Here is a 144,179-nt window from a genome sequence, read left to right on the forward strand (position 1 = left end):
TTCTATTTATAGATTGAAGCACAAATAAATCTACAATAAACTGCACGTTACTTCACAATAACGCAATGTCCGAAAAAAAAAAAAAAAAAAAAAAAAAAAAACCTTCAATAGATCTTTCGCTTTCATTTCTTGTCAAATATTTCCCCCAAAACAGTTTATTCGTTCATAAATAATGAAGTAAAGCCCGTAATTGAGCCTTTACCTTGCAAGTTACGGGCCATTGCACCCTTTTGCCTCATTTGGCCCCTTTCTGAACATTAGGGGCATTTGAAGTTGAAGCCAGTCTGGGATTAGCTACAAACATAATTTGTTTCCTAGGATGATTTCTCGAGCCAGTACTGGCTCTTTTTATGTCGGCTCAAAAGATTATCATCGATTTATGTGGAGGAGTGTTGATCGGTATTTCTTCCATTGTATTTCTTCCCAATACAGTAGACCCTCGTTTTACGCGTTTTTTTTTTTTTTTTTTTTTTGAGCAATCACGATTGCTTATTGCTTTCATTTGACTGTTTTGATGTGCTATCATTTTATTTTCCCGCCAGCACCCTCCGCAGCATCACCGTCGACCGGCTTCTCACGATGCTGCTCCTCTAGCGAAAGCCATCTCCAGGTTTCGTCAATATCCTACACTTACACTATACATACACGCACCTACACAGACACACATACACAAGCATACACACATACATACGCCTACACAAACATACGCAAACACATACACACACACAAACACATACACAAACACACACCTACACACAACTACCCACACACTCATGCCTGCACACAGACACAAACATGCATGCCTACACACAAACATCCCCTACACATAAACACACATACCCTCCCCCCACACACAAATACACACGCCTACATACACACGCACACACTCGTGATTGCGAAAAACATGATTTGAATTCAAGAGGTCAAAATTCAAATAATTTTTTTTTTTTTTTTTTTTTTTTTTCGGTCTCGATTATACGCGGTTTAAGATTTGACACCTTTATTTTATTTTACGCGGATGAGTTTCGGTTTTACGCGGATGCGGCAATACAAACACATAAAATTTTCACCTCTTTCAAAATCCAAACTCCTAAAGATTGCAGATTACACGTAATAAGCGTGATAAGTTCAGATACACGTGATAATAATCGAGCTTGGGCCACTTTGGAGACATTTTTTGCGATTGGTTCCAGCAGAGCTCTTTTCAGAAGTAAAGTTATTAAACTCACACAGTTCAGAACTCACTGGAAGAAGAGCTTTTAGGAGTGACAAAGGAGGCCAAAACAAACGAGGATACCGATGTCGGTGACACACAACCAAAAACTATCGCATTGAAAATTTTGAGCCATTCCTAGACAATAGAAATGATCTTTCTGATTTGTTAGTGAAGGAAGATTCTATCATTGAAGATTCATTCATGGAAATGATCATAGATGCGTTAATGCTCTGCAAAGAACAACAGAGAAAAATTCTTGACTGCCAAAAAACTATCATAGCCAACTCCTTTTCACAAACACTAAACTAATTTTTTTTCCCCTTTATGCATGTTGTGCATAGAAATCGATATAAGTATACATTAAACTTATTATAAAATTAGTCATCGCTAGAATGAAGTATTTTTTTATCTACGGAACCTAACCCCTATTTTAACACTACTGTTAGGTCTCAATTTAAGTGGTTTTGATTTACGCGGCATTTCCGAGGAACGTAACCCCGCGTAAAACGAGGGTCTACTGTATAAGCACGCAACAGTCTTTGATGTTGTGAAAGTTTCTCCTGTATACTTATTTGTTAGTAATTCTTGCGCTAAGCATTTCACGTTTCAGAACTTCAAGTATTTACATTTTGATCAAAATATAGCTTTTAAAAATGTATCTTAACATTTATGAGTCATTGCATTATGTGTGTATCGTGATATAAATATTCCGACTTTTCCTGAACATATAATCTAAAGTATGAATATTCCGACAACTGCTAAATGCAAAATTATATATTAATATAAAATATCTTAAGAATTATTAATCTAATAAATGGTGTTTAAATAAATTTCTCTGAAATGCGAATTAGGACCATTCCACCAAAAAGTCCCCAATTTGTCCCACACGTGACAGTTGATATATTTCATTCAAAAGTAATTATTTTAAACTAGTGGTACCCGCACGGCTTTGCCTGAATTAGAAAATTAAAAGGTCTTTTGGTTCGCCTGTATATTTACAAATGTATGGTGAAGTTTCTCGCCAATTGGCTTGTGCCCATGTTACGGTTCCACGTTATGATAATTTCGTAATTTACTCGTCTATCTTATGTTAATTTTGTTCTTAAAATTGGAATAGAAAAAGAACCGCATCGAATTTTCAGAAAATCGCTTCGAGGTGCACACCCCCATGCTACAAACTAACTTTGTGCCAATTTCATGAAAATCGGCCGAACGGTCTAGGCGCTATGCGCGTCACAGAGATCCTGACAGACAGGGAGACTTTCAGCTTTATTGTTAGTAAAGATAAAGATAAAGAAGATAAAGATGGTATTGACGAAAGTTTTTGCTTAAGAAATCACACATACGTTTGAGATTTCTTAAGTAAAAAAAATGTTCATTGCCCTTTTAAATTAATACTTTTAATCTTTACTCATAATAAAGTTGAAAGTCTGTCTGGATGTCGGGATCTCTCTCTGTCGGGATGTCTGGATCTCTGTGACGCGCACAGCGCCTTGACGTTCGGCCGATTTTCATGAAATTTGGCACAAAATTAGTTTGTAGCATGGGGGTGCGCACCTCAAAGCGATTTTTCGAAAATTCAATTTTGTTCTTTTTCTATTCCAATTTTAAGAACATTTTACCCAGCAAATTATCACAACGTGGACGATTAAATTACCAAATTATCATAACGTGGAACCGTAACATGTGCGAGCAAATGAATGTAGCAAATTGGCGAGAAATTCATCATCCATTATTTGTAAATATACAGGCGAACCAAATGAGCTTTTAATTTTATACCGTGGAATGGCCCATTAACAACATGGCAAATGAGGGATTTATGAGCTAATTTAATTATGTTTCGAAAGAATCGTTCCAAATTTCATTGTGCAAATTAATTTATCTTAAAAGTTTGTGGTTGTTGTGAGCTATAACAGAAGCCAAGAGTGCCCCCCGGGGGAGGGAAGGGGCGTCATAACGCATCATATTAACTCAGATCTTCGCTTTTACTACACTTGTTATCTCTATCATCATCTCTTACATTTAAGTTTATATTTAAGCGGTGCAAAGGTAACCAAGAGACTTAGAGAGAGAGAATGTTTTGCCAAACGGTTCCATTTTTCACCGCGGTGCGCCCTAGGTTGAGGGTGCCAGTTTTTCGCCCGTGTTAAGGGTGCAATTTCGGCTCCGTATAAGGTGCCGCTGGTGAACAAGCTTTTCACCCTTGAAAGGTGCCAAATGCAACCTGCAGTTTTAACAGTGTATCATGGTATGTCCTAATATTGATCCACAACAGCATGACAGCCTAATGGTATGTTTGAGGCATGACTCAGACACATGTGCTGGAAATCACGAAAGGGCTCCCAGGAGCCATTTTGTAACACGAAAATGCTCAGTCACACATAGCAAGAGTGTTAGATTACTTCATCTTCCACATATCTCCTTTTCGCTTCGTGTATTCATGTGGCCCAACTGGGTAATAAAACCTCCATTCATTTGGGACTTTTTGTGTAAAAAATGATCATTTTGCTTTCATTTTGTAGCCACTTACTTTTTCAATGTTGTTCTCACGTATATAAAATTTCGTTTCATTCTGAGACCTTTTTCTTGGTACGTCGAAATTGTTTTGTTATAGGGTGTATTTGAACCCATCCTTTACGAAACAGCGGTTAAACAAAAAGTACCAAATAGATTAGCCCAATCCTTAAAAGTTCCACGATGGATCTAGTCTTAACGTTGCATTTAGTGTAGCAACATTCCTATATTTCATTCACTAAAGAGAATAAATTTCATCTCATGAAGTTTTATTTTTCTATGTTTTAAAATGATGGTTCAAGTATGAGACTCTCTCAACCATATCTTGTTTAAATTGTTTTTTCTTTTAAAGAACATATAAAACATCAAACGATCTATTTAATGGGGTCATTTCCAAAATTTTAAAAGCATTTTTTTCTGAAAGAGCATGCTTAAAAAACATAGGATCTGACCATTTTTTAAATAATTTGTTTAAATTTAATGTTTTTAAAAAAATACTTAAATCTTTGCGCTTTCACTATTTACGCTTCTGCCGATGACATCACAAATGATGAAATGCCATTTAGTGTTGCCATTCACAGAGCAAAATATTTAATTCGCATCTTTACTCACATGTATTGGCAACGATACGGTTGCTGGCAAGCGTAGAGCGAAATATTTCATTCGCATCTTGATTATCATAACGTGGAAACGCGTAGAAAGATGCGGCGAAGTGCATCATTTGTGACGTCATCAAGACCACGCCTTGTATGAAAAATCGGACATTTTTAAAAATTTATTCAAAAATAATTGTTGGGAAAATAAAAGTTTTTTCTGGGTCCATGTTATTTTTATTTTTGCTTATTCTATCAATTTCAGTGACTGAAAGTAGTACTTTTGACTGAAGGAAACAACCCCATTATTTTAGTATTCACGGTTTCTTTTCAGCTACTGATAATATAATCTATATCGAATCAAAAATTCAAATCTCTAATAGGGTTTAATGTACTTACACTAAAATTACATCAAAAGCCTATTCTATAAATAAGCATACAATAAGAGTCCTTCTCCTTCAGAATTTTTCACCACTTGATAATTACTAATAACTGTAGTGTAACTATCTTATTTTAAATGTTAAAAAGTTAATTGAAAGAACATTAAATCACAGTTGCGTAATCGAACGCAAACTTCTTATCTTTATTTCTTTCTAAAACTACGCAATTATATTTTAAAAGAAGTTTAGTCTTAAGTACCGAACAAGATGGGGGGAAAAAAATCACTTCTTTATGGTGGAACTGAATTAGTTTTAAAAAAGCTATTATAAGACTTATATAATTCACCATTAGGTCTTTTTTTAAACTCCTGAATTATTAAACTTGATACATTGAATGATCAAACGTCTTAAATTTTTCTAAAAGCGTTACTTTAGAGAAAAGATGTTTTACCGTTTAATTACTTTACTAGAATAGCTAAAAAATAAATGTATTCAATTAATAGGAAAAGAGGAACGGCACATACAAAAAAAAAATAGTCAGATAATATTAATTAACGTTAATTAACATTATTTTCACGTCCTTTTAGCATATGTAACAAAATGAATTTTTTCAAATCAAATGAGAGAAAAAAATTAAAAGCGAGAAAGCTTTACAATGAGATTTCTTTGACCGTAATGTCTTTCTTTGTTAATTAATTTTATTTTTATAATCATGAATAATTTGGAAAGAAGTCTTTCAATTAGCCGCCATCGATACCGTTAGCTTAGGAATGCAATATTTTACTTATTTTGAATGTTTGTCAGTACGTGTGGTAGATTTCTCACGGCGCTAAAAACTAATTAACTTCCCTTGTTTACTAACTTTCTCTTTAACTCTTCGTCAACATCTTGCTTTGAAAAACCGTTTTCAGGGCTCTCCAACCTACGGCCCGCGAACAGATTTCGTCCAGCCCGCGGGAAGCTTACAAACTTTTATTTTCCGGAACGGAGACAGTCTCGTTGGAAAAATAATTGAGATAGTATTTTTAATTACAAATAATTACTTAAAATCTTTTTACCGTGAATTTAAATCGTTTTTTAATCATTTTTTACCGTTAACTACGTTTGCAGCACCCATCTCTCTTTTTACTCTTTCCGAGAACAAATCTATTTTCTTTCGCGCCACATTCTCCCGTTAGTCCCCTGGCATTGGGCCTTTCCTGGCCCCAGGGAAAATATGTGCTCCATTTTACAGTTCTCTACCAGAAAAAGACTTTCTTAAAAATTCATGCTAGAGTTTTCTCTTTTTACACCCACTTACAAGTGTGAACAGACATTTTCAAAATTAAAGTATGTTGAATTTAAGTATAGATTTTCTATATCAGACGAACATTTAAAATTACTCTTAATGATCGGAACTACGAAGTTTGTCCCTGAATGGACTGAAATTTTTAGCGGTAAACAAATGCAATCTTCTCATTAAATTTTTTTTAAAAGCTTTACGCGCGTGTTGTCTTCTCATTTATTTCCAAGATTTTAACATTCATTAATTCGATAAAATAAATTCATAGTACATTGCAATTAATTTTGTCTTGTATCACTCACTCATTAGCCCCCCCCCTTTTTTTATAGCTTCACTTTATTTTGTGACAAAGAATACTTTTTATTTCAGTTTCCTAAATTATTCTAAATTTTACAAGACTCCCTATCGTTATATTACTAGAGATTTACGGGCATATAAACTATCATTTAATGTAGCTAACAGCAAATATGTATAAGGAAATATAGCAACTTAAAAGCAAGCCCAGAATTTTCAAAAGCCACCACTGAGCAGTTATATATATATATATATATATTTAGACACACGGCAGTGTGTCAGCCAAGTTCGGAAATCAGGCGACACATCTGCCAGTGTGTATCTTACACGAACCATTTCAAGTTACTTTTGACCCCCTCATTTCTCAAAAACTATTTAATCTACGTGCTTCAAATTTTGTATGTCTAATAGAGCTGCATAGTAGACCTATAATCCTAAATTTCATGAGTGTACCTCTTATAGTTATGGAATTATTAAGATCTGAAAAGTGTCATTTTTAACACTGACTCACTCACTCACTCATCAAAATGTTAACGAACTTCCAAGTGTCTCACATACTTGAAATTTGGCATAAAGATAGATTTTCATGCATATGTAAAGGGAAAAATCTAAAAAGTCAAAAAAAAAAAAAAAAACTACATTAAAGTAGCAAAAAATTACGCTATTTTTTATGAGCATCACGGCGAATCACTTTACCGCGCGATTTATTTTGCCAAATAAATCAAAACCATAGACTAATAATAAGAGTAGACCGAGCTTTCTCATTCTTGCTGAGGAAGAAAATTGGTTCATAGATGTATCATGTGACTGGTGGAAAGGCTTGGCGAAGACTTTGGCAGCATGGTTGCTAGATGGAATTATTATCTATAGTTTGGCACTCGACATGTATTTTAAGACGTAATGTGTTTTCATTATAATTTTTTTCCCGGTGCTGAAATTGAACTGTTCTTCTTTTAGTTATGCATTATTTTGACATTAGTAATTAATTTTTGATCACAGTTTTCAGTAACTTTTATTTCATTCGGAACTGCTACGTCAGCGTTGGCGTAAACGTTTTGCGTCAAGGTAAAAATGTACTAACCGGTATCTTAAATTGAAATTGTAGGTAAAAATCTTACCGTTTGTCGATTCTGTTTGGGCGCTTGTATCTTTAATTACTTAGAGAGTTATTGAAATTGAATAAAGAAAATGCACAGTACTATCTAAACGAAAAACTCACTATATTGACAAAATTTTTACAACTTAGAATAACAAATTGACAAATCGGACTCCATTAAAGATCATTCTTCCGTGTTCCATCAATTCAATTTATTTTATTTATTGTTGATCGTCTGCTGCGATCAACGCCCGCTGTTGCTAGGAAATCCACTAGTCACATGGTTTGGTTTATGAGCAGCAAAAGGGTTGCCATAGCTCGGTCTACTCTTATTATTAGTCTATGATCAAAACAAAAGGGCTCGTCAAACGTTGCCAAAACAAGGTTGTTGATGTTTTAAATTAACAATTAAATTTCTAACCAAAATGGGGCTTTAAACGATACTTTAAATTCCGCTAAAATGAAAAATGATCCATCAAATAATTAAAATTGCAAATCTAGAGCTAAGCCTTTAAAATCAAAAATAACCAGCTTTAAAATTTATAAAATCTTTAGATCTCAATTAATTGCAAAATTTTACAGGAGGAGCAAAAATGGCAGCAATAATTTCAACAATTGAGAAATATTTTCGCCAATTCTGCATATTTTACGATCTACGTTATGATTATCCCCCTGAACAATAAATTCCAGACAGATTTTGAGATGAGTCAGCAATTTTCCTAATTGTCGACAAATCTGAGGCGTCAAAGACCAAGAACTAATGTACTTTGGCCTTGCTGATAAATGGGAAAAACAGACGATTACTGCCTAAAATTGGCGATTGCACTAAGTCCTCAGCTATCGAAATATCTTCAAAACTTCTAATAAAGAGAAACCGCAAACCAGTGAACCGTAAAAGCAGGGGAAAAAAAGGAAATCATATAGTTCTATACGCTTTTGCATTTATAATCTTCTGAATTAGAACATAACTTTTGATTTAGCTTTTCAAAAAGTAATGATATCCCAACAAAACATAAATGTGAAAAAGAAGCCAAGTTCGGTCGAAATGAGGTTCGAGGTAGAAGGTGTCCCCGACAAAAAATAGTTCAGATCTAAACTGTTACCAAGTTCCATAGCAGTTCCACATAGATGTTGGATTTTCCCATGTTCTTAAATTCATTTAGAAAACAATTTTTCACTTTCTTTCATAATGGATTTAAAACTTGGTAAGTTTGAAAAAAAAAAAAAAAATAGCGATGACTAGAACTTGCCGCAAGTTTAAAATCCATTATCAAAGAAAGTAAAAAATTGTTTTCTAAATGAATTGAAGAACATGGGAAAATCCAACATCTATGTGGAAATGCTATAGAACTTGGTAACAGTTTAGATCTGAACTATTTTTTGTCGGGGACACCGTCTACCTCGAACCTCATTTCGACCGAACTTGGCTTCTTTTTCACATTTATGTTTTGTTGGAATATCATTACTTTTTGAAAAGCTAAATCAAAGGTTATGTTCTAATTCAGACGATTATAAATGCAAAAGCGTATAGAACTATAGGATTTCCTTTTTTCCCCTGCTTTTACGGTTCACTGGTTTGCGGTTTCTCTTTATTAGAAGTTTTGAAGATATTTCGATAGCTGAGGACTTAGTGCGATCGCCAATTTTAGGCAGTAATCGTCTGTTTTTCCCGTTTATCAGCAAGGCCAAAGTACATTTCGTCTTCTGAACGAAGCAGGGACAGAGTCTGCAAACGGCGTCCAATCACATCCCACACATGTTCGATTGGTGACAGGTCAGGAGAGTAAGGTGGAAATGGAAGCATCTGTGTGCCTTGGAGAGCATGTTGGCAGATGAGAGCACTGTGTAGTCAGGCATTATTCTGCTGAAAAATTGCATTAGGTAGCCCTTGAATGTAAGGGATTGTCACCGGCCACAGCACATTATCCAAGTACGTTGGGCCTTCATAGTGCCCTGAATACGAACTAGAGGTGATATGGAATTGTACGCAATTGCGCTCCAAACCATTATGCCACGTTGTCGTGTGGTGAGACTTCCACAGTTACTGCCGGATTAGATCTGTCTCCACGTCGACGCTACACACGTATGTGGTGACTATCACTGGATACACAGAAGCGGGATTCATCTGAGAGCACGACATTTCGCCATTCTGTCATCCACGTCGCTATAGTCCGGTACCATACTAAACGTTGCTGTCTATGTTGTGGGGTCAATGGCAGTCTTCTTAGAGGACGCCGTGATTGCAGACCACGTGCGACCAAACGACGGGAAATGGTTCTGGTTGACACGGGAACATTCAGGGTATCTTGAACCTGCTGCAGAAGTGACTTGTGGGTCTGCTACAGCTTGTCGGTGGATGCGCCGATCCACGCGTTCTGACGTCACTCTGGCTGCCCCTGCACCCCTCAATCTTGCCACATTTCGTTGTTCCAACCATCTTCGGCACAGCCGATGCACTGTGCTCGCATCCATGTGGGTATCAGCTGCGATTTGACGTACGGACCAACTGCCCCTTTTCAGTCCCATCACCATACCCCTCGTAAAATCGTCTATCTGCTGGATTTGACTTCGTTGACGGCGGCCTGCTATTCTCTCGTGTTACACGTATCCTCCAAGACGAAAACAAAATTTCTTCGATAATTCTCCAGTCAGAAATAACGACACGAATATTAGGCCATTCTGCAAGTTCCTTCCCTTATAACTTACTTCACATGCGTCGGAGAGCTGCGCATTTCACATCATTTACATAACTCAGTGATGTACGTCTGCTCTAAAATTTGCATAAATTTCTGAACACTCCTTCTTGGTATTGCATTTTCAATGTCGAGCAGTGTGTGTGTGTGTGTGTGTGTGTGTATATATATATATATATATATATATATATATATATATATATATATATATATATATATATATATATATATATATATTTGCGATGTATGGGTTAAGGAGGGGGGATAGTGCTAAATAGACTATCTGAACTAAAATATTGTTGGACTGGCCGCCTCACCTCCAAAAATTTATAATGTGGCCTGCGAGTGAAAAAGGTTGGAGACCCCTGCAGTGACTGTATTCTAATGATATCTGGATTATGTAAAATACTTGTATTTGTCAGTAATGCAATTTTATTACGTCTCAGCTATATTACTTATGATTTTAGAATGTATCCTAAATTTATTCTTTTATTAAATTAAGTTTAGGGAGAAATTATATTTTCCACGTAAGTAGAAAGGCACAATATTTGAAATATGTTGCAACTGATGTTTTAAAGGGAGATATCAGTTTAAAACTCTCATCCACACAAATAAAACCTATCTAAAACCAGATGATGTAGAGAAGCAGTTTCACAACTGGTGAAATGTATACTGCAAATAATACGGATCAAACAGTTTGTTGCTCAAATCTACTCCACTTATAAAGTAAAGGCTGAAGGGTTTTTTTCTTCCCCCAAGATACGAAAAAATAAAATGCTTTTTCTACGAAGACAAAAGTTTGGTAAGTTTTTGTTCGGACCAAATCTCTGTCCACCATTATTTCAACAAGATGATATTACTACATATCAAGGGCGCCCATATGCAAAATTGTAATGTGGGGGGGGGGGGGGGGGGGGCTCAAAATTTTCCCCATGGTTTGGCAGGATATTTTCCCCATGGAAACTGATTTCTGGACAGATTAGAGTCATTAAAATGTGTCATTTTTAATAACTTAATGGCTGGAGAATAAATGTTTTTACACTTTTGCAAAGAAAAAGTACTAAAAACAAAGAAGATCTAATTTCTAAGGGGGAGGGCTTGAGCCCCCTTGCCCCCCTGTATGGGCGCCCTTGCTACATATTCAACAAAGACCACTTAAATGTATTTCATTACTAGCTTTTACAATGCATCATTACTAACTTTTACCCGTAGCTTTAATCACGTTAATGTAGATTCTGTCAAATTCAGGCTGTCGATTGATACAGGAAGCCTTAACTCTCAATATTACATAAGTGCTGCAGAGTCCATAAGCTATTAATCGCAGAATTTGGAAAAATTTGATCTTATGGAATTTAAGCACGATTAAAGGACAAAACAACAGTCACCAAATGCAGGTATGAAATATGTTGATGTATGGGGTGCTGAAATTCTTGGGTAAGAAGTACAGAAACCAAAGCATCAATAAGAAATGCGATCTTCGACGAAGAAATAGGCACACGATACTAAATAATAATAATGACGACACATTTTTATATCAAGGACTTGCCGAAAAACGCACTTTTCCAGGTTATCAGAGTACTTTTTCTACGCTGCAAATTTCCAGTACACATTGCAAACACGTTTGGAATACTTTAGTTCAGAAAAAGCGTTCCAGTTTCCTAAATGTGCGCTAAAATGTATTCCGAATATGCTCGATTAAAAAAGAAAGTGCAGTGAAATGTGCTCCGAATCTGTTTCAAATGTGTCACTCTCTGGATATTTGTTGGCTTTAATCTTCGGAACACATATTCGAGAATATATTGAGGGCACATTTGAGAATTGATTGATGGCACATTCAAGAACAGATTTAGAATACATTTGGGCATATTTGCAAAACATCGCTTTCTTTCTTACTAATGTCATTTCAACAGCTTTCTTTTTCTACCTGTGAATAGAAGCTCTCTACTTGATACTACTTCAAATTTTGTTGCAATGAATTGCTGTCGACCAGTGCAATGGAGGCAGTAAAAGAGAATGATCTTCCCGGATCAAAGATCGGCCATTTCTTGGCGGCGCACAGTGGGGCGAAAACGACAAAAACCGCTTAAAAGGGTAATTTTTTTTCTATACTCAACCAATTGCGGATAAATATATTTGCACAGGTCTATATCTTAGGCAATCAGAACTGGAATTTTAGAGCCCTTCGTCCACTACAAAGCTAAAGATAGCCTTTAGAAGGTGAAGAACCATGAACGAAGGGGATTTAAACAAATTGCTTTGAAGCAATCTATATATATTTTTTCTTATTAATGGCGGGTATATTTAATTTCTCTCGTGTCCGACGATAGTAAAAGAACAAAAAGAAAGAATAATCGAATATTCAAACAGTTAATTGGTTTTGATCAGTACCGAAAACTGGGGAATTCAAAGTTATTTTTTTCAAAACGCTCTACAAAAAAATGTCCTCTTATGTCCTCTTAGAAATTAATATTAATTAGTCACCAATGGTCTGTAAAAATACCCTGAAAAGGAATTAGCTGCGTAAACCTGCGAACTTTGGACTAAGAGCCCAAACAAATCGAGAAAAATCCATTATAACATGCCTGAGTAAACAAACAAGCGAGAGAGGTTTAAAAACACTTTTAAGCGCTTTTTGGCGTTTTCGCCCCACTGTGCGGCGGTTGACGGCTATCCCGCGACATTACTGCAAAATTATAACAGCAAAAACTATTGGTGTAACCAAAGGATTGCTCCATAAGGGCTGTGAAAACTATGCCATTAAGTGTTCTAAAAGAAAAGACGTGGCTCAGTGCTAAAAGATGTCCCCAAATGCGGTTAAAATAGTGTGCTGGGCCAAATGAGTGTTCTGAAAAGTGTTTTCAGTGGTGTTTTGAGAATGCTTCAAAAAGTGGGCTTCAAAGTGTCCCAAAAAAAGAGCACAAGAGCTTATTCCGATAAATAGCAGAGTTTATGCACGGAGTGCCATTGCATGGTGTAGTTAGAGACTGAGAGATAACTGTCATATTAAGTTAAAATATGTTTATTCTTATACTCAAGAATTAACGTAAAATAAAAGTATTTACAGAACATGTTAAACAGACAAAATCAACACATAGAATCATCACCCACTCGTAGATACAGTCGACTACTTAAATACCTTCTTAAGCTATGGAAATTTGCATACGGTTAAGCAAATCAAACAGTTAATAAATACATTACGACAGAATAAAATTAAATTCCAACAGAACTCATGTTCAAAAAGTGTTTAAAGATTAGCACTGTATGTTTTATGTAAAACAAAATTGTTTTCCTCCCGGAAAATTCTCAGAGATTTGAGAAAGACTTCAAATTCCCCGAATAGTTCAAGTTTTCCTTCAGACGCATGAGTCCTGTGACTGAATATCAACTAATACTCATAAACAGCATATTTAATTTCATGAAAAGGGCATATTGCAAAACTTCATAAATCTCTAAAGGTGAAAGTCTGGATAGACTAGAAAGCTTTCCTAATTAGCAAGGCCAAATTCAAGATTTGAGCAAACCTTTAAATTAAACTTTAACAAAGAACCTTACCAATTATTAAAAAGCTATTTACATTTCAAACACTTTCACCACCTTATTACGGACGATCTTAAGTGAAGAGAAAACGCAAGGATTTGCATTACAATGTTTATATTGATAAATAATTACTTTGGATTTTTACCCCGTCTCGTTCTCGATAAAATTCGCCAAGAATTGAAGATCGTAGAAATTAAACCCCTTCACCAAATTAAGTTTCGTGCCCCAGTCGAAGGAGGTGATTTGTATTGTGAGTGAAAGAGCAAAACAGATACCGGGCAGTAAGGAACGATACTTAAGGGAGGCAACTTAAATGGGCCTGTTTCGAAACAAGACAGTAATTGGATTCGCAGACTATTAATATAAGCAGCTCGGAACATTTTAGGAAAATTCTTTTTTCGCCAAGATCAATGCTTTTGTGGTATCGGAGGAAATTAGGTTTTGAAATACTTTCTCCTCTCTCGCTCAACAGAACGAACATTTCGCCATTAAGATAAGTTTGAGGAAAATTAGTTCTCTTTTGACATTCAGTGTCTTCTTATTCTTACATTAATGGTTGGAACAGAGTTAAGTATTTTGATTTTCAGGAGTTCTATATTTTTTGTTCTTTTTACATGCGTTCAGTGTTTAGCGATAATGAGTTTGCATGATGTTTATCGTTGGTTGTCGTCTTTGCCTTTTCCTCCGGGAGCCAAAAGTGTGAAAGATATTTTATGATTTTAATAAAATGAATAACCAACGAAAAAATAAAATAATAGTTTAAAAAACTAAAAAAACACGCTTTCGTTGCAAAATGAACTAAAAAGTGAAAAATAATCTTTGGATGATAGTAGTTGACCAATCACTTAATTTTAATGTAATACAAAAAAGCGTGGGGTGCTGTCTATTTACATTTTTGCTTGGACAACAAATGGAAGAAATTCAAGACAACTGATAAGAAGCCCCCCCACGCTTTTTTATATTACATTAAAATTAAGTGATTGGTCAACTACTATCATCCAAAGATTATTTTTCACTTTTTAGTTCATTTTGCTACGAAAGCGTGTTTTTTTAGTTTTTTAAACTATTATTTTATTTTTCTTCTTTTTAGTCTTATGTTGGAGAATTATCAAGCGACGAAATTATTTATAAAACGAGTGCGAGGTAATATCATAAAGTTAAGACAAGGGCACCCCGATGGGAAGCTACTGTGAGTCATCGATGTATGTTTGCAGAAATCATATTTATATTACTTTGAAAATTTGAGATGCATTTGAATAAAAGTTTTGTTCAACAATGGTCTGATCAGCAATGAATTTCCAATTGAAGGCTCACCTAAATTTTGGCATGAAATTAGTTAAAAACAATTATATTTCATGTTCTAATTACCTTGGAACATTGGAACAAATTTTGTCTGATGCAGAAAAATTAAAGGTTTTTTGTAGATATTTTTAAATAATTTTTGCAAGCATTTTTTGATGTATTTTTTAAAATTTTTCCTTTTTCACATTGTTGGATTTATGCCAAAATATTGATTAAAATTGGAGGAAACTCATAATTAAAAGAGTTAATTAATTAATTTGATTATAGAATATTGCATTGTCATCGGGTCTGATGTCGCGTGCCAAATTTCAAAAGAATCCGATCGCAGGAAGTGGGCGAAATTTGAGCTGCAAGATTCCATTACAAGATACATACATACATACATACATACATACAGGTGAAGCTAATAAAAGCGTGTTAATAAGGCACAAATGAAAAAGAGTTCAAGACACATTTAAAATGCATTGCTGCCAACTTGTACAATTTAGCCGTACATTGTAAGATTTTCGGATGTTTTGTACGATTGTACAGTCTTATGGCAGATTTGCACGATTTTTAGATTTTTGGTTTTAATTTTACGATAAATTGTGGAACGGTTGAAATTTTCTCTTACTTCCAACACTTTTGAGAGCAGAAAGCTATTGTTTTGAACAAGTTTTTGATAGATAATTTTTGAAAGCTGCGAAGTCAGCAACTTTTCAAAGTTTAAGTTCAAGGAAATAAAATTTATTTATTTACTTATGTTTAAATGTATGTTTTTTTTGCTTATAAAAGCACAGATCAAGTCAAAGTAAGGATTTGAAAATATTATAATTCTTTAAATTTTAATACTTTGCTTTATGATGGTAAAAAAAGGGTAGAAATTACAGTGCCTAGAAAAGCCTCTCTTTCTAGGCACTATAGTAGAAATATAGCCACCTCGCACATTGTAAGATTTTTTAAGCTGGCATGTTGGCAGCTATGAATGCACAAATGGCAAAAAAACTAGACTCGTGTTTCGGGATTACACAAATCCCTTTTTGCAATGCAAATAAATGAGCTTATGGATTTAAAAAAAGTACGGCAGAAACTTTTTGTCGCTTTTTCTGGATTTTTTTTGTCCGTAATGTCATTTCTATGCATTGAAAAATGCATATTTTCAATCCCCCTCCCCCTGCTGGCTTCGGAAATTTATACATATTGACATACGCGGGAGTGAGTTTTGTTGTTATCTGATAAAATTTGCATTGAGTACACACTAGGGTGGGGCATTTAAAATGTTTTTCGAAATGTTAAGGGGCAGATGATCAAAAAAGTGCTAAATGGTCTCAAACTAACAGGTGTGAAATTTTATTCAATTCTAATAAGTCTTTTTGCCTCCGGATTGAGTTTGAAGTTTGGATTTCCTTAACCAAATAGGATACTTTCCATGTAAGATTGCAATAATAATAAATGTTATTTTGTTTACAGAAAAAAATGAGCAAACTTTCAATTTGCACCTGATTTAAATTCACACCAGCCATTTTAGGTGTTAGAATTGGCTGAAATGTGTGAATTTGGTCAAACGCTTCCTGCCTAACGTAAATGAGTAAGATATGCTAAGACTCTACCCCTTGAAGTGCACCAATATTTTGAAATCCTACCCGAAAATACATAAGAAAATAATTAGAACCATTTAACTGAGCTAGTAAACTGCCAGGACCTGTTTACCGCACAGTCTACTAGGCCCGGAACCCCTCTTCCTAAGAGCCTCAAATTACTTGAATTATGCATTGCGTTACAACTATACAAAAAATACAGGCGTTTTAAAATGAGTTAAAAATATCGACTTGTTAATTGGAAAAAACTTTCTTATTTTCTGCCAGTAGCGAATTTAACATTTCATAATTCAGAGACGCTCCGAAACGAGATTCATAAATGCACATGATAATGGTTTACATAGTTCTGTGATAGGCAAAGGGGCTTCCAAAAATACATTCCGATGAGCCCCCAAAGCTGTAAATAAACCACTGTATTCCGCTATAGAGACTTCAGAGGGTCTCCAAATTATTGTGGGCCTAAGGCTTCACCCTTATTTAGTCGGGCCTTGTAAATTGCTATTTGATATTTCATCTTGCAAATGCAAAGGTATTAACAACTACATTTGTCCGGGAGAAAAAAAAAACAATAGAGAAAGATAAATCACTTTATCATCAAGAAGAAAGTGAAGACAGTTTTAGTATCATTACTTCATCGCATCTATTCTATCGGATGTGAAGAGATGTGAGATCGGATCTCCCTTTATGTGAAGATGGATCTCGGCACTTGTTCAAACTCATCACTGCAGCTAGATATTTATCCACTGAGTTGAAGAGCAAAATAGATCCCTTAGTTCAAAGAAACGGTGTTTTCGCATATCCTAAAAAATGATTTATTGCAATGCTAACAGATTTCAGTGTTTAGCAAAATAAACTCAAGATAGACTCCCGACTTTTTCAAATTCTTGTTTTTAAGTTTGATGCAGAATCTTGCATTGATATCATTGACTGAAAAATGTGTCTAATTCACCAATACTGAAATCAATCTCTGACGAAAATATTTAACTGTTTGTTTCAGGCAGAAACTAAGTCTTTAGTACGCCTACCATGCCACCTACACACAGATTGTTGAAAGGCAGGGGAGTACATGGTGCAGACTGCGACATTGAATTTTTTAGGGAGGTTGATTTGACAGGGTTTTTGATGTTATTGGGGGAGGGGGGGGGGCTCTCATTCTGGGAGGTACTTTCATGCATTCGAGTATTTGAGGGGGATGTGCCATCGCCCTTGGGGAGGGGGATGGGCACCTCTTTGAAAAGGCAGTTAAAACTGACAGAAGTTTCAACTACATTATGCAAAAAATCTGAATGAGAAACTTTAATAAAGATCCAACCGAAGTCCCGGAAACTTATGCCAAACCTTGATTATAAGAAAAGTACTTTCAAGCTATTTAAAGATGAATATTTTTAACTTGGTAAATTAATGATTATCATAAACGTTTTTGCAAACAAATGCTTAATGCTTGGACAACCTTAAGTTGTTATATATATTTGTAATTTTGTTTTTCAGTTTTTTAATAAAAATAGATTTTTTCTCCTATATATACGAGTTTTTCAAACTCAATCCGGAGGCAGAAAATAATCTCTTAATCGAATGAAATTTTATCTATAACCTTAAAACGTTATTTGGCATCTTTTTATTGTCCTGCCCGATGGAAATCGGAAACTTTTTTTTTAAACCATAGGACGGTGACTCATTCTCTTTGCCAAACTGTTGCCTTCTCTCAAAAATGACAGGCCTGATTGCACAGCACAGAAGCAAAAATCATATAGAAATTAAAGCAACTGCTGCAGCAGTTTCATAACTATGCATGCTTTCTTTCAGTACTTTCTTCGCCTTGTGGGATCTATTCAAGAATTAATGATCATTTTTAATATTTTATAGTTGTTGAGCATAATTTTTCTCACTTTGAATTCCTATGTAATAAATAGGTTAACTCAGAGGTTCCCAAACTTTTCCGATTCGTGGCACCCTGTGAAGAATTAGAGCTTTCTCACGCAGGGTTGTCCTATTTTGTCCACCTCTGAAAAAACCGCCGGAAAAAACCTGGAAAAAACCGTCCCGGACAAAATGTCATTTTGTCCAGTTTGTCCACTTTTTCGGTAAACTGAAAGTTTTTAGTTAAAAGTTTGAAAATAATAAATATGGTATATAAATATAGTATTGAAAATAATAAGTAATTATATAAATTCTCCCTATTCAAGTAATACTTTAACCTAAAAATAGCATACATAAATATGTATATAAACAATTGATTGAAAAATATTTTAAAGTGAAAACTAAAAAATTAAGATCTGTTGAAGTTTATGTAAGTGTGTATGTAAATCAAATGAGTGTTAATAAGTTATAATGCATATAATAGCATTTATAAAAACAAATACATCATCTGTACATTTTAAGTTGTTTATCTGTGATGTGGAGGTTTATTAATATATAAATAATAAATGCATTTATAAAATTTAAAAATAGAAATAAAAAGTTTTTAAAGGTTATAGTCTCAAAACATTAAAAATCACATTTAAAAAGAAGGGGGGTGGGGGGGCACTACTAGATATTAATAAAGGAAATGTTGATTACTAGACATTAATAAAGGAAAGAAAATCTGTTCTTGTACTACAAATACAAATGTGATGATCAGTAACAGATTCGGAACCCAGCTAGGCTGTTCCTAGTCAATTTATTAGTCCCCAATGAAGATTAATAGCCATTTTAAAGCTATCTACCCCTTGCTCATTATAGTCTCTTCTGGTACACTGTTCTGAGTACCCACAATCCCACTAAAGTAGTAATTTGTATGACATTAGCATATTCATTAAAACATGCAGAGTACATAAATATTTTACTATGGGGTAACATCAGTAAAAATTCGAAAAATATAACAGTAATAAAATGTTTTTAGTCTATAAATCTTCATTTTGTATGAATGTCTCCAAGCATTTCATTTGACTTTTCCATTGAGTTTAATTTTTTTTTTATTGTAATGTACATAATAGTGTAATCACGCCCAATATCTTATTCACATTGTTAAATTTTATTACTTTTAAGTAAATTATGATCTAAAATTAGTTGCACCAATGTGTAATTAAAAATTTTTTTGGATTTACTAAATTCTAAAGTTAACAATCATTCTATTTAAATTAAATAATTAATTCATAATATATAATGTATTAGAATTATATATTAACTAGCAAAAATACCCGGCGTTGCCTGGGTCAGTAATAATTATGAGAAAAAATCGTTACTTGCTTTTGTTTTCTGTTTTAAGTGAAAGAATTTAAAACACATTTTTTTGACTTGATTAAGAATCGAGTTTCTTCCTTACCCATAAAACTAAAATAGCAATAAGTATAAAGAACAAAATAGTATTGATTTAGAAACGAAAGCACTATATTTAAGCACATACAAATTTCCAAAACATGAAATTAATCTTCTCATGTTTAAAAAGATTAATCTGCTGATACTTTTTTTTAACATGGAGTCTAAAACCTTCTCTGTATGGCTACTGAAGTACGAAGTGATTAAAAAAAAGTAGCTGCGCTCGTAATCCCCTTATACTTGCTTTAGTTATTTTGGGAAATTTCAATCATTGTGGGCTCTTGGTGCGATTTTACCAAATTTGCGAAAGTCGTTTTGGGGTACCTTCGATGATGCTCCCCCATTCTTTCCTTACTTTGTAAAACGATATATTAATTTTCGTTACAGAGATATCGTCGCCAGATGCCGAGATACTTTTGGTCACCATAAAATGGCTCTAAACAGTTTCATCCGAAATGTTTCCAAAATAAGTAGTAAAATTTGGTGATTGTTTGAAATTGTGCAAAAAGGAAAATTAATGGCAGTTTTTGTGCTGTTTATGGATTTGCCGAATTTAGTTGCTGGATCATTTAACACAGTAAAAAAAGTCTTTTGAAGATTCTTTGATTGGCGATATTTTGTTTACATGGTGAAAGCTGAGAAACATTATGACGTAGTCTTCGGCTTCAAAAACAGCGACGTTGAGAAAACTGCCAAATGCATCAGCTACGGAAATCTTTCTGCAAAAATTTTGGCGATCTGCTGGTTGATTGGATAATGAGTAAGTGTTCAATCAGCATAAATAGTAATAAAAACCATTATTTACATTAAAGTTCCGTTTAAGTGGAAAATGATCAGTCAAATCATGTATTATTTGCCAATCTTGTGCAAAAATCTTACTTCAAGATTTGACTTGAGAAAAGCCTTGAACAGTCACGAAAAGCAAAGATAGTCAACAATACAACAATTGTCGCTATCGACAGGGAGTTGAGATGATACACTAAATACTGTATTGAGTTGAGGAAAGCCTTCGAACATGGAACTAAAAAGCTCAAAACTCGTTTTTTATTCTACTTAGAAATTTCGAACAGGTGCCATCTTCAGCAGAAAAATCAGAGCTTTCGATGGACATATAATGTAAATATGTGCAAGTATTTTTTCATCCCAATATTAGAGAATTTATACAAAAATTGTGTTTTATTGCCCCCCTAAGGGGATTTTGCCCCCCATAACGGGACGAAAACTACCCTATGTGTTATTCTGATGCATAAGCTACATTATTGTAAAGTTTCATCAAAATCCGTTCAGTAGTTTTTGCGTGAAAGAGTAACAAACATCCATACATCCATACAGACAAACTTTCGCATTTATAATAGTAGTAAGATTTTATTACACCATAACAATAAATTTATACATGGATAATCAGTTGATGTCCATTTTGTCCACTTTCTTCCGGCGTCCTGGGCTTTTTACAAAAAAGTGGACATAATACCAACCCTGTTCTCACGGCACCCCAGTATATCTCTATTATCTATACCTTAGCGCAGGAATTATGAATTAAGGGAGCAAGTCCAATCATTGGCTTAGAAAAAGTTTGGGCAACGATCTCAAGTCACGTGACTTAACAGCAACGAATGGTTGACATGTTTTGCGTGAAACTAGCGAAAAAAACCCGATTTCTCCCAGAGCTTAGCTTTAAAATCTATCACGTGAATTGGAGTCTTTGTTTCACAAATGAAAGTCTTCACTCCTTCCATTTTATTTCTTCTAGATGATCTATACTAATACTAGCTGCGTTGCCCGGCTTTGCCCGGTTCTACTTGAAAATAAAAATTGTGTCAAGTGACGTATATTCAACAATCAGGCGTAAAAAATAAATTTAAAAAAAACATCATGATTTCCCTTCCAAACAATGACGGCAAATATTAAAATACTTTTAAGAAATTAAATCCAGAAAAATGGATTTAAAAAGCGTCACCATGGAAACACAAAATAAAATAAGTTTAAGGAATTAAAATGCGAAAGAAAATGGTTCACAATTTGAATGGAATCGAGATTTCTGAAACTTGATTTAAAAAGGCTTGTAACTTTTTTTCCTTTCGAGATAAAAGCTTATTTTTTCGACCGTTGGTCGAGTTAATTCTGGAGTAAAAAAGGTCGCTTTTTCCAATGACGTCAAAAAGAAAGCTGTGGGACAATTCCTTCACTTTTTATTGATTTATTTAACGAAGAAAGTAGTACCTAAATTTCAGCTAAGCCTAAAAAAATTCGAGCTGAAAACGCAAATAACTCCCGCTGTAATAAAGTTAGAGCATTGAAACAAATAGCGTAGAACGCGGAAAATTCTACCCTTTCGAACGATATCTTATTCGGAACTCCAGCGCTCGAATACGCTACCTTGCGGTGATTTACAAAACTGCAGATGAAACTAAAACTTTGCCACGTTGCGTTCCATGTGTGTCTGTTGACGTAAACACAGGCAGTTTGTTCTGAGTATTTATTAACGCAATCGATGTGTATTAGTTTGCTTTCAGCTACAGAAATTAATTCGTCCCTTAGTAGTATTCTCGAGCTCCTCAAAATAATGTTAGTTTTCATTATTTCCTTAATAATAGGTGAAAGCGAAAATTCTGGATTAACAAACTTGGATAACGTTATACAAGGTAAAAATTTTTATGAATTTGTAAGAATATGGGGTTTTTTTTAATCTTAAATTAATTAAACTTACCATATTTAACAGCAGCATTTAGTTGGAATGGACAGTATGCAAAATATTTTCTTGAATATATTATCGTAGAACAAAATGAAAAATGTTTCACCGAGAAAGAATTTACTTTATTCCTTTTATTCTCAGCTGAAAGGTTTCGCCAAATTTGTTTAGGGTTATAATTTTAGTATAGTGCGAGCAAAGTAGCCTTGGCGAGATTTCGCGTTTTTAGTTAAACCATTTTTAATTTTTATCATGAGTGGAATAAAATGGTAGTAAGATTACAGAATTCGATAAGTGAAAGGAAATAATGGTCAATCAACTGAAAAGAAAACTACCACCATATATCCGTGAGAATTTTGTTGATGATTTGCATAACATGACACAATTAAATCGTAGTTCAGAAATTAGAAAAATCGAAACAGAAATTTTTTAAATGAACCGATTCGGGAATTCGAGAGAAATAACTCGGCTACAAATGGAAAACAATAAGCGCTAGCCAAGCAAGGCAAAAAAATATCATCTTCTTTCGATAACAATTTGTAATGTCACATTGAATTTTCTAGCATTAATTGTTATTCTTGTCAGGCCACAATTATTATTTAGTTTTATCAAGAATTGATAAATATCGAATTCAACATCGTGGAAATAGTTGCTTAGAACTACGGACTACGTAGTTTGCATTAATCTTTGACGTTTAGTAATGCTTCTTGAATTCTCATTTCTTTCTACGTGGGCCAGAATATCCACAAGACTTTGAAAATTAATTTAAAAAGAATAAAGCGAAAAAATGATACGTACGAACAAAAATCACAACACTTTTAGCATTTTCTTCGTTACCATGTGCGTTTGTTTTAGTTTTCAAGTCCGCCATTAGGACAGTGACTTCAGTGCCCCCTATAGTTCGTTGGAGTTGCGAATATCTTTAAACGAGCAATTCTTGTGGGTATATATATATTTCTTATCTCGGAAACGGCTCTAACGATTTGGATGAAATTTTGGATTTAATTGTAGTTTTGCATTCTAAGTTCATCTACATCAGTGTTTTTTCTGTAAAAACGCGATTTTTTACAAAAAACAGTTTTTTAATATAAAGTCAAATTGAGTTAAGCCTTGAAGTAAACTGTGAGTTGACGCATCAGGCAGACGATTTGCAACCATAACAATGAAAATTTGTCTCTTCTCGCTTTAAAATTTTATACTTGCTTAGGGTTGCCAGGCTTGGCTGATATTGGCCACTTTGGCTAATTTCAAACACACTTGGCTGAAAACAAATTCAAAAGCATTATGTAAGTCGATGTAAGGCTTTTTTTCTTTTTTAAGTGAAACTATTGCTTGACCATCCTATTTTATTTTATTTTATTTATTTATTTTCTTTTTACACTTCAAATAGTTTAACATGTTTTTAAAATCACGCATCTAAATTTTATTTCGAAGAAGTGTATGTCTTGAGATTCTTTATGTTTTGTTAAGACAGTTGTTATCATTTGTTGGAATGGTTTGTGGCTCATCAGTTTTGATGGATATCGTGCTGTATGTAGCATTTTCTGGCGTAAAAACTAAAAGTACTTATTTAAAAAGAAAATCTCGATTGGGATAAAATCGTGAAACGCATCATAGTATGAAAGGAAGTATTCGGTTAAAAACCGATTTCACCATAGCAAAACTAAGGTCAAAATATTTTGATTACTGACAAGAAAATTGTATAGTGGAAACAAACGTAACAGATAGTTTAAAGCAAAATGTTGATTTAATTACATTCAGAATCTTCTTTGTTTGGTACTTTAGTGTTATAAGAAGGTCGAGGGCTTAATATTTCGTTGACGTGAAGCTTTTCAAGTATATTTGGAAAAGTATTGAACCTCAAAAAAAAGAACACGATTTGACAAAAAATAATTATTTTAAAGCCGAGCGAGGCTCGGTCGTCCAGGTATGTAGTATTAATATGTGCAAGTAATTTTTCACCCCCATATTCGGGAATTTATGTGAAAATTGGGCCTAAATTGGAATAAAAAAGAACTATTCATCGATTTTTTTTCGAACTGGTCTGCAAACCTTCTCAGGACTTAAAGGAACAAACTGTTAAAATTTCAGCGCAATCGGCCGGGTAGTTCTCGAGTTTTGCGAGTTCAAACAAACAGCTTTTTGGAGACTTTATTTTATACTATGTAGAGATGATTAAGAGAGAGAGAGAGAGAGAGCGAGAGCGGATTTTTGTAAGTTTATATGTTCGAAGTAATCTCCGGAACCATTGCAACTTTTTGAAAAATTCTTTCACTACATGAAAGGTGCATTCCTACTGAATGACATATGCTATAAATTATGCACATATGTATTTATACTAATATTTTAAACCAATAGTTTGTCCTCGCTGACAGTTTATGTTTCGTGGGATTTTCGTTTTTATATTCGTAAAAGCAAACACCGACTGTCTAGCATTTGCAAAGACAAAATGGGTGAAGGTTCTCATCGAACTGAATGTTGAGGGATGGAAACAAGTGAGCGACGAAGAATTCACTATGTCAGTACAAGAAACGACAAAAACTTTGCATGTATTTGAGGCTGCAAAAGATAGGGTACATACTGTCAGGCATTGTCTGGCTTTCACGAGAAAAGCTCCCGCCGTCAAGTCTGAGCCCATCTACTGCCATAGAAACGGACTTCGTACATTTTCTGCAAGGGTTAGCAGGAAGGCTTTTTAGCGCCATTTCGTCACTCGTCTGCTCGCCTTTGTGCAGTCGTACGGGTTTTTCCAACATTAAGCTTCCCTTGGAAAAATGAGACACGACTCGTTGCTATAGCAGTAGACAGGCGCAGACATTTCGGCGGTGGCTTTTCTCGTGGTGGTCGGATAGTAGCATTCTATCTAAAATTGGACATTGCAAACCATTTAGAGTCACAGAATGTTTATGCTTCAATATTTATTTAAGTGAAACATAACTGAGATTCGCTTCGGGCAAATTAGTTTTTGAATTCAAGTATTGCAGATAGACGATAATTATCAGTGTTTCTAAAAGTTGTTATTTTGCATGTATTTCGGGCTGTCCTTTAATTTTTTTTTATTCATACTAAAATCGAAATGAGAAACATCTGCAAATGAATTAAATCAAGTATATTTATTTTAGAAAATTCTCAACTGAAGGAGTAATTGCACATTACTACCGTACTTTCAAAGTTAAGAGTTAAAGCAACAACGAACAAAAAACACTGGATAACAAAGAGTTTGACAAAGAAGTGATTGAAATTAAAATGTGTCAATGTTTTTTTACTTCCTTTTACAAAAAAGGAAGTATTGTATTCGCGAAAAAAATTTCACCCAAAAAATCTACCTTAATTTCCATTTTGCTCAACCCTGAATGAATGTTGAGTTTTTTTTTCGACTCGACCACACGTGGATAAGTGTCTAAGAACGTATAGACACGCGAAATAACCATTTTGACGATTCCCGAGAAAAAAACAACGAGTTTTCTCGTGACGTCTGTACGTACGTATATATATGCGTATGTGCGTATGTATGTCGCATAACTCAAGAACGGTATGTCCTAGAAAGTTGAAATTTAGTACGTAGACTCCTAGTGGGGTCTAGTTGTGCACCTCCTTTTTTGGTTGCATTCGGATGCTCCAAAGGCTTTTGCCCCGTTTTGGGGGAAAATCATTGTTAATTTCGATGTAAACTCAAGTGGTGTTATAATTTGGCGGACAGTTGGCGATATGTCGTCAGTCTTTTGGTCGCCAAGTTTTGTCGCCAACTTGGCAACAAATTTGGCGATTGTTTTTAATTTTTTTTTTAAAATCTGGTTTCAATTTGGCCACTGTTGGTGATATTTAGAGAGTAAACTATTAAATCCCATTAAAACTGCCAATAATGAGAAAATGACATTAAATTGGAGTAAAAGGAAGTCATGTGATGCACACATCAGCTCGTTTTTTTTTTAGTATCGCGTGCATATTTCTTGGTCGAAGATCGAATTTCTTACTGATGTGTTGGTTGTTTTAGTTCTTATACAAGAATTTTGGCATCTAATATGTCAATATATTTATACCTGCATTTGGGGACGTGTTGTTTTGTCCTTCAATCGTGCTTGAATTCCATAAGATCAAATTTCGCCAAATTCTGCGATTAATAGCTTATGGACTCCGCAGCACTAATGTAACATTGAGAGTACATTAAGGCTTCCTGTATCGATCGACAGCCTGAATTTGACAGAATCTCCATTAACGTGATTAAAGCCATGGGTAAAAAGCTAGTTATAATACATTTAAGTGGTCTTTGTTGAATATGTAGTAATATCATCTTTGTTGACATGATGGTGAACACAGATTTGATCGGAACAAAAGTTTACTCAACTTGTGTCCGCTTAGAAAACACATTTTATTTTTTCGTATCTCGGGGGAAGAAAGAAACCCCTTCAGCCTTTACTTCGTAAGTGGAGAAGATATGAGCAACGAGCTGTTTGATCCGTATTATTTGTAGTATACATTTCACCAGTTGTGAAACTTTTTCTCTATTTCATCTGGTTTTAGATAGGTTTTGTTTGTGAGGAAGAGAGTTTCGAACTGATATCTCCCTTTTGAACAACAGTTAGTTAAACAACAGTTCTGACAGTAATAGTTTATTACTGTGAAACATGAACTTAAATAACTAAGTGTTAAGAACTTAAATGGTTAAAACGCAATATGATAAAATTAGCAATTTAGCACTTTTTACTTCCTTTTACAAAAAAGGAAGTATTGTATTCGCGAAAAAATTTTCACTAAAAAATCGGCCTTTTCCATTTTTCTCTCCCCCGAATGAATGTTGAGGTTTTTTTCGACCCGATCACACTTGGATATATTCCTAGTAACGTACAGACACCCGAAATATCCATTTTGACGACCCCCGAGTTAATTACAACGAATTTTCTCGTGACGTCTGTATGTACGTTAGGGTGTCTCATGATATAATGGCGAAAAAAAAATTTGTGAAATCGAATACGCATACCCTCCAAATTTTTTCCATTCCACCTCAGAAACATGGGAAAAAAGTTTTTTTGCAATAAAGTAACGGGAACCCGTGCCGACTTGAGGTCAAAGTTGGACCTGAAATCCTGTACGGCGACTACAGTGGAAAGATTGCTAACCGTATAATTCCTTATTACAAGCAACATCAATTTATTTAAAGCAGATATTTACAACAATATTAGACTACAAGAAACATTACTGCACATATTTTTATTTCAATATTTGTTTTTTGCAGTCAGGATAGAGCTTCCGGTGCTCTTTCTTGAACGCAACGTAACACAAATTTTTTTTGTTCTAATCAGCTGTTAGCAAACCATGAAAGTCCTGCATCATTTTTACCGCTCTTTCAGCTGCATCGTTTACTGCTCTAAGCATTGAGACAGTCTTTTTTACATCAAGGAATGAAATATTATTGACCATACCATAAAAGCTTAGTGAATTTTTGTACAGCAGCTTTTGAGATAATTGAGTCCACATTATGGGAAATTCATCAATATTACACCCAAGTGTGCGTCAATAGTAGCTTCAAGAATAAACACATAATCTCGTAATACTTGGACACCTGTCCAATGAAGCAAATGACTTTGGAGTAATAAAATCGCTCCTCATTACATATTTACTTGCCCCAGGTTCTGATAATACTTGTTCCGGGTTCCGGAATATTTGTTCCAGGTTCTGATATACTTGTTCCAGGTTCTAATATACTTGTTCCAGGTTCTGATAAACTTGTTCTAGGTACTGCTTTATATGTTCCAGGGAAATCTTCCGAATTAATATTTTCACTAAAGCTCGAAGAGGAATCTTCTTGTACAGGTTCATACAATTCCGAGGATGTTGAAGCGGAATCGTATTTAATGCGCCTGTTTTCTTCTTTGACAGCTCAAAGTCGAGCCCTTTCCTCTTTGTCGGCCAGTTTTTTATCCGCTCCACCTAAAGTGACTACGTCGGCTCTCTTTAGAGTTGCAAGAACTTTAGTTTGCCATTTTCCTCTATTTTGATTAACCGAAGTGTATCAGCATGTGCAATATTGAATAAATTGTTTAAATTACTCTCAAATTCTTGTTGGCACTGCCTGAATACTTCTTGCAGTTTCTTTGTTAAATTTAACGCATTTCAGTTAAAAAATATGATTACTGATTATCTGACATTAGACGGGGAGGGGGGGGGGATTTTTTTTTAATTCTAGAGTTTTTTTTCCTTTTCTCAGACGATAGCTTTTCTATAGTTAAATTTTTCATACGAGGTGCGGGATTTCCTTCTTGTCCTAGATGCACTGAGTTTTTTAATTGTGTTGTTTTTTTGCTGGGAAGTTGAATCCTTTTTCGTACGGGATACGGGATTTCCTTTTTGTCCTACATGTACCGTGATTTCTAAAAATAGGTATAGAAAATACGAAAAAGATAGATATTGATTAATTAATACCGCTGCCAAATTTATTTTAACAGCCGCCGTAGGCGTAAAAACAGGGGTGAGGGGAGTGGATTTTTTCATTCAACGGACTTCCTTTAAATTCTTAGCACGGGCGTCGCCGTGCGGGTAAAGCTAGTATTACATAAGTGCTGCAGAGTTCATAAGCTATTAATCGCAGAATTTGGAAAAATTTGATCTTATGGAATTTAAGCACGATTAAAGGACAAAACAACAGTCACCAAATGCAGGTATGACATACATTGATATATGGGGTGCTGAAATTCTTGGGTAAGAAGTACAGAAACCAAAGCATCAATAAGAAATGCGATCTTCGACGAAGAAATAGGCACACGATACTAAATAATAATAATGACGACACATTTTTATGTCAAGGACTTGCAAAACTAGTATGTTGTGGCCATCACGAAACTTTCTTCTATATCTTTCTTGTGAATTCTGATCAATCCCTATGCTTGAAAAGAATGCAATATTCCCAGCAAAAAAAAAAAAAAAAAAAAAAAACTTGACGACCGTCCGAATTCCTGAATTTCCGCAAAAGCAAAGCAAAGAACGACTTGAAAGTTATTTTAAAAGCCTTGCTTGAATTAATTAGATGTTTTATTTGTTAACAAACATAAAATGGCAACAGTTATTAATTTTAAATCATTGCGATAACATTTCCGATTATCTCCCGAAAATTAAAATCACGTGAAATAAGCAGACGAGAATATTGTAATTTATCTTTCTTATTGTTGCATTTATAAAGCTATTTTTATTAACACAAAAAAAAAAAAAAAAAAATAAGACCCCCATGGAGCGATTGGCGCCAAAATTGAAACAACGCCTATTTACAAATAGATTCACATTTATTCCAAATTTCATCCAGAACGTAGCATTACTTCTTGAGAAATGGCACTCACAATGAAAAAAAAAGAACATTCGATTGCGCCACCCCCTTTTCAGTTTTTGACACCAAAATAAAATCAGCTCTTATACCCACTAAGGTCTACTTGCCGATAAATTTTTCTTTCATTCCGTTCATTATTTCTTGAGATACAGCAGTCACAATTGACGACAAAAAACGTTCTATAGCTCAACCCCCGTTTGAGTTATTGCCACCAAAATTGAATCAGCACCTGTTCCTGTTAATGGCAACATATGGTCCAAATTTTGTTTGATTCCGCCAGTTACTTCCTGAGGAATAGCAAGCACGCGTAACTCAAAAAACGTCCCATTGCTCCACCCCCCTTGGAGGAATTCGCGCCAAAAACCAATGGGCACAAGTTCACATAGGGGCACATATGTGTACCAAATTTCGTTCGATTTCGTGCGGTAGTTTTTGCTGTAGAGCGGCCACAAAAAACTGGTCACACACAGACGTGACACACACACATACACACATACATACACACACACATACATACACACACACAGACAGACAGACATTTTCCAAAAATAGTCGAAATGGACTCAGCACACCTCAAAACGTTCGAATCCGTCAAAATTCGAAATTCGAAAATTTGCACGAATCCAATACTTTCTTCTATATATTAGATATAGAAGAAAGTAAAAACGCACTTTTCCAGGTTATCAGAGTACTTTTTCTACACTGCAAATTTCCAGTACACATTGCAAACACGTTTGGAATACTTTCGTTCAGAAAAAGCGTTCCAGTTTCCTAAATGTGAGCTAAAATGTATTCCGAATATGCTCGATTAAAAAGAAAGTGCAGTGAAATGTGCTCCATATCTGTTCCAAATGTGTCACTCTCTGGATATTTGTTGGCTTTAATCTTCGGAACACATATTCGAGAATATATTGAGGGCACATTTGAGAATTGATTGATGGCACATTCAAGAACAGATTTAGAATACATTTGGGCATATTTGCAAAACATCGCTTTCTTTTTTACTAATGTCATTTCAATAGCTTTCTTTTTCTACCTGTGAATAGAAGCTCTCTACTTGATACTACTTCAAATTTTGTTGCAACGAATTGCTGTCGACCAGTGCAATGAAGGCAGTAAAAGAGAATGATCTTCCCGGATCAAAGATCGGCCATTTCTTGGCGGCGGTTGACGGCTATCCCGCGACATTGCTGCAAAATTATAACAGCAAAAACTATTGGTGTAACCAAAGGATTGCTCCATAAGGGCTGTGAAAACTATGCCATTAAGTGTTCTAAAAGAAAAGACGTGGCTCAGTGCTAAAAGATGTCCCCAAATGCGGTTAAAATAGTGTGCTGGGCCAAATGAGTGTTCTGAAAAGTGTTTTCAGTGGTGTTTTGAGAATGCTTCAAAAAGTGGGCTTCAAAGTGTCCCAAAAAAGAGCACAAGAGCTTATTCCGATAAATAGCAGAGTTTATGCACGCAGTGCCATTGCCTGGTGTAGTTAGAGACTGAGAGATAACTGTCATATTAAGTTAAAATATGTTTATTCTTATACTCAAGAATTAACGTAAAATAAAAGTATTTACAGAACATGTTAAACAGACAAAATCAACTCATAGAATCATCACCCACTCGTCGATACAGTCGACTGCTTTAAATACCTTCTTAAGCTATGGAAATTTGCATACGGTTAAGCAAATCAAACAGTTAATACATTACGACAGAATAAAATTAAATTCCAACAGAACTCATGTTCAAAAAGTGTTTAAAGATTAGCACTGTATGTTTTATGTAAAACAAAATTGTTTTCCTCCCGGAAAATTCTCAGAGATTTGAGGAAGATTTCAAATTCCCCAAATATATTACAGGTTTTCCTTCTGGCGCATGAGTCCAGTAATTGAATATCAACTAATACTCATAAACAGCATATTTAATTTCATGAAAAGGACATATTGCAAAACTTCATAAATCTCTAAAGGTGAAAGTCTGGATAGACTAGAAAGCTTTCCTAATTAGCAAGGCCAAATTCAAGATTTGAGCAAACCTTTAAATTAAACTTTAACAAAGAACCTTACCAATTATTAAAAAGCTATTTACATTTCAAACACTTTCACCACCTTATTACGGACGATCTTAAGTGAAGAGAAAACGCAAGGATTTGCATTACAATGTTTATATTGATAAATAATTACTTTGGATTTTTACCCCGTCTCGTTCTCGATAAAATTCGCCAAGAATTGAAGATCGTAGAAATTAAACCCCTTCACCAAATTAAGTTTCGTGCCCCAGTCGAAGGAGGTGATTTGTATTGTGAGTGAAAGAGCAAAACAGATACCGGGCAGTAAGGAACGATACTTAAGGGAGGCAACTTAAATGGGCCTGTTTCGAAACTAGACAGTAATTGGATTCGCAGACTATTAATATAAGCAGCTCGGAACATTTTAGGAAAATTCTTTTTTCGCCAAGATCAATGCTTTTGTGGTATCGGAGGAAATTAGGTTTTGAAATACTTTCTCCTCTCTCGCTCAACAGAACGAACATTTCGCCATTAAGATAAGTTTGAGGAAAATTAGTTCTCTTTTGACATTCAGTGTCTTCTTATTCTTACATTAATGGTTGGAACAGAGTTAAGTATTTTGATTTTCAGGAGTTCTATATTTTTTGTTCTTTTTACATGCGTTCAGTGTTTAGCGATAATGAGTTTGCATGATGTTTATCGTTGGTTGTCGTCTTTGCCTTTTCCTCCGGGAGCCAAAAGTGTGAAAGATATTTTATGATTTTAATAAAATGAATAACCAACGAAAATAAGGCACAAATGAAAAAGCGTTCAAGACACATTTAAAATGCATTGCTGCCAACTTGTACAATTTAGCCAAACATTGTAAGATTTTCGGATGTTTTGTACGATTGTACAGTCTTATGGCAGATTTGCACGATTTTTAGATTTTTGGTTTTAATTTTACGATAAATTGTGGAACGGTTGAAGTTTTCTTTTACTTCCAACACTTTTGGGAGCAGAAAAACTATTGTTTTGAACAGGTTTTTGACAGATAATTTTTGAAAGCTGCGAAGTCAGCAACTTTTCAAAGTTTAAGTTCAAAGAAATAAAATTCTATTTATTTATTTATGTTTAAATGTATGTTTTTTTTTTTGCGTATAAAAGCACAGATCAAGTCAAAGTAAGGATTTGAAAATATTATAATACTTTAAATTTTAATACTTTGCTTTATGATGGTAAAAAAAAGGGTAGAAATTACAGTGCCTAGAAAAGCCTCTCTTTCTAGGCACTTTAGTAGAAATATAGCCACCTCGCACATTGTAAGATTTTTAAAGCTGGCATGTTGGCAGCTATAATTGCACAAATGGCAAAAAAACTAGACTCGTGTTTCGGGATTACACAAATCCCTTTTTTCAATGCAAATAAATGAGCTTATGGATTTAAAAAAAAGTACGGCAGAAACTTTTTGTCGCTTTTGCTGGATTTTTTTTGTCCGTAATGTCATTTCCATGCATTGAAAAATGCATATTTCCACTCCCCCCCTCGCCGGCTTCGGAAATTTCTACATATTGACATACGCGGGAGTGAGTTTTGTTGTTATCTGATAAAATTTGCATTGAGTACACACTAGGGTGGGGCATTTAAAATGTTTTTCGAAATGTTAAGGGGCAGAGGATCAAAAAAGTGCTAAATGGTCTCAAACTAACAGGTGTGAAATTTTATTCCATTCTAATAAGTCTTTTTGCCTCCGGATTGAGTTTGAAGTTTGGATTTCCTTAACCAAATAGGATACTTTCCATGTAAGATTGCAATAATAATAAATGTTATTTTGTTTACAGAAAAAAATGAGCAAACTTTCAATTTGCACCTGATTTAAATTCACACCAGCCATTTTAGGTGTTAGAATTGGCTGAAATGTGTGAATTTGGTCAAACGCTTCCTGCCTAACGTAAATGAGTAAGATATGCTAAGACTCTACCCCTTGAAGTGCACTAATATTTTGAAATCCTACCCGAAAATACATAAGAAAATAATTAGAACCATTTATCCGAGCTAGTAAACTGCCAGGACCTGTTAACCGCACAGCCTGCTAGGCCCGGAGTCCCTCTTCCTAAGAGCCTCAAATTAATTGAATTATGCATTGCGTTACAACTATACAAAAAATACAGGCGTTTTAAAATGAGTTAAAAATATCGACTTGTTAATTGGAAAAAACTTTCTTATTTTCTGCCAGTAGCGAATTTAACATTTCATAATTCAGAGACGCTCCGAAACGAGATTCATAAATGCACATGATAATGGTTTACATAGTTCTGTGATAGGCAAAGAGGCTTCCAAAAATACATTCCGATGGGCCCCCAAAGCTGTAAATAAACCACTGTATTCCGCTATAGAGACTTCAGAGGGTCTCCAAATTATTGTGGGCCTAAGGCTTCACCCTTATTTAGTCGGGCCTTGTAAATTGCTATTTGATATTTCATCTTGCAAATGCAAAGGTATTAACAACTACATTTGTCCGGGAGAAAAAAAAAAACAATAGAGAAAGATAAATCACTTTATCATCAAGAAGAAAGTGAAGACAGTTTTAGTATCATTACTTCATCGCATCTATTCTATCGGATGTGAAGAGATGTGAGATCGGATCTCCCTTTATGTGAAGATGGATCTCGGCACTTGTTCAAACTCATCACTGCAGCTAGATATTTATCCACTGAGTTGAAGAGCAAAATAGATCCCTTAGTTCAAAGAAATAGTGTTTTCGCATATCCTTAAAAATAATTTATTGCAGTGCTAACAGATTTCAGTGTTTAGCAATATAAGCTCAAAATAGACTCCCGACTTTTTCAAATTCTTGTTTTTAAGTTTGATGCAGAATCTTGCATTGATCTCATTGACTGGAAAAATGTGTCTGATTCACCAATACTGAAATCAATCTCTGACGAAAATATTTAACTGTTTGTTTCGGGCAGAAAATAACTCTTTAGTAAGCCTACCATGTCACCCACATACAGGTTGTTGAAAGGCAGGGGAGTACATGGCGCAGACTGCGGCATTGAATTTTTTAGGGAGGTTGATTTGACAGGGTTTTTGATGTTATTGGGGATGGGGGGGGGGAGCTCTCATTCCGGGAGGTACTCTCCAGCATTCGAGTGTTTGAGGGGGATGTGCCATCGCCCTTGGGGAGGGGGATGGGCACCTCTTTCAAAAGGCGGTTAAAACTGACAGAAGTTTCAACTACATTGTGCAAAAAATCTGAATGAGAAGCCTTAATAAAGATCCAACCGGAGTCCCGGAAACTTATGCCAAGCCTTGATTATAAGAAAATTACTTTCAAGCTATTTAAAGATGAATATTTTTAACTTGGTAAATTAATGATTATCATAAACGTTTTTGCAAACAAATGCTTAATGCTTGGACAACCTTAAGTTGTTATATATATTTGTAATTTTGTTTTTCAGTTTTTTAATAAAAACTAGCTGCGTGCCCGGCGTTGCACGGGCTACCTAAAAAATGTAAGAGCAGTCCAGTTGATGCTTTTGTAGTACACTGACACTAGTTTCTAACGCGTTAAGGAATAAATAAATGCGCGTAAAGCAAGGTTTGCAAAACACCAGTAAAACATATTTTTGCCAAAACACCTCATCAACGTTAATAATCGTTATCAATGATACAAGTTATGAGTACATTTTCAGTCAGCACAAAAGAGGAAAATATATGCATTATCAACTATAATCTTTACTCACGTTAAACCGAATTACATCTGATAGACTATATCGGAAATATTTATGCACAATAACAATCCGCTTTTTACATAAAATAGTCTACTACCCGGCGTTGCCCGGGTGTTTATTAATGCAACATACCACTCAGATAAATATTTGGATGGATTCTATCCACATGGTCGTACAAGAATTACATCAATCCGTTTTCCAGGTACAAACCCTCAAAGAACTCAAATAACTTGTAAATCACTCATTTACTTTACGACGTGCACGGTCCTCCTCGAAAATGAAAGTTATGTCATGTGACGCGAGTTCAACACTCAGGCTTGAACCAAAAAGAAAAAAAAAAAGTCAGTGAAATTTTGTGGCAGATTGCGGAAAACCCCCATAAAGTAAAAATTTTAAATCCCCTGATTACAGGAAAAGCCTCAAAACAAAAACAAGAATTTTACCTGAGCATATTCGAGAAAAAAAATGGCAGCAGATCTTTCATCTCAATGATTTTCTTCACGCTCACATACATTTTAATAAAAGCATTGTTGCGGAAAGTTGAGATGAAGCACTGAATAATAATTTAAATGGAGGAAAGCCTTCGAAAAATAGGGATTTGATTTTGAAATCTAAGAGTCATAATTAATAGTTTTTAATTGATATCTCCGCTAATTATTATCGGAGGATTATGTTAAATAGCTAAACATGAAGACGGGAGGATTACGAATCCATCGATACCTGGTTCGATGGTCAGTTCACTGTCGTTCGGGAGAAGAAGCTTGGACATAGATAGATAGATAGATAGATACTCAGATTTTATATGTATAAGATAGATAGATTTTTTCTCTTATATATACGGGTTTTTCAAACTCAATCCGGAGGCAGAAAATAATCTCTTAATTCGAATGAAATTTTATATATTACCTTAAAACATCATTTGGCACCTTTTTATTGTCCTGCCTGATGGAAGTCGGAAACTTTTTTTTTTTTAAACATAGGACGGTGACCCACCCTTTTTGCCCTTCCTCCTCTCAAAAATGACAGGCTTGATTGCAAAGCACAAAAGCACAAATCATATAGAAATTAAAAGCAATTGTTGCAGCTGTTTCATAACTATGCATGATTTCTTTCAGTACTTTCTTCGCCTTGTGGGATCTATTTAAGAATTAATGATCATTTTTAATATTTTATAGTTGTCGAGCATAATTTTTCTCACTTTGAATTCCTATGTAATAAATAGGTTAACTCAGAGGTTCCCAAACTTTTCCGATTCGTGGCACCCTTTGAAGAATTAGAGCTTTCTCACGCAGGGTTGTCCTATTTTGTCCACCTCTGAAAAAACCGCCGGAAAAAACCTGGAAAAAACCGTCCCGGACAAAATGTCATTTTGTCCAGTTTCTGCACTTTTTCGGTAAACTGAAAGTTTTTAGTTAAAAGTTTGAAAATAATAAATATGGTATATAAATATAGTATTGAAAATAATAAGTAATTATATAGATTCTCCTTATTCAAGTAATACTTTAACCTAAAAATAGCATACATAAATATGTATATAAACAATTGATTGAAAAATATTTTAAAGTGAAAACTAAAAAATTAAGATCTGTTGAAGTTTATGTAAGTGTGTATGTAAATCAAATGAGTGTTAATAAGTTATAATGCATGTAATAGCATTTATAAAAACAAATACATCATCTGTATATTTTAAGTTGTTTATCTGTGATGTGGAGGTTTATTAATATATAAATAATAAATGCATTTATAAAATTTAAAAATAGAAATAAAAAGTTTTTAAAGGTTACAGTCTCAAAACATTAAAAATCACATTTAAAAAGAAGGGGGGGGGGGGCACTACTAGATATTAATAAAGGAAATGTTGATTACTAGACATTAATAAAGGAAAGAAAATCTCTTCTTGTAATACAAATACAAATGTGATGATCAGCAACAGATTCGGAACCCAGCTAGGCTGTTCCTAGTCAATTTATTAGTCGCCAATGAAGATTAATGGCCACTTTAAAGCTATCTACCCCCTTGCTCATTATAGTCTCTTCCGGTACACTGTTCTGAGTACCCACAATCCTACTTAAGTAGTCATTTGTATGACGTTAGCATATCCATTAAAACATGCAGAGTACATAAATATTTTACTATGGGGTAACATCAGTAAAAATTCGAAAAATATAACAGTAATAAAATGTTTTTAGTTTATAAATCTTCATTTTGTATGGATGTCTCCAAGCATTTCATTTGACTTTTCCATTGAGTTTAATTTTTTTTTATTGTAATACATAATAGTGTAATCACGCCCAATATCTTATTCACATTGTTAAATTTTTATTTTTAAGTAAATTATGATCTAAAATTAGTTGCACCAATGTGTAATTAAAATTTTTTTTGGATTTACTAAATTCTAAAGTTAACAATCATTCTATTTAAATGAAATGATTAATTCATAATATATAATGTATTAGAACTATATATTAATTTTATTACATGGATAAACAGTTGATTTTTCATTTCGTTCATTTTGTCCATTTCGTCCAATTTTGTCCAGTTTCTTCCGGCGTCCCGGACTTTTTACAAAAAAGTGGACAAAATACCAAACCTGTTCTCACGGCACCCTAGTACATCTCTATTATCTATACCGTAGAGCAGGAATTATAAATGAAGGGAGCAAGTCCAATCATTGGCTTAGAAAAAGTTTGGGCAACGATCTCAAGTCACGTGACTTAACAACGACGAATGGTTGACACGTTTTGCGTAAAACTAGCGAAAGAAACCTGATTTCTTCCAATGCTTAACTTTAAAATCTATCACGTGACTTGGAGTCTTTGTTTCACAAATGAAAGCCTTCCCTCCCTCTATTTTACCTCTTCTAGATGATCTATACTAATATGATTAAGAGAGCGAGAGCAGATTTTTGTTAGTTTATATGTTCGAAGTAATCTCCGGAACCATTGCAACTTTTTGAAAAATTCTTTCACTATATGAAAGGTGCATTCCTACTTAAACCAATAGTTTGTCCTCGCTGACAGTTTATGTTTCGTGGGGTTTTTGTTATTATGTACGTAAAAGCAAACACCGATTGTCTAGCATTTTCAAAGACAAAATGGGTGAAGGTTCTCATCGAACTGAATGTTGAGGGATGGAAACAATAGAGCGACGAAGAATTCACTATGTCAGTACAAGAAACGCCAAAAACTCTGCATGTATTTGAGGCTGCAAAAGATAGGGTACATACTGTCAGGCATTGTCTGGCTTTCACGAGAAAAGCTCCCGCCGTCAAGTCTGAGCCCATCTACTGCCATAGAAACGGACTTCGTACATTTTCTGCAAGGGTTAGCAGGAAGGCTTTTTAGCGCCATTTCGTCACTCGTCTGCTCGCCTTTGTGTAGTCGTACGGGTTATTCCAACATTAAGCTTCCCTTGGAAAAATGAGACACGACTCGTTGCTATAGCAGTAGACAGGCGCAGACATTTCGGCGGTGGCTTTTCTCGTGGTGGTCGGATAGTGGCATTCTATCTAAAATTGGACATTGCAAACCATTTAGAGTCAGAGAATGTTTATGCTTCAATATTTATTTAAGTGAAACATAACAGAGATTCGCTTCGGGCAAATTAGTTTTTGAATTCAAGTATTGCAGATAGACGATAATTATCAGTGTTTCTAAAAGTTGTTATTTTGCATGTATTTCGGGCTGTCCTTTAATTTTTTTTTTATTCATACTAAAATCGAAATGAGAAACATCTGCAAATGAATTAAATCAAGTACATTTATTTTAGAAAATTCTCAACTGAAGGAGTAATTGCACATTACTACCGTACTTTCAAAGTTAAGAGTTAAAGCAACAACGAACAAAAAACACTGGATAACAAAGAGTTTGACAAAGAAGTGATTGAAATTAAAATGTGTCAATGTTTTTTTACTTCCTTTTACAAAAAAGGAAGTATTGTATTCGCGAAAAAAATTTCACCCAAAAAATCGACCTTAATTTCAATTTTGCTCACCCCTGAATGAATGTTGAGTTTTTTTTTTCGACTCGACCACACGTGGATAAGTGTCTAAGAACGTATAGACACGCGAAATAACCATTTTGACGATTCTCGAGAAAAAAACAACGAGTTTTCTCGTGACGTCTGTATGTAGGTATATATATGCGTATGTGCGTATGTATGTCGCATAACTCAAGAACGGTATGCCCTAGAAAGTTGAAATTTGATACGTAGACTTTTAGTGGGGTCTAGTTGTGCACCTCCTCTTTTGGTTACATTCGGATGCTCCAAAGGCTTTTGCCCCGTTTTGGGGGAAAATCATTGTTAATTTCGATGTAAACTCAAGTGGTGTTATAATTTGGCGGACAGTTGGCGATATGTCGTCAGTCTTTTGGTCGCCAAGTTTTTTCGCCAACTTGGCAAAAAATTTGGCGATTGTTTTTAATTTTTTTTTTTTTTTTAAATCTGGTTTCAATTTGGCCACTGTTGGTGATGTTTAGAGAGTAAACTATTGAATCCCATTAAAACTGCCAATAATGAGAAAATGACATTAAATTGGAGTAAAAGGAAGTCATGTGATGCACACATCAGCTCGTTTTTTTTTTAGTATCGCGTGCATATTTCTTGGTCGAAGATCGAATTTCTTACTGATGTGTTGGTTGTTTTAGTTCTTATACAAGAATTTTGGCATCTAATGTGTCAATATATTTATACCTGCATTTGGTGACGTGTTGTTTTGTCCTTCAATCGTGCTTGAATTCCATAAGATCAAATTTCGCCAAATTCTGCGATTAATAGCTTATGGACTCCGCAGCACTAATGTAATATTGAGAGTACATTAAGGCTTCCTGTATCGATCGACAGCCTGAATTTGACAGAATCTCCATTAACGTGATTAAAACCATGGGTAAAAGCTAGTTATGATACATTTAAGTGGTCTTTGTTGAATATGTAGTAATATCTTCTTTGTTGACATGATGGTGAACACAGATTCAGGGTTTATGCTACGATCGCATTTTTCGCAAAATGCGAAAACACTATCTCAATTGCGAAAGTAAAGCAAAGCACTTTCGCTTTTTTGCTCAACTAAAAAATAAGTTAATTTGAAAAAAAGGAAACTTATAATCCAAGACAGGAAGCACGCATGGCGATAGTCAACTTAATCTTTAAATCTCAGTAAAGATGCTTAAATTACAATCAAGTTCAATACTTTGTCTTATCCAGCATTATGTCCCCTCAAAAACTGCATTATTAGGAGGAGGAGAGTGCAATTTTCTAAAAACCAAACATATGTTTTCTTAATGATAAGCATAATCCAAGACTTTTATTTTATGCTTAAAAAAACGCTGCTGTACTAATTGCTTTAAAGATATCATAGAAGAAATTTTCAATTATTTTCAACTGGAGATGAAACACAGAGGCATTTAGAAAGATATGAGAATGTAAACATTTTTTAGCATTTTGCTAAAACTTTTTCCTTAATTTTTGCTTTCATGCTAAAGAATTTTTGAACCCAGCTTAAACCCTGCACAGATTTGGTCGGAACAAAAGTTTACTCAACTTGTGTCCGCTTAGAAAACACATTTTATTTTTTCGTATCTCGGGGGAAAAAAGAAACCCCTTCAGCCTTTACTTCGTAAGTGGAGAAGATATGAGCAACGAGCTGTTTGATCCGTATTATTTGTAGTATACATTTCACCAGTTGTGAAACTTTTTCTCTATTTCATCTGGTTTTAGATAGGTTTTGTTTGTGAGGAAGAGAGTTTCGAACTGATATCTCCCTTTTGAACAACAGTTAGTTAAACAACAGTTCTGACAGTAATAGTTTATTACTGTGAAACATGAACTTAAATAACTAAGTGTTAAGAACTTAAATGGTTAAAACGCAATATGATAAAATTAGCAATTTAGCACTTTTTATTTCCTTTTACAAAAAAGGAAGTATTGTATTCGCGAAAAAATTTTCACTCAAAAATCGGCCTTTATTTCCATTTTTCTCACCCCCGAATGAATGTTGAGATTTGTTTCGACCCGATCACAATTGGATATATGCCTAGTAACGTACAGACACCCGAAATATCCATTTTGACGACCCCCGAGTTAATTACAACGAATTTTCTCGTGACGTCTGTATATACGTATGTATGTGCGTATGTGTGTATGTATCTCGTATAACTCAAAAAAGTTATGTCCTAGAAAGTTGAAATTTGGTACGTAGACTGCTAGTGGGGCCTAGGTGTGCACCTTCACTTTTGGTTGCATTCGGATGTTCCTAAGGGGGTCTTTTGTCCCTTTTTGGGGGAAGTCATTGATAATTTCGATGTAACTCAAGTTGTGTTATAATTTGTTGGACACTTGGCGATATATCGCCAATCTTTTGGTCGCCAAGTTTTTTCGCCAACTTGGCGACAAATTTGGCGATTTTTTTTTCTTCCAAATTTGGTTTCAATTTGTCCACTGTTGGTGATATGTAGAGATAAACAATTGAATCACATTAAAATTGCCAATAATGGGGAAATGACATTAAATAGGGAAGTTGCAACCTATTAAATGTTCATATTTTGGCTATTGGATATTGTTAATTGACCCTCAAAACTAAAAAATTCACCATCGCCGAATTTTAAAACACCGTGGTTGATTTTTAATGAATTTTTAAAAATCCACGCGCAAAAGTGCGCGCTTCTGAAACGTCACGAGCTTACGTCACAGGGCGCGAATGGGCAGCCTTCCGCCGAAGATCCCTTGTTTTCGCTAGGAACATTTTGAGCGCGCTGATATTTTTAATTTTTTAGAAATTCAATAATCCTTTTGAACACACTATGGAGGCCGGATTCGTTAAAGCACAATCTAAATAATCTTCCTCAAGTAACACCAACGAGATATTCGAATATTTTCGAGAGGATGAGAGGTTTAATGTTCCAGAAACGCGAGGAGTTAAATGCGAGGAGAAAGCCTTTTACGTTTCGTCTTCGAAGCCGAATGCATGACCTTCGTTTCTCCCCTATCGGAAGAGGGGATGACGTCACTTCCTATGCCATTTGATGTCACAAGAGCTTGAACTTTAAAAATTAATTTAAAAAAAAACTACTTATCGTATCGCAAAATTTTTTTCACCTATGATGTTCATACATGTTACTCTATCATATAAAAATAAAATTGAAAAATCGAAAACTTCCCTATTGGAGTAAAAGGAAGTCATGTGATGCACACATCAGCTCGTTTCTTATAGCTTTTAGGTCAACTTTTGTTTGATAAAGAGTATGCTTTTCAAAATTATAAAAATTTTTATAACCAGCAATAATTTTCCTTTGATGTTTTTGTTATTTTTTTCTGGTTGCCCTCCAGTTTATCTCTGATATTCCTTCTATTTCTTTCCTCTGGGTTTTTTTTTCTGTGTTCTTTATCTTAGCTCTTCCTATTTTCCTCGTTCCTCTTTCTCGTTTTTCCTCTGTTTTGCATGTAGAGCCCTGCATTCATGTCTACCTGCTGCTACACTCACTGTAAAATTTTTTAGTGTATCTCAACACCAAAAATGGTGGCAACTACTTTACACCAAATGTAGTGTAGTGAAACACCACAGATAATTCTTGGTGTAATCAAACACCAAAAATTTGTCTTGCTGTTTGATAACACCAAGAATTATCTGTGGTGTTTCACTACACAGGTGTAAAGTAGTTGCCACCATTTTTGGAGTTGAGATGCACTAATTTTTTTTTACAGTGTACCTAAATGCTTACACGGTTCTGGGGCACTACCTAAATGCAACACACATCTTTCAGTATTGTTTTTGGCTTATCACAACCTTGGGTTAAAATATATCAATCTTTCAAGTAAATAAATCAAGTACCTGAAGTTCAGATACTTTTCAATCAAACTCAAACTTATGCAGGGACTGGAATGAGAATAGCTACTAAGCAGTTGGTCAAAACACTTGTTGAGTAGCAGAGGGGGTCACAAATATAAGAGGATGTGGAACCTGCATTCAGTGGTGCCACTTAATCACAACATTACCATTAAATACTAGTTGTAGAATGTTAAATGTCATGAAAACAAGAACAGTTGTTCCGTCCGCTACGAAGATGTCACAACCAGGGTTGCCAGATTTAAGAACAGTAAATACGGGACAGGCTTCTAGGAGTGAGGGGGGGGGGGATATTTTTGAGGTTGAGGGCAAATGCTGGATATGGTGTATTTTTAAGGGGTGCTTTCCGACATACAACGTATCTTCATGATAAATCTGAAAAATTCAATCTTAAACCTTACAAAATGTCGCCGTTCAAAGTACAAAAATAGTTTTCATTGCGATTGACGATGCATGCGCAAAGAAATTAAAACATTATCAATGAGCAAAGAGGAAGCAATCATTCGGTTCCTCGTGGTCTGCCGCCAAAAATAAATAAATAAATAAATAAAACGAAAATACTTTCTACGTTTGCTGCCACATGATTTTCTTATTGCTCTTTATTTCACATTTTTGAGCAATCACGATTGCTTATTGCTTTCATTTGACTGTTTTTGACGTTCCTTTGATTTTTCCCAGCGCCACCCTCCGCACCATCACCGTCGACGGGCTCCTCACGATACTGCACCTCTAGCAAAAACAGTCTCCAGGTTTCGTCCATATCCTACACTTACACGCATACATACACGCACCTACACACATATACATATATACACCTACACACACAAACACACACACACACCTACACACTCACATACTCACAACTACCCACACACTTATGCCTGCACACAGACACAAACACATATGCCTACACACACATACACATACCCCCCCCCCCACACTCATACACACAACTACCCACACACTTATGCCTGCACACAGACACAAACACACATGCCTACACACACACACACACATACCCCCCCCACACACAAGCACACGCTTACATATACACACACATTCGTGATTGTGAAAAACATAATTTGAATTCAAGATGACAAAATTCAAATTAATTTTTTTTTTGTTTTACTTTTTTCCCCCGCTTAAAATAATTTCTCGTTTTGTAAAATATTGTTATTAGGTAGAATACGAGACTTTAGCCGTCCCGTATGGAAGTTCCCCGGGACGCGGGACAATTTTGCAAAATACAGGACTGTCCCTTGAAATCCGGGACGTCTGGCAACCCTGGTCACAACGAAAGTTTTCCCCTCTACATTATTATATCCGTAAACTATTGATTTTTATATTAAACTAGTTAGTTGTAGAAACAATAAAAACAACGAGTGGGGTCCTAGTGCAACACGTGATTGCGAAAAACATAATTTGAATTAAAGATTGGCAGAATTCAAATTATTATTATTATTTAAATTTATTTCCTTGAATTCTAAATAGTGCGTTATTTAATGTGTCAGCTAATACAAGATTTTCAGCTCTTTCACTTGTTATAGCGGCAAATATGAGTGACAGAGCTTTGTTTTTATATATTAGTCATAAATATGTTTCTTTCTTTTGATTTCATCGATTTGAGCAATAAAAGTCATGCATCCAAATAAAAGTTGTTGCTGACTATACGCGATGCAGGTTACTCCGAGAAAACTTTTAGTGTATTGTCAGAAGTAAATATTGGAAAAGAACGTTTTATTTTTTTTAGCAAGGCACATTTGAAAGAAATTGTATCGAAGTGATGCTACCTTTTTAGGGTTATGTTTTTAAAGTTACGCTACTTTTACTTGATTTATACTAAAATACTACGAGCAATACTCTCAACTAGGGATTTCAATACCGGACTAAAAATTCAATACCGGTATTCGGTATTTTTAAAACGTGATACCGGGATACCGGTATTAATACCAATATTTGAAATTTCTCAAAAATTGCTTGAAAACATTGTTTGGTTGCCACATTTCATAATTTGTACAAAAATTGTGTTATTATGAAAAGGTGTTGTGAACAAATATAAAATGAAGGAACGAATGTCATAATAAAAAATCAATATACGTAAAAAACATAAGGCATCTATTGAATTGTCTCTAAGCCTGGAACTCATTTTAGTGCTCAACATTCCTGCAGTTGAAACTACTGTTTCTGAATTCACCAAGGTCGGTGGTACTGTTAACAATGCGTGATACACCTCCTCTAATTTAACTGCCTAAAAGTATTTTATCTTCAAAAAAATCGGTATGTTGCATGTCATTTTTGGATAAATCTTTGTGTTTGTGTGTGTGTTTCTTTCGTATTGTGTGTATTTCTATTATTTTTTTAATTGAAAGTTAGTTGAAATTTCTTTCCCGAGAAACGATACTTTTCCAATATTAAAATCATTTTATCTTGAACAGGAGGGGTTTGTGTTTACTTTTTATTAGCTCTTTGGTTTGAAATTTACGATAAACTTGACTACGTTTGATCTTGTTGGTTTCTCTTATTCGTTTTAGATTTCTTTTCAAAATTCTTTGCAATTTTAATTGTGTAAATATCTGAAAATATCATTGAATTCGTGGAACATATTTATGCTCTTCCCCTATGCAAATTTTCAAGGCATCGTATTGTGTGTTATAATTTCTAAATATTATCTTGCCAAGTATGAAGCCAAAAGCGAGACGGCACAACAAACCAATACTGGTGCCAACAAATTGCCATTTGTAATGCTGACAAGAAACAGTTTTTGTCAAAGTTTAGTACAGTTGAGACAAATATTTAAGAAAAAAAATCATAAAGCATTCCTGCAATTGAGGCAGTGAGAAGCAAAGGGATGTAAGTGGCAAAATTAAAAATTTGGAGATAACCAGTACACATGGTAGGTGAACCTCTCCTCTGTCTTGGGTCAAGAGATGGTACTAGTAGCCCCGGTAGGTGCTGCTGTACAGCATGATTTTGAAAAAAAAAAACATTAAATGAAATCCTACCTCTAGGACGTTATCTTTACACGCGTTTTACTCAAAACTTGAAAATGTCCACTTACATCCCTTTGCTCCTCACTGCCTCAATTGATGGTTTGAATAAATTGTTCATCGGACAAAAGAGGGGGGAAGGGGCACTTAAAATTACACGCGAAATTAACTTTCCCAAAAGGGAAAATGAGCGATCAGGGAAATGGAAAAAATAAAGACATGGTGCACAAAATACTTTTGTTTAATGATATTCTATTAGTTCATGCTTTTGAAGCTAAATTTTTACATCAACAGATTGATTTCGGTTCTGCATCATCTTTATCTTCTTCTTTACTAATAATAAAGCTGAAAGTCTCTCTGTCCGGAGGATGTCTGGATGTCTGGATGTCTGTAGGATGTCTGTGACGCGTATAGCGCCTAAACCGTTCTGCCGATTTTCATGAAATTTGGCACAACGTTAGTATGTAGCATGGGGGTTTGCACCTCGAAGCGATTTTTCGAAAATTCGATGTGGTTCTTTTTTTATTCCAATTTTAAGAAAAAAAACTATCATAAATTACGAAATTATCATAACGTGGAACCCTAACATGGGCACAAGCCAATTGGCGAGATACGAAATTATCATAACGTGGAACTGTAACGTCGGTACAAGCCAATTGGCGAGAAAATTCACCATACATTATTTGTAAATATACAAGCGAACCAAAAGACCTTTAATTTTTCTATTACGGGCAAAGCCGTGCGGGTGCCACTATTACTAATAATAAAGCAGAAAGTCTCTCTGTCCGGAGGATGTCTGGATGTCTGTAGGATGTCTGTAGGATGTCCGTAGGATGTCTGTGACGCGCATAGCGCTTAAACCGTTCGACCGATTTTCATGAAATTTGGCACAAAGTTAGTATGTAGCATGGGGGTGTGCACCTCGAAGCGATTTTTCGAAAATTCGATGTGGTTCTTTTTTTATTCCAATTTTAAGAAAAAAAAAACTATCATAAATTACGAAATTATCGTAACGTGGAACCGTAACATGGGCACAAGCCAATTGGCGAGATACGAAATTATCATAACGTGGAACCGTAATGTCGGTACAAGCCAACTGGCGAGAAAATTCACCATACATTATTTGTAAATATATACAAGCGAACCAAAAGACCTTTAATTTTTCTATTACGGGCGAAGCCGTGCGGGTGCCACTATTACTAATAATAAAGCTGAAAGTCTCTCTGTCCGGAGGATGTCTGGATCTCTGTGACGCGCGTAGCGCCTAAACCGTTCGGCCGATTTTCATGAAATTTGGCATAAAGTTAGTTTGTAGCATGAGGATGTGCACGTCGAAGCGATTTTTCGAAAATTCGATGTGGTTCTTTTTCTATTCCAATTTTAAGAACAAAACTGTCATAAGATGGACGAGTAAATTACGAAATTATCATAACGTGGAACCGTAACACAGGCACAAGCCAATTGGCGAGAAAATTCACCATACATTATTTGTTAATATACAGGCGAACCAAAAGACCTTTTAGTTTTTCTATTACGGGCAAAGCCGTGTGATTACCACTAGTGGAAAAATAAATGTACATTTAAAATATAACTAGATATTTAATAAGTTGAATTGAAAATTCTGTACCTCAGAGCCAGAAGGACGTAAGTCACATTATGATAATTTTACAGGAGAGGAGAAAAACTTTTTTTCTGGCACATACAAAGGATGGGACGCGCGCTCTTTTCACCCTGATAAAAAATTGGAAAGGATTTTGTTTTAAAAATTACGTTCACATGGCTTGATGCGGAATAGGCTTCTACATACAATGCACATTTTTGGACTTACGTCAGTCTGGTTCTGAGGTACAGAATTCTTGAATTAAAGCTATTTTTTATTTTTAGCTAATACCGAAAATACCGATATTTTCCTCAGCAAATACCGGTATTACGAAATTGCAAAATTGCTCGAACTACCGGTATTCGGTATACCGGTATTGCAATCCCTACTCTCAACAGCTGAGGTTATTGGTTGTTGTAGTAGGGGAGAGTGTTGCAACTCGGGACGCTTGTACCTTGGGACAGTGGTATTATATTTTTGGCGAATAGTTTTAAATTCCAGAGACTTTAATAGGTCTTCTGAAAAGGTGTGTACGCATTTTAGTTGCAGAAAAATTATCATTTCACATCAGAAGGGGTTGGGGAGCGTGGATTGTTTTGTTCAGCGGACTTCTTTTAAAATCTTAGCACGGGCATTGCCGTGCGGGTAGTGCTAGTTTGTAAAAAAAAAAAAAAAAAAAAAGCTAAGATTAAGAAAAGCAGGAGAAATAAATATCTGAGTAAGTCGACCATTTCAAAAGAAGTAGCATTTATTACTATAAAATTGAAACGCATTTTTTATCGAATGCGTTGTTGAACCGAGGTGCTAAAAAAAAACTATCATTGCAAATATTAAAGTTATAGAGGCCGTTCACAATTCCCCCAATTCAATTACCACGGTCAAACCTATATAGTATTTCTGAAAGGTGTTTTTTTTTCTTTTTTGTGGGAACGCCATGACTTCCTCAATAATAGGGAAGTTTTCGATCTTTCAATTTTTTTTTATATGATAGAGTAACATGCAAGAACATCATATGTGAAAAAATTTTGCGATACGATAAGTAGTTTTTTTTAAATTAATTTTTAAAGTTCAAGCGATTGTGACGTCAAATGGCACAAGAAGTGACGTCATGCGCTCTTCGGCCGCGGGAGAAGCCGAAGGACGTGCATTTGGCTTCAATGACGAAACGTAAGGCTTACCTTTGTTGTTTAACTCCTCGCGTTTCTGGAATATTAAACCTCTCATCCTCTCGGAAATATTCGAATACCATCATTGATGTTACTTGAGGAAGATTATTAGATTGTGCTTTAACGAATCCGGCCTCCATAGCGTGTTCAAAAGGATTATTGAATTTCTAAAAAATAAAATATCAGCGCGCTCAAAATGTCCCTAGCGAAAACAAGGGATCTTCGGCGGAAGGCTGCCCATTAGTGCCCTGTGACGTAAGCTCGTGACGTTTCAGAAGAGCGCACTTTTGCGCGTGGATTTTTAAAAATTCATTAAAAATCAATCATGGTGTTTTAAAATTCGACGATGGTGAATTTTTTAGTTTTGAGGGTCAATTAACAATATCCAATAGTCAAAATAGGAACATTTAATAGGTTGCAACTTCCCTATTCATGAAATTTTATAAGGTATCATTTTGAACATTTTCTTTACCTCTTTCTGTAAAAATTAACAAAAAAATTTAAATTGGGGCGGTTTTTAAGCACTTTTATTATACTTGGCCTGTTTGTCACGGAGTAATCTGATCCTTGGTTTTGCTTATATTTCAGCAACTAGATCACTTAGAGACTTCTGGATTTCACTATATGATTTGCTTAATCTTAAGTAACAGCTTAACTTTGAAAAATAAAATTCTGAAATAAATTTAATATTTCGGTTAGAATGGAAAATAGAAAATTTCCTGCAATTTTCCGATTAAATGTTTAAATATAAAACCCACTGTTACAAATTTTGTTGCCTTGCAACAGTAATGTTAAAAGCAATCATAATGAAAATTTTGAATCAAGGCTTCTCGGAAGCAAGGATGAAATTAGCAAGCATAAATCTTAGAGAGGAACAAGGATTAAATTTTAGTGCAGCTGCTTAAAGTTTTAGACACGTATATAGTTTTTTCCCCTTTAAGTACCGAGCATTTATATGAAAAAATAGGGCGAAGTTTCGCGAGGGTAAAATTATTCTATTTCTGAAATACATTTACACTAAAAAGAATAAAATAACAGAATTTTTAAAAAAATACTAAGCACTTTTCATAACGCACTCAAAAGAACAAAATAACCTTTCTGGGTCAGCAAGGACAATTTAAGCATTCCTGTAGTTTTCGAAAATTCCAAAAAAATGACACCACAAACGAAGAAAAGTGCGGTTCTAGTCATTTCAAACCAAACTTTTCCCTTAAGAAAAATATGCATGTTTGAACTTTTAAATTTATGATCGAAAGCTAGATAATGATAAGAGAAGAGAGAAATTTTCTTCATGACTTGAGCCGTACTTTTCCTCGTTTGTGGAGTCATTTTCTTGGAATTATCGAAAACTATAGGAATGCTTCAACTGTCCTTTCTGACCCAGAAAGGTTATTTTGTCCTTTTGAGTGCGTTATGAAAAGTGCTTGGTATTTAAAAAAAAATTCTGTTATTATGTATTTGTAAAATTTATAAACTGAATTTTATTTTGTTATAAAAGAGACGTACTTTACATATTTTGGTTCTGAGAAAATAATGATAGTGCATTTTGATTGACTACCATTTTGGTTTTTCTTTAACCACGTGGGGATTGTACCTCGGGACAGCCAAACATGTTGTACGTTGAACACGTCCCAAAGTGCAACATATGCATGGTTCTTAATAATTAAGGTATGTTTAGGAACATGGAGAAATGTTTTAATCTAATGTAGTCTTTTAAACACACATTTAATGTTAGATACTAATTCATTAATTCATTATTTATGTGATTCATTATTCATTATTTAATTCATTACCATGAAATTTTTTTTTTGTTTTTTTGGTGCAAAATTTGTTTAAATCTATCGCTATTTCCTGAATCATGAAGAGCGTCCCATAGTACAACAGGATGTGTCACAAGGTATAGTAGGATGTTGTACCTTTGGACAGCTTTGAACTCTTTCTTTAAATGGCTGGCAATATTTTATTTTCAAACTGTCTGAATTAAAAAAAATATATATAGTATATTACAAAGAAATATGTTGGGGTATTTTAATGTGACTTTTAGATTTTAAATTTAATTTAAATAATGGACGTTAAAAATTAAAATATGAAAAGTCTCCCACACACTCCACAAACACTCTTTCCTTCTGTTTATACGTCACAGCACATCAGTAAACTAACTTTGTGTCAGAATTGTGGCGAGAAATGACAGTAAATTCAGAGTTTAAATCAATAGCCATAAGGTTCTTGAAATGTGCCACTCTGGGAAATATTCAGATTCCCCCCCAAAAAAGTTTTTTTATTCGAAACTAGTGGTACCTTTTTAGGGTTATGTTCATTCGCTCTCCCATTCCACGTCATGATTATTTCGTAATTTACTCGTCCATCTTATGATAATTATGCTCCAGAAAATGTTCTTAAAATGGAAATAGAAAAAGAACAAAATCGAATTTTCGAAAAATCGCTTCGAGATGCACACCCCCATGCTACAAACTAACTTTGTGCCAAACTTCATGAAAATCGGCCGTACGGTCTAAAAAGGTACCACTAGTTTTTAAAGTTATGCTACTTTTACTTGATTTATACTAAAATACTGCGTGCAATAGTTCAATTTTTTCTTCTAAATTGGACATTTTAAACAGCTGAGGTTATCGATTGTAGTAGGGGAGAATGTTGTACCTCGGGACGCTTGTACCTTGGGACAGTGCTAATTTTCAAGAATTTATTGTTAGCAGCTTGACTCCCAAGTAAATATTTTTTCCATTTTTATTTTATTTTCTTTTTTTGTATTAGTAAAACTTATCAACTGAATTTTATTTTGTAATAAAAGAGAAGTACTTTAAATATTTTGGTTATGAGAAAGTAATGATAGTGCATTTTGATTGACCACCATTTTGGTTTTTCTTTAACCACGTGGGGACTGTACCTCAGGATAGCCAAACACGTTGTACGTCGAACACGTCCCAAAGTGCAACATATGCATGGTTCTTAATAATTAAGGTATGTTTAGGAACATGGAGAAATGTTTTAATCTAATGTAGTTATTTAAACACATTTAATGTTAGATAATAATTCATTAATTCATTATTTATGATTCATTATTCATTATTTAATTCGTTCCCATGAAATTTTTTTTGTTTTTTTGTGTTTTTTTGGTGCAAAATTTGTTCAAATCTATCGCTATTTCCTGAATTATGCAGAGTGTCCCATAGTATAACAGGATGTGTCCCAAGGTAAAATAGGATGTTGTACCTTGGGACAGCTTGGAACTTTTACTTTAAAAATGGCGGGCAATATTTTATTTTCATACTATCTGAATTTTAAAAAAAATGTATCACAAAGAAATATGTTGGGGTATTTTAATGTGACTTTTAGATTTTGAATTTCATTTAAATAATGGACTTTAAAAATTAAAATATGAAAAGTCTCCCACACATTCCATGAACACTCTCTCCTTCTGTTTATACGCCACAGCACATCAGTAAACTAACTTTGTGTCAGAATTGTGGCGAGAAATGGCAGTAAATTCAGAGTTTAAATCATTAGCCATAAGGTTCTTGAAATGTGCCACTCGGGAAATATTCAGATTCCCCCAAAAAACGTTTTTTATTCGAAACTAGTGGTACTCGCACGGCTTTGCCCGTAGTAGAAAATTAAAAGGTCATTTGGTTCGCCTGTATATTTACAAATAATGGATGATGAATTTCTCGCCAAATGGCAATGTTCAACCCATGTTACGGTTCCATGTCATGATAATTTCGTAATTTACTCGTCCATCTTATGATAATTTTGCTCCGGAAAATGTTCTTAAAATTGGAATGGAAAAAAAATTGAATTCTCTAAAAATCGCTTCGAGGTGCACACCCCCATGCTACAAACTAACTTTGTGCCAAATTTCATGAAAATCGGCCGAACGATCTAAGCGCTATGCGCGTCACAGATATCCGGACAGAGAGACTTTCAGCTTTATTATTAGTAACTAGTGGTACCCGCACGGCTTTGCCCGTAGTAGAAAATTAAAAGGTCATACGGTTCGCTTGCATATTTACAAATAATGGATGACGAATTTCTCTCCAATTGGCTATGTTCATTCGCTCTCCCATTCCACGTCATGATTATTTCGTAATTTACTCGTCCATCTTATGATAATTGTGCTCCGGAAAATGTTCTTAAAATGGAAATAGAAAAAGAACAAAATCGAATTTTTAAAAATCGCTTCGAGATGCACACCCCCATGCTACAAACTAACTTTGTGCCAAACTTCATGAAAATCGGCCGTACGGTCTAGGCGCTATGCACGTCACAGAGATACAGAAATCCTACAGACATCCAAACATCCTACAGACATCCAGACACCCTACAGACATCAAGACATTCTACAGACATCCAGACATCCTACAGACATCCAGACAACCTACAGACATCCTCCAGACAGAGAGACTTTGAGCTTTATTATTAGTAAAGAAGATACCCACCTCAAATATGTCAGCGACACATCTTATTTTTTGAATTGAAAGATGTTTCGTTCATATTGAAACATTTCAGGAAAAGGTAAATATACTACAGAAAAAACTCAATGTTTCCTAACCCCTGATCTAACTTTCAGATTTGATTGAAATAAATGTCATCAGAATGAGCTTTTGGTGTAGAATGCGTTTCTAAAAGTATTCTTTGATTCTCGCCTTTTAAAATTACTTTTGATCTATCTTGGAGAAGCGACTTTAATGCCTAACGGTTCTTCAAGCACAGCAGCACTTCAAAGCTTTTTTTCTTCTTTTCATTATTGTTTCCTTTTAATCTAAAAACTGTAGCGTTAGAAATAAGATTTTTTCACCAAGAATTAAAAAATACAGAGAAGCACAGTTTATACATTTTTGAAGGGACTGTATGAAAAGAACGTATAAATGAAAAAACGTATAATAGGTATGCGTTACTATGCAATGGGACTCGACCGGGACCGATTAAAGAAACGTATAAATGATAAAGACGTATAAAAAAGAAGCGTACAAACGGTGCTTCACTCATTGTTTTTTTCTCATCTGTGACAGTTAAATGTAGTTCCGCGTAAACTAAACATTACTACTAGTACAGTAACTTCGCTATAGGAGCAGCATCGTGAGGAGCCGGTGGACGGTGATGGTGCGGAAGGTGGCGGTGGGAAAATAAAATGATAAGAGTTCAAAACAGTCAAGTGAGAACAATAAGCAATCGTGATTGCTGAAAGAAAAAGTTATATTAATTTGAATTTTTGGCATCTTGAATTCAAATTATGTTTTTCACAATCACGAGCGTGTGTGTGTATGAACGCGCGTGCGTGTTTGTGTAGGCGCATGTGTGTGGGTGCGTGTGTGTGTGTGTATGTAGGCATGTGTGTGCGTGTTGTGTATGCAGTGCTGTGTGTGTACGCGCGCGTGTGTGTGTAGGTGTTCGTGTGTGTGTGTGTGTGTATGTAGGCATATGTGCTTGTGTCTGTGTGCAGGCATGAGTGTGTGTATGTGTGTGTATGTGTGTGCGTTTGTGTCTGTTCGCAGGCATGAGTGTGTGTATGTGTGTAGGCGTGTGTGTGTGTGTGTAGGATATGGACGCAACCTGGAGACGGTTTTCGCAATAGGAGCAGCATCTTGAGGCCGGTCGACGCGACGGTGGTGCTGGCAGAGGGTGCTGGTGGGAAAATAAAATCATAGGAACGCCAAAAACAGTCAAGTGAGAACAATAAGCAATCGTGATTGCTCAAAAAAAAAAAAAAAATAATAATTATAATAATTTGAATTTTTACCTCTTGAATACAAATTATGTTTTTCACAATCACGAGTTTGTGTGTGTGTATGTAGGCGTGTGTGTTTATGTGTGTGTGGGGGGAGGGCGTTTGTGTGTAGGGGGTGTATGTGTATGTGTGTAGGCGTGTGTGTTTGTGTCTGTGTGCAGGTATGAGTGTGTGGGTAGTTGTGTGTATGAGTGTTTGTGTGTGTGTGTGGGGGGGGATAAGTATGTGTGTGTAGGCATATGTGTTTGTGTCTGTGTGCAGGCATGAGTGTGTGGGTAGTTGTGTGTAGGTGTGTGTGTATGTGTAGGTGTCTGTATGTATGCGTGTGTGTGTATGTGTTTGTGTATGTGTGTAGGTGTATGTGTGTAGGTGTATGTATGTGTGTGTATGTGTGTGTATGTGTTTGTTTGTACGTGCGTGTATGTATGCTCGTGTGTGTAGGATATGGATGCACCCTCTGGAGACTGTTTTCGCTAGAGGAGCAGCATCGTGAGGAGCCGGTCGACGGTGGTGCTGCAGAGGGTGCTGGTGGGAAAATAAAATCATAGAACATCAAAACAGCCAAATTGATGAATTTTATGGCTGATATCTACCAGTACACTTATGAAGATTATTTACAGCGTATAACGTCATGTGTTTTTATTTCTTATCGAACCTAAAAGATGGAAATTAGTAATCTGGAAATTTTGTATTTAGATGAAGTTTTGCTGTTTAAGTTCATCTATATATGGGCATTTTTTTCTGAAAAAGCTGAATTTTACACAAAAAAACCATTTTTTAGCCTACTTTAACAGTAAAAGTCAGAAAAAGAAGAAAAAAGCATTTAAGAAGGCTTAATGCATCTTAAAAATATCGCAAAAAAAAAAAAAAAAAAAAAAAAAAAAAAAAAAAAAGTCAAAAATAAATAAAATAATTAAATAAATATCGAAAAATAAAAAATTGGAAAGTAGGGTATTGAGATGGGAGAAAATGTTTGTCGGTCTGTCTGTCGGTTTGTCTGTCTGTCCCCTCTAATAACTTTTGAATGAATAGTCCGATTCGAAGAAACTTTTTTTTTTGTTCGAAAGATCTCGGCGAGGACACCTCATTCCTATATTTCATTTTTTGATTTGAACTTTTTTATTGTTCAATTTGAACAGTTCAAAAAAACTTAACATTAGCGCCTACGGGGAAATTCAAGGCAATTTCGAACTGTGAGGCGAATTTGCTTCAAACAAACTTTGTAGGAAAATGCTTTTGACGAAAAACTTGTATATAAAATATCGTTTTGATTTGAACAATTTTCGGTTCAATTTTGAACAGTTCAAATCTGTTAACATTAGCGTCTACGGGGAAACTGAAAGTCAATGTAGATTCCGTACTTGAAGGAGGATTTACTTCAAACAAATTTTGTTGGAAATACTCTTGACGCCAAACTCCAGACTCCGACTCCGAGAATTTATTGGCACCTGACTCCAACTCCGACTCCTGTGCCCGACAATTAATCGGACTCCGACTCCCCGACTTCGACTCTGACTTCGTAGCTTTGGCAAAAATTTATACACGGAGGACAAATGACTGGCTCCGATTCTTGGATATTCGTCTCCGACTCCTTTATCCCAAAATGAGATTGACTCCGACTCCGCAGCTATGGTTTTCACTGTGAAATAATTATTGTTGATATGATTTGTTTTTATTTTCACGCTAAAGTTTTAATTTAGGTATTCAGTTTTTGGCGAATAAACTCGAAGTCATTTATGTTTCTACATAACGATATGCGCAGACGATTTTTTTTCTTTTTTTGACAATTAAAAGTATTTCTTTAAGTTGACATTTTATTGTTTTTATTTATTTTGGTAAGTGCATTAATTCATTTAAAAAATTATTTTTGGCAACAGGGGAAAAAGAAACTATTTTTTTTTTTGATATGATGTATTTATTTTAATGAGCTTATTAATTTTAATTATTATATTTTCGTTTTGAAAACTGTTAAAGATTTTTTTTTAATGGAAAAAAGTGTATTAGCTGCTTTGTATAAAAGGTGCTGCTATTTTATTTGTTCGTTTTTTTTTTTTACGCATCTAATTTTTTAGATGAGTGAGGAATATTTTATTCCTAGAAATCAGCTTAAAATATTAAAAAAATATATGTTTGAAACGATTTGCGATTTTTGCTATTTTTAAGAATATTGATCAGGTACTAGAGGTAGCTAGGAAATAAATGATTCCATTTTTAAAAACTCACTTTAATCGAGAAAAACTATTAAAAAAATAAGTATAATTTTCTAAGAAACATTTATATTTTTGCGAGTTAAGATCTCAGTTTGTGTCTATCATTATGTTCAATTTCGCTAAACAATCGGGGAAAGAATCTATGTAATAAAAAATGACTGTATGTTTGTGTGTATGCCTTTCACACAAATCCAGTTTACGCTGGATTTTTTTAAAATTTGGCCCAGAGGACCCTTGATGCTCATAAATTCATATGGAGGGGGAGGGGGCGGGCGCTCACATTGAAGGTAGTATCAGAACGAAATGGGAAAACGGGGAAAAAAAAAGCCCAGGAAATTTTTTCTCAACAATCAAAGTATAAATTTACTTTTGCTCAGGAAACATGGACAACAGGAAGGAGAAATTCATAACTATGAAAATAGTTACTTTTCTAAAATAGTTTTTTTTCCTTGTTAATTTTAAGCTTGTCTAGGATTTTTCACACAGATACCGTCGATATTGTGCCCATAAATAACTCATTATAACAAAAAAAAAAAAAAGAAAGAAAAAAATTAATTTGAATTTTGACATCTTGAACTCAAATTATCTTTTTCGCAATCACGAGTGTGTGTATGTAGGGGTGTGTGTTTGTGTGTGTGTATGTGTGTAGGCGTGTGTGTTTGTGTGTGTAGGCGTGTGCGTGTATGTGTGTAGGCGTGTGTGTGTATGTGTGTAGGCGTGTGTGTGTATGTGTATAGGCGTGTGTGTGTGTTTGTGTGCAAGCATGAGTGTGTGTATGTGTGCGTGTATGTGTGTGTGTAGGTGTGCGTGTATGTGTGTGTGTAGGTGTGCGTGTATGTGTGTGTGTAGGTGTGCGTGTATGTGTGTGTGTATGCGTGCGCGTGTATGTGTGTGCGTGTTTGTGTATGCGCGTGTGTGTAAAATATGGACGCAACCTGGAGACGGTTTTCGCTAGAGTAGCAGTATCGGGAGGGGCCGGTCGACGGTGGTGCTGCAAAGAGAGGCGGGGTGGGGGTGGGGATAAAATAATTAGAATTCAAAACAGTCAAATGAGAACAATAAGCAATGTGATTGCTCAAAAAGAGCAAATACACTGATTTTCTCTACTCCTCCCTCTGAGCACAGTTTTCAGGAGCTTCAAAAAAAAAAAAAAAAAAAAAGCGAGTTTGTAATGTACATTTAAGAAGTTATAATTCTTTCATATTGGGGTTTTCTATGACGTGAGCCGTCACAGACTGGTTGTCACATTTTTATGAGAAAAAAAAAGTTTAAAACCCTCAACCCTTTTTTTGTTCGATTCTTTTTTGTGCGATTTATCAGTAATTTTTGTTGTGAAAACTATTTTTACAGCTACTTGTGAATTTTTGAACGATTTTCTTAATGCAATTTTTTTTGCGATTTTATTTTACATTTTATCCACTGCACAGAAACAGGTTTGAGTGTAATCCGATTCGAGAAAAGATGCTGTACAGTAAAACGTCGCCTGAGTATTTCAACTGGGTTTCACGTTTGTTGAAAAATGTCATTCGGAAAAAGACATAACTGCTTGTAGTTAAAAAAAAAAGTGCGAAAGGTCGTTCAATCTTATACTGTTAAAAACTCAGCGTATGTAGGGGAATGTGGGGCAAAGTGCAATGGTTAAGATGACTGAGTTTTTTCAAAGTGAACAAATCCGAAATTTGTTTTGAAAAGTACAGTACACAAAGAAAGAACATTGTATTTTTATAATAAAACTTGCGTTGAAACAGTATTTTTTGTTTTTGGCAGTAAATTTGAGTCTTCAAAAAAAAAAAAAAAAAAAGTGGAAATTTTGCACTTATTTTTTTATGGGGCAAAATGAAAAATAAAATATTTTTTCTACTGAAATAGCTTCTATTCGATTATAAAACATATTTTTGATCAAAAGAACCAGTAAACAAAAGGTTTAATTAATAAATGGAAAGATAGTGAAGCATAAACGAATAATTAACTGAATATATCAATTAATATATTAAGAAAAATAAATGAGCAAGTAAAAGAAAGAATGAATAAGAAAATAAGTGAATGAATGAATAAATAAATGAAAAACTAAATGAAGGAATGTAAATGAATTAATTAATAAATGAAAACGAAAGTAATTTATAATAAATGATTCGGTGAGTAAATGAAACAAACTATTTATTTCTGCCCATCCACTTTGCCCCGTATGTACGTGACTAATTGTACAATTTATTTAAAATACAAATAAGCTTAATATTAATTAAATTAATACTGAAATGAATATTAGAAGGTTCCAATTAATACTTAAAATGTAAATAACAAGAACTTTATCATTTTGTAGTAACAAAAATAATTTTTGACTTACAACAAAATATTACAATATGAGTATCAATTTTTTTAAATTGCCTGCATTACCGAATGCTTTATCTTTGGCAGTTTTTTTTCCTGATTGAAATAAACTACATATAGTACAACATAGTTAAAATAATACCAGATAGGTGAAGCTTAAAGCAGAGTAAATATTTCACCATTTCACTTTGCCCCATGTTCCCCCACCAATCTATGTCAAAGTTACTTCTCCCAAACGCTAGTAAACTGACCATTGAACTAGGTATCGATAGATTCGTCATTTTTCCTTGCTCACGTTTGGCTATTTTACATAATTCTCCGATTTTAATTAGCGGGGATATCAATTAAAAACTATATTAATTATAATGTTTAGATTTCGATATTAAATCCTTATTTTTCGAAGGCTTTCCTCCATTCAAATTGTTATTCAGTGCTTCATCTCAACTTTTCGTAACAACGCTTTTATTAAAACTTGTAGCGTGAAGAAAATCATTGAGAAGAAACACCTGTTGTTTTTTTTTCTCGAATATGAACAAATACAATTCTGGCTCTGTTTTGAGGCTTTTCCTGTAATCGGGGGATTGAAAATTTTTCCTATTTGGCTATTTTCCCCCAATCTGCCGGGAAATTTTACTGATTTTTTTTTTGTTTAAGGCTGATTGTTGAACAAACGTCGCTTGACTTAATATTTATTTTTGAGGTAGACCGTGCAAAACCGGGCGACGCAGCTAGTAGCATTTAAGTAATTTCAACATTGCGAAAAAAAAAAACGGTCGGTCTTTTTTTTTTTTTAAAAAAAGGCCGACTCCTACTCTGGGAATTTAAAAGCCACTTACTCCGCCTTCTTTAATCTAAAATCAGTCCGAATCCGACTCGGACTCCGAAAGCACTGGCAGAATTGCAGACATTGGTGGAAAATGACGGATTCAGTCTCCAACTCTTTTAATCGAAAATCAATCCGACTGCGACTCCGCAGCTTTTGTTAATGAAAAATTTAACTTTGCATTTATCTAAGAAACCACTAGCGCAGCCAGAAATAACTTCTAGAAGGTTTTTTTAAATCAAAAATACGTCCTCGAGAGGGTTTTTTGATGAAAAATACCTTCTGGAAGTTTTTTTTTAAAGCAAAAATACTTTCTGAAGGTTTTTTTTTGGATCAAAAATGCCTTCTAAAGAGGATTTTTTGATCAAAAATACCTTCTAAAGGGGATTTTTTTGATCAAAAATGCCTTCTAAAGAGGATTTTTTGATCAAAAATACTTTCTAAAGGTGATTTTTTTGATCAAAAAAACCTTCTGAAGGTTTTTTTTTGGATCAAAAGAGCTCTTTCATAAGCATAAACTATTGTATTAGATGCATTTATGTTGAAGCTAATGAGTCTGAGGGGTGTTTTCACCCCCAAAATCCCCCCCTTCGCTGCGCCACTGTAAAGAAACATTCGGTTGTTGTTGATTTAGTTACATAGCAAAAATGCAGCTTTCTCGTCTCTAAGCATACGTATTTATATTAAAAACCAAACTAAAATGTCCCTTTATCGGACGTCAGAAAAGCTTTTCATCAAAATGTCAGCTATCAAAAGGAAATAATATACGATCAAAATATATTATCTTCGAAGAACATCTATGCCGAGGATCAATAGTCTGATATTCAAAGGGACATATGCCTCGGGCTTAGAGAATAAACTTCTATGCACGACTTTTGGAAGGGGAAACTTAAAACAGCCCGTGGGTCTTTCATTTATGTAACTTAAGGCCCCCTAAAGCTAGGGGCTCCGATGTAACTCTTTTACTTAAAGCCGTTGCGTCAGGAATGGATGAAGGGAAGTTGAATTCGATACATTAAAAGGAAAAAGCACGCGACTGTCACATAGCGAAATAGATTAGGTGAAATATGAAAGAAAGATCGTAAAAAATCATATTTCAATTTTGGAAGTAGGTTAATGGATTAGGAAGTATATTTGGAAGGAAAAATGTTCTTTTGGAAGCACAGAACAACATGTTTAAAATAATTTTTCTCATATTTGCTTAATTTTTTCTCATTATGGGAAGGTACAATCTGTCTCTGATGATTACTCCCGATGGACGACGAATTAAACGATTCCATTTGTTAAAGTTGAGTTGAGAAAAGAGTTTTTTTTTGCCAATTGCGGTTATTGGTGCTGTGACAAACTATTAATTTCTTTTCTTTAACAAAAACATAAAGGAATTCGTCCAGGATCAGGCGTCTTTTTATCAGAGTTAAAAAAAAGGTGTTTTATCGAATGTCCATCAATAAGTTTAATGCAGCAACCAATATATAGAATATACTTTAATCAAAACAACAGTTTCCAAAAAAAAAAAAAAAATGCGATTAGTCATTTTAAATCAGGGGTCATTGATATCGCCCCCTGAGGATTGACATAATATAATAAGAATTCAATTAAGGATTGATGATTACCAATGCTTTTCGGAAGCAATGTTTAATTATAAATGAGATTTTTGATTGGGACTTGTTTTCAGTGTTAAGAGGTGATGGTCTAAGCAAATTAAAACTTTTATAATTGAACTATGATTAAATTTAGACCAAAATAAATATTACGTAGAGGCTTCTAACAATTATAGTAATATAATATTTACATTTTTAATTGCATTCTCAAGCTCGTATACCGACTTCAGTCTTGTAAAGTGTATTTTTATGTTTCGGAGAAATAAATTGAATGTAGCGAACTAAAAGTTTTCTATAAACAATTAATCGTCAATCTTACACGCGACGTAAAGCACCCCCCTGCTTCTTATGAAAAAAAAAAAAAAAGAAAATTAATTTGAATTCTGAAATTTTGAATCCAAATTATGTTTTTCGCAATCACGAACTGAGACAGGACCCTACTCATTGGAGTTATTGTTTCTAGAAACGGCTCCTGTCCCCCCCCCCCCCCAAGCCTGCCTCTCCTCCTGGGCGGTTACGTGTGCATAGTTGTGTGTGTGTGTAGACCTGTGTGTATGCACGTAGGCGTGTGTGAGTGTATGTGTGTGAATGTGTGTGTGTAGGACATGGACGCCTCCGACCAGGAGATCGGATAGCTCAAAACCGGAGCAGCCGCGCCGCGCCGCCAGCAGAGGACGGTGGGCGGTGGTGCTGCAGCGGCTTCTGGTTCAAGTTGAAAAAGGCACGGACACCAAAAACGGTCAAATGAGAACAATAAGCAATCGTGATTGCTCAAAAATAAATAAATAAAACTTTACTAAAGTAACGAAAAGGGATTTTCAAATATATTTAAGTTAAGAGTTTTTAAATTTTCGTTAAGAGGATAAGCAACTATTTAGCGATCGATGATCAAAAGAGTCGTTTTAACTTAAGGATTATATTGCAGAGAGGAATACATTTTGCTTGAGCAACATAATCTGCGAAATAAAATTTCGTGCTGTGGACAGTAATGTTTTTTTTTCGAGATTAGCTTTCTCCTGAAAATAAAAATTATAAGTGCTTTTAATGAAATTAATTTCAAACAAACTAAGCAAAAGAATGGGGTCGTTTCCGAAATTTTAAAAGTTTTTTTTTCTGAATGATCATGCTTAAAAACATAGGATCTGACCATTTTTTAAATAATTCGACTAAGTTTAATATTAAAAAAAATATTTTAATCGGTGCGCTTTCATTGTCTACGCTTCTGCCGATGACATCACAAATGATGAAATACCATTCACTGATGCCATTCGCAGAGCGCAATATTTAATTCGCTTCTTGATTATCATAACGTGGAAACGTGGTAGACAGATGCGCCAAAGTACATCATTTGTGACGTCATAAAGACCACGCCTTACTTTCAAAATCGGACATTTAAAAAAATGAATTAACAATTAAGCGTTGGGAAAATGAAAGTTTTTTCTCGCTCCATGTTATTATTTTTGCTTATTCTATCAATTTCAGTGACTAAAAGTAATGCTTTTGACCGAAGGAAACAACCCTATTAAAGGGAAATAAGATAAACCGTGCTCGACATCCCTGATGGTGTGTGAAATGGGAATATGCTTGACAGAAATTGAGAGGAGCCCGTTTGAATTACGATCTAATCTTCGAGATCCTTCAGTGACTACAATGTTCCTGCCGTGAACAGATGAAGGCGGTTTTCAAGTAAGTCAGAGGGCCATGTTTTCAAACGAAATCATTTTGAGAAATAGTTTTTGGAATAAAACGATTGATTTGAATTTTAACATGATTTGGAAAATAATTACGAGGGATTTCTCCAAAAAAAGTTTAAATGAAATATTTTAGATTCATCTACTTAGTGATACTTAAATAAAAAAAAATGAAGAGTAAAAAATAAAAATGCAGAAATTAAAAAAAAAAAAACATTAAATGACACCAAAAAGTGTTTAAAAAGAACTTTACATCAATTAGTTTTTTTTAAATCTAGATTTAATAGTATGAATAATAGTTTTTGGAATAAAACGCTTGATTTGAATTTTAATACAATTAAAAAAATACTTTTGGGTGATTTCTCCAATACACGGTTGAACAAAGTTATCCAATATGATTAGATTCATCTACTTATTGGTACTTAAATTTAAAAAAAGTGTGAAGAATAAAAAATGAAAAGCACAGAAAGTATATATATATATATATATATATATATATATATATATATATATATATATATATATATATATATATATATATATATATATATATATATATATATATATATATATATATATATATATATATAAACATTACATGACGCCAAAAAGTTTTTTTTTAAATTTTAAATCTTTACATCAGTTAGTTTCTTTTAGATCTAGATTTAATAGTATTGATAATAGTTTTTAGAATAAAATGCTTGATTTGAATTTTAACACGATTTGAAAACTACTTTTGAGTGATTTTTCCAAAACACGGTTGAACGAAGTTATCCAATATGATTAGATGCTTCTACTTATTGATACTTAAATTTAAAAAAAAAATGTGAAGAATAAAAAATGAAAAGCACAGAAATTAAAAAAGAAGAAGAAGAAGAAGAAAAAAAACATTACATGACACCAAAAAGTGTTTTTTTTTTTTTAATCTTTACACCAATTAATTTTTTTTAAAATCTAGATTTAATAGTATTGATAATTGTGTTTTTGGAATAAAACGCTTGATTTGAATTTTAACACGATTTGAAAAATACTTTTGAGTGATTTCTCCAAAACACGGTTGAACGAAGTTATCCAATATGAATAGATTCATCTACTTATTGATACTTAAATTTAAAAAAAAAATGTGAAAAAAAAAACTTGTCACTAAAAATTGTCTCTGTTTTAAAAAATCTTTACATCAACTAGTTTTTTTTATCTAGTTAACTTATGCATAAATGACTACCATATACAAGTTGTCAACATTATGTTTTAATTTGCTGCATTCTGTAAAAATTGTTAATACATAAAACCTCTTGACCAAACTGAAAACAATAAAATTATTGTGAATGAACATTTTATTCCTTCTCTAAAGGGGGGGGGGGGGAGAGGATAGCACGTTTTAAAATTTGAAAAATGTATCAAATAAACGCCAATTCTAAATACGTCCCTGATGACATAGTGTCTCACGGAATGTTTGATTTATGTGTTTGTATTTTAACTACATTTGTAACAACAATCCTTAAAAGGTTTTAAAGTTTGGAAAAAGACAAATTGCTTTTGTAATTTAAAACCACCCAGCATTGAGAAATAGTTACTTCTCGGTTTAACTAAGATTTTTAAAATAACGAAATAAATCATAGGAAATCCAATCGATTATTGGCATGTCTGCACAGGAAGGGTGGAAATAGTATTTTGAAGAAAGAAGGTTAAAGGCACAAAAGAAGTATTCTCACGGTGATTTATTAAGGGTAAGAGAACATTTGGATTTCGGCTAGGAATTTAGTGAATAGTTTATATTTTTACAGTAGAATCTCGTTAGATGGCGTTTGTCTGGAGACGACAGAAAAGTAAGCTGTATCCTAAAACGCGATTCAGCTAAGGTCATTTAAAGTAGCTATTCAACACGAGAGTAAATGATGCGTGGCATTTTAAGAAGAGAAAAAAAATACTGTAACATTAGGCCCACTCTATAAATAACAACAATAAGAGAAAATTAGCTTAACAGTAACTTTTTCTTTTTCTTTTTGGGGTATAAAAACTGATTAAAGAAATAAAATTATTTTGTTATTTGCTTTTTAGTGAAATTAGAATTCATAGTAGCAACTTAGAAAACAGTAAATTCAGACGGATAGAAAATATCTGCTTAGTAATTAATAATTAAGGTTGTGAAACCTTAACTCCTTTTTTATAAATGCTAAAAAATTAAAAAAAAAATTTCCTGCTATTTCAGTTTCAAAAGGTAGGAGAGACCGGGACTAGTATACGAATGTTAAATAATTTTCTTGTTTTTGGTTTGACAGCTCTGACTGAGCTATCATGTAACAATGTAGATACTTCGCTACTGTCAGTGTATTTTCAGTGAAATCTGCCAAACCAAACATGTTGCACAAGAGAAAGTTGTTTTTTTCGCAGCGTTAAGTAATTTTTTTCATCCTTAGTTATTTTCTTATAAAGCATATAATAGTAGAGTAATTCACCAAAGCTTATAAATATTGAATAGCCCATGCTTCTACACGACAAATGACGTTTTATTCGGATTATTTTATGAAACTATTTTTAAACCAGTGTAGCTTGATTTCAATACGGCGAGTTGGGGCTAGTAGGCGAACCTTTTTCGGGGTGAGTGTGCGAATTCGCATATTTGCCCCAAGTTAAAATTTTAAAGTCAAAACAGTAAAGAATTGAAATTTAAATTCTGTAAATTGTCAATTTAATGAAATAATTGCATCAGTTAAAACTATTCTTGAGCTTATCATTTCTTATAGACATGCTTATACAATTGCCAACGTACGTGCTCTTCTTTCCGGAAATGAGAAAATACAAGAGAAAAAACAACAACGGGAAAACCGCACCAGATGTAATGCTGCATGTATGGTGCATTCCCTAGTGGGTAGATGACAGCTGAAATATTTCCAGGTTTCTTAAAAGATTTTGCTAAAAACACTAGAAGTTCAAAGAAAAACCTCTGATTCTCTTACTAGACGTTTAAGACTCCCACATCAATTTGGTGGACTTGATTTTTGTAAGGAAACTACTACATTACTAAAAATAATAATAACACTAATCTCTTTCCCACTACATTGTAACCATAAGTTGCTGTCTCTTGATAAAGAGTCTACATGACCCATTGAAAATTATGTCAATTCCGCCTGTGATTCTTTGATGGTGAATAATCCGGGAAAGCCAATGACGATTTACGACGTACCAACGGTGGTAACAGTTGCTTTCCCACAAGAAGCAAGTCCCATAAATATTATGAAAATTATTTATTTCAAAAGAACTGGTGTGTTTCCCTGCAATAAAACATTTTTCAGAACTGTGGCTTCATGCCAAGTTATATCACTCATCGGCCAGACTCCCAATCTCCAGGATCAATGAGTGAATCTGTTTGTCCCAGCAGGCAACCATGCTGGAAGAAAATAACCAAACTGGATGTACCTGTCCTACAGCAGATTCAATTGCTACTTCATTCAATAATTCAGATTTAAAGTTTCTTACTGAAGATAACGCTTTGCCTCTGCTAAACCCACATACGTCTCTGAGCATTACTCCAGATCATATACGACCTTATTCTAAAGCTAGAGACAGTCAGATCAAAAAAGGATGGAAACGAAAGAAGCCTACAGCAATACTCTTTAACATTTCAGTCAAAAAGGCTCTTCAGGAAGAAAGAATATTAGCAAAAAAACGAAAATCATCACAAAAAGTCCCCAAAACATACGAGAAATCTCTGAATCCAAGAAAAAAGGAATGTAAACCCTAAATAAACATAAAAAAGAAGAACACAGGCAAATAAAATAGTTCATTTCGAATAATATTTGCATTTTCAGCATATACTTCTAAAATCAGTTAAACGTTTTATATGGTCTAACATAACTAACTTTAAAGCAATTACAATACTAATTTCGTTTTATTTCATTCATTGTTAAGTTTTACTTCCTTATTTAAAGCATCATTGAGGCTTTATGTGACATTTTCTGTGTCTATTATGAGTTTTTCTCAATTCGCTAACTTACCCCATACAGCTCGCCACTTACCCCGTGACAGGGCAAGTGTGCGAACTCTGCGAAGATTCACAAAAAAAAAAATGTAAAAAATAGACAAAGCATAGTACTGTCAAAACAAAGTACGAATTTGTTGCTGATACCATACAGATTATCCAAGTAATAAAAGAAAATTTTTCTTCTTTATTTACAACCTTTAAAAAAATAAAGTTTAAAAAGTTCGCCAACTGTCCCCAGTCTCCCCTATAGCATTTTTTTTTTACCTTCAATTTTCGGGGAACAGTAAATTGCAGAATAAGCAAGATTGCACAAAAAAGCTAACGTACAATAGATGACTGAGAATATATATATATATATATATATATATATACATATATATTTATCAGTTTTACACTTAAAAAATGGTTATGAGTTTAAAAAAAAAACACACCGTTATTGCACAAGTTTTTATTACAGGAGTAAAGGCACTGATTACCACTTTTTAGAACTGCACAAATAAATTGAAGGAATCTATGTTAGTAAATTAATAACCAAACCAGTTATAAAGAAATAATACAAGACCATTTTAAAACTCGGTAACTCTTAGGGGTAGTTGAAGATAAATCGCAAGGAGCTTAAAATGTATCACGAAGGAAAATTTTAAAATCTCATAAAATATTTTAAATTTGTGCTTCATGAACTTTGAAAAATTCTTAACTTTGAAAAAGGCTGAGTGGTTTCCGAAAAATTAATTAGCAAGTTACAAAGATGTTTGTTGACAAGTTGTTAAAATTAATCGCCCGGTTTAGTTCTAAAGACATATTAGGCTTTGCACGTCAATTCAAATTTTCAGATTGTCATGTCTAGATTATAAGAGTGAATGCTTTTCATATCTCCTCATCTCTACATAGTATAAAATGAAAGATTCAAAAAGCGTCTGTTTGTTTGAACGCGCAAAACCAGAGAACTACCCGGCTGATTTCGCTGAATTTTTCACAGTATCTCTCTCTTAGCCCCGGAAAGGTTTGCAGACGGGTTCGAAAAAAATCGACGAGTAGTTTTTTTTAATTATAATTTAGGCCCAATTTTCACACAAATTCCCAAATTTTTTGCAAACGGGGGGGGGGGGGGGTGTTCGGGGGGGGGGGCACTGAAGAGCCCACATGGCTCGAGAAACCAAAAAAAAAAATCTTTAAAAAAGTAAATAAACAAACCTATGCTCAAATTTTAACAGTTCAGTGTTTTTGTTTTTTATTTTTTAGTAAACATTTGAAGAAAAACGATTACTCTACCCATATTACTTAAGGACGTCAGCGAATCTTAGTTAATAGATATAACTTACCAGGAACCGCCAAACTGTGGTCTTTAAACAAATTCTATAAATAAAAAATGAAAAATATATGTACTGAAAGCAAAAAATCCTCAGAATTATAAAATAGCTTAATAAAAGCCACATTTGTTCTAAAAAGTTCAAATGTGAAAGCAAAAATTTAACTTGATTAAAAGATTGAAGTTCATCACGTACTGCATTCCAACTAATATAAGTTGCACACAACACCTAAAAATTAACAACTGTTAATCGAGAAACAACATGAAATTCAAAAAAAAAAAAAAAAAACTAATTTGAATTCTGAAATTTTGAATTCAAATTATGTTTTTCGCAATCACGAGTTTCGGCAGAACCCTACTCATTGGAGTTATTGTTTCTAGAAACGGCTTCTGTCTCCTAAAGCCTGCCCCTCTTCCTAGGAGATTACTTGTGTATAGCTGTGTGTGTGTGTGTGTAGGCGCGCGTGCGTGCGTGCATGTGTAGGATAGGCTTGTGTGTGTGCATAGACCTGCGCGTGTATGCACGTAGGCGTGAGTGTATGTGTGTAAAGACGGGTTTGTGTGTGTCAGCGTGTATGTGCGTAGAGTGGGTATGTTATATCTCCCTTTAAGTTTCTTTTGGCGATTAAATATCTCGCCAGTTTTATGGCAAACCTAAGTTTAAATTAAAAGAATCTCAGTTCAGATTCAGATTGCTTTAGGATTTTAGATTGATTGATGTTGAACTTACGAAGGGAACCGCTGGCCCTATAATACCAGCAAGAACCATTCTTCTTTACTAATAACTAGTGGTACCCGCACGGCTTTGCCAGTAATAGAAAATTAAAAGGTCTTTTGGTTCGCCTGCATATTTACAAATAATGCATGGTGAATTTTCTCGCCAATGGGCTTGTACCCATGTTACGGTTCCACGTTATGATAATGTCATAATTTACTTGTCCATTTTATGATATTTTTGTTCTTAAAATTGGATTGGAAAAAGAACCACATCGAATTTTCGAAAAATCGCTTCGAGGTGCACACCCCCATGGTACAAACTAACTTTGTGCCAAATTTCATGAAAATCGGTCGAACGGTCTAGGCGCTATTCGCGTCACAGAGATCCTGGCAGACAGAGATCCGGACAGAGGACATTCAGATTTATTATTAGTAAAGATAAAGATAAAGAAAAGATTTAATGTTATTTTTCACCGTAATTTATTAGGCGTCTTTTTTAACAGTTTTAAAGCAACTTTTGAGAACGGCTGGGGTACTAAGCTTTTCGATTTTTTTTTTGTCACGACCTCGTTATTCTAACTCTATCCTCTAAATAAATTGAAAAAGACCATTTCAGTTTCCTTTTTAATTTTTGCCATTAAATATCATTTAAAGCTGCGTTAAAAAGCAAATTGGTCCTCTAAAACCACTCTTTTTCGCCAAAGGACTGCTACCATACATTCACCGGAAACTTGTCAAGTTTATGATACTGCGTAAGATATTTGCATATTCAAATTCATACATAATTTTTAAAAAGAGCACATGTTCAGTACGTATATTTGGGATCTTGGCGAAAAATGAATATTTTTTGACGGTTGCTGGGGTAGGGGGGGAGGGGGGTTAATGGCTTTCTATATTTTTGTTACTAGAATATTTTATATTATATCGAAAGTTTCAAGCTTGTCTTTTTGAAACCCATAAAAAGTTTTTAAAAATCTTTACCATGTTCCAAAGTTATTCAGGGAATGTACTTCGAAAGTAGAGACTTTAGTTGGCAAATTTCGGAAAATGATCGTTTTTTCATACATCAACATAGAAGTAAGACATTAGTAGTCTTTGGCATCAAAACACTTAGCGACAGTTGAAAAATTTGCCAAGAGTATTAGTAATTGAAATCTTCCCGCAAGTTCCACGAAGTTCAATGTTAGCTAAGTAATACGTAAAGGCCAAGAAGTAGAAAAGGTGCTGATGTTGATACATATATTTATAATTTTTTTAAAAAAGTTCAATATAAATTGAAGACCTTCCCTTCTTTAAAACGTTGAAACCTCAGGCATGTACTGGTCTATTAAAGAAATTAATGTCAGTAATTATTATTAATCTGGAGCAAGACAAACCTATGCATTTTTTTTCTTTTGGCAATTTATAGTTTCCAAAATGGTTGAGATTCAATATGAAATTATATTACATCTAATGCACACATGGTAATGAATTAGATCCAAAAAGTTTCAAACTGGATTCAATTAGCAAAATGTACCATTTTGGCGACAAAATGACTACCTATCTTGGCGAAAACACGTTGCAATAACTCCCCAAAACTCAAGGTAAGCCTCGTTTTATGCTCGTAAATGAAAATACTACTTCCTGTCTCGATGAAAACACTTCGCAATATACAGTCTAAAAATCTAGATAAGCCTCGTTTCAGACTATGAAATTAACTTAGAATAGTAAATTAGGGGGTGTTTCAACTTTCCCTGGAACTTCGCATAAAGTTCACCATGAGCAGCTTTTCAAGAGCTTTAACATGCTGCAAAAATGGAACAAATATGACTTTTTTTAAATTAGATATTCACAAATTTATGATTTTCTTTAAAATTGGAATGAAAACCATGGAATACTTTTTTCTTCTAAATGAAAGGTACTCTATGTTCACTCCGGCATCCTTGATAACTTGTATACAAAATTTCATGATGATCGGTCGGGTAGTTAAGGCGTGAAAAGGTAACAAACAAACAAACAAACAAATAAAAAACATATAATATTAATTAGGATTCAATAGAATAAGGATACAAGTACCAAAAAGTTCTCATTACAATTTTAATGATAGTCCCTAAACATAGCTATGTTGTTGTTGTCTTGTGCCAGCTGGGCCGGCAGTTTGGGGGGCTCTGCTTCACTTTTCCAACTGTATAGTAATTTAGTGTGAAGTCCGACTTCCACAATAAATACACGCCATAGTAGGCAACCATTCACAGCATAACAACACATTCAGACAAAGAAAGGCCATGAAGAAGAGAAAGAAAGTGCATCCATACCCGGCTCGGGATTCGAATCCGTGACCTCCCCATCGTAGTCAGACTTCTCTGAGCCAAGGCGGCCGACTGACATTCGCAACTCCAATAAACTATAGGGGGAGCTGCAGCCGCTGTCTAATGGCGGATGAAAACGGTAAAACAAACAGATGCCCTAACTTATAACTTGCTCTGACGCTTTGTGAATGACAGTAATTTTTCATCATGTTTGCGGGAAGCTTTCTTTTCTATTCTTCTGAAATTACATGACACCATAAACTGTCTGAAGCCTGTAATTTACCCCAAAGAAAACACGTGGAATGGAATGTTTTACCTTTTTCTTTAGTATAGTTAATCACCGCAAGGCAGCGTATTCGAGCTCTAGAGTTGCGAATAGCTATCTTATATTAATTCAAAACTGAGCGTATGTATCTATGTATGTACCTACGTATGTATGTCCGAGTTACTTCTCCCGAACGCCAATGAGTTGACCATCGAGCCAGGTATCGATCGATTCATAATTTTTCCGTCTTTATGTTGGGCTATTTAACATAATTCTCTGATAATAATTAGCGGAGACATCAATTAAAAACTATTAATTATAATACTTAGATTCCGACATAAATCCATATTTTTCGAAGGCTTTCCTCCATTCAAATTATTATTTATTGCTTCATCTCAACTTTCCGTAACGATGCTTTTATTAAAATTTGTAGCGTGAAGAAAATCATTAAGAAAAAATATCTGTTGCCATTTTTTCCCCGAATATGAACTAATAAAATTTTGACTTTTGTTTTGAGACTTTTCCTGAAATTGGGAAATTTAAAATGTTTCCTTTTTGGTTATTTTTCCGTAATCTACAGCAAAATTTTGCCGATTCTTTTTTTTTTGTTCAAGCCTGATTGTTGCACATGCGTCTCTTGACATAACTTTTATTTTCGAGATTGACCATGCAAAGCCGGGCGACGCAGCTAGTGTTAGAATAAAAAGAACAGTATTATATCAAAGAACTCTGATGACTGAACATTTATGTTTCCGTATTGATTCGTACTTTCTGCTTAACCATAAATTTTGCTCTTTTACCCACTCTGTTACCAACCTCTTTGTCACGAAAGTATGTAGATAATAAAATATTTAATTTGAATTGCTCTTTAGGTACGGAAGTAAATAATTCTTCATATTTTTTTTCATAACTTACTTGAAAAACTATATATGCATAAAACAGTATTTTATTTTTCTCACTGAAGCCTAGTTTATAGCCTAGACACAATATTTTCAGATGAATAATTTAAAACAGTTTCCGCTCGTACAATCAAATGTAAAGATCCAATATGTAAGAAAGCCGTACGAAATGCTTCGTGTGCAGTATTTTTCATAAAGTTCTATTAAATATTCTCTACCAAATGTATTAAGAAAAAGAGTTAAGGCAAAAAATTTATAGCAAGAAATGCTTTTCTTTTATTCCTCCAATTTAACTTAGGGGAAAAACTTAACTATTTTATGCGTTACGTGTGTGAATTGAAGAAGTGGTCAGAGAATTTTCTCTGAATAAAATCTTATTAAAAGACTTCATTATAAATATATGACATATAATTGTAGTAGAGCATTTGTTTTAATGGTGATTTGTAATTTTTTTGAAAAATATGTAATGCTTGAGAAAATTTATGGCTTTGGAATTTACCTCACTAACACTGCGTTTTTTGTCACTGTCTGTGTGGTGTTAAATATGGCTGAGATCTAATATAAAAAGTTTTTAAATCTCAAAACTGATGTTGAAATTGAAAATAATAGACATTCCTTAGTGAAAAATAATGTTTGTTATCACTTTATGTGAAAAAAAAAATGTTTAGTGTGCCAGAATCACTTTTCGTGGAATCAGTTTATTCATTTTTTGCCTATTTTCCCATAAAAGTAAAAGAAAGACGAAAAAAAAAAGCAAAGCAAAGAGCGAAAATTGAAAGTTATTTTAAAAGCCTTGCTTGAATGAATTACAAATATTTTATTTGTTAACAAACATGAGATGGCAACAGTTAAAAATTTTAAATCATTGAGATAATATTTCCTATCATTTCCATACAATTAAAATCACGAGAAATACGCAGACGACAATCTATTACGATTTATCTTTCTTATTGTTGCATTAATAAAAATATTTTTATTCGCAAAAAAAAAAAAAAAAATCAACACCTCTTGGAGCGATCGGCGTCAAAATAGAACCAAAGCCTGTTTACATATGGATTCACATATATTCCAAATTTCAACCAGAACGTAGCATTACTTCTTGAGATAGGGCACTCAAAATGGAAAAAAAGAACGGGTGATTGCGCTACCCCCTTTTTAGCTGTTGACACAAAAATAAAATCAGTTCTTATACCCACTAAGGGCTACTTGCCGATAAATTTTTCTTTCATTCCGTTCATTATTTCTTGAGATACAGCAGTCACAATTGACGACAAAAAACGTTCTATAGCTCAACCCCCGTTTGAGTTATTGACACCAAAATTGAATCAGCACCTGTTCCTGTTAATACCAACATATGGACCAAATTTTGTTTGATTCCGCCAGTAACTTCCTGAGGAATAGCAAGCACGCGTAACTCGAAAAACGTCCCATTGCTCCACCCCCCTTGGAGGAATTCACGCCAAAAACTAATGGGCACAAGTTCACATAGGGGCACATATGTGTACTAAATTTCGTTCGATTTCATGCGGTAGTTTTTGTTGTAGAGCGGCCACAAAAAACTGGTCACACACAGACGTGACACACATACATACACACACATACATACACACACATACATACACACACATACATACACACACACACACAGACAGACAGACATTTTCCAAAAATGGTCGAAATGGACTCAGCACACCTCAAAACGTTCGAATCCGTCAAAATTCGAAATTCGAAAATTTGCACGAATCCAATACTTTCTTCTATATATTAGATATAGAAGAAAGTAAAAAGGCATTAAAGAAGGCTCAAAGTATTTTTAAAATATAGCTAACCCTCACAACCCCCCCTCCCCTTCCAGGATAAAAAAAAAGTCAGAATTAAATATTGAGAAATTAAAAATTGGAAAGTAGGGTTTAAGAGATGGGGGAAAATATGTGTGTCCGTCGCTCTGTCTGTCCGTCCGTCCCCCCTAATAACTTTTAAACGAATAGTCCAATTCAAACAAACCTTTTTTTGGTCTCTCGGCGAGGATACCTCATTCTCAGATTTTACTTTTTGATTTGAACAATTTTAATTCAGTTTTGAACAGTTCAAAAAATTTAGTATTAGCACCAACGGGGGAAATTTAATGCCAATGTAGACCATATACTTAAGGGAATATTTGCTTCAAACAAACTGTTTGAAAAAGCTCTTGATGATGAACATGTAGAGTTTTTTTTTCTTTTCATTTTATTCAAATGATTTTTGATCTGTTTTAAGGGTAGTTTTTCAAAAACTCAAAACATTTTAGCGTTAGCAACAACATAAAAAATTATTTTTTGGCATCAAAAAAATTGAAAAAAAAAAAAAAAAATGTGCAGATTTTCAGTTTCTTCAGTTTCTGTTCGCTTTGTGTCTCAGTTCGAAATACCATATCTCGTAGACTTAACACTGACGCAAGTCAGAGACAAATATGACTGAATCAAAATGGAATGATTCAAAGCGCAAATATTTTTACTGCAGAGTCGTTGGGAAAATGAACCAACTCTGACTCTTGGAATTTTAAAAGCTTCCACTCCCGACTCGGACTACTGTTATCCAAAATCTGTCTGACTCCGACTCCAACCCCGTAGCCCTGATTTTTGCTGTGAAATACAGTTTGTTAAGATGATTTTTTTTTCAAATTCTTAAAACTGTTGGAAGATTTTTGAAGAATTTTTATATTTGAAGAATTTTAATTTTATACTTTTTTGCACCACAACTAAATTTTTAGAAACAATAGGTATAAGAAATTACTCATAGAATGAATTTTTTTTTTTATGTTGTCACTTTTTTTTAACATTGCTGAAATTCCTTTTCATTATAATCAATTTGTTATGAATAGTTTTTAGGAGAACCTAAAAGGAATAAATCCTCTCACTTTTGAAACGCTTTCAAGTGAATAATTATAAGCCTGATTTACGGTTTAGTTGTTTTTTCATCATTCCAAAATCCAAAGAATAAGACTGATTTTTGAAGAATTTTTCTATTTGAGGGATTTTTAATTTATTTTTTTTTTTTGTACTACAATTAAATTTTTAGAAACAATAGGCATAAGACATTTTCCATAAAATGACAACATTTTTACGTTTTTCTTTTTTTTTTTTTTTTGAGAAATCACGATTGCTTATTGTTCTCACTTGACTGTTTTGATGTCCTTTGATTTTATTTTCCCACCGCCACCCTGTGCAGCATCACCGTCGACCGGGTCCTCACGATGCTGCTCCTACAGCGAAAGCCGTCTCCAGGTTGCATCCATGTCCTACACACACGCGCATACATACACAACTACACGCACACGCATGCACACACACACAAACACACACAAACACAGACACACACACACAAACACATACACAGAAACACATACACACAACTACCCACACATTCATGCCTGCACACAGACACAAACACATACGCCTACACACACATACACATACTCCCCCCCCCACACACATTCATATACACAACTACCCACACACTTATGCCAGCACACAGACACAAACACACATACCTGCACACACATACACATACCCCCTACACATAAACACACATACCCCCCCCCCCACACAAACACAAACGCCTACATACACACACTCGTGATTGCGAAAAACATAATTTGAATTCAAGATGTCAAAATTCAAATTAATTTTTTTTTTTTTACTTTACTGAAATTTCTTTCGATATAATCAATATTTTATGAATAGTTTTTAGGAGAATGTAAAATAAATAAATACTCTCACTTTTCAAACGCTGTCTAAGTGAGTAATTATGAGCATGATTTACGGTTCGGTTGCTTTTTCATCACTCCAAAGAACAAAACTGTTGAAAGATTTTTGAAGGAGGCTCTTCAATTTGGCGCCGCCGTCGCCTGTATTTTACCAGTAGCAGACGATTCCTCGCTCTCCATCTGACAACACAATTTAATCTCGATGTCGCGCCCGAAGAGGCCACTTCTCAGTCGAACACAATCGCCGAATCGTTTCTCGATTGTTTATACGTCGGGTGTTTGGTGAAACTATGTGAAATGTTTATAGTGATAATTTATGATTTAGTCGGTGGCAATTGTCAATAATTAATGTGGTACTCGTCACTGGTGTTACAAAAGATAAGGAATTCGGTATATTTTATGATTTTTGGTGTTTATCTTTGAATTTTTTGTGCTGCAAATAGAATACTTTGCTACCTTTTTAAAATCATCTGAATTTTAATCACCATGAAGAAATCATGTTGAGAGAAACTATGTGTTTTAATCTTCTTAATTTTTGAATTAAAGTAGGTTAAACGGATGATATTTTAATTAGGTAAAACTAAAATATAATTTTTTGCCAAGGAACATTTTTTTGAAATAAATTTGGCAAAATTATGCATTGTGCGAGCTATTACAAATAAATAGGATTGAAAACATAAATATATAAATTTGGAACTGCATATCAATGTGATCTGAAGATGATGCGTCATTTATTAGTTCATTTGAATTAAATTCAGTACCAAAAGAAAATTTACTGTTGTCTGAAATATAAAAATTCAAATGTTCGCTCATGAGCTAGTATTATTAAGGGAATGAACTTAAGTTCTTTGAAGTTAGTTCCATGCTGTTTAAAATCCAGAAAGATGTAAAAATAAAGGAAGTAAAAAATGACCGATGAAAAGAAAGAAAGTAAGATAAATAAAAATAGTTACAAAATCGAGAAATGAGTACAAAATCGAAGTATTCATCTGTGAAAAATATCACAACGCATCGTTTTTTTAAAATTATAAACCTGCTTAAAAATGACGAAAAGGAAAATAACAATATTATCAGGAATGTAACAACCGGAAATATTGAAAAAATATAGTATTCTTACAAATCCACTGCAGGAAAAACAGGATGACTTGAAAGCAATTATTATCATCTAATTATACTTTTGAAGAATGTCCTAAGATAATGTTTGTGCATTTGTCATTTCATAAGTATGAGGGAAACCCTACTATGTGCCTCGTATCTGCTTGTCGTTTATTATATGGTCTTTCTAAAATTATTTCAAAATTAATGTCATCAATTAATAATGCTGGTGGTGACTTTTATCGCATTATTTTTATAATATACATTATCACGTCCCTAAAACAGATTGTCATTGCTCAATCGGCGCCATTCGAAATTGTTGATAAGCCACCTTTCGAAATTGGTCTTAATGCAAATATTTGTTCCTTACAAACATCAAGTAAGATACTGATTCATGACACCGAAACATTCAATGGATCAACTAGCTCCATTAATTCTAACATTTCATGTACAATCGATGCTCCTATATTTAACGACAGGGCCAAAATTCGTGTCATCATTCTCTCGACCATCAGCATCGTCTCACTGATTGGCAACATTGCTGTCTTGATCACCATCAGGAGGAATCACAGGAAAAGCCAATCGACGATCTATCTCCTGATTGGTGTCTTGGCCATTGCCGATCTTTCTGTGACAACTTTCTGCGTGGTCGTGGATGCCATCTGGGCTTATACAGTGCAGTGGATGGCAAATGATGCTGTTTGCAAAATGGTGAAGTTTCTTCAGATGTTTTCGCTTTATTTCTCCACATTCCTGCTGGTGGTTATTGGCTATGACCGATACGATGCGATTCGTTACCCCATGCGGAGGGCCTACTCCAAGAGGAAAGTTCGAAAGTTGCTACTCGTCGCTGTTTTGCTGAGCGCTGTCTTCAGTACACCACAGGTAAGAGTGGGCTTTTACATATTCTATTACGTACATTACTATTATACATACTTACATACATTAATGTTTTTTATATTCTTTTTGAGAGCGAATTTTTTGTCGTCATAGTTACAAATCGCCTGCAGTTTGATTTTATTCATATTTTTTTCAGGGCTGTCACAAGCAGACTACATTAAAAAAGAGGTTTTTCTGTAAATTACGTTTTTTCAGAAAAACCCCTATATAGTATATAGATGAATCTACACTTATATATAATTTGATTTTATTCGGTTTTTTTTTTTCAGGGATTAACTATAGAAGACTTTACATTAAAAAAAAAAAAAATGTGTAAAATTACGTTTTTTTAGGAAAAAATACCTGTATAGATGAACATTTGGCCAAAATACTGTGAAACGCCCCCGCTATTTTACAGGAGAGCAGAAAAACGATCTCTTGGTGCATACAAAGGATTAGACTTGCGCCTTGCGCCCTTTTAACACTGGTAAATTATTTTTAGGAATTGGGATTTTTTTTTTTTTTTTTTAAGGATTACTTTTATGTAGTTCGGTGCGGGATAGGATTTTACAGATAATGCACTAAAATCGCAATTTCTGGACTTACGTTAGTCTGGCTATGAGGTACAAATTTGACGTATGCACGGGGAGAACGTCTTTTTTTGTTTGAGGGTTATTCTTAAAAAACAGTTTATTGCGCACAAAAGTTAAATTTTATGGTTTCTTTCAACTATTGTATGAGGGTGATTAAGTAATTATTACACTACTGTGTAATAATACTACTGCACTCCTCGAATGGGAGACTAGGTCTTAACTGATAAAAGTACCTTATATATTTGATACAAATTTTACATCGTTTTTGAGTTTACGCAATGGTGCCGCTTCGCCGCTTGCATCGTGTTGATGCATAACGTTTGGGTCAGGTTTATATGGTTAAACGATTTTACTCATTACATTTTATATACTTTTTCTTTTTTAGAAAAATACCTAGAAATTATTTTAAAAAGAACCTCAAACGAAGAGAATTTATCTTGAAATATTTGAAAGAGCGTGCGGCAAAATAGAGAATGAAAAATTATATTTACTGAAAGCAGGGAAAAAATGAGATAATAAATGAATAAATAAATAATAATAATAATAAAAAAAACTAAAAAGAAAAAAAAATATAAGCCCAGTAGTTTAGAATGTTATTTAGTACTACTGAATAACTACAACATTGAAATAGTTTCTTAGCGATACACACATATAAGACAAATCATAAATTCAAAAGCAGAACTGAAGGATCAACAGTCGCGGCCCATTCCTTTTTGAATCAAGGAACCCCGTAAAATTTGAATGGGCCCCGACTGTTGATCCTTCTATTCTGCTTTTGAATTTATGATTTGTCTTACACAGGGTGGTTCTGAACACTTGGGCAAATCTTTAAGGGGTGATAGTAAACAGGACAAACAGTATAATGTACAAAATGAAGGCCCCAAACGTCTTTCGAAGGATATACGCGCCATTAAAGTTTAGGGTTCAAAATTTCAAATGGACATAAAAAAACGGAAAAATTGGTTGATTCGTTTGCGGTTTTCGCTAAAATTATTCTTTTCATCAGTATTTTCTTGAAAATAAATTTTGAAGATGTATTTAAAAAATGTCGAGATAGAGGGCGGTTTAGACTTTGGAGTAACGGACAACTATGTTTTACCGCTATTTTTAAAAATCTTTAAATATTTTCTATTGCTTGGACTCAAACTTAAATTTTGAGCATAAAATCTGAATTTTTGGGAGTGATTAAGTAGCGAAAACTGAACTGTCTTCTAAAGTTGAAATACACTTTGTCACAAAAAAAATTTATGCATCAAGAATAAATTGAGCTGTAACCAACAAATTCAACAGGAATGTAGTTTGGTGAGAGAGATGATTTAAATTTCGTCGCGAGTTAGGAAAGGGCAAGTGCGCTATGCGCGTACAAGATGCGCTGATAGGTGCGATTGAAAGTGTGTAAGCTTCTGTCAAAGGGGACTTCAAACGAAACTGTTGAGTTGTAAGGACGTTATTGTGATTAGGACAATCTTTTAAGGGTATAAGAACAATTGTTGAACTTTTTAAAGCGACGTACAATACGTCTCAGAGAAGCAAGTTGGTTGTACGGGCGTATCTGCCGCCACCTCGGTCAAAGATATATGGTAGTAGCCTAGTGAAGGCGAAAAAAATGAATCATTCCATTGCGGTTGGTTAAGGCATTCTAGAAACAGAAATGAGCGCGAAGATCGTTCATCATAAGAGCGGCCACTACCGTATCAAGAAGGTCGCTAACATTAGTTCCATGACGTTTAACAACTTCCAAGTAACTGATGGAATCAAGTATAACAATCCGGAGTAGAGATCCTAAATACGCAGAGATTGGACAACTTCGGAACGGCGGGCATTTTATGTCCAAAGATGCTCACTCCCCATAGACCGTAATGCATCTTCTGCCCCAAATATCACTGTAAATTGTATCGAAAAAAATGGAAGCTAGTTATGATATTATGAAATGCAACGTGCAGATCACAAATATCTGTTTGTTTTCTATCTTTATGAACAAATGTTTTAGAAAAAAAAATTTCTTCGTACGCACTATGACGATGCTAAACGATTGGTGCCGAATAGTCAGACTTGGCGCTCACTCCGTTTAATGAAAATACCAGGAGAAAAAAAAAATCAGTCTGTTCTTCAAAGATTTCATATCCTATATTCCGTGGAAAAGCTAAAAATTCACACAGAGCAGCTTTTCCAGCTGACAACACTTGGACTAAACATGGCGGAGATCGGCGCGCCGTTGTCCAATCTCTCCGCATATAGGATCTCTAATCCGGAGTAGACTGGAAGACGCTGATATTTCGAACCGGCGCACAGTGGGGCGAAAACGACAAAAACCGCTTAAAAGGGTAATTTTTTTTCTATATTCAACCAATTGCGGATTAATATATTTGCACAGGCCTATATCTTAGGCAATCAGAACTAGAATTTTAGAGCCCTTCGTCCACTACAAAGCTAAAGATAGCCTTTAGAAGGTGAAGAACCATGAATGAAGGGGATTTAAACAAATTGCTTTGAAGCAATCAATATATTTTTTTCTTATTAATGGCGGGTATATTTAATTTCTCTCGTGTCCGACGATAGTAAAAGAACAAAAATAAAAATAATCGAATATTCAAACAGATAGTTGGTTTTGATCAAAACCGAAAACTGGGGATTTCAAAGTTTTTTTTTTTTAAACGCTCTACAAAAAAATGTCCTCTTATGTCCTCTTAGAAATAATTATTAATTAGTCACCAATGGTCTGTAGAAATACCCTGAAAAGGAATTAGCTGCGTAAACCTGCGAACTTTAGACTTTGAGCCCAAACAAATCGAGAAAAATCCATTATAACATGCCTGAGTAAACAAATAAGCGAGAGAGGTTTAAAAACACTTTTAAGCGCTTTTTGGCGTTTTCGCCCCACTGTGCGGCGTCCATTGCGATGGATTGGATTTTCGTCGATTGGATTTTCGCAGCATTTGATTAGCTGGGTTGTGACAGACAGGTGACACGTTATCTTCAACGATGAATCCCGAATTAAGTCCCAGTGGTCATAGGCAACCTATTTCACTCCATACCACGCTGTGTTTTGTCTTGTATAGCTGCTAGAGGAGAATATACTACTTACGGTTTTGTAACCTTTATTGTGTCATAATCTTTACTAATAATAAAGCTGAAAGTCTCTCTGTCCGGAGAATGTCTGGATGTCTGTAGGATGTCTGTGACGCGCATAGGGCCTAAACCGTTCGGCCGATTTTCATGAAATTTACCACAAAGTTAGTATGTAGTATGGGGGTGTGCACCTTGAAGCGATTTTTCGAAAATTCGATGTGGTTCTTTTTCTATTCCAATTTTAAGAAAAAAACTATCATAAGATGAAAGAGTAAATTACGAAATTATCATAACGTGGAACCGTAACATGGGCACAAGCCAATTGGCGAGATACGAAATTATCATAACGTGGAACCGTAAGATGGGTACAAGCCAACTGGCGAGAAAATTCACTATACATTATTTGTAAATATACAGGCGAACCAAAAGACCTTTTGATTTTTCTATTACGGGCAAAGCCGTGCGGGTATCACTAGTTTCTTAATAAAACAATCTTTTGTTCCGAATTTGTAATCATTTACTTAGATTCTCATAGGCCACATGCATTTTAAGTTTCGTGAAGCTCGCTCGTTTCCTTCTAGATGATTGTATTCTTTTTGTGACAGAGTGCATTTCAACTTTTGAACACAGTTCAGTTTGCGCTACTTAATCACTCCCAATGGTTCTGATTTCGAGCTGAAAATTTAAGTTTAGGTCCAAGCAATAGAAAACATTTAATGAGATTCAAAAATAGCGGTAAAAAATAGTCGTTCTCCAAAAGCCCCTCTATCGGCATTTTTAAAACTACATCTTCAAAATTTATTTTCAAGGAAATACTGATGAAAAGAATAATTTTTAGCGAAAACCGCAAACGAATCGACCAATTTTTCCGTTTATTATAATCATTTGAAACTGTTGGACCCTAAATTTTAATGGCACCTATCTCCTTCGGAAGACGTTTGGGACCCTTATTTTTGACATTACGATTGTTTGTCCTGATGAATACTATCACCCCTTAAAGTTTTGCCAAAGAGTTCAGAAACACCCTGTGTGTATCGATAAGAAACTATTTCAATGCTGTAGTTATTCAGTAGTACTAAATAACATTCTAAACTACTGGGCTTATAATTTTTTCTTTTTAGTTTTTTTGGTTTTTACGCAGTTGGGTTTTTTGTTTTTATTTGAAAATTATTTTTTATTTTACACTTTTTTTAGTTAATTTTCATTGACTTAGTTTATTATGGTTATAAGACGGTGAATTTCGCAATCTTGTCATTTCATTGAGAGAGTTTATATCGTGAGGTTTATTAAGTAACTTGCGGTGGTCTAAACTACTGATTATTAGTCCCTCTAGGGACCTTACTCGGCTTAAAGCTACATATGCTTGACCTTTAGCAAAAGTGCGCGAACTTAAGTCAACCACAGCACAGCTATATAAATCAGCCTGTATAACTCATGATGACGCGAATTCCGAAATGTCGTCAGTCGAATTTTTCTCACAAAACTAAAAAAAACCGTCAAGAAAGTACACGTCGCGAAACTCAGACTAAGTAAAGAAAAAATTCAGGCAGTGAAAACGATACGTGCATTTGTCGCCCGCAGGTAGCGTGCGACACGATCCCGAACTCACAATATGGCGACTGCTTGTTGATATGGTGAATTTTGATTGCTGTCATGTGTTTAGTGACACTCTCAAGGTTAAGACAAATCGATTGACGTAAGAATCATCAAAATTGGGCAAGGCGTTTGGCCTCTATAATGCCACATAGGAACAAACATACATACATAGATAGACGCATAAACACATTACCCTCCTTTGCATCGCGCACGCGCAGTCGGGTAAAAATAAAAAGCACCAAAGGAAGGTTTATTTCTGACGGTTCAGATTAAAGCTGCCAAAATTCGTCAGATATTGAACAATGGGTGAGAATAAGAATTGTGCTCCAAAACATATTAGAATTAATTCTGAAACGTATAAGAGAACTTGCCTACTAATTCGCATCGGATAGTAAAATAAGAGGGTCTAATAATTGTTTAATCATCTATGTAGGGGAATGTGGGGCAAAGTGAAAGGGTGAAGTATTTACTACGCTTTTAGCGCCGCTTACCAAGCAATATTTTAACTATGTAGTAACATATGTAGTCTATTCCAGTCAAGAAAAAAATTACCTCTGAAAATCAAAGCATATGATAAAACAAGCGTTTTACGAAAAATAATACTCAAATTGTAATGTTTTGTTGTAAGTCAAAAATTATTTTCATGATTATCACATGATAAAGTTCTTGTTACTAACATTTTAAATATTGGTTGGGATCTTCTAATATTCGGCGTAGTATTTATTTGGTTAATATTTAGCTTCAGTAGATTACCGCCCATAAGCCAGGGCTAAAGCAAAAATACATGAAATTCACCGCTTGCTCAGTCATTTCCAGCCGAGGACTGCAGTTTCGTGCTTATTAGCACTCATCAGTCCGGTATAGGAAAGTGGCTGAGCTGGAGATGGAAAACCTCTTAAGGAAGCCAAGAGTGCCAAACAAACTGGTAGCTAAAATAGAATTAGCACAGACCAGACGAGTAACCGAAGCAATGGTTCGGTTCAACTCGAAGATTGATGGCTTTAGCCCTGGTTAATGGGCGGTAATTTACTGAATATACCATGGCTTGCCATCAATTATCGAGTTGAACCGAACCATTGCTTCGGTCACTCGTCTGGTCTGTGCTAATTCTATTTTAGCTATCAGTTTGTTTGGCACTCTTGGCTTCCTTAAGAGGTTTTCCATCTCCAGCTCAGCCACTTTCCTATACCGGGCTGATGAGTGCTAATAAGCACGAAACTGCAGTCCTCGGCTGGAAATGACTGAGCTGGGGTTAATTTCAAGTAATAATTAGCTTATTTGTATTTTTAAAATTTTTCACAACTTATCAAGTGCATGCGGGGCAAAGTGAAATAGTTCATTTAGTTTACTCATTCAATCATTCCCTAAATTATTTACGTATTCATTTATTAACTAGTTTGTTACCTTTCCTTCATTTAATAAATCACATATTAATTCATTCATTCACTTATTTTCTTATTCATTCACTATTTTATTCACTCAGTTATTTTGCCTTCACGTATTAATTGTTTATTTATTTATTAGTTTATTTTTCCATTATCTTTTCATTTATTCATTTCTTCTTTTATTTACTCATTGATTTGTTCAAAAATATTTTCTGCAATCGAATAGAAAATATTTCATTCGAAAAATATTTCATTTTTCACGTTGCCCCATGGAAAAAGAAGTGAAAATTTTCCACTTTTTTTAAAGACGCAATTTTACAGCCAAAAATTAAAAATAATGTTTCAATGCAAGTTTTTGATATAATTCAATGTTCTTTCTTTATGTACAGTAATATTCAGATGTTTATCTGACAATCAAATTTACTTTCAACCTTTGCATCATATTGAAATTTCAAACATGAGAGTTAAAAGCAACATTGTAAAACATCAGCTTAACAGCTTATTCAGTAGAGTATCAACGCGACTCTTGTTTGGAATTCAGCGGTCGGCAACCTGAATTAGCTGATGATCGACTTTCGTATTTCGTCGAGATCTAAGATCGACTTTGGGGGGGGGGGGAGGGATTGTAGATTTATACGATTGTGTTTCACACATGGTTGAGACTATACGTCTGACTTCATATTGTAGGCTAACTTTTATTGAAACAGACTTTGGTGCTGATTAAATAATAACTTTCAGCTACTAAAACGATATTAAGTGAGCACTGTTAACCCACGTCAAACAATTTTGAACACTAATGTATTGTATTTTTTACCATACCATCATCTACCGCCCCCAAAAATCATAAAACATTCATATCAATGTTTTCTGTAAATTCATTATAAATTTTGCAGACTAGTTTTTCGAGGACAAAATGGGAAAAGATTGAAAATGTTAAAATTGTGGCAAAAAAGTTTTCAAACTAATTCAGAAGATGACTTAAAAATTTTTCCCTACTCGAAAATAATGTTTATTAACAGTATTCAGACAAAAAAAAAAAAAAAAGAACAAAATATTACCTCGATCGACGGGTTGCCGACCGCTAGAATAGTTGATCACTGCAAAAAAAAAAAAAAAAAAAAAAAAAAAGTCTTTTTCTGAAAACAGAATAACAAAAGTGTTTAAATAATTACTAAATAGGAAAATACAAAAGGAACTACTAAATAGGAAATTACAAAAAGCATTACATGAAATTTTATTTTGATGCGCATCATTAGAAGCAAAAATGAGAAAAATCAAAATGTTAAAAATGCATCAACTATACCCTGTCTCCTCTCAAGTACTTCATTAAAATTGAATAAATTAAATTCAGAGCAGCAATACGAACTGTAAAAAAGAAATATAATTTTGTGAACGGAAAAAGAAAGATAACTCTGGAGGGCAAATTAGAATTGAATAAATGGGGAACATTTCCGTTCCAACAAATTTTGGTCATTTGTGGAGATGATTCTCAATAAAGGTAACCACTTGGAAAGATTTAACTAATAATTACTTTACTCGCTGTAATTCTCCGACTTTTAATGGAAAACTGAGCAACTGACGTATATTGCAAAACGAGGCTAATCAGTCTTATGCAGATGAATTCAAAACGCACTGGATGTATACTTCTTGATATAAAGATAATGAATTACGCGTGAATATTATTTTAAACTAATTTGACGTTTACAGAGGTGTGAAAATTATTAGAATAATTGTGATTTTTTCAGTTTTATTTGAATAATTTTGTATATACTTGCATTAATGCATGACAATTGTTGCATTAATGCATGACGATTGTTGCATTAATGCATGACGATTGTAGCATTAACGCACGACTTGATTTGTTATTCCAATCATTCTTTCCCTCCTTTAGAGTAGTTTTGGGGACATTACTTTGTTAAATGTTGGCATTTATAAAATAGAGAAACAATTGATCTAAAGTAATGAAATTTTTCGCATTACATGAAGAAAGTGTTTGATTAACAGTCGAATTTAAAATATAATTTAAAATCTGTCAATTTGCTGTGCAAGTATTTTACATTAATTCCTTGGTTTGGAATCGGTTTTATTTTGTTCTTAATGCAATTCTTTTCGCAGCTTCAATTAGTTTATAATCGGCAGCTTTTTTTCTTTTGTTAAAGAACTATTGCGTGATCTTGAGTAATACAAGTGTGATATTTTTTCTAGAAAACTAGCTGCAATAAAGTGTCTCATCCAAGAAAATCACTATATACAACAAGAACTTGCTAAAAAACTAAATATTTTATATCCATATAGGTGTAGACTAAAAAGATCTTTGAATTTCAAATGTAAATCTATCGATTCCAGAGTAGGGAAACGCAGTAGAAAAGTACAATTATTGCAAAAACTGAAAGGATACTAATTCATATTGCCAAAACTAACAGAAAAATAACTGATCATGAACTAAAAATCTCTATAAGCGTATGGAGATATATATTGAGTACAATATATGTGATTCTTCTATTCGTAGTAAGTTCATCTCAGTTGAACTAGATGCTCGTTATCTTTGTAAAGAGGGCTAAAATCAAATTTGCTATGGCAAAGAAACTCGCTTCGGCAAAAATTGTGCATAAACTATTTGTAAGTAATTGGAGCCAAGGTGAGAAATATTAAATTTTCCTTCAATTATTCAGTTAAATTCAAGTTGTTCAGTATTTTTCCTAAAACTAAATTTACTGCATACTGACTGAAGATTTAGAAGTGTTTATACGTGCTGCTAAAACTTTCTTTATGATAATATTTCCCAACAATACGATACTTTTTGCCTTTTAGGTATATTTTTCTGATAATTCAATGCTTAAAATAACAAAAGAAAGCCGTCAGCATGTCAGGAGAAGTACCAGTAAAGTATTTTCCCTGAGTCGCATTACACGAACGGTTATACACCTCACCCAAGTTATGGATTTGAGCGTAATTTCCGCTCAAAGCGCTGGTTGTTTAGGCATTGCAGAAGGCATGAGGACCAAATATCAGCACGAAAAAGTGTTTGAACAAAGGTTTTATTGTTAAAAGTCTAGTTTCCAAATGGAGGCTTCATATTCATGCATCATGGAGTTCTGTGTTTTGAAGCTTTATCTGTGACCAAAATTTTGAATAAAAAAAAACATAAAAACACTTCCACGGCATGGAAACAGTCCAAATATGAGCCAAATAGAGAATATTTGAACCATTGTAAAGAAAAAATTAAAGAAATAGAACTTCACAAGCAAGAATTCTCTCACACAAGGACTCATACAAACTTGGCACCATGACGAGGAAATACAAATTAATTGCCAAAAACTTATAAAAAGAATGCCAAAACAGATCGAATCTTTAATAAAAAATAAGAGGATGCCAACTCATTATTAAAGGTATCAGCATTTTTAAAAGAAAATATTATTTCTTTGATATAACAAGATTTTACAGTAAGTTTCACAATTATTCTAATAATTTTCACACCTCTGTAGGTAAAGGAATTAAAAAAGAAACAAGAGAGTCGAAATTAAAGACATTATTTAAAAATGTTTGCAAGAGTTTTTTCGAATTTCTAACAGCTATCCACTGCGAGTAGCTACATAAAATAAGCAACTTTGTTCAAATACTACAGTACTTAAAAAAAAAAAAAAAGAATTGTCTTCCTCTAAATTAAAATAGAATGATAGAATTCATTTTAGGGATAGTTTATGGAAATTTGTAGTACGTGATTATAGTACTTACAGTTACACCTCGTTTTGTATCTAAAGTGAAAACATGTCAATGTGAGAAATAAGCAAACAGAACTAGAAAACGTCATTATTGATGACCAGTACCCGCACGGCAATGCCCGGGTTATAATTTATAGGAATTCTCTTGAAATCATTAACCCTCCTCGAAACCTTTGAAGCAAAATTTTTTTTTTTTTTTTTTTTTTTTTTTTTTTTTTTAGCGAAAACACATATACTCATTTATCTACCTAAGATTCAAGCATATGCCGTGTAGTAACAAAAATACCTGTTAGAAGAATAACAACTGTTCTTCAAAGCCCTCGTTCCCCAGAAGAAAAAGTAATTAAATTGGAAAAAAAAAAAAAACAACTTTTAAACTAAAACGTTGAGAGGAAAATCTGCTTGCGTTTAGAAAACATGTTAATGATATTATCTTCAACTTAAGATGTAAAATACTCTTGTTTCCCAAAATTTGGTTTAAAGAAGCAATGAATGATGTCATCTTCAATGGTTACGTGCGGAAAAATCTATTTTAAGTAACATCAAATAAGATAATGCCAATTCCGCAATTGTTATGCCTTGCAATATTTACTTTGAATGCGTTAAATTGATGCCAGCCTTCATAAATTTATAGATTTCCTCGATCGTCACCCGACGATAATCGATTTACCGTTTGACATATGAAGGTATTATGTTTGGCACAATCTATTTTACTGTGGCGTAGTTTCATATAAGGCAGTGAGAAGCAAAGGGATGTAAGTGGCAAAGCTAAAAATTTGGAGATAACCAGTACACATGGTAGGTGAACCTCTCCTCTGTCTTGGGGTAAGGGATGGTACTAGTAGGCCTGGTAGTTGCTGCTATACAGCATGATTTAGAAACAAAAATGAATGAAAGCCTACCTAGGATGTTATCTTTAAACGCGTTTTACTCAAAACTTGAAAATGTCCACTTACATCCCTTTGCTTCTCACGGCCTCATATGTGGATGGTGAAGCACAAAAATCCTTTTCCTGTGGGCCCAGGTTCGAGGCCGGGTAAGAGCATGATCATTATTGTACTTCTGATAATGTGCTACTCCAAAACGCCAAAATATACATCAATCTTACAATTTGAAAAATCATAAATATGTGAGATTTTTGGAAAAAATAGAAAGACAGTAGAAAAATGTAATTGAAGGGCTCGCGGCAGAAATTTGACAAGCCTCAAGGAGTGACTTTTCGATCAAAATTTTTGGCTCTCATAACTAAAATTAAAATAAACATGGATTATGTCATTTGGAGAAAAAAATTTCTGGTTTTAGTATATCAGAATACAGAATGTATAGTAACTTTGAAAAATTATACAAGTAAATCTCGATAACTAGAAGTTCATAACTCGAATATTCCTTTATCTCAAAGTCTTCATCGGGTCCCAAACTCCTGAGATTGTTGTGGAAACTTCCCATGACTCGAACTATCAATAACTCAAAAGTTTTATCCGGTCCCTCGGGACTTCAAGTTATCGAGAGTTGGCTGTATTTTTTACAAGTTGGACACTAGCCTTTTGAAAAATTCACATCATGTGCCATATCACGTTCCTGCTCCGAGACCTACAATTGTTCCATTAAAACATAACAAAATGTGAAAAAGAAAACATATATATTTTATGAGCACCATAGAGCAGAATGCAAGAAATTTGTGTCTTTCCATGGCAGAGAAACAAGAGTTTTTTTCGATGATGTCATTATATCCGAATGACATGTTTTAAATAAAATTTATCATCGTTGTTCCGTCAACTATCACTCTAAGATCTTAATATTTGTTCTTGAAACTGGGAATCTATATTCCCTCAACAGCAAAAGCACACTCCCCCATACACCCTAAAGATTCCCAAGAACGAGATCCCTCCTCAAAAAAAAAAAAAAAAAAAAAGATAATAACCCTAAAATCCCTCCCCCCAAAAATTTTAATTACACATTCCGCTCCATGCCCCCCTTCCCCCCGCCAAAAAGTACCCTGATAAAGCTCATATATAGCATGATTTCGCTTATTGTTGTCATTAGTGATTGCAATACCGGTATACCGTAATACCGAATACCGGTATAAGTAAAACGACACAACGTGTATAAAGTACAAATAAAGTATTAAAATAGAGTTAAAAACTCAGCAAACGGCTGTTTCAGGGCTGTCAAATGCAAGTCTCTCAATCAGTGCATAAAAGAAGAACGAAAAACCCGAATTGCATTTGACAGCCACGAAACAGCTGTTTGCTGAGTTTTTAACTCTATTTTAATACTTTATTTGTACTTTATACACATTGTGTCGTTTTACTTATTCCATAGTACAAAGTTTTCGACTCTTTTTTTACCGAATACCAGTATTTGGAGCTATTTTGCAATTTCGTAATACTGGTATTTGCTGGGTAGAATACCGGTATTTTCGGTATTAGGTAAAAATAATAAATAGTTTGTAATTAAAGAGTTTTCAATTTAAATAATTGGATATCTACTGTTGTTTTACATATACATTTCTTTTTCGATGAGGAACAGTATAAAAAGCAATCTATTTAAGTAAAAATTTGGTTTCAAAAGCACGAATTTATAGAACATCAATGAATAAGTAGCACAAAGAATGCATAATGCTATTTTCATCACTAGATAGTGTTATGAATCGTTCTTAAGTGAGTTGATGTGAACCACGTTTTTTAAATCTCCGTTTTTACTTTCTTCTATATCTAATACATAGAAGAAAGTATTGGATTCGTGCAAATTTTCGAATTTCGAATTTTGACGGATTCGAACGTTTTGAGGTGTGCTGAGTCCATTTCGACTATTTTTGGAAAATGTCTGTCTGTCTGTATGTGTGTATGTATGTGTGTATGTATGTGTGTGTGTATGTATGTGTGTGTATGTGTGTGTGTCACGTCTGTGTGTGACCAGTTTTTTGTGGCCGCGCTACAGCAAAAACTACCGCATGAAATCGAACGAAACTTGGTACACATATGTGCCCCTATGTGAACTTGTGCCCATTGGTTTTTGGCGCGAATTCCTCCAAGGGGGGTGGAGCAATGGGACGTTTTTTGAGTTACGCGTGATTGCTATTCCTCAGGAAGTAACTCGCGGAATCAAACAAAATTTGGTCCAATGTTGCCATTAACAAGAACAGGTGCTGATTCAATTTTGGTGTCAATAACTCAAACGAGGGTTGAGCTATAGAACGTTTTTCGTCGTCAATTGTGCCTGTTGTATCTCAAGAAATAATGAACGGAATGAAAGAAAAATTTATCGGCAAGTACCCCTTAGTGGGTATAAGAGCTGATTTTATTTTGGTGTCAACAGCTAAAAAGGGGGTAGCGCAATCGCCCGTTCTTTTTTTCCATTGTGAGTGCCCTATCTCAAGAAGTAATGCTACGTTCTGGTTGAAATTTGGAATATATGTGAATCTATATGTAAACAGGCTTTGGTTCAACTTTGGCGCCAATCGCGCCAAGAGGTGCTGATTTATTTTTATTATCATTATTTTTTAGCGAATAAAAATAGTTTTATTAATGCAACAATAAGAAAGATAAATCGTAATAGATTATCGTCTGCGTATTTCTCGTGATTTTAATTGTATGGAAATGATCAGAAATATTATCTCAATGATTTAAAATTTTTAACTGTTGCCATCTTATATTTGTTAACAAATAAAATATTTGTAATTAATTCAAGCAAGGCTTTTAAAATATCTTTCAATTTTCGCTCTTTGCTTTGCTTTTGCAATAATTCAGACATTGGGATGGTCGTCAAGTTTTTGCATGTGTAATTTCGTTTTTGTTGGGAATATTGCTTCCTCGTCAAGCATGGGGAGGGATCAGAAAAAAAAAGAAAAATATAGAAGAAAGTTTCGTGATGGCCACAACATACTAGTTTAGGTTTGCCCTCCTATACAAATTAATTTTAAATGTATAAAAGTAATGGAATTCAAATGTTGCGCTATGAGAAGTTTATTCCAACAATCAATTGCAACTATTCTTTATGATATTTAAAAACTAGTATGTTGTGGCCATCACGAAACTTTCTTCTATATTTTTCCTTTTTCTGATCCCTCCCCATGCTTGACGAGGAAGCAATATTCCTAACAGAAACAAAATTACACATGCAAAAACTTGACGACCATCCCAATGTCTGAATTATTGTAAAAACAAAACAAAGAGCGAAAATTGAAAGTTACTTTAAAAGCCTTACTTGAATTAATTACAAATATTTTATTTATTAACAAACATAAGATGGCAACAGTTAAAAATTTTAAATCATTGAGATAATATTTCCGATCATTTCCATACAATTAAAATCACGAGAAATACGCAGACGATAATCTATTACGATTTATCTTTCTTATTGTTGCATTAATAAAACTATTTTTATTCGCAAAAAAAAAAAAAAAAAAAAAAATCAACACCTCTTGGAGCGATTGGAGTCAAAATTGAACCAAAGCCTGTTTACGTATGGATTCACATATATTCCAAATTTCAACCAGAACGTAGCATTACTTCTTGAGATAGGGCACTCACAATGGAAAAAAAGAACGGGCGATTGCGCTACCCCCTTTTTAGCTGTTGACACCAAAATAAAATCAGCTCTTATACCCACTAAGGGCTACTTGTCAAAAAATTTTTGTTTGATTCCGTTCGTTATTTCTTGAGATACAGCAGTCACAATTGACGACAAAAAACGTTCTATAGCTCAACCCCCCTTTGAGTTATTGACACCAAAATTGAATCAGCACCTGCTCCTGTTAATGGCAACATATGGACCAAATTTTGTTTGATTCCGCCAGTTACTTCCTGAGGAATAGCAAGCACGCGTAACTCAAAAAACGTCCCATTGCTCCACCCCCCTTGGAGGAATTCGCGCCAAAAACTAATGGGCACAAGTTCACATAGGGGCACATATGTGTACCAAATTTCGTTCGATTTCATGCGGTAGTTTTTGCTGTAGAGCGGCCACAAAAAACTGGTCACACACAGACGTGACACACATACATACACACACACACACACACACACACACACACACACACACACATACATACACACACACAGACAGACAGACATTTTCCAAAAATAGTCGAAATGAACTCAGCACACCTCAAAACGTTCGAATCCGTCAAAATTCGAAATTCGAAAATTTGCACGAATCCAATACTTTCTTCTATATATTAGATATAGAAGAAAGTAAAAAGATATTTGTCTCGACTGTACTGAATTTAAAGAAAAACTTTTTCTTTTTAGTATAATAAACAGTAGTTTGTTGTCATCGGTATTAGCGTTCTGCTCTGTTTCGCTATTCAGATTTACACTAAGCGAGATAATATTTATACTGTCTTAAAAATTTGCGAAGAAAAAAAACATAATTAGTTGGGACATATTTTCAGATATTTACATAATTGTAAAAAATTTCGAAACCCCCCCCCCCCCCAGAAATATATATAAAATTAAATTCATTGTAAATTTCAAACCAAAATTTTAGTAAAAAGCAAACACAAATCTATTCTTACCAAGAGCAAATTGCCAAAAAATAATGTTAATACTGAAAAAAAAAAAAAAAAAAAAAAAAAAACTCGCTTGACAAACAATTACAATTAGCTATGAATAATAACGATAAAAAAAAAAGCTAACCACAATACAGAAAAAACACGCACATTCACAAAAATGATTAATTTCAAAACCAATAAGTTAAAGACCGAATTATTTGAAGATGAAGGATTTTCAAGCAACTACAGGAGGTGTGACGCGCATTTTTAAGAGTACCACCGGCCTGCATAAATTCAGAAAGACAATTTCAACTGCAGGAAATTTGTTCATTACAATGATTTCCAGGCTTAGTGAAAATGAGCATGGAGTTTTTTTTTTTTTTTGCTATTATTGGTTTTTTGTTACGATATTTGTTTCTTTATTTTATAGTTGTTCACAATAAGTAGGGGAGATCGGGGCTAGTAAGCGAAGGGGTAAGTGTGCGAATGTTAAATAATTTTCTCATTTTTGATTTGAACACTCTGAGTGATCTGTCATGTAACCACGAATATGCCTCGCTACTGTCGGCTTATTTTCAGTGAAATCTGCCAAACCAAACGTGTTGCACGAAAGAAAGTTGTTTTTTCGCAGTGTTAAGTAATTTTTTTAATCCTTAGTTATTTTCTTATAAAACATATAATAGTAGAGTAATTTATCAAAACTTATCAACATTGAATAGCCCATGCTTCTACGCAACAAATGAGGCCTTATTCGGATTATTTTATGAAACCATTTTTAAACCAGTGTAACTTGATTTCAGTACGGCGAGTTGGGGCTAGTATGTGAACTTTTTTCGGGGTAAGTGGGTGAATTCGCATACTTGCCCCAAGTTAAGTTTTTAGAGTCAAAACATTTAACAATTGAAATTTAAATTCTGTAAATTGTCAATTTAATTAAATAATTGCATTAGTTACGCTATTCTTGAGGTTATTTTTTATAGACATTTTTATACAATTGCCAACATACGTGCTCTTCTTTCCAGAAATGGGAAAATACAAGAGAAATAAATTACTTTTAAATAAAAATAAAAAAACGCCTTCCAAAAAAAAAAAAAAAAAAAAAAATCAGGAACCAAAAAGCAAAAAATAACTGATTACACTTACATTCTATTTCCTACCCAAACATAGAAATGAAATTTATTTTACAATTCCAGTACAAAAATCAACTAAACTAAACACCGAATTATAAAATAAACACTGATTTAAATTACTATACGATGAATTATTTTAAATACCTAACTAATTATATACGATCTCTTAATTTTTAATAACCTTTTGAAGTCGGGGCCTCCTATAAACAACTACATAACGTAACTGACAACTCACCGAATCCTGAATTAAACACTAATTTAACTATACACGAAATTAGTCTTTGAAACTAAACCCACTCAGTTACGTTAGGTAGTAGTTTATAGGAGGCCCCGACTTCAAAAGGTTATTAAAAATTAAGAGATCGTATATAATTAGTTAGGTATTTAAAATAATTCATTGTATAGTAATTTAAATCAGTGTTTATTTTATAATTCGGTGTTTACTTTAGTTGATTTTTGTACTGAAATTGTAAAATAAATTTCATTTCTATGTTTGGGTAGGAAATAGAATGTAAGTGTAATCAGTTATTTTTTGCTTTTTAGTTCCTGTTTTTTTTTTCAAGGCGGTTTTTTTTTATTTAAAAGTAATTTATTTTTTTGCTTTTTAGTGGTGTAAATAACACGGCGAGCGTCTCGGAGACTTCCGACGACTGTGCAGAAAGGCTTTTTCAAATGCGTAACTAATGTACAAAAAAAATTGTCTTCATCATTTGTTCAACTTTATCAAAGTTTGCTTTCCGAAAGCAAATGCACGAGTCACTAAAATAAAAAAAAAATTTAAAAAAAAAAAAAAAAACGAAATCGCTTTAAGTTTAAATTTGTAAAATTGTAAATTTTAGAATTGTAATATTGTAAATTGTAATTTATGTTTCGCAATTAGTGTCATGTAACTCGTGATAAAAGTCGCATGTTTCTTCACATGACCCTACTATGGATGAAGATTAAAATTTCCACTAGAATGAAATTTTTGCTTCAGAGAATCCTTAATTCAAAATTTTCATTATCATTACTCTTAATAATATACATTTTTAGTACTTTCTTTAACTATAGGTAAAGAAAGTATAAACCTTTGTTTTATGGCCTTTGTTTATCAATGGGTTTTATATTTAATCGTTTGTGAGGGAAATTGCATGAAATTTATTTTTTTACCCTTAACTTTTCCCTAAAGAACAAATAGGGTAAATCAAAGATTTGGAACCTAAGTTAGACCACCCCTAAACAAAAAAAAGCATAAAAACCGGTTCACTAAGTGAGACGATATACAAAGTTAATAAAGTACAAATCGATTTAAATGTGAGTATGATATTTGAAGAGTTCCTTCAATTTCATCAAACCTGAACTTGATTAATATAGCCCGCCGAGGAACTATGCTGTTTCAAACAAAAAAAGACTTTTCCTTATCGGTACAGGCCGAGGCGTGCACAGAAATTTTGGAGCCCATCACAAATGACTTTTCCGGGCCCCTCTCCATATTGTTTACCCCTATATTTCACCGTTAGTTACAAAAATATTGGGTCCCCTCCAGGCTCGGGCCCGGGACAACAGGTGTCCCTCCCCCCTCCCTGTGCACGCCCCTGGGTACAGGTGTCCGAGTATTTATGGAATATTGTACAAAGAAAAAACAAATCCGACGAGTTCAGAACCTCCTCCTTTTTTTGAAGCCTGCTAATTAATATAACCCTAATTTCAAATTGAACTGGCGGCATCGTGAAATAGTAAATCCAGAATACTGGTCAAACTTCAGAAATCATACACAGTTATAATGTATATTATTAAAGAATATAAATTAAATCGTGGGGGAGGGGTGTTCTGTATTCAATTCCTCCTCAATTGAACACTAAATATATTTGAAAATTGGAATATTAAATAAAGAACTTTATAATTTAGTGCCTAAATAAGGTTATTTATTAGTAAATAAAATATGGAGGTAATTGATTCAACTATTAAAGTAGCAAAATATATTTAATTTACTGCTTTGCTACGCAGTAATAAATACATTAGTAACACCTATAATAAAAAAACTACCATGCGGCGCAGCGTTGAGAAAATTAATCATAAATGTGCCGCGAGAATTAAATATCGTTTAAGAAAAAGCCAAAACCTTAGGTGTGAAAATACACCAATCACAGCAACACCACGTGACCATGACGTATGAAATTTAAAGTTTCTTGGATTTCTTCGAGACCCCTTATCAGATCCAGACCAAATTACAAATTTTTTTTTTTTTTCAAATCGGTCCAGTAGTGTTGGAATAATTCGAAAACACACATAAAAAGCCGCAATACGAAATCATAACCTCCTTTTTTGAAGTTGGTTAAAAACAACAATGGGAAAACCGCACCAGATGTAATGCTACATGTATGGTGCATTCCCTAGTGGGTAGATGAAAGCTGAAACGTTTTCAGATTTCTTATAGGGTTTTGCTAAAAGCTTTAGGTATTCAAATAAAAAACTTCTGATTCTCTTACTACACTGTTAAAAATTCAGGAAGATTTTCTGGTAATTGTTACTGTAAAATTGCATCGCCGACGCATCGCTGATTTTTACGGTAATTTATACCGGAGAAATAAGCAATCCCAGCGCCAACTGGTTGCTGTGGCCTACCGAGGAAACCGTAAAATTTTACAGTAACATTTGATTTTTACGGTAATAGTTACTGGCAACATGGATGCCAGTAACAATTACCGTAAATTTTCCGGAAAATTTTTAACAGTGTAGACATTTACGACTCCCACCTCAATAGAAGGGCTTGATTTTTGTAAGGAAACTACTACAATACTAAAAATAATAATAACACGACTCTCTTTCCCACCGCATTGTAGCCATAAGTTGCTGCCTCTTGATAAGAGTCTACATGGCCCATTGAAAACTTATGTTAATTCCGCCTGTAATTCTTGGAAGGTGAAAAATCCGGGAAAGCCAATGACGATTTACGACGTAACAACGGTGGTAACAGTTGCTTTTCCACAAGAAGCAAGTCCCATAAATATTATGAAAATTATTTATTTCAAAAGAACTGGTGTGTTTCCCTGCAATAAAACATTTTTCAGAACTGTGGCTTCATGCCAAGTTATATCACTCATCGGTCAGAATCCCAACTCCTGGATCTATGAGTGAATCTGTTTTTCCCAGCAACAACCATGTTGGAAGAAAGTAATAAAACTGGATGTACCCCTGTCCTAGAGCAGATTCAGTTGCTACTTCATTCAATAATTCAGATTTATAGTTTCTTACTAAAGATAGCGCTATGTCTCAGCTAAACCCACATACGTCTCTTAGCATTATTTCAGATCATATACGACCTTATCCTAATGCTGGAGATGGGTCAGATCAAAAAAGGATGAAAACGAAAGAGATCTATAATAATACTATTTAGTACACCAGTCAAAAAGGTTCTTCAGGAAGAAAGAATATTAGCAAATAAACGCAAATCATCAGAAAAAGTCCCCAAAGCATACAAGAAATCTCTAAATCCAAGAAAAAAGAAATGTAAACCCAAAAGCAACATAAAAAGGACGAATGGAAGCAAATAAAATAGTTCATTTCAAATAATGTTTGCATTTGTCAGCATTTGCTTCTAAAATCAGTTAAACTTTTATATGGTCCAACATTACTAATTTTAAAGCAATTACAATACTAATTTCGCTTTATTTCATTCATTGTTAAGTTTTACTTCCGTATTTAAAGCATCATTGACGCTTTATGTGAAATTTATACACATACATATATGGTGTACATACATAAACAATTACAATGCTAATTTCGCTTTTTTTCATTCATTGGTAAGTTTTACTTGCTTATTTAAAGCATCATTGAGGCTTTAAGGAAATTTTCTGTGGCTATCATGTGTTTTTGTCAATTCGTTAACTTATCCCATACGGCTCGCCAACTTACCCCGTGACGGGGCAAATGTGCGAACTATGCGAAGGTTCACAAAAATTTATTTAAAAAAAAGACAAAGCGTAGTATAGTCAAAACAAATATACGACTTTATTGCTGATGCCATACATATTATCCAAGCAATAAAAGAAAAATTTTCTACTTAATTTACAGCCTTCAAAAAAATAAAGTTTAAAAAGTTCGCCAACTATCCTCGGTCTCCCCTAAAAAATGCACTTTTTAAACGAAATAATGAAATATGGCAACGAAACATTATGTTTTTGAATGTTTCTTGGGAAATTTCTAATACCGGTATTCCGCTATCACGGTAAAAAAAAACCGAATACTAGTATTGCAATCCCTAGTTGTCATAGATTCTATTAACTGAAATTCTACAGTTGTTATTCCTTGAATTGTAATCGATGTTACCACGATGGTCCTTTCAAAACAATGACATTTCTGAACGTCAGAGTCAGACTAACATGAGTCCAAAAATGGCAATTTTCAGGTTATTACTGCTTTATATGAAGAATCTTCTTCCGCATCTAGTCATCACACTTTAAAAAAATTCCGAAACGTAACTGATTATTTCCGTGTATAGTTTTGGGATTTAATATATTTTCATCAATTTCCCGTGAAACTCAAATAGCTTTGTCAAACAGTTTTCTGAATTGCAACAAGTTTCACAAATGCAGACTTCTCACCGATGTGGAAAACATTTTTTAGCTACCAGTTTAAAGATTGACTGAACGTATTTATTAAATATATCGACTTCAGCTCGATTGCGATCCATTCAATTTGATTAAGCTCCCAATGTGAAAGAAAGTCACTGGATTCCGTAGCTTTGCAGGCAAAAGAAATGATTGGTACTTGCTTGCAGTTCTGCCTTAGCTTTGGCCATGTTTGCAATAAGGCTTTAGGAGCTTTGCTTGCAATTCAGGAAGGCGCCAAGAGATTACGTTATACCTACCTGAATTTTCTCTGCAGAGTTCAGAGACATCACTGACTTTAACCACTGGCTAGATTTCGGAATTCTTCATAATGATTCATGAATAATTTCAGGAATATTACTGAATTTTCGCGGAAACTGTTCCTGTTTTTTACAAGATATGTTACTGGCACAAATTGGGGGCATTAGTTTCCCATTATTTTCCACGAATGTTTCTGAATTGTTTTTGCGGTACACCATGCAATTTTATAAAAAAAAAAAAAAAAAAAAAAAAATCCAATTATTTACCATCACTATAAGAGCGCAAGTCCCATCTTTTGTATGCACAAATATTGCCAAAAATGAGAAACAACGTGTCAATACAAGTTCTACTTTTAAATACAATGTTCTCTCTATATGTGTATTACGTGTAGCAATGTAAATTTCAAAATAAGTTTCCAATTTATTCATGTGAATACTGTAATTTATCTTAACTAATCACACTTTTCTACACATTCCGTTACTAATATACTTTGGGCGTCGTTGTATGTGATTATAACACCTTGTCTAAAATGATATATTTCTGATAGACTTTTTAATCACCTTGAAAATGATATCATCAAGTAAATTTCCCGTCTGCTAATTTTGAGTTTAGATGGGTTCCCATTGTAAAGAGAAGAAAGCATATTAACTAAAATCTACTTTCATACTACTTGAATATGAGGAGAATATAGAGTGCGTTACGTTAAATATCTACATTAAGCGATATGAATATGATGTAGAAAGTTAAATGTTCGACAATTTCTACTCAGAAATCTCATACTTGATAATGGGTTTTAAACAATGACTAATTTTGTAGTTCAGCAGTAAGTTATTTCCCTAAGCCAAGGATAAGGCATACTTGCAAAATACCAGACAGCATAGTTATCACATCCACTCCAGATGTGATAAACGAGTTGGCTCGTATATTGCATTTAATATTATAGTTATTGATATAAGGGCCATTTCACAGTATTTTGCCCAAATGTCGAGTCGGCAACATGACACTTTTTTGCCATAACTATTTAATTTATTGTTTGATTAGCACAAAATGTTATTTTGAGTTAGTCCTACTAACACACAAACTCAAAGTGAAGCAATGTGCTAATCAGCAGTAAATTAAATAGCTATGGCAAAAAAAGTCATGTTTCGGACTCTACATTTGGATGAAATACTGTGAAATGGCCCAATATTTTTCAAACACGATCACATTATCATTTTTTAGTGCTTCAAACCAAAAGTAGAGAGACAAGTGTCTAAACATTCAGTGAACCTATGACGCAGGGGAGAGTTTGTTTATCTGGGAAAAGGTTCTCTTCTTAGATCTTGTCTTTTTACTTCCTTTTACAAAAAAGGAAGTGTTGTATTCGAGAAAAAATTTTCACTCAAAAATCGAACTTAATTTCCATTTTACTCACCCCCGAATAAATATTGAGTTTTTTTTTTTTTTTTTTGACTCGACCACACGTGGATAAGTGCCTAAGAACGTATATACATGCGAAATATCCATTTTGACGTTTACCCGAGCTAATTACAACGACTTTTCTCGTGACGTCTGTATGTACGTATGTATGTATGTGCGTATGTATGCCACATAACTCAAGAACGGAATGTCCTAGAAAGTTGAAATTTGGTACGTAGACTCCTAGTGGGGTCTAGTTGTGCACCTCCCCTTTTGGTTGCATTCGGGTGTTCTTAAGCTGATCTTTTGCACCTTTTTGGTTGGAAATCATTGTTAATTTTGATGCAAACTCAAGAGGTGTTATAATTTGGCGGACACTTGGCGATATATCGCCAGTCTTTTGGCCGCCAAATTTTGTCATAAGCTTGGCGACAAATTTGGCATTTCTTTTTTTGTTTTGTTTTTTTAAATTTGGTTTCAATTTGACCACTGTTGGGGATATTTAGAAAGTAAACAATTGAATCACATTAAAACTGCCAATAATGGGGAAATGACATTAAATTGGAGTAAAAGGAAGTCATGTGATGCACACATCAGCTAGGGTTTTTTTTTTTTATTCTAATGGCATAGTGCAACCAGTCTTTTGGTCGCCAAGTCTTATCGCAAACTTTTCGACAAATTTGGCGATTTTTTTTTTAATTTTAAAATCTGGTTTCAATTTGGCCACTGTTGGTGATATTTAGAGAGTTATAACAATTGAATCACATTAAAATTGCCAATAATGGGGAAATGACATTAAATTGGAGCAAAAGGAAGTCATGTGATGCACACATCAGCTAGTTTTTTTTTTAAATTCTAATGGCATACTGCAACCTCTGACAATAAAGTTCAGTGAATGAAGTCAAAGCGGCTGAACTGGCGAAACAAAACGCTGCATCTGCGTAGCGGCAGGTGTTGTCAATCTGCCTACACCGTTGTTCAGTTGTGTGACATTTGTGTTCCGTGTGAGACTTGTTTTACAAAATGCTGATTCAGTGCGTCGGTTCTTAACTAAGAACAAGATAATGAATGAACAAGATATCAATTTAGAATTTATCTTCAAGCTTGGAAAGACACCGAAGAAAACATCCGCCACACTCGCCAGAGCTGAATCCTCCTCAGTAGCGTAACTAGGGGTTGGCAGGAGTGACTCTCGCCAGGAGCGCAGCAGCCAGGGGGGCGGCATTTCGACTGATGAAAAAAAAATTTTTTAAGAGTTTTTTTTTCTTCTAATCATAGAATTGGAAAAAGAGCTAGAGGAGGTGTATATATAAAGGGTGTCCCAAAATTAACGCAAGATTTGAATTTGCCGCCATTTTTGCAATAAATGGTTGTCAACCCTGAAAAAAGAACAATTTGACAGCTGAGAGTTTAGGGTAATCAAAAATGGAGCGTTATACGATACAATAACGCGCTTTCATTATTGAACAATTGTTTCAAAAATAATGAAAGTTGAGGCTGGTCAAGCAGTTACTGTTATTGGCGCTCGGTATCGCAACACGGTAATGCACGGGTGGTTGTGGGCTTGTTGACATAGACCTTTGAACTCAAATAACCCCATAAGAAGAAATTTTATAATGTTAAATCACACGATCTAGGGTGCCAATTCTGATCACCGAAATGAGAGAGTACGCGACTAGGAAATGCCTTATGCAGTAATTGAAATGCTTCACTCTCTCTAGCTGTATGGTACAATAACACCCCATTTTTACTAACCCTAAACTCTCAACTGTCAAATTGTTCTTTTTTCATGGCTGCCAATAATTTATGGAAAAAATGGTGGCAAATTCAAATCTTGCGTTAATTTTGGGACACCCTTTATATATATACACACATATACATACATAACATCTACTGAGAAGGAACATTGGGCATCATTGAAAACAATTCTAAAACAGAAAATAAGAAAAAAAATTACAATGCTGCTTCCTATTTGTCGAATCAATTAATCAAAATGATTTTTAAAAAAAAGTCTTTTTTTGGAGGTCACAATGACCTCCGGTGACTTCCCATGTGGGCGACCTTGGGGGGGGGGGGGAGGGCGCAATTTCCTTAGTTCGCCAGGGGCACTTGACCCCATAGTTACGCTACTGATCTTCCTTCCTTAATTTTTCAAATAGGTAAACTTACCCTTTATCACAACAAAAAACTGTGTTTTGTCACGTACTTACGCAGAATTGTTTACAAGAAATTAAAATATGCACAAATAATTTTTCGCATCGTTTCACAACAAAGCATTGGTCCAAAGACTTCCGTTTCAAACTTGAATGGCGTTTGATTGAAGCACGAAAACGGAGACGCTTAACCATCATTAGATAACAAAAGTATCGTATGTTTGGCATACCTACAACACATACGTTCTTGCTGTCATAATTTAAAAAATATTGTCTATCTTTACTGATGATAAATCTGAAAGTCTCTCTGTTGGATATCGGGATATCTGTCCGGATGTCTGAATCTCTGTGACGCGCATAGCGCCGAGACCGTTCGGCCGATTTTCATGAAATTCGGCACAGAATTAGTTTATAGCATGGGGGTGTACACCTCGAAGCGAGTTTTCGAAAATACGATTTTTTTTTTTTCTACTTCAATTTAAAGAACATTTAACCAAGCAAAATTATCACAACGTGGACAAGTAAATTACGAAATTATCATAACGTGGAACCGTAACATGGGTAAACAAATGAACAGAGTAAATTGGCGAGAAATTCATCATCCATTATTTGTAAATATACAGGTGAACCAAATGACCTTTTAATTTTCTACTACGGTCAAAGCCGTGCGGATACCACTACTGTGAATATAAAATTAGAAGAGGAAAACAAATATTTAAATTTGATGCGGATTCTCCTAAGATCCGGATAAACGAGAGCCGGATAAACAAGGATCTACTGTATTTAGAAGTAATGTTTATGTTATTCATAAAGTTCATGCAATGAAAGAACGAGCTTACACATTTGGAGTCTTTATAGAGCATCTATATAAAGCGGTTTCATTTTGACAGCAACATGTATTTTATGGGTCTTTTTACTGAAATTAATTGCTTAATGGTTTTCTCTGGGAGGGAATCATGCAATAAATCTTGACTTTGAGTTCCGTTTTGTCTTGTTTTGCTTTTGTTATTGCTTATTTTGATATTTAAACTGTCTGCTGTCCATTTTCATTGCTTTTACTGGGTGTCTTTACATCTAGAAGCTCACACCTTTGAATTGAAAAAGGGGTTCCTTGAAACCTCGAAACACGTGTATTCTGAAATCTGTTTATTTGTGCTAAACAACGTTGGATATTTCCTGTTAAACAACTGGGTTGTTTTTTTTTGTTTTTTTTTTCCATTTTTCAAAACTATTTTTTCCCGAAAGAGCATGGTCGAAAACATGGGGTGAGTTACTTTTTTTGTGAGTTTTGACTTACTGTCTCTCTTCAAAAAAAAAAAAAAAATCTGAAAAGACGTTCAATCGCTGTTTTCATTTTCGCTGCTGACGTCACAGGTGAAAAAGTCGCTAGGGTTACCAGAACAAAGTTCAGGACATTTCCAAACTTCGCCAAACGAATATTTTATTTAACTACCAATTCTCATTCCGCTTTTAATTGCCTGCAGTGGAAAAATCACCAAAAGGCGATTTCTTACCAGAAAAGACAATCACGCGCTCCGATCCAAGATGGCTTTCTTCATTTGTGACGTCACACGATGAAACATTTTGTTTTAGACATCTTGCACTTTAAAAAACTATTTAAAAATTAAATGTTGGAAAAAAATACGTTTTCTGGCTCCATGTTCTTATTTTTTCTTTCTTTCTTTTTTTTTTTTTTTTTGCTCATTCTATCAATTTCAGTGACTGTAAGTTGTACTTTTGACTGATGGAAACGCCAACATTTATGCGTCTGTTGAAATGGAATTGGTTCATTAAAAATAATGGAAAAATGTTTCCTATACGAAATTTTGAAATATTGACTCACTAAAGCTGCACACCATACAAAACAGTTTCTCGAAATCAAATATTTATTATAATGATCGATATGAGCAACTAAGTTTTTCCTACAAACAGCTTAAAGGTTCTCTCATCGTCATTATGTCGATTTTCGATAAATCAATAAATGTAATTTGAATATAAAGATCATTTCTTGTATTTTTATGAACTAATACAGTGGCAACTTAGATAAGAAATTTTACAAAAAAAAAAAAAAATCTTCCCGCGCTCTGACCTTAATTTACCACGAAGAAAGATAATTTAAAAGAAGATAGTCACAAAAAATGAGCACAAAAAGAAGGTAAAACATGCGTAGAATCACCATACAGTGAAAATCAATTTGCCTGCAGCATCAAAAACATTTTTGAGGATCGATTCAGTTTTAAAACGTGCGAAAACTTTTAATCTCTATGCCTCTAAGTTTTAAAAATACATTTAACTTAAAGAAAAAATAAATATTGGAAAATGAATCTATAATATCATCCTATATAGTATTTATTTTCTTTAAAAGTTAATAGTGTCTGACTTTATAGTTTTTTTTTATGCAACTCTCCTATTCGTTTGAAAATTACATCTTAAGATAACGTCAAATTAAAAATCGATTTAGGTAAGTGACAGGAGATAATGCTTCATTGCGAGGAGAGATAAGATAAAATGCATTTGGGATTATTTTCCGCATTAATTTATTATAATATTCAATTATATTTCAAGGAATTTTCAGTTGAGCATTTTAGAGTTTATTGCCTGCTCGTGTTTGCTATTTGGGTAAATTTTGGTAGAAAAATGAGTTTCACCCTTTTGTAGAAATATTTTTGATGACTTTTGAATTTAAAAAACAGAGATGGAGTACAAAGTATTTGCACGAGAAATTTTATAATCGTAAAATTTCGAAGGTTAATTTAAGTATCCACACTGATCGTTTCAAATTTCAGTATGTCAGCAAAATATAATTCGGGGATCTTTTTAGTTATGAGTCTTCAAGGGTTTCAAAAATGTCTTAGAAAATCAGCACTTTAAATTAAATTAGAAAAGTAATATGAAACAATTGTCTTTTCAAGAAGCTTCATTTTACTTGTATTTCTTTGTAGAATTTCAACGGATTGATGTTGTCTGTAAACGAACAAATTCATAGTATACTGTGACGCTCCGGAGAAGTATACTGGATAATGTTCACGTGTTACGTGAAAAAAATTCTTGCAATTTTCCTTAGAAGATTACAACCCTTTGCCGATCAAAAATTTTTTTTCTCCATCAGAAGTAACATTGAAACTTGCATTTTTGCCAAACTGGTAGGTTCATTTTAAAATGGCACTGAGTTTCCGCTAGATACTAGTGTTCACCCAGTGTTCAAAATTCGACCATAATCGTAACTTTAAATTTGATAAAAACTCACATGATACTTAACTTATTTATACTTCCCGTTTCCAACAATTTTATTTCTACTCTGATACATTCGTTCATGGAACATCTGGGAACATAAAATTCTACATGTACTTGCTGTACCAAGCAATAATAATTTATTCGAATTTTTCTTTTTGCATGTTAATGCAAAAGTAAATGAATGAAAGGGGATAGTTCGATAGAGAGAGAGTTGGGACATCTCATTGTAAATCAACAAATGGGCCTTGCCGCACCATTTCTGATTTCAATGAAATTTGGTAGGTAATATGTACCAATATTCTGTACCCCTAAACTGTTATATTTTATTCTTGGAAAAATTTTATTCCTGAGCTATAGCTATTTTTTCTGCTCCGCAGATGAGCAAAATTAGGCATTTTTGTGATCCTTTTTCTAAAAGCTCTAGCAAATTTATTTAGATTGGTCGGAAGATCAAACAAGTCTTATTGAAAAGGTGAAAGAATGAACTTTTATGTGTGCATAAAAAGAAAAGATTTAAGTTAAGCTTATAGTCTGACCACGGATTGTATGGAAAGACAAACATCCGTTTTACAGCCGGAAATGGACGAATCTATTATTTTTTAGCGATGCCAGCTTTTGCAGAAGCAGAGTCTCATTTAAACGAGCGGATTACGCGCATCAAATTTTTACTTTTCTCCCTTACATTCACATCGATTCGTCTTATCTGGGCGTTTGAAAATTCCATGCAATCCGTGGTTGGACAGTAATTAGAAATTTTCCGTTGTCAAATCATGGTTGAAAAAGTGCCGTTTCCGACATGGTGAGCCTAAAAAAGTCGGTGAGGGACTTACAGTAGGAAGCTATATTTTTTTGCTGTTATAGTTAGTTATACATACTAGAAGCACAGAAAAAATAGGTTGATACTAGTAGCCCTTCATGATGAAAAAATTGCTTAAACTTAAGAAAAAAAATGAAAAATGGGCTTTTTTTACTCCCAAAAAACGGAATGTTTGTTAGGTGAAAAAAATTTGAAAATGCTAGGATACGAAGCCATTACATTGCCATTTAAAAAGAAATAAAAACTATCTGGGTTTTTTAAGGCATAGAAGAGATATAAACCTTTAAATAAAACGCTTGTTTTTGGTGAAAAAATATGTTTCGTAAATATAGTTGATAAAAATTGAAAGCTATTTGTGTTTTGAAATTAGAATTTGCAAATGTATTCCAATGAAATTTGGTTATATGACATTTTTAAAGATATTTATCCAGTCTTCGTGGCTTCTTTTAAGTTATGTGCAAAAGTTATTATTTTGTTACTTTAAAGGCTTATATCTGTTCTACGCCCAAGAAAAACAAGACAGTTTTTGTTTTGTTTTAAAGGGAAATGTATTGGCTTCTTACACCAGCTTTTTCAAATTTTGTTACCTACCCCACAGATTGCTTTTGTGGAGTAAAACACCCATTTTTTCAGTTTTTCTTAAGTTTAAGCCATTTTTTCACTATAAAGGACTGCCAGTATCAGCTTATTTTTTTCTGTTCTTTTAGTATGCATCATCAACTGCAACAGGGAAAAAAATGAGTTCCCTACTGTAAGACTATCATCGGCTTTTTTAGACTCGAAATGACGATAACGGCAGAAATAGAAATTTTCCTTTGTCAAATCGGTGTTGAAAAATGCTTACATTTTCATGAGGGCCATATGTATGTTCCCTTGGTGGTCACCCCAAGAAAAAATATGTAAGCTAATGCATTTAGGGAATTCTCGGCATTCCACTATATTACAATACTTTTTAACATTACGATTGTATTGCTATAGTTTTAAAAAAAGACAAGTAAAGCCATAACACCGCAGGATTGAAAAAATGTCTACTATCATTTTTACGCCTGTTATTTCCTTGTGATTATTTTCTTTACTTTCATTGAATATTGTACTACTCTTCTGAAAGTAAAAAAATAGTTTACCGATAACTCTTTTTAGATTTTAAAAGTGATTTCAGCACATGGACTACTTTTGAAACACTATGCTTCGAAGGTGACCAACCAGCCAAAATTATGAAATCGTACTATAAAAATAGTTAAATCTCATCTTTCAAAAAAGAGGTATGGGTTACAGATACGTGAAAAATTCAAAAAGCTAAATACACCGTTCGAGAAAGTGATGAAAAATTACTAAAACTTAACTATGACTACCTTTGACTCACTTAGCTTAGTGAAGAATATTTATTTGAAATTATCAAAAGTTAATTATGGCCAACTTATCTTAGTGAAGAAATAAACTTTTATCTATGTAAGAAAATTTAGTGACAAGCATTACCTTTAACTTGCAACAGTGCCAAACAGGTAACTAGGAAGTGTCTCAAGCAGATAAATTTTCGTCTAATTTCGATAAAACTCTGAGGTTAGAAAAACGCTTTTCAAGCTCGAAGAAGAATCAGCCATCATGCATCACGTTTTGTTCACTTTGTACTACACTCTATAACAAAAAAAAAAAAAAAAAAAAAAAAAAAAAAAAAAAAAAAAAAAAAAAAAAATTGAATTTTGACATCTTGAATTCAAATTATGTTTTTCGCAATCACGGGTGTGTGTATGTAGGCGTGTGTGTTTGTGTGTGGGGGTATGTGTTTGTGTGTAGGGGTTATGTGTATGTGTGTGTAGGCATGTGTGTTTGTGTCTGTGTGCTGATATAAGTGTGTGGGTAGTTGTGTGTATGAATGTGTGTGTGGGGGGGGTAGGTGTATATCTCTGAGGCATATGTGTTTGTGTCTGTGCGCAGGCATGAATGTGTGGGTAGTTGTGTGGATGTGTAGGTGTCTGTATGTATGCGTGTGTGTATGTGTTTGTGTATGTGTGTAGGTGTATGTGTGTGTATGTGTATGTGTGTGTATGTGTTTGTGTGTGTGTGCGTACGTGTGTGTAGTTGTGTATGTATGCGCGTGTGTGTAGGACATGGATGCAACCTGGAGACGGCTTTCGCTATAGGAGCAGCATCGTGAGGAGCCAGTCGACGGTGATGGTGCGGAGGGTGGCGGTGGGAAAAATCAAAAGACGTCAAAAACAGTCAAGTGAGAACAATAAACAATCGTGATTGCTCAAAAAAAAAAAAAAAAAAAAAAAAAAAATCGACGCACCAAGAAGGAATTTTCCGATCTTGGTGCGTCGATTTTTTTTGTTATAGAGTGTATATTTATCCCGTCCAACACATATAAATATAATTATATATGTGTGTAGTGTCAACCACTGAGTATTCAGTTATTAGACGAAGATTTTCTCAATCCTTTTCCTTATTCAATAATTTAGCTTTTCATTTTTTGTCGATTCCAAAGAAAGTCATGAATTCGTCAGATCATTTTGATTGTGAAAGCCCCTTAGGATGTCTGATGAGTGATGACTGTTCTGCTAAATCGCCTGCTTAAAATAGTTCAAGTGCTTACTTCCTTTAGATATTCTGATTGGATTTCTTTTCGTGTTAGTCTGCTCCAGTCATATCTTGTGAAGCTGAATGATTTTTTCCCCCGGTATTTCATTGGATACCCTAAAATGTATACGTAATTCTTTTTTGATAGGTCTGACCCTAGCTTTTTCAAAGGCTTATTCTGAATTAGCATATTCAAATTACTGACTTTTAGTAAACACTATATAATCCCTTTTCTTTTGATTGCTTTTTGGGATACAATTCATACATTTTGTTCAGGTTTTCAAGTTTGATTCGAAAGAATTCGGTGCTCTGTTTTTTTACCGGAACATTTTATTTTCTGAGACAGTTTTAGTTCCAAAATAGCTTGTATGGTTCTTGAAGTTCTTGTTAATCCCAAAAAAATTATGATATAAGAAACAGTTCACAAATAAAGACGTTGATAAACCCGAGTTCGATCAACTGCTGTCCATTATTCCGATTATAATAATTTATCTTCTTTATGCAATTATAATGTCTAGTGGTTATTCTTTTTGTCACTTTTTTGGGTCTGTTGTGTTTCAAGAGCATTTGTTCTTTGCGGCACATGTCTCAATTTTCTCCCTCTCTCACACACTCGCTATGTATATATATATATATATATATATATATATATATATATATCTTAGAGCAAGAATTAGTAAATGGAGGGAGCAAGTCCAATAATTTGCTTAGCAAAAGCTGAGGCAAAGATCCCAGGTCACGTGACTCAATAACGGCGAATGGTTGACACGTTTTGCGTGAAACTAACGAAAAAAACAAATTCTTCCAAACTTTGCTTAAAATTATGCGCTAGTTGAGTGTAGAATATATTATTTTTCACATCCCCTCTTCTATATATATATATATATATATATATATATATATTATATACACATTAAAATGTTTCTTGTTTGCAAAAGTTAGTTCAGATCAAATTTCTTATGCATCATCATTTATTCAGCATTTTCTTATTTTCTTTACTTCACTCGCTGTAGCAAGTCGTTAGAGTTGGTTCTTAAAAAGCAAAGGATTTTTCTTGTAGAGATCAATTATGCAAATGAGATTATCTATAAAAAATTTCTACCTCATGATTTTTTAATTTCATAAATACATTGGTGCGTAAATATAGCCAGTGAACTTCACAAATCATTAATTCACTTTATATGGCATAAAAACCGCAATTCAGACCAGCTATTTCTTCTTAGACACAGCAAATTTACCAATCATTTCCGAATTATTTCTTCGAAAGTATCTATGAGAATACACACCAAGCAAACTTAGAAACTGCCTAAAAAACGTGCAATATGATTTATATGAGTTTAAAAAACTTTTTTCTTCATTCAACGTTTATAGCACATAAGTAAATGATTTTTTCTGGCCGCATATTACTTTTTTTTTCTAGTATTTTGAGAAAAATAGTTCCCAAAAATTATGCCAAAAACCAAAAGTTTTTAATTTATTGTATTTTCAAATATATCTAACGTATACAAGAGCATTTTTAAAACACTTTTAAAGGAGAAAAAATATGAATTTCGTGAATTGTATGAATTTATTGAAAATGGCACACTAAAGGTTTTCCAAATTTCTTTGTTTTTGTTGTTGTTTTTATTCGAATTTAAACAATCACCAGTTATTACAAGTATACATTTCCTGTCAAAGGGACACAAAACCTAACAATGCAACTAAGTTTTAGGATTTTTCACATATTCATGTATCTAAAATCAAGTGAGTATGTGTACCGGACTTGACAATGTGGCTCACAGTTTTGGGGAAAGTAGTTCTCAAAAAATTATACCAAAGTAAAAATGATCAATCAATTGTATTTTCAGATATATCTAACATATATATGAGCAATACTTTCACTTTTAATGGATAATTTAAAAGAATCTTTTTATTCAATGTCAATTACAATTCAGGAAAGCTAAATTGTATGCATTTTTTGAAAATTATTTATGTACTGTACAATGGTATTTATAGAAACACAACTGAAGATGCAAATTACAATACTTCAATAAGCTTCAGCTCATTAATTATTCAGAATTAAATGCACGAAAAAACTTAAAGAAACCTTATAACTACTTTAACTCACTGTGCTTTGAATTCATCTTGCACATAAAACTGAAAAATAAGAGGTTCTACATAACGTTTCACTTATTTATTCCTAAGGGGGGAAAAATTGTGACTTTTATTCTTGTTCGGCAAATACAAGATTTCGCCATTAGTTCTAATATTATCGCTTGTCGCAATTTAAATGTTGTATGAGTTTAAGCTAAATGAAAGACTTAAACTTAAAAAAGTTACTTAACATCAAAATTTAATTTTTACATTCGACTCCTTAAGAGAGAATAAAGAATATTTAGATTACTTTTTTGTGCAAAGTTTTCAATTAACATATAACAAATAATTTTTATTTTATAAATTTTGGAGTAAAGCTAACATGACTTAATGATTATTATCGATCATTTTGTTTAGCTTTGCTTTTCAACTTATCTTTCGAAAAAGTGGAGCGATCTCAAAAATCTTACGACCATTTGGAAATGATAAGTTGGCAACAAGTTTGGCACCAATATGAGGTTCCAAATCTAATAGCAGTTTCGTGATATTAGACAAGATTACTATTGTTTGTTTAAACTTTATCGATATTTCTGCTACCAATTTTTACAAAATAGTCGTTCCTGCATCAGTTTGTTTTAAGCTGGGGGGGGGGGGGGGGTTAAATTTTTAAATTGTTCATATCCTCACTCTAAAGCATATTATATTTTCATCCTCTTTCACGTTCCATTTAGTTATTGCTGTTGCAGTTTTAAGCTTCAGTATTCAGCAAAACATCAAATTCCTCTAAGTTTGAAAGTGCTGTTTTTTATGCTTACCACACTTTATTCATATAAGATTATTGCAAAAAATTCAATAAAAAAACCTAATAAAAACTCAAACAATTTTTGAATAAATTTTAAGTTAAAGAAGTGTAACTTCTAACGAGCATACACTCATAATTTTTAGTTATAAAAAAGGTAATACATATCATGAGTTTAACATACAAGGCTTATTAGACATGCGGCGTTTACATCAGATTTTTAAAAATATATAATCAGAAAAAAGACATCAAACTTGTTCCAATTTGAGCAAAACATTCTTTTTTTGTACTGCTACTTCATTTTTAAAGATCAAATATGGTCGAAGGAAGGTTTATGGAATCTATTTTTAACCCTCCCCCCTGCGGAATAAAAAGAAAAAGTTGTCCAAATCGATTCTTCTGGCGAGAAGTCAAAAGAAAAGAAAAAGAAGGATACGCAGAAAGTTCTAGCATCTGGATTTAGATGAATGGTTCGAAATGATAACCGTTTCCATTTTACAGTTGGTTAAAAATTTTAAATGTTTTCAAAACTTTAATTAAAGTTGAAAAGTTTGATAAAGGTCGGAAGAATATCATCCGTGTTAAAACATTTTGTTTGCTTATGTTAAAATACAATGTGCGACTATTTTTTAAATCCGATTTGAAACTTTGGGAATCTTTCAGAATACAGAGTGGTTATAAAATAACGTGAGGTGTTCAGAGCCCTCTAGCAAGTGAAGTATTGGACGAAACATTGCCAAATTTCATGAGCGTACATAGCAGACCATGGGATTTCGATTTCTATAATAAAAAATAGTGCCAAAAGTCACCACCAGGGGGAAGTTTGGCGCTGCATAAGTGTATTACTTGCGAATACTAAGGGAAAAAAAATGTAGCACACATCAAGTTTTTTGCTACAAATAATTGTTGCTTACAAATGAGGTTCAATAAAACCAACAAGAAATTTCAATTTGTAACAAAAGAAGAATTTTACCAAAAGTCGTCAGAAGGAAATTTCGGCTCGGCAGCAAGGATTTCTTTCTGAATAATATTCATGTAAGATGGTGCACCACCCCATGTAGAGAAACCTAAGCTCTATGCTCCTTTCCGCCTATTATTCCAATAGAGAGCGCTGCAAGCGCTTATTGAATTAAGTAAGTAGATTATGGAAAAATTTAGTGGCAACAGTGAGAGAGTTTTAGAGATGGAATAGAATTTGAAACACGAGCGCAAGCTCCGTGGAAGCGAGTAATTCACTGTTTAGAATAAATGATTTGGTTTCAATCATCAATGTAAATAATGTACATAGTCTTCAATAAAGATGTTAAGTTTTCTTCGAGTCGTAATAATCTGAATCTACCACTGAAACCACCGGATTGACAAGAATTCAATATTTCCCACACCCCATGTTGGGCTTTAGGTACTGAATGTATGGCGGCAACATTTCTTTAATAGCAGTTTTATTAGTCATGCATTTCCTACGGTATGAAGACCAAGGTCGCCCAATCTTTCACCTTGTGATTTTTAACCATGGGGATTTCGTAACGGTGATGTGTATCTGCGACAGGTTCCCACAACAAGCATCGCTCATAACGTTACACCAGTTTTATCAGTTAAGGGGGTCCGGGACACATTTTGAAAAAACTTTTATTAAACAGTTTTGAGTTTTGAAATTTTTTGCACTGATTCAACATCTATTTAATAAGCAAAATCATAACATAAATATTTAAAAAAAAATTTTGATTTAAATTTAATTTGTTTTTAAAAAAAATGGGGTTGCTTTAAATTGCTAAAACTCAAAATATTCTTGTCAATTTTCAGATTTTTTTCAAATCATTATGCACAAATATCTAAGCTTTAATTTTTTTCGGCGATTTCCAAAATATTTATTCAATAAAAAATAAAAAATATTTGAAGAAAAACTTCGAAAAATTCGAAGATAAATTAAAAAAACTTTTTTTTTTTTTTAACTTGCCGAATAAAAACTAAAGTAAACTGTTTGAAAAGATATGCACCAAATTTCATTACTTTATCTTTATCAGTTCTTGAATTATAAGAGTTTGAGTGCAAAAAATAGGGAAAAATTGCATCATGGAGAAAAAAGCGTTTAAAGTTTTAACGTTAAATATAATACTAAGTAAATGCAGGCAACAAAAATAATTATATCTTTCGTTCTAATTAAGATAGAAACAAGATTCCAACGTCCTTTTAAGCAGAAAAAAATGGATATGTTTTTAAAATGATAAGAAAAAATTGCAAAAATTGATGATTTTTGTGTCTCGGACCCCCTTAAGTTACTCCATTGCTATGAGGAAAGCTAGCCGCCGGAATAAGATTACACAGAGTGCAGAATGCTGCCACCATATTTACGGTGTAAGGTCACACATTTTTTTTTTTTTTTTTTTTTTTTGCAGTGAGGCAATTTGAGTTGATCGGTAACGAAAGCAGACTCAATTTCTGAAAATATAAGTCCCTTACCAGTTCATTTTTCATATTAGCAATAACTGTTTTAAAGCATGCTGATAAAAACAATTTGAGAATGCAATAAAAGAAAATGCAATTACATTTCTTTATGACATCTTGGAAACATAAATCCTTCCTTTCAAGTTACAAGTCGCGAGTAATTGTTTTTTTTTATCCTCTATGGATTTAGTGGAAAGAACTGGTCTAAAAATTTCCAGCATATAGATACATGAAAATAAGCATTTGAAATTCTTATTCGTAAGTGTAATGTTGAACTGAAGTTTCTATATCAAATTCTAATTTCCTTCTGAAACACAGAATTTGAATTCAAGCGAGATTTTATAGATGAAATCTCCGAAACAAATACAACTATGTTATTTAAGACACGTCTAAGACTTGGCGTACAATTCGCACTTCAATATACAAGGAAAGAAATTCTCTAAAGAAATCTGATGTACAAGGTTTTTGCTTGGATAAATTTGAATCGAGGTTCTGCTTTCAGAAAATGAAATCTGTTTTATAATGAAAATGCGCGGAACATGAGTTCTTGTTTTGAATATTTATGTTAGGAGTAGGATTTCGTAACTTTAATCATGCATAGTCATTTAAATTTCGTTTGCGAACACATTTTTTCGCAAAGTGCGCAATAGAAAATTTCAATAAGCAACATTTTTGCGTCACGTCTGTTCTTCAAGTTCCTGCAGTGCCCTCTATGTAACTGCTATTTAAAAGTGCTACTATTTGAAATCTCGTGTACTAGTGTCTTCGGGGCTTTTTGTAACCGTTGACTGGGTAGATTGTAGTTGTACTGGTTCTGAAAAAGGAATCATACTCGATAGTTGAAAAATAAATTATCTTGAAGTTGCCTCTATCATAAAAAAAAAATAATAATAATAATAATTTGAATTTTGACATTTAAAATTCAACTTATGTTTTTCGCAACCACGAATGTGTGTATGTAGGCGTGTGTGTTTGTGTGTGGGGGGCATGTGTGTTTGTGTGTAGGGGGTATGTGTATGTGTGTGTAGGCATGTGTGTTTGTGTCTGTGTGCAGGCATAAGTGTGTGGGTAGTTGTGTGTATGAATGTGTGTGTGTGGGGGGATATGTGTATGTGTGTGTAGGCATATGTAGTTGTGTCAGTGTGCAGGCATGAATGTGTGGGCAGTTGTGTGTATGTGTTTGTGTGTGTGTATGTGTAGGTGTCTGTATGTATGCGTGTGTGTATGTGTGTGTATGTGTTTGTGTGTGTAGGTGTATGTGTGTGTGTGTGTGTGTGTGTGTGTAGTTGTGTATGTATGCTCGTGTGTGTAGCATATGGATGCAACTTGGAGACGGTTTTCGCTAGAGGAGCAGCATCGTGAGGAGCCGGTCGGCGGTGATGCTGCAGAGGGTGTTGGTGGGAAAATAAAATCATAGGAACGCCAAAAACAGTCAAATGAAAGCAATAAGCAATCGTGATTGCTCAAAAAAAAAAAAAAAAAAAGTCAATTCCAACCAGTTTGATGTCGAAAATCAAAAATATGGCACCATAATGTTCTTTGGTTCTTGGTTCTATCAAATAACCCTACCCAAGTGTGAATCACCGATTGGAATAAAGCTTTACACATCGATAGAAAACATAAAAATATTGAACCTGTGTTTTTTTGCCGGCAACAAACAGCTTTAACAGGGTGAAATTTACCCCTAAATATTGGATAATTGGGAATTAGAGGGTACAATATATTCATAATATTCTGAACGTTGGTTTAGCCCTATTAATAGTATTTTCAGAAAATCCCTGAAACACTTCAACTTTAGTTTGTTTAGTTTTTTCAAATTATCAATCATTATTTTAACTTTTTCACTTGAAATTTAATAAAATAAAAGATATCATACCCTCTAATTCCCAATTATCCAATATTTGGGGAAAAATTTCCCCATGTTAAAATTGTTTGTTTCCCGGTTTAAAAAAAAAAAAAAGTTCAATATTTTTAAGTGTTATCGATGTGCAAAGTTTTATTCTAATCGGTAATTCACACTTGGGTAGGTATATTTGTAAGATATATTTATTATATAGGCAGATTTGCATGGAACTTCTTCTTTAGGCAAATTGTCTACGTAATTATTCACTCGTGCGTTTTTTTTAAATTGTTTTTTGTCTTTCGTTTGTAATCTACTTCTGGGACAGCTCTCATGGCATTTCAGCAACAGTCTGCTAGCCTAGAGGAGTTCAGTTGTCCCCGATATATTTTTTTTATTGCTGAAATGTCTTGATGGAAGCGTCAATATTGCTTGGAAAGAAATTGAGTTGCGAATCAAAAGAGCGCCTTTTAAGTGACATATTACGACCGTTGAGAAGAGATAAAGTGGAGGGAGAGAAGACTTTCATTCCTAAAGCAAACAGACCCCAAGTCCCGTGATTGATTTTAAAGTAAAGCATTGGAAGAAATTAGGTTTATTTCGCTTGTTTCTCGCAAAGCGTGTCAATCATTTGTCGTTGTTGAGTCACGTGACTTGAGGGTCTTTGCCTCACCAGGAAACATCACGATCAAGGAAATTCAAAAAAATTCCAAATTGGTGGCATTCGAAAGAGCATTGGAAAACATGTTTATGGCACTGAAACTACGTGCCCTCGTGATCACGTTATCGAAATATGATGTCTTAAAAATTGCCGAAATTTTTAGTAAAGTCGCCAAATTTAGCGAGTTTTGTTCAGAAATGGAAGGTACGGCGCGAATTCAACATCTGCATCTGACAAGACATTTCACTTCCATATTTGGTCACCACCAAAGCGGGTGAGAAATATCGCATTAATTCTTTACTCGGAGTGACTACCATGGCGCGGGGTGTCGTGGCACAGACTGCGGCATTGAAATTTTTAGGGGCTTGTGTTCCGGGATATTAACGTGCAACTGTATAGGGGAAAACGCCACAGCCCGAAATATTTGTTTTATTTTATTGTAAAAACAATGGAATTTTTTGTTATTCTTAAGACTGTTAAAGAACTGATGTTTAAAACTTTTATGCTTCTGCGGGTGAAATATTTCCACTGAAAGAGTTTATTCGATGATGAAACTGTTTTGAAAAAAATATGATAACCGTAGAGAAACGGTAAACGCACTTTAAAGTCCTTTTTTTTTTTTTTTGAAAAGTCGTAAATCTGAAGTCTTCAACAGTATCTAAATACGAAGAAAAAGACATTTTTAAAGATTTCAAACCATGTTCTCAAATTAAAAAAAAAACGATTTTTGTCAGTTATGTTCAGTGTGTTTTTCATTATGTGTATCGTTTTCAAGTTATGTGTAAACCCTCTAACAAGTCAAATAAAAAAAAAATTGTATTAATTTTTATTTTGCTCAAATTTGAATTCCCTTTTGACGTGAAACATAATTGGTAAAAGTGACTTCAGTATTTTTAAAAATGACTAAAAAACATGCAATATGATGTGCATTTACGTTATAGCGACTTTCAGTTGCAGTGACAGACTTTTTCGAACTACAGGGGTTGTTGTAATGAACGTCGACTATAAAATTTTTGATAAGAATCTGTTATGAAGTAATTTCCGACATCGTTAGTTTTGCTGTGCAAATTTTTGACATTTACTATCCGTTGTTTTCTTTTTTTTTAATTATTATTTTTTTCGATTTTAAATTAAACATTTTCGCTAGCAGTGGTCAGACAATAAAACTTCATGAATGATAATAACTTTTGAAAAAATAAATAAGAGCTGGGATACTACAATCCATGATCATGTTCTTTCAACATCAAAAACTATCCATTTTATTTTCAATATATAAGCTTTAATAAGCATGTTTTTTTTACTTATTCATATTAATTCTCGTACATAATTATTAATTACTTACAACACATTTCATTACAAGAGTACAAACTTAAATTAGTTAAGTAAAACACACTTGAAATGCACTTAAATTCTGAAATGCATTATTATCACGATTACAAAGTTAAATCCTACGTTCAATTTCGTTATAAAGTTGTAGCTCCTCTGGATAAAGCTCTCTAGTTTCCATTTCACAGGCTTCATAGTTACTTTTTTATTTTACCCACACAAGTAAAGGGTTAATTCGAAACATCGTTTACGCGCTTTGCAGATGACCAGAAATGGAAATGAGAGTCTTGCTAGACGCAGGCGATGAAATCACGTGGTATTTTCCATTTCTTGCCAAGTCTTTAAATTTGGCGAATTTTCGTAAGATTTCGACAGACTTTGACCCCCCATATCTCAAAAACAAAAGGACGAGGGCACACAATATTTGGGTCAAATTTTTTTCTTAAGATACTCTTTCGAATGCGACCATTTTTAACTTTTTTCATGATTACTGAACTCGTGATGTTTCCTGGTCAGATTTTTCTAAGCCAATGCTTGAACTTTTGGTATATACTATATTAATTGGCATGTAAAGTACCAACATTGCAAAATTATTCCCTTTCACAAAACTAATTCCCGTTTATCAAGGAAATGAGAGCAAAGTAAAGATTTTAAACATCATAATTTGTTTATGTCTCATCGAAAAAAATAGGAATTAGCTATTTTTGTAATCGGAGGAAGTTTGATTGTGGAGCAATGTTATTTTTAACACTTGATGTCCGCCTTTTTAAGTTCTATTGTCCACATAGTTTAATTCGACAAAATGTACCAAAAAGTCATGAATCATATTAGTGATTAAAATATACAATGAAAAGAAATATTAATACAAACAAAATTCACTTCTTTATCTTTACTAATAATAAAGCTGAAAGTCTCTCTGTCTGGAGGATGTTTGGATCTCTGTGACGCGCATACCGCCTAGACCGTTCGGCCGATTTTCATGAAATTTTGCACACAGTTAGTTTGTAGCATGGGGGAGTGCACCTCGAAGCGATTTTTCGAAAATTTGATGTGGTTCTTTTTCTATTCCAATTTTAAGAACAAAATTATCATAGGATGGACGAGTAAATTACCAAGTTATCATAACGTGGAACTGTAACGTGGACAAGTCAATTGGCGAGAAATTCACCATACATCTTTTGTAAACATACAGGCGAACCAAAAGACCTTTTCAATTTTCTACTACGGGCAAAGCCGTGCGGGTACCACTAGTACAATATAAAACAGCTTTACAAGAACATTTTTCATCACTAATATTTAATTTGCTAAGCTTCTTTTTCGAAAGGAAGAAATTAAAAGAAAATAGCCTTCTACATGTATTAATGATGACTAATAATTTATGAATAAACTTCCATATTTATTTAATTTACATTTATTAAGGTCAGTGTGGTTTTACTTAAGTTTAATTTTTGCTATATATTCATTCAATGAAATCAGTTTATATTGCTTTAAAATAAATGGAAAGTATACTTAATATAAATTAAAATATTAATTTTAAGGTAAAATTATTACAAGTTTCAGTACAGCTAAAATTGAGTAAGGAATAAAGCAAAATAAATAAGTAAATAAACAAAGAACATATAAAAAACAATTCAATTGATATTTTGCTTTGTCAATATGATAGATTAGATTGAAGACAAAACATCATAAAGTTAATGAATGAGGGCAATTATTTAATTTTGATAAATGTAGCTTACCAAAAAAAAAAAATAATAATAATAAAAAATCCAAGTCATTAGAAATTAGAATACAGTTTGGTTCCACTAGAATAAAACAAAATGAAGAAATAATTTCAGGTTCTGGGAAGGAAAAATAATACATTTGTTTGATTGAAGCAAAAACTGTTTGATATGTTTTTGGGGAGCCTTTGGTTTTATCTTGGGAACAAAAATGTTGGAATTCTCAAACTTACTAATACTTTTGGTCAGTAGTGCATACATATGCAATTTTTAATTCTTACAGCGTTTTGCCAGTTTTGAAGCTTTAATAGAAAACATAGCTAACCAACCTAGCTAAACATAGCTAAAACCTAGGCGCGGTTTATTCCGAATTAGTTTCAGCATCTGTTTTTTGGAAATGTATTGAACTGCTTAAAATCATCTTTGCCTCTCTAAAAATTGTAACTCTCTTTAAACTAAATATTTTAAAACTTCTTCCTCTGCGTTTTTCTCCATCTCAAACTTTTTTAAATCTGGAACTGATTGCGAGAAAAATGTTTTGGACGTGATACATTTATATGTGTCACCGTGGAAGACCGAAATTGGAGAATGTCAACTCTCACTGGTAGTTCACCAGAAATATTCGGTGTTTTGCCGATGTCTTTGGTATGTGAATGTTGATACTCACCCGCAAATAGTAAAAGGAACTGAGTACCGAAAACAGAAATTGGCCCGGAGATGAGTTAAAGTTTTTATTTTGTGATAATATTAACTACTGAATTGTTATTTATGGACTTATGAAATGGAAATTTGTTTATCAAATTTATCACGCTTTGTTCCTCTTGATATACTATAGGTTCTCTGAAAATAGTTATTCCTCTGGTTGAGTGAATTGGTGCTTAAATCTCGATTTAAAAAACACGACATAATGCACTTTAGCTCTCAAGTTAAAATATGTAAAATATTTATTTACATATTTCAATTAAAAACCCTTTATTAAAAAAAATAGTTAAGTGAAAATTTAAAAAAAAATCCAATTCTTTGCAGGTGAAGCGAAAACAGATTTCTACGAAGTATAATAAGTTGAGACAACTTCTCTATTTGATAAAATATCGAACTTATCCTGGGAAAAAAGTCGACTTTATTCTGAAATAAAAAAGATGCGAGAAGAAGCCGCAGCAATCGTTAAAAAGGGCTTCTGACAATTAACCCTGTCTGGCACGAACAATCGCCACGACTCAGACTCACTGTCACCCGGAAGAGTTAAATGTTAGGGGTACGACCGGGAAATGTAAAAATAATAGCTTCGATTTTAGTACTTGACACCACAAAACCAAATCAAAAGGAGTTTTCGATATACAGTCAGACCTCGATATGAGGTCACTCGCTTATAAGGTCACCTCGCATATAAGGTCACTTTTCTAACGTCCCGGCTCATTGAACAGGAATTCTATGTTATGTCTTATCGGATACATGGTCAAGTCTTAATACATTAATCGCTTATAAGGTAACTTCTGTCTGATTTCTTTAAATGATTTCTGTGCTTAATAGAGTCACTTCCAAGAATTGTCCGCGATATACGATCTTTAAAAAGTGAAAAGCCGTATTCCTATTAACGTAGCATGTATTGCACCGAATGCAGTAAAAAGTGAGTAATACGACAGCAACACTAAAATATAAAGTAATAACGAAGACACTCAGAGTGTACTTTTTACCAATCATGAGAAGCCGAAGCTGCAAATTTTCAGAGAACATTTAGAAAACCATTGTGCTTAAACTAAAGAAAAAATCTATCAGTTCAGTATTAATGATAATTTTTAAGTTAGATACGTTGCGCATCAGTTTTCTGCATAGGCATATTTGTTTGCAGTTTTGCTTAACATGAATGTCCTAAAAAATCATTTTAAAATTTCTTATCGATTCCAAAAGTTTTTATTGGTTCAAATCTATTAAACTATTATAACCTAATTACTGATAATTTTGAACGTTTTAAATTTTAAAAAGAATTAATGTATATACATGTTTATTCCTTAAACACATGGTATAAAATTTATATTGCTCGGTTATAAGGTCACCCCGCTTATAAGGTTAGTTTTGTGAAGTCCCGAAGAGTGACCTTATATCGAGGTTCGACTGTATATATATATATATATATATATATATATATATATATATATATATATATATATATATATATATATATATAAATGATGCCATACTTTTTTCGAACACATTTGACCCTCTTCCCTTCTTTGTCACAAAGTGCCACAGTTCACCTTGCCCCTTCCCCTTGCCACATGTTGCACTATTTTACATAAACATACTTTTATTGAAAAGAGAAAAAAGCGCCTTCTATGCCATGCAAAATGTGTGATGCCACACTCCTTGTTACCGCCTCTGTATTTTACTGTGCATATGCAAATTTATATATTTATACTTTTCCTGTGGCAACGCCTCTGGGATTGCAGTTTTATACTGCGGTCTCTGGGACGAGCGCCAGAAACAGTAAGACTGCGGCGGCATGATGTACACAATATAATGGTTCTTCAATAAAACCAAGCAAAACTACAATTGTGTTAGCCTCAGCTATTTCTCAAAATAAGTTTTACAGTCCACTACCAGCGATCAACATATGGTCCAGCAGCCGGATAATAATATGGCTAAAACATATAATAAAGCTGAGTTGAACAGATTAAGGGGACGCGTAAAAGCAAAACTCACGATTATAACTAAATTTGATGAGAAAGATAAAGAATTGTGTGAGAAGACTAAAGTTGAATGCGAAAGTAAAACCAAGCAAAACTACAATTGTGTCAGCCTCAGCTATTTCTCAAAATAAGTTTTACAGTCCACTACCAGCGATCAACAGCCTCCCTCCTCCTCGTCACAAACTGTCATAATTTTACAAACACCCCTCCGTAGATCATTCATAACAGCATATTTTTTTAATCTTCACATTTTTTTGAGCAATCACGATTGCTTATTGCTTTCATTTGACTGTCCTTGACGTTACGGTTCCTTTTTCAGCTTGGACCAGGCCTGCAGCACCACCGTCCACTGGCGGCGGTGCGGCTGGTCCTGAGCACTCTCCCCCGGAATCCACTTTTGCTGGGCGGTGGCGTCCATGTCCCACACACGCATGCTCATACACACTCCCCTACGTGCGCACGCCTTTACACACATACACACGCCTACGTGCACACACGTAAGCCTACACACACAACTATACACACGTAACCACCCAGGTGCAAAGGGATGGGGGGGGGACATGCTTGGGGGGGGGGGAGCCGTTTCTAGAAACAATAACTCTAATCAGTAGGGTCTTGTCGCAACTCGTGATTGCGAAAAACATAATTTGAATTCAAAGTTTCGGAATTCAAATTAGAATTAATTGGGGGATGTAGGTCACAGATTTTACTTTTTTATTTTTTAATTTAAGTATCAATAAGTAGATGGATCTAATCATATTGGATAACTTCGTTCAACCGTGTTGTGGAGAAATCACTCAAAATTGTTTTTCAAATCCTGTTAAAATTCAAATCAAGCGTTTTATTCCAAAAACTATTATTAATACTATTAAATCTAGACTTAAAAAAAATAATTGACGTAAACATTAAAAAAAACTTTTTGGTGTCATGTAATGTTTTTTTTTTTAATTCTTTAAAAATTTGTGCTTTTCAATTTTTATTCTTCACATTTTTTTTTAAAATTTAAGTATCAATAAGTTGATGAATCTAATCATATTGGATAACTTCGTTCAACCGTGTTTTGGAGAAATCACTCAAAATTATTTTTCAAATTGTATTAAAATTCCAATCAATCGTTTTATTTCAAAAGCTATTTCTCAAAGTGATTTCGTTTGAAAACATGGCCCTCTGACATACATGAAAACCGCCTTCATCTGTTCAGGGCAGGAACATTGTAGTCACTGACGGATCTCGAAGATTAGATTCTAATTCAAACGGGCTCCTCCCAATTTCTGTTAAGCATATTCCTATTTCACGCACCATCAAAGATGTCGAGCACGATTTATCTTATTTTCCTTTAATGGGGTTGTTTCCTTCAGTCAAAAATGTTACTTTCAGTCTCTGAAATTGATAGAATAAGCAAAAAAATAACATGGAGCGAGAAAACACTTTCATTTTCCCAACGTTTGATTTTTAATTCATTTTTTAAAATGTCCGATTTTGAAAATAAGGTATGGTCTTTATGACGTCACAAATGATGTATTTTGGCGCATCGGTCTACCGCGTTTCCACGTTATGATAATCAGGAAGCGAATTAAATATTGCGCTTACTATTAACCCTATCGTTGCCAATACACGTGAGTAAAGAAGCGAATTAAGTATTGTGCTCTGTGAATGGCATCAGTGAATGGCATTTCATCATTTGTGATGTCATCGGCAGAAGCGTAAATAATGAAAACGCACCGATTAAATTAATTTTTTTAAAATATTAAACTTTATCAAATTACTTAAAAAATGGTCAGATTCTATGTTTTTAAGCATGTTCTTTCAGAAAAAAAAATACTTTTAAAATTTTGGAAACGACCTTATTGATAAATTTATGAAAAGTTAAGCAAGTTCAAGATGTATATATAGTCAAGTTCAAGTTCATTACTGCTGTATGAACACATCACTTACCGGACTGAAATAATTACCTTTGTTACATATAACAAGTTACTTACGTTGAATGTAAACAATGACGAAAAAAATGTTGTATTTAATTAAAAATGTCTTAAAGCGTAGTTTGCGATTAAGTTAAATTAGCCGATGTCATTCCTGTCGCGTTTTTGCTTTATTTTAGTCGAAAGCGTTCGTTCTAAAAATAATTTTATTTTTCTCTATCAGATATCGTCTGTTCTCTGAATAAAAGGGTCAAGTAATTTAATCATCTACGAGGGCAAATAAAAAAGGCTTTGCGCCTATTTGTTTTTAAGCCAAAATATGGCTGGGAATGCAAAAGGAATATGTACATTCCCATCAGTGACAGTTCCTTTAACCATACCAGCCGTATCTGCTTTTTCCTCGGAAGAGCGGAGCTGCTATCAGTTATTTAAGATGACGGTTGGTCTTCAGACGTCCACAGCTTATGAGCAGCGGTTATTCGTTTTCTAAGGAGCAAGGGACAAACGCAAATAGCAATTCGCAGGGAAATGCTTCCCACGCACGGGAAAAAGTGTCTCTCTTGGAGATTCACTTGAAGAGACACAAGGGGCGTTCGTCTCTTTTGCTCCATAGAAAACGAAAAACACTTCGCTGCTCATAAGCTGTGGACGTCTGAAGACGGACCGTCATCTTAAATGACTGATAGCAGCTCCGCTCTTCCGAGCAAAAAGCAGATACGGCTGGTTATGGTTAAAGGAACTGTCACTGATGGGAATGTACACATTCGTTTTGTATTCCCAGCCACATATTGACTTAAAAAAATAGGCGCAAATACTTTTTGAATTGCTCTCGTACAATCTAAATTATTATTTTATGCAGAAAAAAATTATGCACAGAATAATTTATTTAACACACATAAAGCGGATTTTTGCATTTAAAATTTTTATATTTTTAAAATGGGATTGTGACTCTGTGATTGAAATATTAACTTGCGTCAGTACCAGCAACCTAAATGTAAAGCAGCCATATTGTACTATTCAAGTCACACTGGTCAAGAAATAACGTTCCCATAACGCTCATATGATGATGAAATTTGTGACCTCAGAGTCTGTGTGCCAGTAAAGGGTTAAACTAAAGTCTTAACTGAATAGGAAGTTAAATGTTTGGAAAAAGTATTCTTGATAGTAGCGTATAACCCCGCATTATCCAGCATGCCGGAAAAAAGAGAGGTTGACCCGCATGCTGAGAAATCAGCTCCAATCAGAAAGCAAACCACTGTAAAGAAAAATATAAATAAATCCTGAAAGTAACTTTCTTTCAAAAAAAAAAAAAAGGGTATTGCATATAATATGTGCTTGTTATTTATGGTAGGTCATTATTAATGGATTTAATGCCGATAAAGTAATCAATTCAGAAGCAATCATCATTACTGCGATTTGTTCATAAATTTTTTTAATAAATTATTTTAGGTTCCTGGTTCCTTTTAGAGAGGTAAGTTTAATTTTTATTTATTGAAGAGCGATAGTAAATTCTTTATCAATGGTTCAGGAGCGATAACTTACTGCTTAAATGTTTGCTTACCTATATTTAATATCATTTTTATAAAATTATTCGTTATTAAACAATATTTTTCTTGTTAAAATAACAAATGACATTGTTAGTAGATATTTTTACAAAATTAAACTGTTTTAATACTGCTAATATATGTATAGAACTTATATTCAATTTTAAGCTTAACATATTTTTTTTTATAGTAATTTTTTTCCCTGACCTCGATTTTTCCGGCATGCCGGAAAGGACCAGGAGAGTTATTGAAAATTTCATGATACCCGAATTTTGCGGCATGTCGGATAATGCGGGGTAATACGGTAATAGATTTTAGTTTTGTTACTTAAAATACACTGACATGGCAATCTAGTCTTTTAAAGCCAAGCATAAGACAGGAAGCTTTCAAAACTTACAACTGCAAAAATTAGGATTAACTACAAGTCCAAAGTTATAAAACGTGCATGTCAACGTGTAGAACGTACCTTATATGTGCCACCTAACTTTGTTTCTTTGAGTTAAAAAAAAGTATTCTTATAGCTCTGAAACTAGTGTATATCATTTTCAAATTGTAATTTTATGTTATTTTTACTTCGTAATATAAACCTACTGTTTTGCTTCTTCATTCGGACGCCGCCAAGGACATCATTTTCCATTTTCAATGCAAAACTAATTTTCGTACTATTGTATAAAATGTTTTATTCGTATTTTTATCCAATTTAATATAAACTTTTTATCAAACGGACAAGTAATACTCAAATTATATCGTCATTTGAATCCTACTGCTAAAAAATGTTCTTTTACTTACAGAGAATTTTTTTTTTTTTTTTTGTGTTTACTTTCATCGATTTTATTCTTTCATGTTTACAATGTACCTAGTTAATAAAAAACCGCAAAATATTTCTCATAAAATAATTTACTTCTTAAATCAATTTACTTTTTACTTAACTGCAAAAATTTGTTTACCTTTAAATTTATTTATTTGACTTTACCTTAAGAAGTATCTAACGTTAAATCGATATATTTATTGTTTTAGAAGACCTTAAGAAGTTTGCTAACGTTAAATCGATTTGTTTCGAATGCTTTTTCAAAGGGAGATTTTTATTTTTAGGTACCTTTAAAGCGTTTTTATTTCAATCGAATACCTTTAAAGAACTAACTTTAAAAAACACGTATTAAATTCACAAGTTTTATTAAACAGTAAAATGAAAGAGTTTATTTTCTGTACGTTGAAATTAAAATGAAAGAACATTTTGGAATGAATGAAAAACTTACATTTTTTTTCTTTTCTTTCCGTCTTTTAATTTACATTATGGGAGTCATTATGGGATTGAGAAATGTTAGTGGGGAACCAGCATATAGTATAGTACCAATGGTACATATAAAAATTTTAAGCACATTAATATAGTTCATTAATGTACACCGTAATGAATGGCATAGTCTGTAGTTCACTAAAAGTATTGGTATTAATTAGCTTCTACACCAGGTATGAAATGGTAGGGTGAGAATTATCAAAGATTCTATTAAGATAACTCTCCCTCATTTTATTTGAGGAAAATAGAAAATATTTCGGACTTTTTTAAGCACAGATGTTGTAATTAAACGATATTGTAAATATTTTCTTTTTAAAGCATTTGTCTCTCGATTATTCACGAAAAAGTACTTTCTTTTTACTGTTACTATATTTTATTTGTTTTAGGTAAATACTTTTAAGCAAAAAGATAATGAATCTTTAAGTTTTTTTTTTTTTGTATTTTCTATACGATTTTCTCATTTAAAATTTGTTTACAGCACAATATGCTAGTTTAAAATAAGAAAACCCCCAAAATTACACTTTAAAACGAAAGAAATGAGAAAGGCACGTTTCAAGGCGTTCACAAGCTTCAAATACTTCAATTTTAAATTTTTTATAAAAAGCTATGTAAATGGCAACGCTAGTCAGAGAGATTACCTAAACGTAACCATTGCTATAAATTTACCGGTAGCTTGAAAAAAAAAAAGAAAAAACTCACGTAAAACTCTTGTTACAGTAATATGAGCATAAAAGCTCTAGCAAAATTCAAGAAACTGAAATTACATATGATTATTTGCCAAGCTTTGACAACTGTTCGTTTTTTCTTACTTTCCCGTTTTCGCTTAACATAGCGAACGAAAGAAAGACGAAAGCAGAAAATATTCATCTCATTTTCAACCTTGTCGAAACCTTAGAAAACAAGACATTTGGGGAGAGCTTTTTATTTTTTCTTTTTGGTTAAGAAACGAAATTTAACTTGCCGAAGTAGGTATAAAATTTGAAGAGGGTGTAATGATGCGTGAGAAGAACTAGAGTAGAAATAAACTTTTCCTCAAAAAGAGATACATTATTTTTAAAGCATAACAAAATGTTAGAAAATTTAAAAACTTTTTATTGGACGCAAACGTAGTTTTTGACGTTTTACGTCATGCAAATTGATTATTTGTGAATATATTTTACCTGAGTAAATTGAGAGAATAGCGTATTTAATTTGAAGATTTTTTATGGAGTAGGGGTAAGTGGTATACCTCGGACATATGTGTACCTTGGACCTAGGCTGATTATAGCTCTGCTTATTAAAATAGTTGAATAGTAACATGTGTAGTTAAAGTATTTGCCACTAGAGGTCTCAGTGCATACCTTTATGTTTTGTTGAAAGCTCATTGATTGATGTATTACTGAAAAAAGAAATCCACCATTCAAAAGTAAGTTTTTCCAGATATTTTTATGTATTTTTATTATGAAACATATATTGTTTATTCTGAATGTTTATTCATGCATTATACAGCCATGGTCTAGCTATAAAATCATGTGCTTAAAACAAAATTAGACCTAACTGTAACATAATGGTCAGTGACTTTGCTCTTTATAACCTAGTGGTGTACCTCGAACCCAATGCAAGTGGTGTAATTTGGACTGGTCCAAGGTACACCATCCCAAGACCCAAGATACACCACGGGTGGTGTACCTCGGTACTAAATACATTCTTCTGTTTCTTTTAAAAAATGTAATTGAATAAGTTAAATAAATTTTTAAGATAATTATATGTTGTGTAAAAAACCATAAAGTTTTAACTAAAGGTATTTGTATTTAGATTTGACAAATAATTATGAAATTAAAAATTAAAAACTGAAAATAGGTCCGAGGCATGGGCGCCCATATGCAAAATTCTAAGGAGGCGGGGGGGGGGGGGGCTCAGAAATTTTCCCAATGGTTTAGAAGAACATTTTCCCCATAGAAACCGATTTCAGTACAGATTAGAGATATTAAAATTTGACATTTTTAATAACTTATTCATTGATGGATAGAAAAGATTTTTTTTTTTTACATTTTTGCAAAGAAAAAAGCACTAAAAGCAAGGAAGTTCTCATCTCAAAGGGGGGGAGGGGGGCTTGAGCCCCCTCTCGCTCCCTATATGGGCGCCCTTGGTCCGAGGCGCCGCACCTTCCCTTACAAGAAATTAATATTCCGAATAATACTGCCGTGGAAAGGTAAGGGGCATTATCTTCAGGTATGAGTTTTTGACATATTTGACGAAACGCGTTTTTGGATTTAATTGAGTTGTTTCCCATTTTTCAAAAATATTTTTTTTCTGAAAGAGCATGGTCAAAAACATGCGGTTATTTTTTTTCTCTTAATTTTGTCTTATTTTCTCTCTTAAAAAAAAAAAACTGTTAAACGACATTCAGCCGTTGTTTTCATTTTTGCTGCTGACGTCACAAGTGAGGAAATCGCTAGGGTTTCCACAATAAAGTTTTAGGACACTGCCAAACTTCACTAAATAAATGTTTAATTTAACTAACAATTATCGTTCCGCTAATAAATTACTCGCGGTGAAAAAATCATTAAAAGGCGATATCTTGCCAGAAAAGACAACCACGTGCTCCGATTCAAGATGGCTTTCATCACTTGTGACGTGCCACTATGAACCATTTTGGTTTTGAAATCATCTATCAAATATTTTCCCAACATTTAAAAAAGTTAAATGCATAAATCATGAAATAACTATTATTTGATGAAAAGTAGAAGAAAAAAAATCATTCTGTTTTCTTACAGAATTTTTTTTTAAATTAGGTGCGAAATGCAATGTTTGAAGGTTATATATAAATCATGAATTTCAAAGAAATATTTTACTAAAAAAATTAAATTCCAAAGAAAACACGAAATGATTGTTTTTAAAATAAAAGATAATTTTAATACAGTACTCGAAACCGGGGATAAAAAATTTAAATTTTTACATAGCTTAATAATTCTTAGAATTAGATTTAGTAAGTAGGGGAATGTGGGGTAAAGCGAAGTATAGTAAGATGATTGAGCTTTTTCAAAATTTACAAATCGAGAATTTATTTTGAATAAAGAAAGAGCATTATATTTTATGGTAAAACGTGCATTGAAATAGTATTTTTTTTATTTTTGGCAGTAAACTTGCGCTCAAAAACTGAAAATTGTTCACTTTTTCTTTTCAAGGGGCGAAGTGAAAAATAAAACATTTTTCAAAGGCAATGTTTTGTATTCGGTTATAAAAATACTTTTAAATGAATCTGTAAATAAAATGCTAAATGAATAAAAAAAAAAAAAGACATTGAAACAATAAACGAAACATTAAATAAATAAATAAATAAGTGAATGACTAAATAAAGATATGTAATTAAATAAATTAATAAATGAGTACGTAAGTGATTTAGTAAATGATTGAGTGAGTAAACGAAATAAACTATTTCACTTTGCCCCGCATGTACTTCACTATCTGTAAAAAATACTTTAAATACAAATAAGCTTAATATTAACTAAATAAATACTGCACGGAATATTAGAAGGTCTCAATCAATATTTAAAATGTTAATATGAACTTTGTCATTTTATAATAACAAAAATAATTTTTGCCTTACAGCAAAATACTACAATATGAGCATCAAAATTGCCTGTATTATCCAAATTCGTGGATTTATAACATTATGTTTTTCTTAATTTAATTAAAATTATCAAAATTTTATACGAAAATTAAGTGTAATTTAAAGTGAGTGAAATTTACCTGTGCACTTAATTGTGTTTTGACAAATGAAAAATCAATAAGAATGTGCTTCAAATTACACGAAGATTGCCAACATCATTTTAACAAGAAATTAAAACTTTTTCTTCGGGAAGAAAAAAGTATTGATAAAAATTGGTGTATTAAAGCACTAAATTTTCAAATTTATTGCCCTATTTTAAAATGAAATATATGGCTGTCAAGTTCAGGAAAAAATATCTGCTTTCCTTTGAATGGCCTAACGATACTTTTTCAAAGCAGTTTGGAAGAAGTTGCCTTCCATTTCGCGGAGAAAGTAAAAATTTGAGCAGTTTATAGTACTAACTAGCTGCGTCGCCCGGCTTTGCACGGTTTTCCTCGAAAATAAAAGTTATATCAAGTGACGCGTGTTCAACAATCAGGCTTGAACAAAAAAAAAATTGCAGATGCTGCTCTTTATTTTCTCCTGGCAGTATAGCGTCATAAATATTCTAGGCCCCTGAATAACGCTTAAATACTTTAAAGAAAACTAAAAATTTCCGGTAAAGATTTTTAATTACATTTTACCGGCGTGAAACAAGCATTTAAAATTTAATTTAGTTCATGTTTTTTATTTATGTATTTTCTATTAAAAAATTTTCTTTCAAATTGTTTCTGCAACATATACTCGTTAGGGGAAAGTGTTGTATCTTGGGACACTTTTCATATTTTAATTTTTAACGTCATTTATTTAAATCAAATTTTAATCTAAAAGTCACATTAAAATACCCCAACATATTTCTATGCTATATATTTTTTTAAAACTCAGACAGTTTGAAAATAAAATATTGCCAGCCAGCCATTTGAAGTAAGAGTTCCAAGCTGTCCCAAAGTACAATATCCTATTGTACCTAGGGACACATCCTGTTGTACCATGGGAAAGTCTTCATGATTCAGGAAGCGGCGCCATATATTTGGAACAATTTTGCACAAAAAAAAAAAATCATAGCAATGAATTAAATTATGAATAATGAATAATCAATTATGAATAATGAATTATTATCTAACAGTAAATGTGTTTAAAAGACTACATAAGATTAGAGCATTTTTTCCATAACCTTAAACATGCGTTAATTGTTGAGAACCGCGCATATGTTGTACCTTGGTGTCCTAAGGTAATAAATGTCTGGCTGTCCCAAGGTACAATTACCATGTGGTTTAAGAAAAACCGAAATAGTGGTCAATCTAGATGCACTATCATTATTTTCTCACAACCAAAATATTTAAGGTACTTCTCTTTTATAACAAAATAAAATTCAGTTGATTAGTTTTACAAATACAAAGACAGAAAATGAAATAAAAAATTTACTTTGGAATCATGATTTTTTTTTCATAAAAATCGTCAGTTTTACTCATTTGATGCTAATTTTTACTATGGTACCATTTAGTGGTGAAGGTTACTATTAGAGATTTAAAAAAAAAAATGGCTGCTAAAAAAGATTTTTAGAAATTAACATTTTCCCAAGGTACAACACTCTCTCCTACCAGTATTTGCTGTAGAGGTGCGACATTGATGGCAAAACCTCGATGTTTTAAAACATCAATGTCAGAAATAAAAACATCTATGGTATTGATACATCGACCAAAAAACATCGATATTTTCAAACATCGATTTTTTATCACTATATAACATACATTTTTGAATATACTAAGGTAAATGCACCAGTAGTAGCCACTTTAAGGTTTACATTTTAAAAATAAGGATTCTAGGGGTCCCAGTGGGTTCAAACTTGCAGGAGGTAGAGCTCAGGCTATAGTATAGTGGGCAGTTCAAGGAGGAGTAGGTAGAGCATCATGGAAAATTGTTATCAACTATTTAATACGGTCGCCTGGATTGTCGATGTTTTTTCAGCTGTCTTCTAACGCTTCTCCGTAACGAGGTATAAAAACATTGTGTTATATTATGAATAGAACAATGCTCAAAAGTAATATTTTTAGAGCTGTAACCATGTTATGAAATGTAAAAGATCATGTTTGGAACATTTTCAACTCGAAATAGTTGCTTTTTTGGCTGACAGTTTACCTGGCCACAACTGGTACCAAAAAAGTTGGGAAATTCAAAAGTGGCCACCGAGTGGCCACTACTGAACTAAAAAAGTTTTTCATAAATCAACTCAATTTCCCTTTTAATAGGTTGTAATCTCTTTACATAATAACCTGCCTCATTTCTAAATATAATATTATTGTGTGATCTAGTAGTGGCCACCCGGTGGCGACTTGTAAACAGCAACATGGCCATTACTGTACATTGTAAAATGGCCACTGATGCATCAAATTTTAGGTTTGAAAAAAATTGAACAAATTGACATACTGGCATTTTAAAAAATAAGACGATTAAGGAAGAGAAGGGCTATAATATGCTAATTGAGTTTCAAATATGGAAATTGATATTGTAGACCCACAGTTTAAAACAGCCAGATAAATATGCTTCACTGTGGCGACTGCTAATGCGTTTACCTTTTCTATAGACAGGCCCAGATTACTCAACAGGCCATCCCCTAGACCCTTGCGCCCTTGCCTAGGGGCGCATATCGGGGGGGGGGAATTATTAAATAGCTTGTTGGTTAAAAAAAAAAAAAAACAGGAATTTGGCACTAGTATATATAGAGGAGAAAAATTCTACTAGAAGTAGTGATGTAAAATACCCGGGTATTTATTTTTAGGGGTAAATACCCAGGGTATATACCCGGGTAAATACCCAAAATGAGTATTTACCCGTGGGTATTTATTTCAAAAATTTATATTCAACTAAAATACTTTTCTGTATGTATTCCACTATGTATATAACCAACGTTATGTTATACAAAACAATCAATTTTTGCCCCAAAACTGCATTTTGATCACATATTTAAAGAATAACTGTGTGAAACAACTTAGCAATCTAATATGATATAATATCTAAATTTTTATATTTTTAATCTTTCATTTTACGGTTTATGTTTTAAAAAGAAAATCACCGCCTTTTGATACCACCTAATTTTTTTTTTTTGCAAAATGCACAAGTACTAGGGGATTTATTATACCCTGCCTTCGGATAAATACCCAAAAAAATTATTTACCTTCCCACCCTACATCACTAATTCCGTACATTAAAAATAGTTTGAATCATGAAGTACTTGGGAGCAAGTGCAAATTAGCAAGGCAACAGAAAACAATGTTTGATTTTTTTTTGTTTTTTTGTTTTTACTTATTAATGTGAAAACTTTCTATATTTGCCACGTTATCACTTAAACAGCAATAAAATAAATAACATCATAGTCTTAATAACTTCTCAGTTTATTCTTCCAAACATCCCCTTATGCTTCCTCCCCCCCCCCATTTCGGAGATGACTAACCTAGATTGTGATTTTGAAATCCTGAAGTTCATCATTGAATTGTTTATACTTCTCCAATTATGACATTGAAAAGAACGATACTTTGGTTCACACAATATGTTTCTTTCATAATTTCATGAAGTCTTTTAATGAAAAATATTACAAACAGTTAATACATATGTATGTATCAGTTTTACCAATTATTTTATATTTAGATTTAAAAAAAAATTTCTCATTCACTTTTTGCCTTTTTTTTTAAATACCCAGTTTTTGGGTATTTACCCAGGCCTTGGGTAAATACCCGGGTAAATACCCAAAAAATATTTACCTACCCGCTGGGTATTTACCCGATCCACATCACTAACTAGAAGTGAGAGAGAGATTGCAACCTGCTTACTGAGCAGGTAAAAAAATGAAGGGGGAAGGGCATAATGCTTAATCGAAGTAATCCCCTTTCTAAGCAAAGCAGATAATTTTTAATTTCTTAGATTTTAGCAATCATTTCTTGAAAATACAGATTTTCTTAAAGTTATACTCCTATTAGAAGTAAGTCACACACAGTAAAATTAGCAATAGCCGTGATATATAAAATTCCCAGTTATAACTCTTGTTTATGGAACAATTTTTCTTTTGGAAGTCTGTAAATCATTTCAGTAAGTATGTGTTTTGCAGTTTATAATCTATTGATTTATATTTATTTATGACTGCTAATAGTCAGGGACGCCCAAAATTTAAATTTTCGGGAAGGGAGAAATTATCAGTTTAACGGATAAAACTTTAAAGCCTACCGAATTAAAAATTTGAGCATGGTACTATTAGTAATTTTCTAAATTATCTGTTATAAGTCTGCAATAAGTTAGTAGTTACTAAAATTATGTTTACAATAAATAGCATAAATAATCAGAAAAAAATAAAATATTAAATTAAAGCACTTAAAAAATAATTTACCAGACAATACCAGATATAATTAGCGCCAAAGTTTTATGATAGGTTACAAATGTTGTAAAATTTTCGAATTTGTGAAACATGTAACATTTACGGACTTTTTAAAAATTTTACCTTAAAAAATTCTCTAATTTCTGTGTTTTATCGATGTACAAAACGTCCGTAATTAATTCTTCAGACCATTTTTTTTTCTAAAATCTTCATTAACGTAAGACATAGCTGAGAATTAATGATAATTTTTATGAGTCTCTTGAATCAACACGGATGACTTAAAATATTTGCATTGAATGCGATCGGCAGAACTAGAGGTCTAAAAGTCTCAACTACACAATAAGACATAAAAGGAGGATTAAAAATAATGCTAAATACATAATTATAAATGTCAAAAAGGTAAAATCACAAGGAAAAGAAAAATTAGCGAATATTAAAGAAGCGGATGCAATCGGATTTAGAAATGTGTGCAAAATTGGGATTTACACGTAATAGCGTAAAAAATGGCCAAGATGCGTAAGTTTAAGCTAATGTGTAGAATTTGATAAATATGCATGTTCTTGAACTCAAAATCCATGACCAATTGTCAATTTCCATGATTTTTGAGCACTTTTTGCCGAAAATCATGACTTTCCATGACCATTTTTAATCATAGCCGAAATCTATGACTTTCTAGGTGCATGAACACCCTGCCTTTAGTAGTATTGAAAACTTATGCTACCAATTTCCTATATCCATTGATATACCTTGGTAAGTTGTAGGAAACAAATTGTCCTAGAATTACACTGAATTGTGTACTTACTATTTTCTTATGAACTAGTGGTACCCGCACTGCTTTGTCCGTAGTAGAAAAATTAAAAGGTCGTTTGGTTTGCCTATGTATTTACAAATAATGTATGGTGACTTTCTCGCCAATTGGCTTGCCCATCTTACGGTTATTTAAAAAAAAACAAAATCGAATTTTCGAAAAATCGCTTCGAGGTGCACACCTCCATGCTACAAACTAACTTTGTGCCAAATTTCATGAAAATCGGCCGAACGGTCTAGGCGCTATGCGCGTCACAGACATCCAAACAGACAGATATCCAGATATACAGGCTTTCAGCTTTTTTATTAGTAACTAGTGGCACCCGCACGGCTTCGCCCGTAATAGAAAAATTAAAGGTCTTTTGGTTCGCTTGTATATTTACAAATAATGTATGGTGAATCTTCTCTCCAATTGGCTTGTACCCATGTTACAGTTCCACGTTATGATAATTTCGTATCTCGCCAATTGGCTTATGCCCATGTTACGGTTCCACGTTATGATAATTTCGTATCTCGCCAATTGGCTTGTGCCCATTTACGGTTCCACGTTATGATAATTTTGTAATTTATGATAGTTTTTTTTTCTTAAAATTGGAATAAAAAAAGAACCACATCGAATTTTCGAAAAATCGCTTCGAGGTGCACACCCCCATGCTACATACTAACTTTGTGCCAAATTTCATGAAAATCGGCCGAACGGTTTAGGCGCTATGCGCGTCACAGACATCCTACAGACATCCAGACATCCTCCGGACAGAGAGACTTTCTGCTTTATTATTAGTAAAGACTAGTGGTACCCGCACGGCTTTGCCCGTAATAGAAAAATTAAGAGGTCTTTTGGTTCGCCTGTATATTTACAAATAATGTATGGTGAATCTTCTCTCCAATTGGCTTGTACCCATGTTACAGTTCCACGTTATGATAATTTCGTATCTCGCCAATTGGCTTATGCCCATGTTACGGTTCCACGTTATGATAATTTCGTAATTTAATCGTCCATGTTATGATATTTTTGTTCTTAAAATTGGAATAGAAAAAGAAACACATCGAATTTTTGAAAAATCGCTTCGAGGTGCACACTCCCATGCCACAAACTAACTTTGTGCCAAATTTCATGAAAATCGGCCGAACGGTCTAGGCGCTATGCGCGTCACAGAGATCCAGACACCCTACAGAGAGACTTTCAGGTTTGTTATTTGAAAAGAAAAGAAGAAAGATAAAGAAGTAAAGAAAAGAAAGATAAAAAAAGATAAAGAAAGATAATTTTCAGAACAAATTCTTTCCCATTTTATTAAATTTCTGAGAAAATGGGCTTAAAATTGGAATAAATAAAGAACAAAATCGAATTTTCGAAAAATCGCTTCGAGGTGCTCACCTCCATGCTACAAACTAACTTTGTGCCAAATTTCATGAAAATCGGCCGAACGGTCTAGGCGCTATGCCCGTCACAGAGATCCAGACATCCTACAGACATCCAGACATGCTCCGGACAGAGAGACTTTCAGCTTTATTATTAGTAACTAGTGGCACCCGCACGGCTTCGCCCGTAATAGAAAAATTAAAGGTCTTTTGGTTCGCTTGTATATTTACAAATAATGTATGGTGAATTTTCTCACCCATTGGCTCGTACCGACGTTACAGTTCCACGTTATGATAATTTCGTATCTCGCCAATTGGCTTGTGCCCATGTTACGGTTCCACGTTATGATAATTTCGTAATTTATGATAGTTTTTTTTCTTAAAATTGAAATAGAAAAAGAACCACATCGAATTTTCGAAAAATCGCTTCGAGGTGCACACCCCCATGCTACATACTAACTTTGTGCCAAATTTCATGAAAATCGGCCGAACGGTTTAGGCGCTATGCGCGTCACAGACATCCTACAGACATCCTACAGACATCCAGACATCCAGACATCCTCCGGACAGAAAGACTTTCAGCTTTATTATTAGTAAAGAAAATTGGAATAAAAAAAGAACCACATCGAATTTTCGAAAAATCGCTTCGAGGTGCACACCCACATGCTACATACTAACTTTGTGCCAAATTTCATGAAAATCGGCCGAACGGTTTAGGCGCTATGCGCGTCACAGACATCCTACAGACATCCTACAGACATCCAGACATCCAGACATCCTCCGGACAGAAAGACTTTCAGCTTTATTATTAGTAAAGAAGATAAAGAAGATGATTTCGTAGTGGTAATAATTATTCAGTTCATACTTACCAAAGTTCATACGTAGAATACTTAAAAAGTACATTCATTTTCTTTTACTTTATTTTTTAGCGTACAAAAAATACAAATACAAATTTTCTACTAAAAACTCTTTATTTTATCCTAAGTACGTATGTACTTTGAAGAAAGAAATGTACAATAAAAATGTGATCAATATATTGGTACTTAATGTAACTATCATATTGAATCAATTTTATCCATCAGTTATTTGAATAGTGAGTAATGTGAATTCTAAGGAAAGGATGTCAAATGGCCACTACTGACTCATGCATGTGGCCACTACTGAAAATCTCAGATTTCGGAGTGGCCACTATTTGTTCAAATTTGAAGTTTGGGGAAAAATGGATAAAAAATTGAAAAAATTGAAATTCTGGCATTTTTAGAAAATGGGACGATTCAGGAATAGTTGGGTATAATACGCTCATTGAGCTAAAAAATTGGTATTAATATTGTAGACCCACGGTTTAAAAAAGACACAAAATATGCTTAACTGTGGCCACTATTGGTGCGTTACCTTACTACTATACAAACATGATAATCTCTAACAAATGTTTCTTAGTGAATCACTGAATTATTTTCGCATTGCGTCTCGTTGAATTATAGCTATTATTTCGCAAATTTTTAAGTAAAGTCAAAAATAAATTATATATATATATATATATATATATATATATATATATATATATATATATATATATATATATATATATATATGTGGTAATTTGAGCAATACAAAAGAATGCGTACCCGACGAATGCATTGAAAATACTGATCCTCAAATCATGAATTCAATTTAATAAGAATAATTTCGCAGAGAACTATAGGGCTTCAGTACTTCTTTTGTCGATGTTTCAGGGAGTTCAATATTTTTGAGTCAATTAATGAATACCATCTTTTTTCTTTTTTTTTTCATTTTGAAGACCGATGTTTTGATACATTGATGTTTTTTAATCGAGGTCACTTCTCTGTGAGAAATTTTACAATAATTTTCAACTAAAATAAAAAAAAATCAACATCGAAACAAATACCGAACCCAAAACATCGATGTTCCAAAAACATCGAAAGTTAAACATCGATATTAAAAATATCGATGTTTTAACAAAACATCGATGTTTCAAAAACATCGACATCGATGTCGCACCCCTAATTTGCTGAGGTAAAATATCGGTATTTTTCGGTATTAGCTGAAAATAATAAATAGTTTCAATTAAAGAATTTTCAACTCAACTTATTAAATATCTACTTGTATTTCAAATGTACATACCTTTTTCCATGATACAGAACCGAAATCAATCTATTGATGTAAAAATTTGGCTTCAAAAGCACAAACTAATAGAATAAAACAAAAGTGGCGGAAAGATTGTCCCAAGGGTACAACACTCTCTCTCCTAAAGAGAATTACTAAAACTGCGTTTTAAAGCGAAAAAATCGAGGAAGAAATTCGCAAGCTTCAAAGACTTCTGTATTAAATTTTGTAAATAGCTATGTAAATGGTCTGAACGATAACTTTTTCATAACCATTACAACAAATGCCTCCTGTTTCAAAAAAAAAAAAAAAAAGTTTTTGCTCACGCAAAACTTTTGTTACAATAGTATGAACATGAAAATTCTAGCAAAGTGGGAAGGACTGAAATTACGTCTGATCTTTTCCCAAGCTTTGACAAATGTTTTATTTTCTTTCTTACATTTCTGTTTTTTCTTAACATAAAAAATAATGAAAGGCGAGAAACGTTCATCTCACTTTCAACCTTGTCAGAAAACAAGACGTTTAGGAGTTTTTTTTTTAGATTTAGAAAAGAAATTGTACTTGCCGAAATAGGTATAAAACTCGAAGTGGGTGTAATGATCCGTGGGAAAAACCAGAGTAGAAATAAAGAATTCTTTTTTTTTTTTTGGAAAAAGAGATACATTATTTTCAAAGTATAACAAAATGCCAGAAAATTAAAAAAGAAATTTTTGTTGGATTCGAGCGTTGTTTTTGACGATTCATGTCTTACAAAATGCAGATGTTTTATGGTGGTTCCCAATGTAAGAGAATATTATTATGAATATTTTTTTGTGAGAGCAGGAAAGAAGGTTAAAAATAGGGATGCACTGATTGATCGGTAGTACCGATTAATAGACAGCACCGATTAATCGGCTACAATCGGCCACTTTGCTGATTATTTGTCATCGGCCAAATTTTGTTTATTAATCGGGGGAAAAAATATTTTCCAAAATATTTTTCCAAATTATATATAATTTATTTCCATATAATTAAATATTCCCAAATAATAAAAAATATTTTCCAAAATATAATTATTATATATATATATTTTTTTAAATATTTTTCCAAAATATTAAAAAATATTTTCCAAAATATTTTTTCTAAACATATCTTCAACAAGAGACTATGATGAATACATAGGTGAACAATAAATAAACGAAAAATGCTGCAAACATTATTTTAGAACTGTAGTATGAAAGTGACAGAGTAAAAAAAAAATTAGTTTAGAAAGTGCGTAAAACTGAAGGAAATATTAAAGAATAATTCTCACAGCTGAAATTCACATGACACCACAAAGAATATTTAAGTTACAGGACATTTAAATTGGAATGCAAAAATTACTCAGCCCCCTCCCCCCTCCAACTTCCCTACAGTTTTCATATCAGCTGCCTAGCAGTTACTTTTATTATTAAGTTATTAATGTTATTTCTATTTATCTTTTAAAGGACAGAAATGCAATAGAAATAAATAAATGTGTATATCTTCCCGTTGGAACCTCTATTTAACTCTCCCCCCCCCTCAAAAAAAAAACTTTTTTGTTTTATTTCCTTACTAGTAGTACCCGCACGGCTTTACCCGTAGCTGAAAATTAAAAGGTCATTTGGTTCTACTGTATATTTACAAATAATGGATGACGAATTTCTCACCAATTTGCTATGTTCATTTGCTCGCCAATGTTATGGTTCCACGTTATGATAATTTCGTAATTTACTCGTCCACGTTGTGATAATTTGCTCGGTAAAATTTTCTTAAAATTGGGATGGAAAAAGAACAAAATCGAATTTTCGAAAAATCGCTTCGATGTGTACACCCCCATGCTATAAACTGATTCTGTGCCAAATTTCATGAAAATCGGCCGAACGGTCTAGGCGCTGTGCGCGTTACAGATATCCAGACAGAAATCCAGATATTCAGACAGACTTTCAGCTTTATTATTAGTAAAGAAAAAAATCAGGATCATTTCCTAAAGTTTACGATGATATCCTAACCCCAGCTTTTGGTGACACAACTTGATTATTTTTTTCAGTTATTATGTTCCTCGTATCTATACATATGATTACACCATACAACTTACTATTTAAATTGTTAATTTTTGATTCAACAAAAAAAAAAAAATATGTTTTTAAACATTTTTCGATGTAAAACAAAATGTGTAAACACTTCACTTTTTTAATTTTTTTACAAGCTGATGGTTTAAGTAATATTATTTCTTTAATTTTATTATTTTTATTTTGAATAAATATGTACATATATACAACTTTGCATCATGTTTCATGAGGCAATACTTTTCTCCTTTAGAATAGTGTTTTTAAATAACCTTATATTTTATTTTATAGTGAATAAAAATTTGGATTAAATGGCTACTAATAATTTGAAAATAAATTTGAATTAAAATATGCTCATAAATTTGCGTGCTGGCCACAGGCTGCCCCTAATATTTTTAAATTTTCATATACAGTTAACATTATGTGATTTTATTAACATTAATAGGAAAATTGGCTGAAAGAAATTGCATGAAGTTTTGAAATTATTTTCGGAAACATAGGAGAGTGGAGAAAAATCGTCTCTCAGAAATAAATTGTTAACTATTTCTTAAGTCAAAAAAGAAAGAAAGAAAAGTGACGGAGGAATTGGTAGTATTAAAAATAATCATTAATCGGCCAAAGCCGATTAATCGACCGATTATCAACAGCCGATTAATCGATAATCGGCTAATTTGCCTATCGGTGCATCCCTACTTAAAAATACTTCAAAGCGCAACTACATTAATCGTAAAATAACTGTTTTTGAGAAAATGCGTCAAAAAAAAAAGAAAGAAATGCTTTCTTAAAAAACCAAATTATAAAAAAGTAGGAATTTTATGGAACAGTAAGGAATTAGTGAAATCA

At 33.6% G+C, this 144,179-nt stretch overlaps 1 protein-coding gene across 1 annotated transcript; it reads left to right on the plus strand.

The window, feature by feature from the left end:
- The first annotated feature begins 3,461 nt into the window (after positions 1-3,461).
- Positions 3,462-80,176, plus strand: LOC129225045 (gonadotropin-releasing hormone receptor-like). Its single transcript, XM_054859590.1, has 3 exons — positions 3,462-3,506; positions 78,069-78,668; positions 80,057-80,176. Exons 1-3 carry the CDS (start codon positions 3,462-3,464, stop codon positions 80,174-80,176), a joined length of 765 nt encoding a protein of 254 aa, XP_054715565.1.
- The last annotated feature ends 64,003 nt before the right edge of the window (positions 80,177-144,179 follow it).

Source organism: Uloborus diversus, chromosome 6 (assembly GCF_026930045.1).
Source record: "Uloborus diversus isolate 005 chromosome 6, Udiv.v.3.1, whole genome shotgun sequence".
NCBI lineage: Eukaryota > Metazoa > Arthropoda > Arachnida > Araneae > Uloboridae > Uloborus > Uloborus diversus.

Coding starts and splice junctions, on each gene's coding strand:
- LOC129225045 (XM_054859590.1), top strand. CDS start 3,462: ATGGTATGTCCTAATATTGATCCACAACAGCATGACAGCCTAATG. Junction 3,507..78,068: donor AACAGCATGACAGCCTAATG/GTATGTTTGAGG, acceptor TCCCTAAAACAG/ATTGTCATTGCTCAATCGGC. Junction 78,669..80,056: donor CTGTCTTCAGTACACCACAG/GTAAGAGTGGGC, acceptor TGTCTTACACAG/GGTGGTTCTGAACACTTGGG.